Source organism: Pan troglodytes, chromosome 6, assembly GCF_028858775.2.
Source record: "Pan troglodytes isolate AG18354 chromosome 6, NHGRI_mPanTro3-v2.0_pri, whole genome shotgun sequence".
NCBI classification, from domain to species: Eukaryota; Metazoa; Chordata; class Mammalia; order Primates; family Hominidae; genus Pan; species Pan troglodytes.
In genome coordinates, this window is record NC_072404.2 from 138,851,641 (window position 1) to 138,974,091 (window position 122,451).

General features: G+C 36.7%; 2 protein-coding genes, 1 long non-coding RNA gene and 1 other non-coding gene across 9 annotated transcripts; 1 reads left to right on the forward strand and 3 right to left on the reverse strand.

The window, feature by feature from the left end:
• Positions 1 to 8,013: 8,013 nt before the first annotated feature.
• Positions 8,014 to 90,971, reverse strand: IQUB (IQ motif and ubiquitin domain containing). 4 transcript variants are annotated; one of them, XR_010158979.1, is made up of 13 exons: positions 90,237 to 90,971; positions 67,705 to 68,105; positions 65,661 to 65,795; positions 58,951 to 59,112; positions 58,693 to 58,865; positions 58,346 to 58,501; positions 52,456 to 52,666; positions 35,220 to 35,395; positions 24,616 to 24,786; positions 20,218 to 20,394; positions 16,785 to 17,004; positions 12,742 to 12,927; positions 8,014 to 8,281 (listed from the first exon to the last, which is right to left on the reverse strand). XR_010158979.1 is itself a non-coding variant. In XM_003318749.7 (13 exons), the coding sequence occupies exons 2-13, from the start codon at positions 68,099 to 68,101 to the stop codon at positions 8,099 to 8,101; spliced, it is 2,376 nt and encodes a 791-aa protein (XP_003318797.3). In that variant the 5' UTR covers positions 68,102 to 68,105; positions 90,237 to 90,971; the 3' UTR covers positions 8,014 to 8,098. The 4 variants fall into 4 exon arrangements, 2 of the variants coding, with proteins under 2 accessions (XP_003318797.3, XP_016813578.3); XR_010158980.1 differs by lacking the exon at positions 90,237 to 90,971 and adding an exon at positions 88,110 to 88,689; XM_003318749.7 differs by having other exon boundaries at positions 16,756 to 17,004.
• On the reverse strand, positions 13,350 to 13,456 carry LOC112209837 (U6 spliceosomal RNA). Its single transcript, XR_002944839.1, has one exon. It is a non-coding gene; the product is annotated as a U6 spliceosomal RNA (small nuclear RNA).
• On the forward strand, positions 90,971 to 98,014 carry LOC129144608 (uncharacterized). The gene is made up of 2 exons (XR_008549061.2): positions 90,971 to 91,195; positions 91,387 to 98,014. It is a non-coding gene; the product is annotated as an uncharacterized LOC129144608 (long non-coding RNA).
• NDUFA5 (NADH:ubiquinone oxidoreductase subunit A5) lies at positions 97,848 to 113,676 on the reverse strand. 3 transcript variants are annotated; one of them, NM_001071797.1, is made up of 5 exons: positions 113,575 to 113,595; positions 113,204 to 113,248; positions 106,274 to 106,390; positions 101,403 to 101,468; positions 97,910 to 98,011 (listed from the first exon to the last, which is right to left on the reverse strand). In NM_001071797.1, exons 1-5 carry the CDS (start codon positions 113,593 to 113,595, stop codon positions 97,910 to 97,912), a joined length of 351 nt encoding a protein of 116 aa, NP_001065265.1. The 3 variants fall into 3 exon arrangements, with proteins under 3 accessions (XP_009452312.1, XP_016812338.1, NP_001065265.1); XM_009454037.4 differs by lacking the exon at positions 106,274 to 106,390 and having other exon boundaries at positions 97,848 to 98,011; positions 113,575 to 113,676; XM_016956849.3 differs by lacking the exon at positions 113,204 to 113,248 and having other exon boundaries at positions 97,848 to 98,011; positions 113,575 to 113,663.
• Between the last annotated feature and the right edge of the window lie 8,775 nt (positions 113,677 to 122,451).

Sequence of the window (122,451 nt, forward strand, 5' to 3'; positions counted from 1 at the left end):
GGTGCAAGAGGGATTACCACTCAACCAGAGCTGTGGTTTTATGTAGAGAATTGCAGCCACTGACAACAGACCAAAAAGCAGATAGGAGAAACCAAGGGAATACATACCCTCATCTCTTTCTTTCAGACTTCAAATTTCCTGTCCTCCCCTCTCCATTTTACTCCATAAGTCTTCCATTCCAGTTGTTTCACCCCTAGGTCAACTGGGGAATTCTAAAGTCCTTTATTTCCCCCTCTCTGGCTATTTTCTTCTCACTGCCTCCCTCCCCAACCCTCCCTCCTACCTCCCCAACCCTTTCTTCTCTGAGCTATGGGATTCTCCTAAAGTGTCTTACAAAAAATCTAGCCATTTACATTCCAGTGTAAACTTTCATTTGTCTGTGTTAAATTGCTGCCAGTTTATCAGTAATCAGAATGGTCCCCAATCTAGTCCCATCTGTAATTTATTGTTTAGAGAGTTCCCAGAATTGTCTATGAGACCTTGAAAATGACTACATTATGGCAATTTCCTCCTTGATGTTTACTTCTTTTTTATTATTATTATACTTTAAGTTTTAGGGTACATGTGCACAATGTGCAGGTTAGTTACATATGTATACATGTGACATGCTGGTGTGCTGCACCCAATAACTCTTCATCTAGCATTAGGTATATCTCCCAATGCTATCCCTCCCCCCTCCCCCCACCCCACAACAGTCCCCAGAGTGTGATGTTCCCTTTCCTGTGTCCATGTGTTCTCATTGTTCAATTCCCACCTATGAGTGAGAATATGCGGTGTTTGGTTTTTTGTTCTTGTGATAGTTTACTGAGAATGATGATTTCCAATTTCATCCATGTCCTTACAAAGGACATGAACTCATCATTATTTATGGCTGCATAGTATTCCATGGTGTATATGTGCCACATTTTCTTAATCCAGTCTATCATTGTTGGACATTTGGGTTGGTTCCAAGTCTTTGCTATTGTGAATAGTGCCGCAATAAACATATGTGTGCATGTGTCTTCATAGCAACATGATTTACAGTCCTTTGGGTATTATACCCAGTAATGGGATGGCTGGGTCAAATGGTATTTCTAGTTCTAGATACCTGAGGAATCGCCACACTGACTTCCACAATGGTTGAACTAGTTTACAGTCCCACCAACAGTGTAAAAGTGTTCCTATTTCTCCACATCCTCTCCAGCACCTGTTGTTTCCTGACTTTTTAATGATTGCCATTCTAAGTGGTGTGAGATGGTATCTCATTGTGGTTTTGATTTGCATTTCTCTGATGGCCAGTGATGGTGAGCATTTTTTCATGTGTTTTTTGGCTGCATAAATGTCTTCTTTTGAGAAGTGTGTGTTCATGTCCTTTGCCCACTTTTTGATGGGGTTGTTTTTTTCTTGTAAATTTGTTTGAGTTCATTGTAGATTCTGGATATTAGCCCTTTGTCAGATGAGTAGGTTGCAAAAATTTTCTCCCATTTTGTAGGTTGCCTGTTCACTCTGATGATGGTTTCTTTTGCTGTGCAGAAGCTCTTTCGTTTAATTAGATCCCATTTGTCAATTTTGGCTTTTGTTGCCATTGCTTTTAGTGTTTTAGACATGAAGTCCTTGCCCATGCCTATGTCCTGAATGGTAATGCCTAGGTTTTCTTCTAGGGTTTTTATGGTTTTAGGTCTAAAGTTTAAGTCTTTAATCCATCTTGAATTGATTTTTGTATAAGGTGTAAGGAAGGGATCCAATTTCAGCTGTCTACATATGGCTAGCCAGTTTTCCCAGCACCATTTATAAAATAGGGAATCCTTTCCCCATTGCTTGTTTTTCTCAGGTTTGTCAAAGATCAGATAGTTGTAGATATGCAGCGTTATTTCTGAGGGCTCTGTTCTGTTCCATTGGTCTACATCTCTGTTTTGGTACCAGTACCATGCTGTTTTGGTTACTGTAGCCTTGTAGTATAGTTTGAAGTCAGGTAGTGTGATGCCTCCAGCTTTGTTCTTTTGGCTTAGGATTGACTTGGCGATGAGGGCTCTTTTTTGGTTCCATATGAACTTTAAAGTAGTTTTTTCCAATTCTGTGAAGAAAGTCATTGGTAGCTTGATGGGGATGGCATTGAATCTGTAAATTACCTTGGGCAGTATGGCCATTTTCATGATATTGATTCTTCCTACCCATGAGCATGGAATGTTCTTCCATTTGTTTGTATCCTCTTTCATTTCCTTGAGCAGTGGTTTGTAGTTCTTCTTGAAGAGGTCCTTCACATCCCTTGTAAGTTGGATTCCTAGGTATTTTATTCTCTTTGAAGTAATTGTGAATGGGAGTTCACTCATGATTTGGCTCTCTGTTTGTCTGTTGTTGGTGTATAAGAATGCTTGTGATTTTTGTACATTGATTTTGTATCCTGAGACTTTGCTGAAGTTGCTTATCAGCTTAAGGAGATTTTGGGCTGAGACAATGGGGTTTTCTAGATATACAATCATGTCGTCTGCAAACAGGGACAATTTGACTTCCTCTTTTCCTAATTGAATAGCCTTTATTTCCTTCTCCTGCCTAATTGCCCTGGCCAGAACTTCCAACACTATGTTGAATAGGAGTGGTGAGAGAGGGCATCCCTGTCTTGTGCCAGTTTTCAAAGGGAATGCTTCCAGTTTTTGCCCATTCAGTATGATACTGGCTGTGGGTTTGTCATAGATAGCTCTTATTATTTTGAAATACGTCCCATCAATACCTAATTTATTGAGAGTTTTTAGCATGAAGGGTTGTTGAATTTTGTCAAAGGCCTTTTCTGCATCTATTGAGATAATCATGTGGTTTTTGTGTTTGGTTCTGTTTATATGCTGGATTACATTTATTGATTTGCCTTGATCACATATATTGATTACATATATTGAACCAGCCTTGCATCCCAGGGATGAAGCCCACTTGATCATGGTGAATAAGCTTTTTGATGTGCTGCTGGATTCGGTTTGCCAGTATTTTATTGAGGATTTTTGCATCAATGTTCATCAAGGATATTGGTCTAAAATTCTCTTTTTTGGTTGTGTCTCTGCCTGGCTTTGGTATCAGGATGATGCTGGCCTCATAAAATGAGTTAGGGAGGGTTCCCTCTTTTTCTATTGATTGGAATAGTTTCAGAAGGAATGGTACCATTTCCTCCTTGTACCTCTGGTAGAATTTGGCTGTGAATCCATCTGGTCCTGGACTCTTTTTGGTTGGTAAGCTATTGATTATTGCCACAATTTCAGCTCCTGTTATTGGTCTATTCAGAGATTCAACTTCTTCCTGGTTTAGTCTTGGGAGAGTGTATGTGTCCAGGAATTTATCCATTTCTTCTATTTTCTAGTTTATTTGCGTAGAGGTGTTTGTAGTATTCTCTGATGGTAGTTTGTATTTCTGTGTGATCGGTGGTGATATCCCCTTTATCATCATTTTTTATTGCGTCTATTTGATTCTTCTCTCTTTTTTTCTTTACTCATCTTGCTAGCGGTTTATCAATTTTGTTGATCCTTTCAAAAAACCAGCTCCTGGATTCATTACTTTTTTGAAGGGTTTTTTGTGTCTCTGTTTCCTTCAGTTCTGCTCTGATTTTAGTTATTTCTTGCCTTCTGCTAGCTTTTGAATGTGTTTGCTCTTGCTTTTCTAGTTCTTTTAATTGTGATGTTAGGGTGTCAATTTTGGATCTTTCCTGCTTTCTCTTGTGGGCATTTAGTGCTATAAATTTCCCTCTACACACTGCTTTGAATGTGTCCCAGAGATTCTGGTATGTTGTGTCTTTGTTCTCGTTGGTTTCAAAGGACATCTTTATTTCTGCCTTCATTTCGTTATGTACCCAGTAGTCATTCAGGAGCAGGTTGTTCAGTTTCCATGTAGTTGAGTGGTTTTGAGTGAGATTCTTAATCCTGAGTTCTAGTTTGATTGCACTGTGGTCTGAGAGATAGTTTGTTATAATTTCTGTTCTTTTACATTTGCTGAGGAGAGCTTTACTTCCAAGTATGTGGTCAATTTTGGAATAGGGGTGGTGTGGTGCTGAAAAAAATGTATATTCTGTTGATTTGGGGTGGAGAGTTCTGTAGATGTCTATTAGGTCTGCTTGGTGCAGAGCTGAGTTCAATTCCTGGGTATCCTTGTTGACTTTCTGTCTCGTTGATCTGTCTAATCTTGACAGTGGAGTGTTAAAGTCCCCTATTATTAATGGGTGTGAGTCTAAGTCTCTTTGTAGGTCACTCAGGACTTGCTTTATGAATCTGGGTGCTCCTGTATTGGGTGCATATATATTTAGGATAGTTAGCTCTTCTTGTTGAATTGATCCCTTTACCATTATGTAATGGCCTTCTTTGTCTCTTTTGATCTTTGTTGGTTTAAAGTCTGTTTTATCAGAGACTAGGATTGCAACCCCTGCCTTTTTTTGTTTTCCATTGGCTTGGTAGATCTTCCTCCATCCTTTTATTTTGAGCCTATGTGTGTCTCTGCACGTGAGATGGGTTTCCTGAATACAGCACACTGATGGGTCTTGACTCTTTATCCAATTTGCCAGTCTGTGTCTTTTAATTGGAGCATTTAGTCCATTGACATTTAAAGTTAATATTGCTATGTGTGAATTTGATCCTGTCATTATGATGTTAGCTGGTTATTTTGCTCGTTAGTTGATGCAGTTTCTTCCTAGTCTTGATGGTCTTTACATTTTGGTGTGATTTTGCAGCGGCTGGTACCAATTGTTCCTTTCCATGTTTAGCACTTCCTTCAGGAGCTCTTTTAGGGCAGGCCTGGTGGTGACAAAATCTCTCAGCATTTGTTTGTCTGTAAAGTATTTTATTTCTCCTTCACTTATGAAGCTTAGTTTGGCTGGATATGAAATTCTGGGTTGAAAATTCTTTTCTTTAAGAATGTTGAATATTGGCCCCCACTCTCTTCTGGCTTGTAGAGTTTCTGCTGAGAGATACGCTGTTAGTCTGATGGGCTTCCCTTTGAGGGTAACCCGACCTTTCTCTCTGGCTGCCCTTAACATTTTTTCCTTCATTTCAACTTTGGTGAATCTGACAATTATGTGTCTTGGAGTTGCTCTTCTCGAGGAGTATCTTTGTGGCGTTCTATTTCCTGAATCTGAATGTTGGCCTGCCTTGCTAGATTGGGGAAGTTCTCCTGGATAATATCCTGCAGAGTGTTTTCCAACTTGGTTCCATTCTCCCCATCACTTTCAGGTACACCAATCAGACGTAGATTTGGTCTTTTCACATAGTCCCATATTTCTTGGAGGCTTTGTTTCTTTTTATTCTTTTTTCTCTAAACTTCCCTTCTCGCTTCATTTCATTCATTTCATCTTATATCACTGATACCCTTTCTTCCAGTTGATCGCATCGGCTCCTGAGGCTTCTGCATTCTTCACGTAGTTCTTGAGCCTTGGTTTTCAGCTCCATCAGCTCCTTTAAGCACTTCTCTGTATTGGTTATTCTAGTTATACATTCTTCTAAATTTTTTTCAAAGTTTTCAACTTCTTTGCCTTTGGTTTGAATGTCCTCCCATAGCTCGGAGTAATTTGATCGTCTGAAGCCTTCTTCTCTCAGCTCGTCAAAGTCATTCTCCATCCAGCTTTGTTCTGTTGCTGGTGAGGAACTGCGTTCCTTTGGAGGAGGAGAGGTGCTCTGCTTTTTAGAGTTTCCAGTTTTTCTGCTCTGTTTTTTCCCCATCTTTGTGGCTTTATCTACTTTTGGTCTTTGATGATGGTGATGTACAGATGGGTTTTTGGTGTGGATGTCCTTTCTGTTTGTTAGTTTTCCTTCTAACAGACAGGACCCTCAGCTGCAGGTCTGTTGGAGTACCCGGCCGTGTGAGGTGTCAGTCTGCCCCTGCTGGGGGGTGCCTCCCAGTTAGGCTGCTCAGGAGTCAGGGGTCAGGGACCCACTTGAGGAGGCAGTCTGCCCATTCTCAGATCTCCAGCTGCGTGCTGGGAGAACCACTGCTCTCTTCAAAGCTGTCAGACAGGGACATTTAAGTCTGCAGAGGTTACTGCTGTCTTTTTGTTTGTCTGCGCCCTGCCCCCAGAGGTGGAGCCTACAGAGGCAGGCAGGCCTCCTTGAGCTGTGGTGGGCTCCACCCAGTTTGAGCTTCCAGGCTGCTTTGTTTACCTAAGCAAGCCTGGGCAATGGCGGGCGCCCCTCCCCCAGCCTCGGTGCCACCTTGCAGTTTGATCTCAGTCTGCTGTGCTAGCAATCAGTGAGACTCCGTGGGCGTAGGACTCTCTGAGCCATGTGCGGGATATAATCTCCTGGTGCGCCATTTTTTAAGCCTGTCGGAAAAGCGCATATTCGGGTGGGAGTGACCCGATTTTCCAGGTGCTGTCTGTCACCCCTTTCTTTGACTAGGAAAGGGAACTCCCTGACCCCTTGTGCTTCCCGAGTGAGGCAATGCCTTGCCCTGCTTCGGCTCGTGCACGGTGCGCGCACCCACTGACCTGCACCCACTGTCTGGCACTCCCTAGTGAGATGAACCTGGTACCTCAGATGGAAATGCAGAAATCACCCATCTTCTGCGTCGCTCACGCTGGGAGCTGTAGACCGGAGCTGTTCCTATTCGGCCATCTTGGCTCCTCCCCCCGCCCTGAGGTTTACTTTCTTAACAGCTGCCATGTGCTGTGCTCTGGCTAAGAAAAATTTTAGATATCCTACAAAATGTGTGGCTGAAATGTTGTCAAATATTTATATAGAACAAATATTTAAGTTCTTGATAACTAAACTTGATAACTTGATAACTAAACTTGAGAGAAGAGCCTCATTAATTGCTGATTGCAATTAGGAGAAAAATCATATGTTTTATGTATATATAACTAACTATGTTGTGTGTGATAGTGAGTAAAATATTGCTATTTGATTATAGATGTTCACTTTTAATTCTTTCTCCATTTGGATACTTTCTATTTAGCCCTCCAGATCTACTCTTCCCCTTACATACTCTGCTCTTTGCCTTGAAGCCCTAAAGATTATGTCAACTGACTCCTACCCCTTCTGCTTTCCTTTTGGGTTTGGCCAGTGGGAAACCCAAGCAGGACACTGGAGAAAGGAAGAAGTATGAAATTGTATATTTCTCTAGTTCATGAGATTCCCCTATGCCTGGCCGTTCCCTTTACAGCTGGTCATTGATCCTTTCAGTTATCTTCTTTACACTCTTCCTGGGTTCTCAGACTTTCTCCCCAAGTTCATTTGAGACTAAAGGGAGAGATAGCCTGTCTGATACTAGCCCTGGGTTCCTGCACTATTCTTTTAGTTTCCCTACACACTACCCACACCTTATAATAAGGCCCTTTGTAAATAAACTCTCCTTGGCTTAAGCTATTTCGAGTGTGCCATCCATTTCCTGTTAAGACTGACTGGCAAACCGTTGTTCATCACTGTAGGTCCCTAACTTATATGTGGTCAAGGTCACTCCTTTGGTTTATTGGAGAAGGGCGTTGTTATGGTTTATTTAACCAGTTTATTCTTCTTATAGTTTCACCATTGCCCACAGGGAGTTTTTCTTGCATATGCTAATAGCTCCATTGTTTACCCAGAATGAAGGTTTTTTGTTTATTTATAAATAGTTTCAAGTGTTGTTTTATTGGGATTATGAGAAGGATGGATGGAAGGTGAAAGCAGACGATAAACTGCAAAGATTCAAATGCCTATACTAAAATATAAATTTTTTTATCCTACTTAAAGAAGTTTTCAAGAAAGAGCACTTTATAATGTTTCCTCCCCTCCACATACTGATTAGCTTCCTATAACTACGTTCTATCTAAAATAAATAACTTGAAAGTTGTCTAGGTTTTATTTGGCTGTTTGTTAGATTTTAACTAATATACTTGAAAAATTTTTAAAAATTTAATGTGAAAACACATTTTAAAATGTTGTCTTTACCCCAAAATATTAATTTCAGTAACAAAATTGCATTTCAATTTAGCACTAACTTCCTAACAAAGAATACTTACTTATATAGAAATGTTTTCTCTTTATATAACTCAAAATACTATGAAAAACAAAAAACAAAATCAATAAACCGATTAAATTCCATTTCCATACTCTGTGACCTCTGTATTACCCTATTAGCAGTGAACAAAATGCCGATCATCAAACAAATACTCCTGGATCACCTAATGAGGAGGCCTCTGGGATTCTATAATCTTAGGTGTTGTGTCTGAGTGATACTTCCATCTGATCTCATCAATTTCACCATCATCAAGTATAAACGAAGCCAGCAGTGGAATCTGAGAAAAATAGTTCTTAGCCAGGATATGTTTGTGTTTGATCTTGTGAATAAATGAGCGTTCATATCCCTGCAAAGAAAAAAATCAAATTCTAGTAAATATCACAGATATATTTTGCCAGGTAAAAATACTGTCATGCCTCGGTGCCTTTGCTTGTCAATTCTTTCATCCCAGACTACCTTTATTTTTCTCACGTTGTCTATCATCATTCACAACTCAGCTCCTATGACACTTTAACCTGGAAGTTTTCCCCAACTCTCCCTCTGACTTCTCTAAGTTTAAACCACTGCTAGTTATCAACTCAATATTCATTCTTTCTCCCATTTGAGCTGGAGGCCTGATTTTGTATAGGGTGTGATGTGTCTAGCTTTCTTAGCCCTTATTCTAACTGGGGGTATCTAGTTAGAATATATATATATATATAATTATATTATTAATGTTATAGATATTGAGGTGAGAAAAAACAAAAATAAAAACAAAACAAGGAAAGTCTGAGAAACTGTCACCACCAAGAAGAATCTAAGGAGATAACTAAATATCTTCCAAGATTATTTAATTATACACAATATATATAACCTTATATAATTATATATATATATATATAATTGAATAAAGCCTTTGAAAGGAACTTTTGAGAGTGGGAAGACTCACCTATCAAGCACCTCTAGCCTTTTGCCATTACTGAGAGGTACATGTAATGAAGAAGATGAACTAGCTATCCTATCACTAAGAGCCCACCAAGCATGAGAGAGAAAGCTGAAGATTAAATATGGCTGAGGAAAAAGTGAGATGGCCTGAATTTCTGAGAACAAGGTGGAGCCACCATACTAGACCCAAACTGCCAACCTTTGAACTTTCTTGTTACATAAGAAAACTAAACCCACATTTGATTAAATCATTATAAATTGCTTTTTCTGTTCTTGTAGCTGAACCTAAATGCAACTGAGACAACAAAAAGTTATATTCATTAAATTTTCTTGTTTCTCTGTAATTACTTAGTACAGTATTTGGCACATTCAAAAGTAAATTCTGGTTAAATTAATAAATATAATCTATTACCTATTAATCTTAATTGGCCCTCTTTTCAATCAAATCACAAATAGTACCTATACTTCTTCCTAAAATTTATTTTCTGAGAATAAGACATTCCCTCAATAAAGGTCTCTTCAGAGGGTCAAATCAAAGATAAAAGAAAGTCCTGGGTGAAAGGACCAAAAGAGCAGAAAGCATTATATAGGAGTATCCTGGGCTTATTAAAATTTCCTCTTAACAGAAAAATTTACTAGGTTAAAATGTTCATCTTTTGAGCTAATCTAACTTTGTTTCTACCACTTCTTAGCCCATATTTCATTCAAGAAAAACTAACACACTTTATTATGCTATATTAACTTACACATGTACAGAACTTTATAGGTTTTCAAGGTGCCTTTACAGTACTATAAATTATTAAAGATGAGATAAATTATGATATATGTGTTCAAGGCACTAATAAGTAACTCTTAAATAACTGAATATATTTCCATATTATATTATTTATATTGTTAAGTAAAGCAAAGAAACTAAGTCTCAGAGTCATTTAATATGAAATTCCTGCTACAGTAAAAGTGTATATACTTACATACACATAGAAAACTTCCAGAAGGATTTCAATAGATTATTATATACCTAAGAAATAGTAGTTATCATTGCAACATGGAGATAGGGATGGGTGGACATCAAGAGACCTTTTTTCCCATTGAAATTAGGTCCATTCTCTTGAAATAGCCATGTGATGGTTTTAAACTATGTTCACAAATTCTTTGGGTGTACAAATAGTTCTAAGAATATTACAGAAAGGTCCCATATACCCCACACCAACATTTTCCTGAATGTTTCTCAATCTGGGTTTGTCCTATGTTTTCTTCATTATTATTAGACTGAAGGGATGGGTTTTGGGGAGGAAGACCACAGGGGTGAAGTGCCCTTCTCCTCACATCATATCAAGGGTACACACCATCAGCATGACAGCACTGCTGCTGTTAATCTTGATTACCTGGCTGAGGTAGTGCTTGTCAGGTTTCTCTACTGTAAAGGTCCTCCCCTTCCATCCATAATATAGTCTTTGGAAAGGAGTTATTATGTACAGCCCACATTTAAAGGGTAGAGAGTTATTCTCCATCTCCTTAAGAGTGGAGAGTATCTACATAAATTATTTGGAATTCTACATGAGAGATTTGTCTATTTGCCTCCCTTTATTTATTCATTCAGTCATTTTTTAAATTTTTTAAATTGATAATAATTGTACATATTTACGGGGTACATAGTGATGGGATGATACATATATCATGATCAGAGTAATTAGCATATTCATCTCAAACATTTATCATTTCTTTGTGCTGGGAACATTCGATATGCTGCGTCTAGCTATTTGAAACCATATATTGTAATTAACTATAGACAACCTACAGTGCCACAGAACAGTACTAGAACTCACTCCTCCCATCTAGCTATAATTTTTGTATCCTTAACAAATCTCTCCCTATTCCCTCAACCTCTGAGACCTTTACTTTCTACATTACATTTTTTATTCTGTTCAGATTCTAAGCCAATAATATATTGCTTTAAAATTAAAAATAAAATGCATCAAAAATTTTTAAAGTGCTTTCATAGTTACTACCTAAGTTTATTCATGACAAAAAAAAACTATGCAGAAAGCTTTAAATAATGGTCTACTCAAAGCTTCCCTATGATGAGATACCATTATCTCTTTTTTATAGATGAGAAAGCTGGGTCATTGAGACATTCACAAATTTGTCCAATTTCTCCCAGCTCATGAATGGTAAAGCTAGAATTCAGAGCCAGAGCTGCTTTTATCCTCTTTACTGATTCCACTTATTTAGCTAATCTTTCTAAAAATTTATGAAGCAAAGAGGGCAGGTTTTAATGTAAAGTTGTCAGTGACAGAGATTTGAGTTAACTGGGTCAGGATTACTGATTTTAAGTCCATGATTGTTCCTACTTTGGCCAGTGTGCACACAAGGAGAGATCAATCTGCTCCACTTAAAGTTCACATTAACGGAAGTGTTTTTCCACGTTTCCTATACCTGTTTCATATTAACTTGCAAGTATTTTTTTAACTTCTTAAGAAAGCAAATATCTCTGAACATTAAGAAAATTCTGAAAATGCTCCATCTTTCTGCAAGATATAAACTACTCTTTAACTGGGCTGAAAGTCAATAGTTAAAAGATTGTATCAGCCCAAAACCATAAAAAAGGCAAATGTTTTTCCAGTTTGTCTGCTTGCAAATCTTGGTGCCCTTTACAGAAATTCGATAAGACTGGCATTCTAAATTAGAAATGCATGTGAATAGAACATTTAATTTGATACTGCAGTAATTTGATTAAATGCACAAAGGGAGTTGTGTGGATTAATTGAAGAAGCACTGGAATATCAGCTTTGGGAATGAACTTCAATCTCATCATGGGTCCTAGATGAAATGATATTGCTAGTATTGACTATGCTTCCTGTGATTAAATATTTATGAGGCAGCTTAGTTTACTAAATATAACATTTAATACAGCTTCAACTTATTGCTACCTTTTCTTTCAATCCCTAGAGTGAAATTTTTCTTAGCCTGGCTTCTTAAAACTAAAAAAATATTTAAAAACTAAAACTTTAGCTAGTTTCTTATCTTTATATTCATCACCCCTTGTTCCACTGAAAAAAAAACAAACAGGGAATCACACTATTTTAAATGACTACTGCATTTTGTCATTTCTTTACTTTCCTTTAGCTGACACCTTGTGTGGAATTAAAGAATGCAGAGAATCAGTATTAACTCTCGGGATCCTGGACCTAGTGTAAATGGAGCTCTCTACGAACTCTTCAGGAGTCCCTCAACTTACCCATCAAAATGTTTTACAGATTGCATCATGTAAGTTACTAAAATTACAGTAAATGGCATTTAATGTTTACAGTGCTTGCTCCACTCCCAGCAAGTTGGAAGCAAATGAAAAATGGAGCATCAGAACTACACCCCATCAGTATGATTGCCATTTAGAGCACAAAATTATGAACAAAATTTGAGAGTTGGGTGTTTTTAAGCAGACTCATGATAATTAATCAAAGAAGGACAGATTCTGGGTTCCATAATACCTATCTGGTGGTAATGCACATTTATTCATTCAACAAATACTTATAAACTCCATTCTGTGACAGGCAGTATTGTAGGTATTAGAGAAATAGATGTAAATAAGCCGAACAAAATCACTGCCTTCATGGAATTTACCGTGGAATGTGCTTAAACTTGCTATTAGGAGAGACTGGTATGATGTTTAGGACTTGTAATATGTTCAAATCTCTTATATATACCTTTTATTTAATCTGTGCCATATATGCCATCCATAAATTTTTTTGCTGTTAATCCATAAGTTCTGTTTCTTAATCTGATGGAAGTATTTAAGCATGGAATATATTAGAAGGCAGTCCAGTTATCGCTAATAATTCCAATGATTAAATTAACTTCCCAAATAAAATTCAACTTTCTTACCTCTTCAATACTTGTTAGCTTGAGATGAGCAGCCGCTTCATCTTTGGTAAGAAGAATGCAGTTCCAGGGGGACCACTCCAGGGATTTATTCCATCTGACCATGACCAGATCACTGAGATTGTCGCAGGCACTGAGGACTGACTGGGACGCCCAGATGTTCTCTGTCAGGTACTGAATGTCTTGTAGCTGCATGTCAAAGCAAGTTTTAAAAACAATGTAGTTTAAATTTGTTTAAGATTATTATATTACTTGAGCAAATAATTAAATTATAGAGTATTTTTAAGTGAATTATTATTCACTAGGTTTCAATGACACATAGCCCCTTATTTTTCACTAAACTTCTGTTCATTTTGCCTAAACTACATTATCAGTCTCACAGTTGCGTCCCCATCTCTAAACCAGAGTAAGCAGTATAAATTCATTTCAGTATGCTAATTTTACCTGAATATAATCTTAATAATGCTATAATGTTACCATAATAAACATATGGTATTGAATGATTTTTAAAATTCATTAGTAAGTACCATCTTAATTTCAGGGCCATTGTAGGGACCTTTTAAAACCTTTTACTGCCATTTTACAAATGAGGAAGCTGAGATTTTTTTTTTTTTAATATGGAACACTTCACAAGTTTGCATGTCATCCTTGTCCAAGGGCCATGCTAATCTTCTCTATATGGTTCCAATTTCAGTATATGGGCTGCTGAAGCAAACACAGGAAGTTGAGATTTAATAAAGATAAGTAATTCACTTAGTGTTAATTAAAAGACTTGGTTGTTTTAATCAAAAAGAGGGGTAATGAAATAGCTGTTTAAAACTTTTTAAAAAACGTAAATCTTATCAGCTAAAACTCTTGGAATGACTTTTTATCATGGGGCCTGCATTATAAATTTAGAATTGCCAGAGAGGGACAAACTCAACAAAGTATAAGCATGTAAAAAGAACATTTTTTTAAAAAGCTTCTGTGAAAAAGTGTGAGAGGAGAAATATTTTCTGTAAAATAAGTACACAAAACCTAAACAATCTGCCAAAGTAAAAAACAAAAAGAACCTGTCATCATCAGCTACAACAGTATTTCATAAATTGGTAATTCAATATATTAAGCTCAACTAATGCATTCTAGCTTTTACTTAATGCTAAAAAAGACAATACTCTGTACACAGCTGCTATGAAAAATAAATTTATAGACCTTTAAAATTCAATGTTTTATATATTTTACTCACATTCAAAATGCATCTTGTTTACATTTTTGTTTTTAATTTAGTTGCTCAACTGTACTAATAATTTTGAAATTGTATCATACAGAATAACGTGTTTATTTGCATGTAAATGTCAAATGTGCACATAAGTGTGGTTGACAGTCTCTAAGAGCTTTCTACCTTTCAAGTAGCCATTGTACTTGAAATTTTTGCAGTAACAGAGCAATACTATTGCCTATTATATTAGGCAGTATTTGTATGCATTACAGATAAACGAGGTGACTAGTACAACACTCAAATCTCTTGTCTAAGCAGAATGTTTACTTTTTGTATATATTAACTTTCACCTTTTCATTTTACATGGCATCATGTTCACATTTAACATATGCTAATCTTTGCTGCTGTCCACAAGATTTACTATTTATGAGAATGTTCAAACATTCAAATTATGCCTCAAATACTATTACTGAAATAAATATTAATCAAAACTACACCAATTACAAGGGGGGGAAGCTACTGGACACTCATATTTGTCTGCTAATCCTAGACATTGGAAAAGTAATATAAGAGACCAAAACCCTACACAGATACGGTATTGAAATTAAATCACATCTAATGGAGATTATCCTTATCTGAAAGGTTACAATGCTCCCCTAGAATTTTTTCATTCAATATGTGTAATGGTTGATTTTACATCAACTTGATGAGGCCACCGGATACCCAGATATTTGGTCAAACGGTATTCTGGTGTTTATGTGAGGGTAGTTTTGGATGAGATTAACATTTAAGTAAGTCAGTAGACTGAGTAAAGCAGAGTGTCTTCCATAATGTGAGTGGGCTTTATCCAATCAGTTGAAGGCCTGAATAGAACAAAAAGTTCACCCTGTCCCCAAGTAAGGAAGACTGTTCCTGCCTAATGGCCATTGAATTGAGACACTGGCTCCTCCTGGCTCTATAGCAGCCTGCTGGTCATCAGACTTGAACTGGGCCATCAGCTGTTTAGGTTTTAGACTTACCAGCCTCCACAATTATGTGAGCAAATTCCTTGTAACAAATCTCCTTATATGTGTATATATATATATATATATATATATATATATATATATATATAACATATATGTATAACATTTTCTATTGGTTCTGTTTCTCAGGAGAAATCTGACTAATACAACATGGAATATTGAGGCAGCACTTGTTGGTGACTTACATTAAAGCCCTAGTACATCTAAGATTCTCTACAAGGAAATATACATCTGTCATGTCAATAATTCCTGAATAAAAGTAGCAAATAAGAATTTAAGCTGAAATAAACATCAAATTTATTAACAAAATATTCATTCTATTGGACAAAATATGTAATCATTTTAATTTGTGCTTTTCAAACTGTGGGTTGCTACCTCTTGGGTGATATCAAAGTTTTCCAAATGGAAATCAGAATAAGTAGACTGAGATTGAATAGAAAATATCAGAGTACATCCATAGGGGTAAAGATAAACACTATTTTGGAAACTTTTATTTCTGAGGCAGAACAGCATGTGTTTACATGTACGGATGCTGGGAATCAGACTGCCTAGTTTTCAATCCTGGTGCTGGTACTTAGTAGCGTAAACTTGGACAAGTTAGTCAACCACTCAGTGCTTCCCTTTCCTCACCTGCAGAATGGAAATAATGCCTATTTTGATAGGATTTTTGTGCTGATTAACTCAATAAAGTGTGTAAAGCCATATAGGTACTGAGTATTGAGAATTATCATGCATGCCTATATCAGGTTGTCATAAAAATACATTTTTACTATAGATTGAGATTTAGAAGTTTGAAAGCTACTGATTTAGAAGAATTTTTTAACAAAGCACATCACATTTGGTATCTTTTTCTTAATCTCTATAAAGTTTTCTATTCACAGTAGTGCCTATTTTCCTATTTGGTATTAAATACAATTTAGTTCATTTTAATTAGTAACTAATTTACAGAAAATTTGCCCTTATTTGACAGTCTGTGAACACAAATATCATTAATGAGGTCAATTGTGCTCTATAATATACTTTTATTAATAAGTGGCTAATGTTGGGTAGCCATATCAACAACAAGTAAGTCCTTCTGTTTTCTCACTTGCTTACCTAAGTCCAAACAGTGTCAGGAATTTGTTTTTATTTTGTAGAGACACAGACTATCCTCTGGCCTAAACCCAATAGAAAACATGGAATAACCAAAGAGACCGAAGTAGTGGTTAAGTTAGGAATTCAGGTCAGAATTCCTGATCTCACAGGCTCCACCCTCTCACAGAGCCAGAAGTTCTTACGAGAAGCAGATTACATAGGGTCAATGATCCAATGCAATGATTCATCCAAAAGAACTCTGGCCAGAAACTTTCCAGTTGTGTGGTATCATATCAACACTTTACATAGACAAGTATCAAAGCCTTTCCCTAAGGTTTTTTTTTTTTTTTTTTACTTTCTATAAGCCTTAGCTTTCACTTTTGGTGTTATTTACCATTATGGTCACATTTGGTTTACACTAATTATTACTGTTATTCATAAACACTAGTATGTGTATATGTAACATCAGTTTCTGTAAAAGTCATTCATTCATTCAACAAATATTGAGGGCCTTAAATAAAAACTTGGTACTGTATTAGGTTATAGAGGTATAATGGTGAGCAGGAGGGAAAAAAAGCATACTCCTGCCCTCACAGAGCTTACAGTCTAGTGGAATAGAGAGTCATTAAACAATCATACACACACACAAACATACATAAGATTGCAAGATAGCCTCCTTGACAAGCTTCAGCTATAATTGGCACCCCTTATTGACCATACCTGCATCAAGAAAGCAATTTTAGAATCACCTTCATAATCAGCTTCTGTATAGTAGAGCTGTTGAAGTAAACATTTGTACTTCAAAAATGATTCTCGTTTTTGAGCCTCATTCTGAAGGTTAATGCAGTTACGACACCGGTATATGCGGCGTGAGGTGGATGATACAGAAAATTCTGTAGAAGGCAAATAAAGCTGGCAACTGTGGCAAAAGTAAATCTTCTTATAAAATTTCAATGGGTCTTGAGGGACCTAAATAGTAAAAAAAGAAAAAAAAGGTCTAAAAAGCCAGGCCAGGCCAAATATGATCCCAACCAATGGAAGCATCAAAGGCTAACTTACTTATCTTAGAATGAGATTTAAAAAAAAAAGTTGGCTAATTTCTAAAATTTTATTTTTCCCTGAACTTCTTATCCTACAGAAAATCTAAATTTCAAGCAGTATTTATTCATCCTGCCAAAATATTGAAAATCTGTTATTCATCAGTTCTTAGATATTTGTGGTAAAATCACTTATAAAATTAATTGACTGAAAAAAATAGTAGGAAGAGGCTTTTTATTAGGAAAATTTAGATTTTTTTCAGTTCTATATTACATTAATTATTTCTATAGCTAGATTCGCATATAAGTAAAAACCCACTAACCCAATTGTTCTTCTCGTTTATCTTCAAAATAAATTTAGATTAGTTCAAATGATTAATTTTCAAAGTTTGAAATTCTATGTCTAAAGCAATAGACAGAAAGTAATTCTACCATAAAATCATCAATCCAATTATTCACTATGGGCTAAAGTACCATGAATGAATGAGTGAATTGTGAACATTTCAACACAAACTGAATCAAGACATATATATGCCAGTCTTTCCTAATTTATGGTACCTCTGGTTTCCATGAAAGTAAAGATCAAGCAGCAACAGAGTTTGCATGTGATATATAAGACTTTCAAAAAATATTTTTATAAAGAAGGAAATGGACATCAATGTTCTATAAATTTTTTCTCTTACTCAATGTGGATTTAAAATATTTACCATTATAATCCCTTCTAATGTTTTACTTTGTTCTGAATATCTATGTGTTACCTTTCTGCACCTTCCCCTCTACTCTGCGTTACTTTTCCTAAACACTCCATCTTCGCAAAGGGTAATATTCTTTGAAAACTTCATTGTCCCTTGTCTTGTAATTTTGGGAGATAAGAAAATATGTAAATTTAAAAGGCAGTCAATTCTTCGAGAGAAAAGAAGAGTGATCTAGGTGTATGATCAAAGATCAAGAAGACAACTTATCTGGTTCCTTTTCTTATTCTGAGATTTACACATTTTGTTTATCTTCAATGATTATTTTATCTTCATGCCTCCTAGGCATTAAATTAGCAAATGTATCAGTCAACCTCATGAAAACACGTTAGCACACGTCTCCATTATAGATGGAGCATTTACTATAATGCCATGGAAAGATATTCTCCACCCATCTGAAATTGTGCAAGAAAAAAATAACTCATTCTTAATGATTATGATGACAGAGGGCTCCATTTAAGCTACAGAATTAAACTCTACGAATTCTCCAGAGTACCTACTCCCAAAAAGTGGTTGTGGGGGTAGCGGTGTTCCTTCAAATTCTTCTCCCACTATGCAAACTAAAAATGTGCAAATGAGCCATTCCTTTTTAAAGCCAGTAACTTTTAAATCCAGCCAGTAGTTTGAGATATTAAAGAGTATATTCCCCCAAAAAAAGAAGTACAGGATAATCCATAGATGTGTCCTAGATTCAAGAACAAACTTTAAATCCTTTATCTTAATTAATATATTTATCATATACTGCAGGCAGAAATGCAACATCGTGCAGTCAGTTTGGAAAAAAATGTTTGGTTGTCTCTTTTTAAAGTAAACATGCATTTACCATGTGATTCAATATGCCACTTTCTAGGAATTTACCCCAAAACAATCAATTTACCCAAAAACTCATATCTAGTGCTTGTAATGATTTTATTCATAAAAGACCAAAACTCTCTAAACAATCCAAATGTCCTACAACTGTGAATGGATTTTTAAAGAACTCTTGTATATCCAGATATTAGAATATTTTTCAGCTATAAAAACAAACCACTGACACATTCAAAAACATGGGTGAATCCATGCAATATGCTAAGTGAAAGAAGTCAGTCTCAAAAGACTACATATAGTATGATTCCATTTATATGACCTTCTGAAATAGATAAAACTATAAAAATAAAACACATATCAGTGTTTGCCAAGGATTGGGAAGTTAGGGAAAAAGCTGACTACAAAGTGGCAGCATGAGAGAATTCTAGGGGCTGATAGGACCATTTCTTATTTTGACTGTGCTACTGGTTACATGACTCTATACATTTTTCAGAACTTACCAAAAAGAGTAAATTTTACCAAAGACAAATTTTAAAAATAAATAAAATGATATAACATTATGTAAAATTGTAGAAACTCTATCAATTGTATTACTCCAAATATAAACTGAATAAGTCTACAGAGAAAGAAGGTGGCTCAGACAAATGAAACACTGGTTTGAGTAAGAAATAATATAATGGGAACTTTTTCTCTTGGACTTTTGTTATATTTTAATATTCTTTTTGCAATACAATCAGGTTTTTAAAAATCAATTTAAAAAATATAAAAATTAAACAATTTTTATTCTTCTAGAAGTTTTGACTAAATATGAGATTTTGTTTTTTCAAAAAAGCTAAAGATGTTTAGTCAGCTTTTTAAGTAAATTTTAACTGAATATAATCATTGAAATAAAACTATAATTCTCTGACAACATACTCTACCCCAAGAGTTTTGCTAATAGTGTTTTAAATAGCTCTGCACAGTAAGAAGGCAATGAAGCATTTGTCTTGGCTTTAGAGAGCCACAGAAGCCTAACGACGCTGGAGTTGGAGAAGATAGTGTAATTCAAATATGTTACATTTGAAGTTCTCTCAGAATATCCATATGGACCTGTTCAGTAATAATTATAACTTTGTGATAAGTGTTATAAGGAACACAAACAAGGTATAACATGGAATCTCAGAAAAAAAGAATTTAATTCCCTGTGAGGCCTCATGAAGGAGAAGAGATGAGATGAGAATTGAGTCTTAGAAAATGAACAGGAATTGGCTGGGTAAATAGTGAATAGCATTCCAGGGGAAACCAACGGTATGTACAAAGCCATGGAGGCGTGAGAAATCATAATACATTCAACGTAATGCAATATTCAGTTGGAAAGTTGGTGAAGAGATTAGGAAATAATTGAAGGTTGGAAATACACATAAGTCAAATGAGTAAGTTTAATTTACCAACATAACAAAATATCATTCAAAGGAGATACTACCAATAAGATGGTATTCCACATGGACTCCCAAGTAAAGTGTTAAAGCAAAATTTGAATATACTTCAATTTACTATACCACATCTTAGGATTTTGAAACAGGAATATAGAGAAAAATGTAGAATACCTTAAGGTATTTTGCAACTTCAGGATTAAACAGAGGTGTTTTGATATAATGAAAAAAGAGTGTCGCAATTCTTTTTCTGAGTCCTTCAAGGTTATGATGTTTGACTCCTCTCATCATAAGGTCAACCTCTCTGTCAATCAATTCTAGAATTTCCTGAGTTAGTTTACATTCATGTTCCTATATAAAACACAAAAATATATGGTATAAAATTTTACAAATCACTAAGTTCACTTTCAAATTGCCACCAAAACAAACCAAAATCTACATTCCTAAAGAAATGAAACATTGTCAATAGGAGTATAAATTGGCAAAACTAATAGTTCATTTTTTGTGGTATATATAGTTTTGTTGTATATATAGTATTGTACTATATACAACAAAAACTTAAATCTTACAAATTAATTTTAAGCAAAATACTCAAGGTACAAAATAACAGATACAGTACAATTCTGTCAAATAAAATTCAAGAATAAGCAACACTAAACCATATTATTTAAAGATTTATACAGAGGTGGTAAAACTATGAAGAAAAATCAAGAAAATGACTACCATGAAAGTCAGTATGATAGTTACTTCTAGGAGATGTCAAGTGGAATTGTAATTCGAAGGGAAAAGAGGACACCAGAAACATTGGCAACTTCCTGTTTAATATTTGTTAAACTGTACGTATATATTTTATTCACTTTTCTGTCTATTTATTATAGGTCACAATATTTTTTATAAAGTAATAGAAATGTGTGGTTGGATGAAAAAGCCACAAAGCCACAAGTAACAAGCGATTAATGTAGAAATATTTATAAGGTCCTCCAATTGCCCAAGGGAAAACTGGAAGATACACAGCTTGAATGAAGGAGTCAGAAGATAAAGTCATTAATTGTAAAATAATGCTCTTCTGTACTTTGTACTACATAGTTGGTAAGGCTAATACGAGAGTCTGCATCAGTGGTCCTTTGACCTGGAGGCACTTTAGAAGGACCTGAGGGAGATTTTTAAAAATTTTAATATTGTCCTCATACCTGAGGAGCTAATTTAACTGCTCTGAAGTGGGGCCTAGGTATTATACTCATTTATGCTCATATTCATTCATGCTGTCCCTCCCTCAGGCTCTCCAGGTGATTCTAATATGTACTGAGGTTTAAAACTCACTGGTCTGTATTAGTAACTATCATCAAAATAACACCTATTATTTATTGAGGCCCCCTCTTTGTAAGGCACTATATTAAGTTTTTATGTTTATATATGTGTGTGTATATATATCTACATACATGTAGATAGATACACACATATTCTCAAAGCAACTAATTTTACAAATGACAAAACTGATTTTCATAAATATTAACTTATTTTAAGGTTGTGCAGCCATAAATGGAGTCAGAATTTGAGTTGTACTTAAAGACTTTAATCCTCTATCAAAATATTTTCAAGTAAATGTATATATGAATATTTCATACTAAACATATTAAGATATGCATAATTTGCCTTTTATGAGTCCATCCTTTGGCCTTTTTATTACTGGTCCTAATTATGTCAGGATTTATATTGTATTCCCTATGCACTCTCTTTTTCCCAATCTGGTCTTTTTACTGCCCTCTATAAGTATCATGTTTATTTCCTACCTCTGGACCTATTGCTTCTCCCTCCCTACCTATCTCTGTCTTTCAAGGTGGGTCACTACACAAACATCTTTGAAAAGGTAGTCCAGAAAAAAGGCAGTCAATGCCTCTGCTGCTATGGAGATCTGTCTCCCTGGAAGAACCATTTACCCAATTATTTAATGTGTTTTAAGAGTTTTGTGTGCCTTGGAGGACAGACACACAAACTCATCCACAGAAAGAGCGTTCTTTACAGTTAGGAGTAAAGAAACCTACACAGGGTATCAAAATGTTATGCTTATGAAATTCTCAGGTTTGTAATCATGTAGCTCACTTAGATGGACCTAAATATGGCTGATAGTTTTCAGTTGTTATATATAGTGAACCACTGATTTTCATTACAATATCTATGCCTATATGTTCTGGCAATCTGGGCCATATCGATGACCAAAATAGACTGACCATGCAGTTACCTAATCCATTGCTTATGTATAAACTTTAGTTAATACCGATGATCACACAGAAACAACCTATATTTCTATGCTATACTGAACGAACATCTGCCAAGTGTCTTATTAACTTGAGAACTCACAAGCACAATTCAGAACCCAAATACTTTTTACCTGTATTGCCCACTTATTATATAAGCTTACATTAAATATTGAGCTTACATTATGGTCAGGATAAATTAAATAAAATAATATAAATTATTTAATTTATTTACACTGACCATAATGTAAGCTCAATATTTCCTTTAATTTGAGCTATAAAATGCAAGAGCTATACCAATGGTCCTAATAACAGTAGGGTTTCCCTTTTAATTAGGAATGTAGACAACATATTCATTGTAATGAATGTTTGAGTGTGCTGCCCAGATCAGCCCTACTTCAGCACTGAAGCAGACTCTCAGCGGCAGGTTGTGGTAGCTGATAGCTCTCCACTGAGCTTCTCTCTGAGAATTCCCTGTGCTGAAGAGAGCCATCTTGCCTACAGATAGACAGCTACCATCAGCTGAAAACAAACTGCCTCATCTAAGGTCATGTTTCTTCTCAGGGACATCCTGAATCAAATGACTAATTGTTGTGGCAGTATAAAGACCCAGGATCCTGTGAGAGTGTGGGGTATGTGAAAACAAAAATTAAATCAAGTCCTGGCCCAGGTCCAGCTCATAATGGATCTACTGGGCCACCCAGCATTTATTTCCCTGGTCCTTGAATATATAACTGGAATAGAATACTTTATAGTTGGCACAGCCTCATTACCCTTGATTTCTTGACCTGTGGAGTAAGAGCTATCATGATGAGGAAGACCAAGTGGAAGCCCCTGAACTGCCCTTGTCTGGGAACAGAGGAGGTGAAAGTAAAAATGGCCCCAATTACTACTTGGGAAATGTTTGCTTCCTGCCCCTGTAACTCTGGACTCTTCAAGTTTAGAGGCCCTAATTCCTGGAGGAAAAATGCTTCTAATGTAAGACATAGCGCAAGTCCTATTAAACTCTGAGCTACAACTAATGCCTAAGCTCCGCAGGCCAAGAGACCTGCGGGCAAGGCAAGTGTTTTCTTGCTTATAGAGGTAACTGACTCTGATCTTCAAAAGGCAATGGTGCAGTTATTACCCAATAGGGACAGAGAAGAATATGTTTGGCACCCAGGTAATGGGCATTTCTTGGTATATCTTTGCCTGATTTTGACAGTAAATGGAAGTCTGGTAGCCTCAGACTGAGAAAAGCATAGTGACCTGTGGTTCAGACTTCTCAAGATGCAAGTCACTCCAAAAAGTGGGTCACCTGGACCAGTCAAGATGCTAGTTTAGGGAGAAGGAAATCTAAAATAGATAGTAGAGGAAGGAAACAGTGAGTATCTCTTGTGGCCTTAAAGCCAATGACTACACTAGGGGCTGCAGTTTTTCTTAACCTTGCTTTGGGGCCTATCTAAATCCAGAGGAGCTAATCCTAAAACCTACAACATGAAGTGGATCCAGGCAGCAGCGTGTGTATTCTCCCCATCCTGGCAGATTGTTGGCTGACAACTCTCAAGCGAGGCTCTTTCTGAGAATTGCTCTCTATTAAAGAAAGTTATCTCATCCAAAGCTATGCCCTTCTGGGGCAGCCCATCCAATATGTGGTCAAAGTGAGAGTAAATTGTCCTGGTCCCTTGCCTAAATTCAGGACAACTCTGGATGGCCTTTCCAGTTTTAGAATTCCCCGTGACACTGGCTGAAGTCATTGTTCAGAATCCACCACAATTTAATTTCTCTATCCTCCCGATTCTGATTTCTCTACTGCCTCACAGGAATTATCCTGATAGCACTCTCCAACAAACTTCCTGAATATAAACCCCATCTCTGAGTTTGTTTCTTGTTTCTTGGGAAAATTTGATCTGTGACATCCACTAACTTTGTTTTCATTAAAAGTAGGATTAAGAACACAGAAAATCAATAATTGATGAGAAAAAAGATAAAAATACAATGGTGCTGCTTTAAAACTGCTAAAAATCAATTTTTCACTGAAAAAATGTCAAAATATGTAGATTATAATTGCTGTTTATGTAATTATTAATCTCATGCTATACTGCATATATTTGCATTCATTGCATAAAGATATATTTACATTCATTATATTTACATTTATTATGTATTATAACATATTGTGAGAACTTTTAGGTAAATATTAATGCATAAACCACATCCTTCCCAAATTATACCAAAACAATTCTTAATGTAAAACACTTTACTTGTTTTAGTATTTCATTAATTTTTTTTTATTGACAGTGAACTCTACCCCCAAACTAAGAGAAAGTTAACATACCTTTACAGTGTGTTTAAGAGTTAACAGCACATCCAGCCTCTCATCTTGGGAGATATTTTTCAGCATAATGCACTTATAGATATTTTGCAGCTCTCTGGCTCTGATGGTGAACTGCGTATCCATCTCAATTGTTTTGCCATTAGGGGTTCTCCATATTTTTGGAGCTGAACACTTAAAAATAATATTATGTTTATAATTATCAGTTAATTAGAAACTACGTATAACAATTTTGCTCCTTCTACTAAAAGTCTACCTTAATATCATGTGCTTTATAACTAAAGTATTGCTAAAGCTTATGAAAATTAATTTAAGAATTTGCAGATCAGGCAAAAGTAAAATATTTTAGAAAAAAACAAATAAGAATGACAGTTATTCAGTCTGTAGAAGTTCATACACTTCTACAATATTCAGGATTTGCTACTAGTTTTTTATGTTGAATTGTTTGAGAGATGTATGGAATTACTCATTAACCCCATGAGGACAATTATTTGCTTGGTTCAATTATATTGAGTGTATATAAATATGTCTTGATCCTGCCTTGCCAATTGAAGATAACTTTTGTAGAGTAATTATGACAATCCTCAATATATTTAGACCTAAAGATATACCAAAAAGGGACTCTGTGAGTTATGGTTTAATGTCCTATAAAAATACTTCTATAAGAAGTTCAAAATTCTTCTCAAAGCAGATGTCCATAGTGAAAGAGCTATATTGCTATCTTAACAGTGCTGGGCTGTGGTTCCTGCCTCCCTGATGCTGGCTAAGATTCTCACTTCCTATTTCCAAATCTGGCTTGGTGCCTCCCAACCTAGCCCACCTCCTAAATGAAGGGCCAAAAATGAAGTTCACTTGCCCTGAAGCTCATCTGAGGACTCCCAGGCTAAGAATTCAGAGATTAGAGACAGGAGGTGAAATTAGTCCTCTACCGACTCAGGAAACAGGATAATCTTTAATGATGATACCTCTGTGTTTGCCACTGCTTCTGTTCCCTCTGACAGGGACATTTAGAGGAGATGCCTTCACCCAGAAATTTCACAGTGAACACTGTCTATTAGCTCTTCCACTTTAGGGTACAAAGCTGCTCAGTTTCTTTCCCTAATGATAATTTTTCAGAAACAAGACTATGTTGATCATGACAATTCTTCAAAAACATGTTGGATGTTTTTGTAGGTTAACTGTAATTGCTCTGGTGTCCTTGTAATACAATTTACACCATACTTGCAAACATTTAAATCTTAGATGTGATCTAATGTAAGGTTTAAATGGAAGCTCTGTGTATTGGAACAGATCATCAGGAATATGGACTAACCAAATAGAGACATTATATAAAACTGTATTTAGAATGACAGTAGGCTGGGTGCAGTGGCTCATTCCTGTAATCCCAGCACTTTGGGAGGCCGAGGCGGGCAGATCACGAGGTCAGGAGATCGAGACCATCCTGGCTAACACGGTGAAACCCCGTCTCTACTAAAACTACAAAAAATTAGCCGGGCGTGGTGACGGACACCTGTAGTCCCAGCTACTCGGGAGGCTGAGGCAGGAGAATGGCATGAACCTGGGAGGCGGAGCTTGCAGTGAGCCGAGATCGCGCCACTGCACTCCAGCCTGGGCGACAGAGCAAGACTCTGTCTCAAAAAAAAAAAAAGGAAAAGAAAAAAACAATGACAGTATCAGGAGGGAATTTTAGTTGTAACATCAATTTACAACTAATTTTTTATATTTCACATTAGCTAAATCACATTGAGAACGGCAAAGCTACCTCTTAAAAACAACTATATTTGATATATTCTCAAAGTAATGGCATCATATTCAGATCAAAGCCAAAATGAATGTTATTCAGAGGTAGGAATCTTCATCAGAAACTTTAGATTCTCAGCTCCAGTTTCAATCCAGTAAATGAGAAGCTGCAGCCCTATAATTAATTTAAATTGTTACAGCATAAATTCAATATTAAATAATGTATTATTATCAGACTGATATAATTAAGATTGATTAAAAGCTTATAAGGAAAATAGCTCAATAATAAAATATTTTATCATTCAATTCTCATCACTTAGAAATAAAATAATTTTTAAATGCATATAGCCTTATTTTGGGTAGGCCTCAGAGTGTTACTGAAGTTTGATGCTTATTTTAAAGCTCTTTTTAAAAAGTTTTTAAAGGCTAGGGCTAAGTTTCATGCTGTAATATTCTAAAGTCTAACCAATGTCTTAATCTTTGCATACAATTTTCCTCAGGTTTGCTGTATTAAATGCAATTGCTTTTCTTCCAGTAATTTGGACAACACCTTTTAATCTGCATGGTGGTAAATTATTTCATTTGTAATAATTCAAATACAATGACCTTTTTATGAAACACCCACTTTACCTATCACATTGTATTTTTCAGTTGATAGACTGATTTAACTCTGTCTTCCCCCCCAAGTTTTTAGCCCTAACAAATATAGCATAATGTGGTTAGATCTTGGTTTCCAAATACATTCTTCATCTGAGTCCTTTCCACCTTTCCATTTTGAACTCAAACCCTACCTCTTCCATAAAGATTCCTCTAACTACTATAGTTTGAAACAATTATATCACTTGTATGTGAAATCCTATTGCACTTGTAAAAACACACAAGTATACAATGTCTCTATTTCAGTGACTACAGGCAATGAAATTTGGATCCAAATTACTTTATAATTGTTTTATGTTTGCTAATTCCATTTCTCCCAAAAGAGTATGAGAAATAAATTTCTCGGCCGGACACGGTGGCTCACACCTGTAATTTCAGCACTTTGAGAGGCCAAGGCAGGCAGATTACTTGAGGTCAGGAGTTCAAGACCAGCCTGGCCAACATGGTGATAACTCATCTCTACTAAAAACACAAAATTTAGCTGAGTGCGGTGGCACTCACCTATAATCCCAGCTACTTGTGAGGCTGAGGCAGGAGAATTGCTTCAACCCAGGAGGTGGAAGTTGCAGTGCACCAAGTCTGCACCACTGCACTCCAGCCTGGGCAACAGTGCAAGACCCCATCTCAAAAAAAGAAAAAAGAAAAAAGAAAAGAAAAGGAAAGAAATAAAGAAAGAAAGAGAAAGAAATTTCTCATGTAGTTCTATATATCTCACAGTGTCTACAATACTCTTTCATTCATTCAACAAATATTTACTGTGTTTACTATACATTAATCAATGTATTAGGCACTGAGTAGATAAAATACTATCCTGGTTTCAAGAACTCTCAAATCTCATGGGATGGAAGGGTAAGAAAATGAGTAATTAGAAAAAAAGATGAGTACGCTTGATGACTGTAGATAAATAGGTAACTATGGGTTGCTATGAAGCACTTAACTGGTAAAAAGAAAGTATCTAAGATGAAATCTGAAGAATAACTAGGAGTTAGCCAGATTAAAGGGAACCGAGTGATACAATCAAAGAATCCTAGATTTGAAGTTCAAGTTCCCTAGAGCTGGCACTGAAAAGATATTAAAAAATCTGTTCAGCAAAGCTGTTTTTATACTTAGATGTATTTCTGCCAACACAGATAACTTGATCTTCAAGCCTAGGCTTTTTTGATTTCAGGGCTTAAGGTGTTTTTAACTCTGACACAGGAAAAATGTCAACTTTGCTTATTTCTCTTCCCTATTTCCTTTTTTCTTTGAAAGCTTTGGCTGTGATAACAGATATACAACAATCATGTACTTAAATTGCTTCAGAAAATAGGAGCATAATAAATTCCATTTAGCTGCCAACAAAAGAGACAGCACAGACCCTGGAAGAGAGAAACAGAAGAACAGCAGGAAGACACATTTCAGGGAAAGGAAGGTGGAGAAATAACAAGAACCTTGAGAGCAGCAGGCTTCCACAAAAAAGAAGAAATGACTGCACTAGGAAAGTAGATATTTTCTTCCTCTTAAATTAATTATCAAGCCCCTAAGGACACAAATTAAGAATAGCCCTAACTCCCCACAGAAGCTACTATATAGTGATCAACCTTTCTTTTACACAGCACAGGGGTTTTGCTCAGCCATAGCAGCACCCTTATTTCATGCAGAGTTCAGAAAGAGGCAGTGGCACTTTCCTGCCCCACTAACTGTTAGCTACCTGGGTATGGAGAAAAAGCATTTAAAAGACACAGCTAACATGGATTGCAGTTCTTTAAGCCTGCAATTGTGAATAGTGTACAAATCAACGGGCATCAAATAAATAAATGGCCTTGACTCAAGGAAAAATATCTTACAGAAATTCAAATGGTCTCTACAGAGTTTGGGTAAATAACACCCAAAGATATATTAGAAACCAGCTGATGATTTTTGATGCAAACTTCTTGACCTGAATTTCTTCACCTCTGTCAAACTTTGTGAGTTTTTTTGTTTTTTTGTTTTTTGTTTTCTGATGGAGTCTCACTCTGTTGCCCAGGCTGGAGTGCAATGGTGCAATCTCGGCTCACTGCAGCTTCCACCTCCCGGGTTCAAGTGATTCTCCTGCCTCAGCCTCCTGAGTAGCTGGGATTACAGGCACCCGCCACAATGCCCGGCTAATTTTTTTTTTTTTTTTTGTATTTTTAGTAGAGACATGGTTTTACAATGTTGGTCAGGCTGGTCTCACCATGTTGGTCAGGCTGGTCTCAAACTCCTGACCTCGCGATCCACCTGCGTTGGCCTCCCAAAGTGCTGGGATTACAGGCGTGAGCCACCATGCCCAGCCACGTTTTTAATATTTGATACCCTGTGGAAGTCAATATTTGGTGACTTAAAATTACTAATTATTTAATGCTTTAAGAATCTTTAGAGTTAGCCTTTTATTAAGAATGAGGACATAGTATAGAGCCTATTATAATCTATTAGTTCAATGCTTTGACTGGACAAATTTAAGACTGTATAATTCATTATTCAGAGACATTCTATGTTCAGGAAAAAAGGATTAAAAATAAAATATTGTTTCAATAAACCACACAGTATTTGGACTCAAAAAAGTGAAACTGAAACTAAAATATAAAATTGTATTCTCCAAAGTTATTTCCAAATTAAAGGAAAGTAAATGTTTCTCTGGATGTATCTGTATATTGTGGTGTTAAATGAAGATCTTCAAATTCACATATGGCACTGGTTGTTTGTTAATTTTGACATCTGAAAAAACTCTGACCTTGTCTACTTGCAGGGATTAATTATAAGCTATCTTTTCTTAAAATCAAAAACGTTAGAATAATAAGTTACTTCATTCAAGTTTTATGAAATCAACACTGACTCCTCCTGAATATTAGAGATAATACTAGGCTTGGGGGTGGGGGAGGTTGACAAGCATAGAGAAAAACAGACATTTTATAAGTATTCACATCAAAAGACTAAAATTTATCTTAATCGTCTTCTTAGTATAGAATCATATACAAAAAGGTGATTTAAATGATTCTGAATTAGAGTAACAGTGAGTTTTTAATTCACTATAGCAGGCTAAAAGCAGGCCAGAAGTCACTGTTAGTCAACATTTTTAAACACTGGACTAATTAGGCTATGTGCACTGACTGGGAGTTATCGTCAAGTGTAGCTGATCCATATTGTGGTGTGTTCTTCCTGTCCCAATACAAGTCTTTAGTCAAAACTGAAGGAAAGTCCCATTGTATCAACTAAAATGTCAATTTCCTTTAAAATTTAGCCTGGAGATTGATGAGATTAACTGGTTTATCAGCTGGGGTAACTGTGGGTTTAGAACTCCAATTCTAAAACATGTGACCCACAAAACACCTTTGCCTTGATTTCTACAAATTCTTGTGGCTAACTTCATCCTTCCCTCAATTCTCTGCCTTTCACCTTTCTGTGTTACCCTGTATCCATCTGGACATGGAGCCCAGCTTATTTATCTGGTTTCCTCTCCCTTTCCAAAAATAAAATTATGTTGCGTTTAATATTTCCTTTATTTAGTCACATAACTAAAGAAGTCACAAAAAGTCACACTGTACACCCACTGCCTTCCAATTCTCTCCTCACTTTACCTTATCTAGTTCCCTCTAGGACAACTCTTGAAAACTTCCATTTTCCTGGAATAGAACAATTCTTTCTGTACTCAGGATCCTTCAGAGTCTCAAATTCCACCCCAACAGCTTATCAAAGTATTTACAAAAAAACAAACACAAAAAAATAGATCTTCCTTCCTCCTAGGAATTCTGGTAAACAGAATTTTTAAATTTCTCCATTTCACTTTTTTTTTTTTTTTTTTTTTTTTGGTGAGATTTACATGAAGACCATCTTAGAGTGCCACACCTCATGAGAAAGGGTAGTGGTCATCAACTGACTCTGGAATCACTTTCATATGTTGGGCCTTGATCCATTTATGGATACTCCATAATTTCAAGAAGTTGAGTTAAATGTTTACAGACAATGCTAGACATGGGGACTGGGGTAGGGAATGTTCTGGGCATAAAGAAGAATAGATATTGTGTAAGTATATACAACAATAGAATTTTAAATAGTTTGCAGGAAATAGAAAACAGTATGATGGCACTAGTGGGAAAATTCTACAGAAGGCTCAGCATCAAATAAAGAAAGGTGACACCCATCTTCCCTGTCCATGGACACTCAGAAGCTTCCAGCTCCTTTGAATATTCATGTTGCCCTGGGCCCACACTCTCTTCTCTGGTGAGGTTAACAATTAAGTATCCCAGTGATGAAGCAGGATGCAAGGTAAAGCGATTTGCTAAACAAATAGGTTTATTTCAAAAGATGACTCCAGAGAAGTATGAATATTATAGCTTTCCTACAGTAAATTCATCTTTCCTAGAATTAATATATTTAAGCATTTAAAATGACAGTATCTACATTACATAATTTCTTGATGATACTTGGAATACAAAATTATACAACCACTATTTCTGTCCCTTATTCTTCCTCCCTACCTTCTTCCACAAACATTTATTGACACTGTGGTAAGAACTGTGCTAAGATATGAGGATACAGAGATAAATGACAACTCTTTCCTTTAAAGGTTCAAAATCTGGAAAGAATTCAGGCATGTAGGTACAATAAAGATTGCATACTATGTACAAAGACAGAGATGAGACAGTCTCATGAGAGCATATACTACAGGCTAGAGTAGGTGGACCAGCATTTGCTTTCTGGAAGAAGAGGCATCTGAGCTTGTTTCAGGGTCAATAGCTAGCTACTGAGGAAGGAAGGAAGGAAAGGATGTTCCATGTAAAGGCACCCAATGCAAAAGGATCGAGAGCACCTGGTCTTTCTGGGATATGCAAGTAATCAAGCATGGCTGAAGCAGTGTGGGTATAGTATTCAGGGAGAGATGGCAGTGATACAACAGTGAGATAAGTGAGGTTTGCAAACATGAAAATCCTTGTTCCCTAAGGGCAGTGAGGAAGGACAGGGTCAGAGTTGTGTTTAGTGAGGCCACTTTGGCAGTGATATAGATAATGGAGGAGAGAATTGAGACGTGAAACTGGAGGCAGCAGCTCAATTTGGAAACATAAAGAAATCCAGATGAGAAGAAAATCCAGATTCAATTATGTCAGGGTCGAGCTCATGCATACAAGATAAGGCAAGACCTGTCTCATGACATCCTCCCAGGGGAGATAGGAAGGCCTATTTGATATATGCAGAGTCATCAGGACACCAGGGCAGAGCTTTTTCCCTACAGGCAATGGTAGTGGGTTTGGAAAGGAAGAAGTAAAGAATTAAGGAGGTATTAGGAATCCAACTTACAAGGGATGTAAAGGACCTCTTCAAGGAGAACTACAAACCACTGCTCAATGAAATAAAAGAGGACACAAACAAATGGAAGAACATGCCATGCTCATGGATAGGAAGAATCAATATCATGAAAATGGCCATACTACCCAAGGTAATTTATCGATTCAATGCCATCCCCATCAAGCTACCAATGACTTTCTTCACAGAATTGGAAAAAAACTACTTTAAAGTTCATGTGGAAGCAAAAGAGAGCCCGCATTACCAAGACAATCCTAAGCAAAGAGAACAAAGCTGGAGGCATTATGCTACCTGACTTCAAACTATACTACAAGGCTACAGTAACCAAAACAGCATGGTACTGGTATCAAAACAGAGAGATAGACCAATGGAACAAAACAGAGGCCTCAGAAATAACACGACACATCCACAACTATCTGATCTTTGACAAACCTGACAAAAACAAGAAATGGGGAAAGGATTCCCTATTTAATAAATGGTGCTGGGAAAACTGGCTAGCCATATGTAGAAAGCTGAAACTGGATCCCTTCCTTACACACCTTATACAAAAATCAATTCAAGATGGATTAAAGACTTAAATGTTAGACCTAAAACCATAAAAACCCTAGGAGAAAACCTAGGCAATACCATTCAGGACATAGGCATGGGCAAGGACTTCATGTCTAAAACACCAAAAGCAATGGCAATAAAAGTCAAAATAGACAAATGGGATCTAATTAAACTAAAGAGCTACTGCACAGCAAAAGAAACTACCATCAGTGTGAACAGGCAACCTACAGAATGGGAGAAAATTTTTGCAATCTACCCATCTGACAAAGAGCTAATATCCAGAATCTACACAGAACTTAAACAAATTTACAAGAAAAAAACAAACAACCCCATCAAAAAGTGGGCATAGGATATGAAGAGACATTTCTCAAAAGAAGACATTTATGCAGCCAACAGACACATGAAAAAATGCTCATCATCACTGGTCACCAGAGAAATGCAAATCAAAACCACAATGAGATACCATCTCACACCAGTTAGAATGGCGATCATTAAAATATCAGGAAACAACAGATGCTGGAGAGGATGTGGAGAAATAGGAACGCTTTACACTGTTGGCGGGAGTGTAAGCTAGTTCAACCATTGTGGAAGACAGTGTGGCGACTCCTCAAGGATCTAGAACTAGAAGTACCATTTGACTTAGCGATCCCATTAGTGGGTATATACTCAAAGGATTATAAACCATGCTACTATAAAGACACATGCACATGTATGTTTATTGCGGCACTCTTCACAATAGCAAAAACTTGGAACCAACCCAAATGTCCATCAATTAAGAAAATGTGGCACATATACAACATGGAATACTATGCAGCCATAAAAAAGGATGAGTTCACATCCTTTGCAGGGATGAAGCTGGAAACCATTATTCTGAGCAAACTACCACAAGGACAAAAAACCAAACACCACATGTTCTCACTCATAGGTGGGAAGTGAACAATGAGAACACTTGGACACAGGGTGGGGAACATCACACATGGGGGCCTGTCATGGGGTGGGAAGCAGGGGAGGGATAGCATTAGGAGAAATACCTAATGTAGATGATGAGTTAATGGGTGCAGCAAACCAACATGGCACATATATACCTATGTAATAAACCTGCATGTTCTGCACATGTACCCTAGAACTTAAAGTGTAATAAAAAAAAGAAACAATGTATGCTAAAGCAGAGGACTTAGTAAGTGCTCAAAATCACTATTAAATAATTAACCAAGGATTTAAAAAAAGATTTGAGGAGGTATTAAACAATAGAATAAACAGGTTGGTGGCTAGATGGAGAAGTCAAAAATAATACCCAGGTTTCTGTCTGGAGCAACTGAGTAGATGATGAAATTTCATACAGATAGGTTATATGCTACAGAACAAGATCAGTTTACAGGTGAGGGGGCAAGGGATAGTAAGGTGATAGGACTTAGGGTTCATCATGTCTCCTTGAAGTGTAATCTTGGGAAATCCAAAGAGCAGTGACAGTAGGCCATTGGATATATGATGTAGAAGCTCCTTAAAGGGATCTGGCATGGAACTATAGGGAGTTCTGGGATGCAGGTAGTAGCTAAAGCCACAGATAAACTGAGATCAAATAAAGGAGTGAAGAAGATGAGAGGAGGGCATTTAGACTATCAAAAATATGGTTTTTAAGAACAAATGTCCTCAAATAATAAGAACCATAGAAATAGAAGCACTAGAGGCTAACATCTTAGAGAAATGCACCCCTTTTCTTCGTAGCTGAATTGACTTTAAATTGTTTGGAAAGACTAGGTTTATAAAAGAAAATTGGTCACTATGGAAACAGACTATTCAATATCAAACAGGCAGTTTGACCACAAAAGTGGTAATTACTTTAGTTTTTTTCCTTAATTATATGTTTTCATGGTTTTCAATAATCATATATTCTTTCGGTCAGAAATTTGAAGTCAGTTAATGATGTGGTGAGCCAAAGCAAAAATACTAGTCTATAGCTATTTCTCCCAGGTTGCTTACCATCAGAGCACCCCAGACCTAGATGTTTCCTGACTTTGATACTCTGCATTTTATCACAGTATACAACTTATCTAATTTATATAGCCAATCTAAATCTAAATGAACAGAGTCACAAGAAATGTGTCTCCATCTTTTCCTTCATGGCCAATCCCCTTAATTAAGAATGTATGGACTTCATATTACCTACCAATTTTTACTCTAGGCTGCTATTAAAATCTAAAGCTATACCAGAAAAAAATAAATCAAATTTTAAGAAATATGTCATCAAAATCCTAAACAAAATTCATGTAAGTTCCTGCAATCTAAGTCTCTTGTCTGGTACATTATTCTACATTTTTTAACTCAGAATACATTCATATTTAAATAGTAGTCACTTCACTAACCTTATCCAAAAAAGCTTGTATTGCTGCTTCCTGATTTGCCATATAAGCAATGTATCTATGTCTCCCAATGGAAGCAATTATCTGAGTCTCTTTTTCCAGAAGTTCACACAGAGCAGCTTTCCTTTCAGCTCCAGTAAAAGATTGGTTAATACGTGTAAGTTCTTCTTGCCGCCAGACTAGAGGAATAACACAATAGACTCTTGAGTTTTTAAAAATCCCATTTTGAAAGATCACATCCTGATGAGGAGTATTTTATTTTTACATCAATTTAAACAAAAGTATACACAGATAGAATCATTTCTATTGTACACCTGACGCATGAAAAAAGTGACGAAAGGGAAGCAGAGAGACTTAATAAAAGTAGAGTCAAAGAAACAGAAGCCAAAGGGAAACAGTACAGATGATGTCAAATTATAACTCCAAGTGAGCATTCATACTGCCTAGCATTGACAAAAATATGACTTGCACTTTGTGGCAGCCATGAGCGTGCACTGTTCACATCTCCCTTCAAGAGAGTACTTGTCACAACGGGTAAAGGTAATTGACAGTTCCAACTACAGCATTTCAGATCTGCTGCCTTGTTGAAGCTGAGGTCACACTCTGCCTACAAAGCTCTCATCAATGACCAAGCACCATGTGGGAGTCAGAGCCTGACTATATGTGCCCAACAGTGGACTTTTTTGTAGTCAATCATATCAGAGTCAATTGTTGGGCTGGCTTAGCCTTCCTTAGAGCGAAGACTTTCCATACCCCATCTTCTTTCCTTCCCTCTCTCAACTGATGAGGTGTCAAATCTCATCTCAAACTGAAGATTTCCTTTTCCTTCCTCTGCTCCCTCTCCCCTTTATCTTTCACTTCCAATTACATCCTGGTGTCTGCTTCCCCAAGGACCCAAATTGATATAGTTTTATGTAGAATTGTTGATTTCAGTCATTTCCTTCATTCACTTAGGTGCCATTTTCCATTTATTTACAAAACTCTAAATTATAGTCACAAATGTTATAAAGTAATTGCATTTACTGTTTATTCAAACTAATGCATTATGTTATAATAATATTTATGATATTTTAAAGCCCTGGTTACTATCAATAAAAAATGTGCTGCGCAAACTTAAATAAATCAAAATTTCCAAGCTCAGATAGATACATGCATTTTACCAAGTTTTCCATTTAATTTTTACATATACTAAATTTGGAAAAGAAAACTCTTTTGCATCCCACATTTCAAAAATGTCAACCTTATTTACATTAACAAAAGAATAGGGTTGGAAATAACTTGAGAAATTAAATTGTTCAACCCCACCTTTAAGAAAGTATCCTTCTCTTAGCAGCTTGAACAGGTTTAATTTGCCCGCCCTGGTTCTAATACTAGCCTGTGAGGCAACATGGCGTCAGTTTGTTTCTTGTGCCACATGGTATTCCTTTAGGTATGTGAAGGGAGCCATCACCCCCCACTTATGTTTTATCTTCTCTAGACATAAATATTTCTATTTCTTCAATTGTGCATCATTTGACTCATTTTCTGTCCATGTAAGTCAAGCTCCTCTGATTTATCATAGTACCTCTTAAGATATGGCATACCAAATTTCTGTCAAGATAGAAGCTTCTATACAAACTGCTACCTCCCCTCTCCTATGTCACTGCTAAAACGATAAAAGAAATATGAAAGATGGGAGAAATGAGAGAGACCTGAATCAGTACTAAAAATCTGAAAGGAGTTTATCCCTATGTAAGAAACCCTGGGGAATTTCTAAAAGATATAGTGCAGATACTACCAAATAAATGAAAAACTGTCAAAAAGGCACACAAATGTTAACCAAACTTCTGCTTCTCATCTCAGAAAGTGAACATCATAGCAGAAGATGGGAAACCCCAACTTAAGCAACTTGGAGCTAGAGAAAAGGGTAGCCTATCAAGCTATTTGATAGTTTACCATGCTTTAAGAAAGTCTTTGAAAAACTTTCAGAAGAATGCCTAACATTTCAAATCACTGCAGAAGATAGTAACAACTATGAGTTTATGCAAAAAAAGAAAAAATATTTTAAATAGTGCAGAAAGCAAGATGAGAAAAGCAAAACAAAGCGTAACAGTTATGTTTAAAATATGAAATGATTATACAGGTATTTTTCTGTTGAAAATAAGATAATTTTGTAGAATTCTAGTGACATGATGTTTTCAGATGGCACACTTGAAAAAAAGTGACACGAAAGGTGAAATTTAAAAGGTTAGCAGATATGAACAAAAAAGAAAGCAGAAATAGCAATATTAAAACATAAAACTGGGGGGAGAACCTCAAAACTCAGGTCTTTTAGGTACAAGGTGATTTTATGATGAAAGGTCTGACTGTCATGAATGTTTATATAGGAAATCATATACCATCAAATATGTTTTTAAAAAATTCTATCAATTATAAACACAATGTTGGAGAGTATGTTTTATATTATTTAAAAAATAGATAAAATAAAAATGCATTAATCTATGACAGAGCCAAGTAAAAAAAATTAAAAGCATATTTGAACAATGATTTTTAAAAAATTAAATTGTCATACATCAAGCTCTGAACACCAAAAGCTGAAAATGTAACCTCATTTTCCAAGTTCAATAAACCATTTATATAGACATATCATATTGTAGTAGAAACCAGAAATGTTACAAACTACATTTTTACCACAGAACAATTAAACTAGAACTAATAACAAAAGTTTATATAGAAATATTCCAATTGCTTGTTAATTGAAGAAATATCATCAAAAATAAGAATTTAATCAAAGAAAAGTAAAAAGTATAACAATATTAAGAAAAAAACACTACATGTGAAAATGCGTAGGATGCAACCAAAATTTCAGCAAGGGAAACTTGGGGAAATTTGGCATAAATAATCCTCAAATGTCAGTCATGTACCTGTCAAAAGTAGGAGGGATTTATAAAAAACTGTAATGTTTGTAATAATCAACCACAAGTCTTCTCTGAAAGAGCATGTCTTCTGGGTACTTTGCCCATTCTTCATGACTAAAGATTACTGAGAACAGTTTTGGTCATTACTCTCATACCTTGGAATATACATCTAGACTGGCAACCCAAACTCACTTAAGCCATGTTTGTGCTATGCTCTCCATAGACATGAAAGCAAAACAGGTTGAAACTGCAGCCCACTGCTCATTATTCTGAACAAATATTCCCAAAGTCACTTTACTCATCAGCATGTATCATAAGTTTCAGTTCATTCCAGGTTTTTTTGGATTTTCTGAACTATTCCTAAAAATACTTAGTGCCACATTTTATAGTTCTCCTTATTTATTGTGCCTCTCACATGTGGTTTTCAATTCGCAGAATAAATTCTGTCCTTGCACTTCCACAAGCAGGATACTCGTGGATTCCTCCCCATAGACAGTAGGCTTCTCTTCCATCCACAGAGGTTTACATAGCTTTAGCTTTATTCAACATACTCTCCCACTTCTCACAAACCATGTCATCCTTTCATTACACACAGTCCTTTTCAGTGTGGACTTATCAGCTGGTTTACCACTGGAGGGCTACATTTACTTAATAAACCATCTAAATCTTTCAGATGGAGATTATTATTAGATTATGAGAATAATGAAGCTTTACAGTCTCATGAACTACATCCTGGCCATAGAATCAAACCAATTTTTTCTCTGAATTCTAAGAAGCGTATTTCTCTGATATGGTTATTATAATTGCCCAAATCCTATCACTTCATTCCCAATTCAAAACACTCAATAATTTTTGAGCAATTATTATGTGAAAGGACACTGGTTCTATGGTTCATAAAAAAGCAAGAATAACATAATTCCTTCTTAGAGGAACTAATATGTTTCCCTGCCTCTCCTTGGCTGGACATACTATAAAATCCTTCCACAGGAACAGAATTTCTACTTCTCTTTTCATTTATCTTCACCTAAAAGCCCAACATTTTCACTATTAGGCTTAAAGACTTCCTTTGAGTAGATCTATTCTTGGCAGATTACTTACCCTTGGTCTTCCATTATATACAATTCAATCAAGTAAAATATACTCTTGCATTGTTATATTCCAGACATGATTACTTTCTCACTAAGTTTTAGGAATAATTCATATAATTGGAAACTATATTAGCCTTCTTCTAATAAAAATTTCAGGTTTACTTTAAAATCAGTCTCTATGCATTAGAAGATAAATATCTGAGGCCATAAGTATTGTATCTGGCCACTGCCTTTCATAATATCTAGTTTTATAGTTTTATCAGAGTATTTCTTTCTCTTCTCAAATTTCAATTTCAATTTGAATTCATCTTGGTCAGGTCTAACGCTTGCCAGTCATGTTCTTTAAAAGAATCCACTCTGTCCTTTATCAGGAATACATCATTCAGAAACTGTACAGCATGGTCTGTCCAGCAAGAAGATTTATAAATTTAAAAGCTAAATTATGTTTAGCAAAAAGATTGTAAATTTAAGAGCTAAATTATGTTATGAAAGTCTAAGAAATCTATGATTGATGAGTTTGTTATTTAAGAGCTGATAACTTTACCAACCAAAAGAACTTTAAGAACTATGATAAAATCTATATACCAAAAAGCAGTTTATGAATGAAGAGAAACATTGCTGGCTTGCAGAAATAACTGAGACAATTTATCCGATACGATCATATCAGATAGTCTGATAACTGAGACTATTTATCTGATACAATTATATCAGATTATATGGATGTACTGCAAAAGTGAATAAAAATGGAATGATATTAGCAATCCTATTTTATTTCCCAGTTTTACAATAGAAACCTTTAGAATCAATAATAAATTTGGGTAGAGCACTAAGTTATTATTTTAGCTATTCTCAAAAAAAATCAAAGAATAATATACTACTGTTCTAGATAAATATTTAAGTCTTGGATGAATCTGGAGATACATAAGTGTGTATTCAAGTACACATACTCATATCCATTCAGATCCTCCATTTTCGTTAGATTATCAGTAGGGCTTTTAAAAAGGAAACAACCCAACCAAGCTGACGAGAAATGAAAATAAAAGACCTTAATTCCAGTAAAATTCTCTATTAGATGAATAACTTCCCTGTAAATCTATAGTAAGGGATGAAATATGTCAGTAAAAAGCACTATTTCCCAACTAGTAACAAAGAATAGAAAAACAGAAGACACAGGAACAGCTAAACAAAACTGATTTTATATCTAATCTGATGGTTTCCAGAACTATACAGAAGAGACACTGGGTGAGGACAAGAGAGAGTCTGACTCCTTTCCTAAAATACATGTTCTCTAAAGGATGATAATAAAAAAATTGAGATGCTATATTACTTTACTAGGGCTTCCATAACAAAGTACCATTGGTTGGGTGGTTTAAACAACAGAACTTTATTTCGTCAAAATTCTGGAGGCTAAAGGTCCAAGACTAATATGTCAACAGGCTTGGTTTCTTCTGAGGGCTTCTCAGCTTGGCTTACAGTTAGTTATCTTCTGGTATCTTCATATGATTTTCCCTCTACATATGCCTGTGTCCTAATCTCCTCTTCTTATAAGTACACCAGTTATACTGGATTAAGGCCAACCTGTATGACCTCATTTTTTCTTAATTATCTCTTTAAAAGCCCTCTCCAAGTACAGTCACATTCTGAGGTAATGAGGGTTAGGATTTCAACATATGGATTTGGGGGGAACATAAGTCAGCCCATTACAGATATCGATAACCACAAATATTTTTAAGCAAAAGATATTAAAGGAATTGGTTCATTTGAAAAAATTGATTTACTTTGTCTTCTCATCTTCCTAGACAGACCACCTGATTTCCAGGGTTTGAAGTTCAACCATAAAATGAAAGGAGAATAGGACTAGCATCTAAAGCCCATATTCATTTTAAATTTCTGAAACCTGACCTTGTAATTTCCAAGCAAGAAATAGCAGAACATACAATATTTTGTCTACCATTGGCAGTTTTGATGCATCTGCATGTTAAAATTCTCATCACAGACTAGAAGTCTAACTGGAGAGAACCAAGCAAGATTCCAACTAACAGCCTCTCTTGAACAGTTAAGACAGTGGTGTGTACAGAGAAACGTAGTCAAAAAGTAGAGACTCAAGCCCAATCTGTGCTGTCAAGAGAGGTTTCTGGAAGATCATTACTCCAATGCTGAGTCTGAGATAAGAGTCATTCAGGCAATGAAAGGTAGAAGGATATTCCAGATGACAAACACGGCATGAGTGATAAAGTCAGGGAGCCACACAAACAGCTGGAAGTCAGGACTCTTGAGAGATTCAGCTGGAGAGGTATAAGGAGTCCATCTCCCGGACATGATTGTGTAGGTGAAGAAACCACGAAAGGGTTTTACGTTAGATTGATATTTTTGATAAATCACTCTGGCCACAGTATGGACCACCAATTACTTGAAACTGGAAGAAAGGAAAAATTCAGATTTTTCAGTCAGATAAGTCTGACTCTTATCTCAGACTCAGCATTGGAGTAATGATCTTCCAGAAACCTCTCTTGACAGCACAGATTGGGCTTGAGTCTCTACTTTTTGACTACGTTTCTCTGTACACACCACTGTCTTAACTGTTCAAGAGAGGCTTTTAGTTGGAATCTTGCTTGGTTCTCTCCAGTTAGACTTCTAGTCTGTGATGAGAATTTTAACATGCAGATGCATCAAAACTGCCAATGGTAGACAAAATCTTGTACGTTCTGCTATTTCTTGCTTGGAAATTACAAGGTCAGGTTTCAGAAATTTAAAATGAATATGGGCTTTAGATGCTAGTCCTATTCAGACTAGCCGTGAACATACAGAAATATGTACCCAACAGTGATAATAATGCTTTCCAACACAGTGACATGCACTGAATCCCTGATCTGACAGGTTATTTTCAGAAAGACTTCTCAGCCAAATAAAAAATCCTACACACCCTTTGAAGCCTTCCCTAACAACTTCTCAACACCCTGGCACAGAAGTCATCTACCTAACTCTGCTGAGTGTTTAGCACTTTACTTATTTTTCTATTAAAGCAATTATCCCTTCTACCTTGTACAATGACCACTGTGAATGTGACTTAGCCTTGCTACCAAGTAGCTGGTTTGTAGCATAATTAATTGGTACGTAGTAATTGTCCTTAGTAAATATTTATTAAATAGGGAAAATAATGATAAAGGTAACTTCAAGTCTAAAGAGATTCGGTAAAAATAAACATGAATCCTTTTTATAATTAACACTATCATATTGAGTACTTAGGAAATATGAGACAGAATCTTGACTGTTTTACAGATTTCATTTAATTTGCCCTTTACTCTCCTAGGACTACACTATACTCTTGAGGAGGTAGAAAGTCAAGAATAATGAAGGCACATGCTCTATCAGGACTCCTGGGCTTTGGAGTAGTCCTTAGGATATTTCAAAGGACCTTAGTTGTGTGCAGGTAATAAGCTTATATATAATTTATTGTATTCAGCCTGATAAGTGTTATTAGAACATTGGTAAATTGAGAAAAAGTTCTGCAGCATCACCTTGCCCAAGGATGAGTGATATGGTTTGGCTGTGTCCTCACCCAAATCTCATGCTGAATTGTAATCCCCAAAATTGGGGGAGGGACTTCATGGGAGGTGACTGGATCATGAGGGTGAATTTCCCCCTTGCTATTCTCAAGATAGTGAGTTCTCATGAGATCTGGTTGTTTAAAAGTGTGTAGCACCTCCTTCTTCACTCTCTCTCTCTCCTCCACCATATGAAGTTGGTGTTTGATTCCCCTTCACCTTCTGCCACGAAGTTTCCTGAGGCCTCCCCAGCCATGGTTCCTGTACAGCCTGTGGAACTATGAGTCAATTTAATCTCTTTTCTTTATAAATTACCCAGTATCAGATAGTTATTTATAGCAGTGTGAGAACTGGTTAAAACAATGAGGAAAATACTATATGGTCAATTTCAAAGACTCATGGCATAAGTCCTATTTTGGTATAACAGAGAACCCTGGTAAGAACTCACACTCCTTAGAATAGGACAATTGGAACTCTGTGAAGTGATGTGCAGGTATTCATTTACAGCTAAACCCACCATTAATCAAGACATTATTAGAGTATGCCTGTGATGACATTTTGTCTTAAATCATATGTAGTAACTAATAGTTCCTGTTCTTAATAGAGGATATTATCACACCAGAGAATTTTTCAAACCTAGCAAAAGTGTAAACTATGCTTGTGTTTAATCTTTTTTAAAACACAATTTCCATGTCCTCTATTCACCAATAGAGCAAGTAAAGTAAATCATTAAGAGCAGAAATGCCAATATGGCTACAACTTACAAACTTGCCGAACTTCAGTAGAATATTAGCTAACAAGGCACTTTTGGCTGTCACATGTATACACACTTCCATATGTGTATACTGCTTTCATAGTAAAAGCTCTCACTATAGAAGTTACCCATGGGTGAGAGTATTTTAATATTTTTGTCATATAGGATTCATCCAAAGGCCTTTTTAGGTGATTTCCTTTCAGAGTAGTTTGAAATAAGTTAAAACCAATTACCAGCAGTAACTATATCATTAAACAGTAGAACATAAACTTTTATTAATAGTCTGAAAAAATTTTCTATTATTAAACACGTGGACAGCATAACAAACAATTTTCTAAAAGAAAAGCTGAGCTCAGTGGCTCATGTCTGTAATCCCAGCACTTTGGGAGGCCGAGGCGGGCGGATCACGAGGTCAGGAGATCGAGACCACGGTGAAACCCCGTCTCTACTAAAAATACAAAAAAAAAAAAAATTATCCAGGCGCGGTGGCCGGCGCCTGTAGTCCCAGCTACTTGGGAGGCTGAGGCAGGAGAATGGTGTGAACCCAGGAGGCGGAGCTTCCAATGAGCCAAGATCACACCACTCCACTCCAGCCTGGGTGACAGAGCAAGACTCTGTCTCAAAAAAAAGAAAAAAAAAAAAAAAAAGAAAAGCTGAGCTCACAAGAAAGTACAGTAAACCCCTGCAGGTCAAAAAGCAAAATCAGGAAGGTAGAATCCGTGGTGGGAAGTAGGTACTGACAGCTTCAAGAGCCCTGAGCACATTTGCTAGCAGCTGCTTCCAAAGGCAAAGGGCCTAAAGGCCATGGAAGAAGTGAACAGATGAAAAGGTCTTGAAACTTAGAAACGTAAGAAAATGTGACTGAGTCCCTACTCCCATCTTCCACCCTACATACACACAGAATCAGGAAACTCAAAAAGTCTACCTTCAGTACACACAAAAAATACCCATAGGCCAAGAAAGAGCAATCAGTATGAGGCCTGTTTGGGGAAAATTGCCTTACCCCAAGCCTTGCAAGAATCCCAAACAAATAAGAAAAATATTACAGCTCATATAAGTTTGCAATGCAATGTTTAAAAATACTGAAGAGAGTTCATATATCCACCAGAAAACATATATAAGAAATATTAATCACAATTTTATTCATAAAAGTCAAAAATGTTGAAGTAACATTTAGCAACTGGAAAATGAATAAATTGTGGTTATATTTATACAATGGAATCCTATGTGGCAATTTAAAAGAACTAGCCCTATAAGCAACAAAATGGATGAATCTCAGATATAACCTTGAGGCAAAGAAGCCAGAAATAAAATATACTACAAAATGTATGAAATGAAGCTCAATAACAGGCACAATTTATCTATGGTGATAGAAGTCAGACTAGTGGTTACCTTGCAGGAGTGGAAGTGGGATGCGGACCTATGTATAACATGAGAAAACATTCTGGGGCATAAATATATCCTACCTTTTAGTAAGGGTAGTTGCTATATATATGTCTGCATATGTAAAAAGTCATAAAGCTGTACACTTAAGCCTTGGCATAAATCCTATTTTGATATAACAGAGAACCATGGTAAGAACTCATACTCCCTGGAATAGAATAATTGGAACTCTGTGAAGTGATGTGCAGGTTTTCCTTTACAGCTAAAGTCATTTACAATATGTAATATAGAGTAGGATATTACTCTCATATTTTTTAAATATGAAGAAAGATACTACATGAGTAAAAATCAGCAGGAATGTAGACTTCTCAAGAAATTCAGATAACAAAGTTATTTTATTTAAAACTATAAAATATATACTAAAATGGAAAAAATATTTAAAATATAATAAACTTCAAATGCATTTGAAAAATGCCAAATAAAACTTCCACATATTATGTTGATATTTTTTCATTTAAAACTTAGGAAATAGGTTAAACAGGAGTTTAGAGAAGCTCTGAAAGAAAATTAGTATGCAAAAAGATACATATGAAGCAACTGTCCCAAAAGCAGCAAAAAAAAACCTAAGAGATAAAAGTATAAAATGAAAAACAGTGTTAAAGATGTCAACATATGTCTGCTAGGATTTTCAAGATGAGAAACTAGAGAGAATGGAGAAAAGTTAATATCAGAGATAGTGGCTAAGAATTATCCAGAATTTATAAAAATCACATATTCTCAAGCACATAATGCAACAAAATTCCAAGGAGGATAAAAATAAATGAAGGGAAATTTAAATTCATAATAGTAAACAGATAAGTATAAAAAAGAAATAAATCTTTAAAAATAATAAGAGGAGCAAATATAAAACAAACAGTGAAAGATGACAAATTTATATCCAACCATATTAATAATCACATTAAATGTAAATAGTCTAAACATCCAAATTAAAAGGAAGAGATCATCTAATTGGATTTTTAAAATAAGATCCAGTTATATGTTGCCTACAAAAAACACATTTTGAATATAAAGACACAAAGAAGTTAAAAATTACAAAATAGAAAAAGATAAACTAACAGTGATCAAAAGGAAAATGGAAAGGACATATCAATATCAGGCAAAGTAGATTTAACAGCAAAAAATATCATAAGGAATAAGGAAGGTCATTTAAATAAAGGACTCAATTCATCAACAAGACATAGTAATGCTAAATGTTTTTACATCTAATAAGAAAGTTTCACAATACATGAAGCAAAATCTGATAAAATTGAAAAGACAAATAGGAAAATTCACAATTACAGTCTGAGATTTCAATACCCCCTCACAATAATTGATATACAAATAAATGGGAAATTTATAAAAATAAAGAAAATTTAAACAACATTATCAACTAACTTGATCTAATGGCCATTTATTGATCACTACACCCAACCATAATAGAATGTAAATTCTTCCTACATGCACACAGAATATTCTCCAATGTAATTTGTATTCTAGTTGTTAAAATAAGTCTCAATAAATTTAAAAGAACTCAAATTGGCCGGGTGCATTGGCTCACGCCTGTAATCTCAGCACTTTGGAAGGCAGAGGTGGGCAGATCACCTGAGGTCAGGAGTTCATGAGCAGCCTGACCAACATGGAGAAACGCCATCTCTACTAAAAATACAAAATTAGCCTGGTGTGGTGGCAAGTGCCTGTAATCCCAGCTACTCAGGAGGCTGAGGCAGGAGAATCACTTGAACCCGGGAGTCAGAGGTTGTGGTGAGCCAAGATCATGCCATTGCACTCCAGCCTGGGCAACAAGAGCAAAACACCATCTTGGAAAAAAAAAAAAACCTCAAGCCTCAAATTATACAAAATTACATTCTCTCATTACAATAAAATTAGAAATCAATAACTGAAAGATATCTGAAAAATCCCCAACTATTTAGCAATTAAATAACCAACTTCTAAGTATCCCATGGGTCAAGAAATAATCAAAAGGATAATTAGAAAGTATTTTGAACCTGAAAGAAAATTTCAACTCAACATATCAAAATGTGAGGATGCAGCTGAAGCAGTACTTAAGGGAAAATTTACAGCACCAAACACCTATAATTAGGAAAGAAGAAAGGTCTCAAATCAAATGACCTCAGCTTCCACCACAGGACTAGAAGAGGAGTAAACTGAACCAAAGGTAAGCATAATGAAGGAAATAAATAACAATAGAAATTAACAAAGTGGAACAGAGAAAAAGAACTGGGAAAAATCAGGGGAAGAGTAATAAAACTGATAAATCCCTAGGCAGACTGATCAGGAAAAAAAGAAGGAAACACAAAATTACCAGTATCAGTAATTGAGGTAACATCACTATAGATCCTATAGGTATTAAAAGGATAACATGGAACATTATTAACATCTTTATGCCAATAAATCCAACAACTCAGAAAAAAATTACCAATTCCTTTAAAGACAATAACTATCAAAGCTTACTCAATGATAAATAAGTCACATGAATGCCCCTATATTTATTAAAGAATTGAATTTATAGTTTAAACCTTCCCACAAAGAAAATTCCAGACCTAGTTGATGTCACTGTTGAATTCCTAACATTTTATGAAGAGATCCTACTAATTCTACACGAACTGTTTTAGAAAATTGAAGAGCACAGAGGAGATTAGCATTATCCAAATACTAAAACCAGGCAGTAACATAACAAGGAAAAAAAGTCACAGATCAATATCCCTTAGGAATGTAGATGCAAAAATTCCAAAACAAAATTTTGGCAAATCAAGTTTGACAATATATAAAGACAAGGCATTAACAGGGCCTTTGGGGATGTGATTAGGTAATGAGGGTGGAACCCTCATGAATGGGATTATTGCCCTTATTAAATAGACCCAAGAAAGCTCTTCATCCTTTCCGCTATGTGAGATCACAGTGAGAAGGCACCATCTATGAACCAGGAAACAAACCATCCCCAGACACTGAGTCTGCTGGTGCCCTTGGAGTTCCCGGACTTGAGAACTCTAAAAAATAAATTTCTGTTATTTATGTCTATGGCATTTTGTTATAGTAGCCTGAATGGACTACGATCTTAACAAAGATACAAAGGCAATGCAATGGAGAAATGACAGTGTTTTCAACAAATGCTAAAGGAACGACTGGATGTTCAAAAGCAAAAAGTTTAAACATTCATCTCAACACATATCTCACATCTCATACAAAATTTATTTCAAACTGGATGTTATACCTAAATTCAAAATATAACACTATAAAACTTCCAGAGCACATAGGAGAAAAGCTGTGTGACCTTAAGTTTGGTGATGAGCTTTTAGATATAACACCAAAAGCATGATTCACACGAGAAGAAACTAATAGGACTTATTGAAATTAAAAACTTTTGCTCTAAGAAAGACACTGTTAAGAGAATGAAAAGACATGCCAAAGACTGAAAGAATGGAAACCTGCCTGAGCGGGGAAAGGGTAGATCCTCTGAACACACCCTCACCTCTCAGTTCCTTTCCTCACCACTAGCTGCTGTTTCTCTTCTGTACTCCTTTGGGAGATGAGTGAATGAGAAGGGGTAGTTCTTACTCACCCCACTCTCCAGGCCTCTCAGATGATTCAAACTCACCATCCTGAGGATCTTGAGCTGAACCGCAACTCCCCTGGCCCAAGACAGATGTATCTGCACTCTAGGTAGCCACTTAGGGATAATCTAGCTGTTCACTTCAAGCTTCTTTCTGACAAGATCCCTTCATTTCTATAGCTGGTCCTATTAAACAGGACCAAGAGCACCTCAAATTGCCCTGTTGCAGGCTCAATCTCTCTTATGTTCTCTACTGTATAGTCCCCTTTTGATAGAAAACAAAGATACATCTCTGTTTTAAAAATCCTGGGAGTGCTATAAATAATGCAGCAGCACTCTCCAATATCAAAGAAGTCTGAAAGCCCTCCTCTAGTTCTCTAGGTTTCCTTGTTTGGACTCAGACCCCAGTCTACCATCCTGGTCAAGGTTCAGGCAACAATCCTCGTTGTCCCCCAAACACAGGGAACATTTCCAAGCTCACCAGGAATACTCCCTTGAAGCTCCTTTCACTAGGCATTTGGTCAGAAAATAACACAACCTACCCACCCCAACCCCAAAGCATAGCAATGGCTCTCTCCAAAAAAAACCTACCTTACTAACCTCTTCAAATCTCTCCTAGCCCTTCTTATATGTTTTATCTTGCTAAGTGACCCATGAGCCAAGAAATAGGTCCTATTTTACTTGGTTTGTAAATTCTTTATGAGGGAGAGAGAGATTGACTCTCATTGACTCTGGTATCCTGATATCTCACCTATTGGAGCCTCAGTCAAAAATAAGGCAGGGTGATAGCACCCTCCAGAAGGGCTAAAATGAAAAAGACAGAAGCATCCAATGTTGGAGTGGATGACAGCAATTAAAACTCTGATACTCTTCCATAGGAGTTTAAAATGGTACAACCTCTAAAAAACCATCTGGCAGGATTTGCTAAAGCTGAATTACGTATATCCTATGAACCAGCAATTTCACTGCTAGGTTTACACCATGAGAGAAATGTGTGTGTGTGTGTGTGTGTGTGTGTGTGTGTGTGTGTGTGTGTGTGTGTGCATGTGAGTATATATACATATACACAAGTAGTACTACTACAAACATCTTTTGGTGAATATATATACATATACACATATTTGCCAAAAAGTAGTTGGGGGGGCAGGGAGGAGGGGTGGGAAGGACCAAATCCACAGTAAAATGGATACATAAGTTATGGCACATCCATGCAATGGCATACAAAGGGCAACTACTCACAACAGCAAGGATCGGTCTCATGACATAATATTGAATTTTGAAAAACAAACAAAAAATTATATTCTGCATAATTCTGCCTATATAAAATTTTTAAATAGACAAAACAACCCCAATTATTCTATTTAGAATATGGGATTCTTAGCACCTTTTTTTCCAAGTAATGGCCCTAGTGACAATTCAGAACGATAAAAGAGATCACCCTCAACATACTGCTATAAAAAGACATGAAAATCAAATATTATTGCCTGGAGATAGCCTCATCTTTGACATATTACCTTATACAGCTAAGTTTATTTTCTTAAATTGATATCATTTTGCTTTTATTACTGAAGAACAGACTACCTCGAGGAAAAGTTAAGTTTCATATTATGAATTATAGCTCAAAGTATACAATTATCATTACGAGCCACAAGAGGGCAGCAGCTCCAAGGAATGGAGTTATGAATATGAAATGAAGAAAATTACAGAAGAGCAATATAAATTATTGAGCTTGTAAACCACAGATTTTTTAACAGAACTTAAAAATTATTATTCCAAGGCTTTTAATCTGGAATTTTAGGACTAGAAAAACCCGAAAGATGTCTCTTTTATATAAGAAACTTCATGTATTTCATTTTCCTCCATATATAAATCATATGTGGACTTATATAAAATATATCTGTTCTACTTTAGTATGAAAATTCTGTATAAAATCATTTGCCATAGAACAATAGCTCACATATGTATAGGTCCTTGTACTTTTTAAAATACTTTCATAAATGTAATATTTTATACTTTTTACTCTATTAAGCCCTCTGAAGTAGACAGGCCAAAAATTATTAATTCCTTTTGATAGATGAAGAAATTGAGGTTTAGGAGAAGTGAGAAACTTGTCCTAATTAACACCACTAATAAGTAGAACAGGCAGAAGCTCATTCAACATATTTTCTATTTTGCACAGTTGTCTGTTAACCACACAAAGATAACAATGGTATCCTTTAGTCACATATGAATTTAGAATATTATTTTAACAGAGCTCTGCTCTAACAGAATGTTAGTTTTAAACTTGTCAATAAGACTTTTCATAGATACCTGGCTAACGATGTTCTCTATTGAAGTACTGACACTTAATAATCTTTGTTATCATCTGATAGAAAAAATGGAAGTAGAAGTGAAGTTTAAAGTAAAATAAGCAGTATTTCCAGAGGACAATGATTAGGATAAAATGGAAAACAGACACACAATTCTAGGGAGCAGGCTTAACAGTTACCTCAAATACTACCATAGTAGTTGTAAATATTTACCATAAGCTATAAATATTCCTAAAGCCACTCAATTTTTACGTTACCAGGAAAATGAATTTATTAATATTGTTTATTAGCCCTAATGTTTAATTATATTATTTTTGGTAAATAGCACATTATCTTATAGCTATAAAAACAGACTCAATATCTGATGCTTAAAAATGTATCCAATTAGAAAGGAAACTGCAACTTGAGGAACAGAACATATAACATCCACAAAAAAAATAGTATGTAATGAAACAAACGAATGGAAGAAAATTTGCTTAGTGTTATAAATAATCAGAGAGAGATCAAAAACTTATTTCCTTGGACTAAAATATCCCATTCAACTACAAAAGCCAATTGAGGCTATTTCTAGGTTTTAAATTTTTCTGTGTCTTCATAAGGGTCTAATTTCTCCACTCTCAGATATCTGGTGTATTAAATAACTCTTCTGCTCCAGTTATTTCCACCTTACCAGGTACTGCTGGCAAAGCAGAAGCTAGAGACAGTTGCATTAGTATAACCCTGGATTTCTTCCTTTCATTCATTCATTCATTCATTTTATGAACATTTGTTGGGCATATGAGCTAAGCACAGTAAAAGGCAGCTCATCAAAAAATAAATGAATTATTCCCTCATGGTAGAAATAAATGTTAAACAAAAGATGTATTATTACTAAAGAAATAACTGAGACTGAAAAAAAGATGTAGTATTACCAACTGTGGTGATAAAAATGAAAAGTTTCAGGTGCAATGAGGACCATAAGATGACAAAAGAATATCCAACTTATGTTGTCATTCACAAAAACCTTTAAGCAGGTGACATTTAACCTGAGATCCAAAGGTGGGCAATGGAGAAACACCTCCAAGAAGGGGAATCGTGTATCTACTGCCTGGGTAAAGAGTGCCTGGCTTGTTCAAATAACTGAAACTTTTAATTTATCCATGACTAGCACACACACTGTAGAAGAAATAAGGTATAAAAGTCAAGGTGTAGAGAATATACATTTATATAGTATTATTAATAAGGGGGAATTTTTAAAATATTGCCAAGCCCCTTCTCTAAAGAGCAAAATCAGACAGGATGCTGGATTGAGGGATTAAAGAACAGCTCAACTCTGAGTTCAAAATTCCCAAACCACAAGAAAACTAGATTACACAGTACTTTCTCTCTTTATCTCACATGAATGAGGATCAAATGAAATAATATACTAAAACTGCATAATTCACAAAGCAGTATGTACATTTTAATTGTTAATATAAAAGCATTTCTAATTTCATTTCAGCCTTAATTCTTATTCCAAATATAAAGTGGTATTCATCTTTCAAAATTCTCTACTGCAAATTTCCAAGACATCTCCCTAAAATAATAACACCTTCCTTTTGTCTGCAGTAAATCTGTTTTTCCTATTAATGAAAAATTTAAAAATATTTTTTGCAAAGCCTGTGTCAAACTTACATTCTAATGCATTATAAAGAAATTCAAAATCTTCATTTGTTTTAGGATTATGCCTCCGGTGATAGTCCAATTTTATCCATTCTTCTTTTTCTCTTATCTTCTTTAGTTCTTGCTGTGTTTCCCATTCCAATCTTAAGCTTTTCTGTCTTCTTAAATTCTCTACGAAGATTTTAGCATGCCATTGCCTGTAGTAAGTCTGTATCACTATCACCTATCGTTAAATTAAAAGGAAATAGAAAGTGCCTATCATCAACTTTTTGATCAGACAATAAAGGCAATGATGATTATTTCAATTCCAATTCCACAACAAAATAACTGAGTCTAGTCTTAGCTCCAAATACATATTTTCACAAACACTAACATAAAAAACATGTATAATGCATGTGACTGCTATTTGACTTTGATATCTCGCAAATATACCTTCACAGAAGGATGTTTGTACAATCCTTAACAGAATAGACTCTGGAGTAAAACTTAGTTTGAATCTTCCTTCTGCTACTCACTAGTTGTTTGATTGGATAAGTTACTTGCCATCTCTATGCTTTAGTACCCTCATGTGTAAAACAGTGATAATAAGAGTATACATATAAAGTGCTTAATCCAAGCCTGGTACATCATGAGTCCTCAATAAATACTATTATTGTTATAAATATTAATTATCTCCATCTTATCTTAAATGCCACTAGCTTAGGCTCATGTTTATAACAAAACTGTGTTTTCCTAAATACACATCAGGTAGGTATGTGTGGAAACCACCAAAGGCAGGTTAGATAAAATGGAGACTGAAGCAAATAAATATTTATTAACTTGTATGAAACATGAATATGTTTGAAAGTACACCATAGTACTAAACCCTCAAAAAGTTTATGATATAGCTGAGTTTATCATTTTTTTCTGAGAGTTTATAATTTTATTTATTAAACTCATAAATAAAAATAAAATGTGAAGAGGCCGGATCAAGACTGATGGTAGAGCTTATGCTGATGCATCCCTTACTCTCGTCCTAATGCCTAATAATTGTAGAAAAACTATGTAAAGCAGATATCGACAAAGATACTAGATCAAACTGAAGGGGTCCCCCAAAAGAATAGAAACTTTGAAGAATCCCTTCAACAAAAGAGGCCAGTAGAATTAATTGAAGAAAGAGTCTGTAACCTAATCATGCACTGGAGAAGCAAGTCAGAAAAAACAAGGGGCTCTAGGACTGCTCTAAGCCCAAAACTGATGGATGGTCTGAGCAGAGTGGCCACTAACCAGGTGACTTTAAAAACTGCAAAAGGGATAGGTTCCTCTAAAATAATTAGGCAAGGAGCAACAGAGATATTTGTCCCTAGGCAAGAGTGGTGAGTGTCCCAGAAGGTGACACCCAGGATGAAAAAAAAAAAGCCCCCTATCCAGAAAACTAGGTTTCTCCCATAATCAAGCTTTACATTTCCCCTAAAATCATGGAGTCAGACTGGGTGAACCAATATGCTATTGGCACACTGGACATTAAGAATCTCAAACACATCAGCGGCATCTAGAAAACTATTAGCAATGCAAATTTTCAGGCCCCACCCCAGAGCTATTGATCAGAAACTCCTGGGTAAGCACAGCATTCTATATATTCATGAGCCCTCCAGATGATGCTTATAGTAAAGTTTTAGAACTACTAGAGTAAATCAAAACAAAACAAAATACAAGAGCAGACTAGATATAGTTAATATTTTCACAGAGAAAGGAAAGGCTATCAGTATAAAATAATATAATGAACCAAGAAGAAAGACTGGCAAAAATTTTATTTTTGAAATTTAAAAAATTAATAGAATATGGATTAGCCTGAGTGCTACTAAACTTGTTCAACTTATTTAAAACACCAAAACACAGTTGTTTAAACAACACAGAAGTTTTTTCCCTTTCACAGGACAATCCAGGGATTAGCAAAGCAGTTTAGGGCTCGTAGGAAAGCTCTGTCATATTTAACAAATGGCTTCCTACTTATATGTCCCAGATGGCTGGTCCACTTACCATCTTCCAACCAGTAAATAGAGGGAAAAGGAACAAAGAGCATTTTAAGAATGATAACTGTAAGTGGCTCACATTGTCCCTCACATCTCGCTGTCCAGATCTTAGTTATATGGCCTCACTGATACACAAGGGAGGTGATGAAATGTGGTCATCAGTGGAACAGCCACATGCTCAGATAAAGCTTTACTACAATAGGAGAAGGGAAAAAATGGGTATTGACAGAGAACTAGTAGTTTCTTGTAAGCTGATCTGCAGAATGTGTAGAACATAAGAAGTAATAAGTAGGTAAGAAAATTAGGTGAGAAAATCTTTTAGCATGCAGGACAAAGGCTCATAAAAATTTAAATGAATGAATGAAAAATAAGAGACATGAAAGATAAATCCCAGCATTCCAAAATGTTTCCTTTTTTTTTTTTTTTTCTTTTTAGGCGAAGTCTCACTGTCACCCAGGCTAGAGTGCAGTGGTGTGATCTCAGCTCACTGCAGCCTCCGCCTCCTGGGTTCAAGTGATTCTCATGCTTCCCCTCCTGAGCAGTTGGGACCACAGGCACGTGCCACTATGCCTGGCTAATTCTTGTATTTTTAGTAGAGACAGGGTTTCACCAAGTTGCCGAGCTTGGTCTCCAACTCCTGGCCTCGAGTGATCTGCCCACTTCAGCCTCCCAAAGTACTGGGATTACAAGCATGTGCCTCAGCATCTGGCCTCATTCCAAAATATTTCTGAGATAAGTTCCAGATAAAATAAGGAAAGTTGATTACAGAAACTCATAAAAACATAATAGAGGTATATTTCCCACAGCAAGACATGGACTCTCGGAAAGGGTACATCACCAAGTCTCAAGCATATTACAATAAGATTACCAAATACCAAGGATAAAGTGAAAATCCTGACAGCTTCTAGAAAGAGGAAACAAAGAAAGGAGGGGCAGAAAATGAAGAAAAGCCTAGTAAGGTTCTTGACTTATTCATGGAAACGATATATAGGCTGATTAGATATGCACTTGGTATAAAAAAATTAGTTATGTTAAAAAATGTGTATGAGTAACTGTCAGAGGCGTGTGAACCAGAGCAACTCCATCTTGAATAGCAGCTGGGTGAAATGCGGCTGAAACTTACTGGGCTGCATTCCCAGACAGCTAGGCATTGTAAGCCACAGGATAAGATAAGAGGTCAGTACAAGATACAAGTCATAAAGACCTTGCTAATAAAACAGGTTGCAGTAAAGAAGCCAGCTAAATCCCACCAAAACCAACATGGCGACAAGAGCGACCTCTGGTCATCCTCACTGCTACACTCCCACCAGTGCCAAGACAGTTTACAAATGCCATGGCAATATCAGGAAGTTACCCTATATGGTCTAAAAAGGGGAGGCATGAATAATCCACCCCTTGTTTAGCATATCATCAAGAAATAACCATAAAAATGGGCAACCAGCACCAGGCAACCCTCAGGTCTGCTCTGTCTGTGGAGTAGCCATTCTTTTGTTCCTTTACTTTCTTAATAAACTTGCTTTTACTTTATTCTATGGACTTGCCCTGAATTAGTTCTTGTGGGAGATCCAAGAACCCTCTCTTGGGGTCTGGATCGGGACCCCTTTTCTGTAATATAACCACTAGAAAAAACAAAATACTTATTTCTGAACTATGAAAGAACAAAAAAAGAAATATTTATTCAAACCAACAAAAAAAGGCTAAAAAAAGCATAAACAAATAAGAATAATTAGTAAATAAAACAAAATGAAATAGCAAGAATGAGTCCAAAAATATCAGTAGTCACGCAAAATATCATCTTTCTTGAAACAAGAAAGATTTAAAATAGTAAGCAGTGAACTCAAAACCTATTAAAAAAATAAAATAAACATGACCCAAGTAGAAAGGAATCAAGGTTAAAAGAACTTATTAAACGGAAATGTACTCCCTATACCGGCTTTTAATAAATTCCTCTGTTAACAGGTCACACCTCACTTCCACCTCCCACAGAACCTCCAATTCACCTTTCAAGACTCTATGGGGCAAATCTATTTGGTTCTTGATGCCATCCTCGTTGGCAGCATTTAGATTTTCACTTCCTCTGCTCTACTAAGTTAACACTTTTCCATCTGCTTTAAAACTTCAAAAAAAAAAACACAACTCACATTTACTCTTCTCATGTATTCTTTGTCCTTGTATATTTATACTTTTATTCTTTCAATATCATTTTTTGGAGTTTGGAAAATGACAGAAATTTCCATTTCCTTACTTAATATCCATTTTGCCCTACTTTCTCTTACTAAGATTGCAATCTCATTGAGGAGCAATGATATGCTACTTTAAAAATTCATTTATCACACACTTTTGCAGTAGGGATAGTCACATGACATAGTTCAAGCCAATGGGATGCAAGTAGAAGTCACTGGGTGGGGCTTTCCGGGGAAATTCTTGAAGGTGGCATTCATGGAACATGCTGCCTTGACTTTTCCCTTCTTCTCACATGGAATGCAGGCATGATGAAAGTTAGTCAACCATTTTATCTTCATACAGTAACAAGCTCATGATGAGCTTAATGGAGTAGAAAGATGAAAGGAGTTTATGATTCTGATGACATCATAGAGTCACCACCCATGCCCAGTATAGTAAGAAAGTAAAAATTAATTAAGACTGAGAAAGTAAAAAATTGTCAGGCTGGAATAACAGGCACTCATCAGGTCAGCTACAAAATTAACAAAAACAGTATTTCTCCCAAGGACACTCTACAACTATAAAATATTTCAACAATCCCCTTCTTTTAGTGACTGCTATCTTCTTACTCACTGAGAAACTTCGTTCTCTAAATTCAGAAACTATCAGAAACTTTCCTGTCTGAAATTAGATCAGTAAGAAACAAACATTCCACTCTTGCCTAGAGGTTGCACGTCACTTTGACAGAGAGAAGCAGCCTCAATTATACAACCAAGGTGCTGAACTTCAGAGAACTTCTAAGAAACATTTCCCATCTCTTTTAACTTCGTTTCCAAAGGAACGTGACCTTGGTCTACTTCACAGTCCAGACCTAATGTTGGCCCATTTATACACACCCTTGTTTTGCATTGAGACAATCAGAATACTGCTTCCCCTAAATCCCACTCAAACTTCACTCTTCCCTAAATTATATAATAACTCCATATATTCCTTTATTTGGTGAAATTTAGTTTGTACTGAAAAAGTAAAAAATTATCAGGCTGGAATAACTGGCACTGATAAAGCCTGCTATAAAGTTAACCCCATGGTTCCCCTGGTATACTGTCTCCTTCAGGGCAATTAAGTCAACAGACTTAACTTTTTTTCACTACAAGTTTGTCTCTAAAGGTCTTGGGCTGAATAGCCTAGCTCCAGATTTCTTGTCATTTGAAAAGCAAAATCTCTTAAAGTCACTGCTTTCAGGTCATTTTTACTCACAGTAAATTGATGGTAGGAGGTAGATCAAATAGGTTGAAAGTAAAAGAATGAAAAATGAGAGACCATGCAAAAAAATAAAACAGAGTTGGAGTGGCTATGTTAATATCAGAGAAAATCGACTACTGTCCTATTTGGTTTCAATTAGTCTCGAAAGTTCCCTTGGTGATTCTACTGTGACAAGATTTAAGGCCAAGGGACAGCAGTGTTGAGAAGGCTAATAATGGCCAAAGGCAATACACAAAGAAGCTGGGTTTCCCTAAGAGAAAAGGAAGGATTAGGAGCATTTAGGATGCTGGTTCTTTACATGGGGGAATACTGGAGATAAAGACTGCTTTGTTAGCAGTGAAATATGACCCATACTCATGAGCATTCTTTCTCAAGCAAATGTGGCTTGGAGAAACAGACACACTCGGAACAATTGGCTTATATATCAAATTTTTAGTATTCATCCACAATAAAAGTTATCTCACCGCCTTTAGTCTTTGAGCATGGTATTCTGCTGCTGAAAAATACTTTCCTGGTGTTACCAGTTTATCAGTCATATTTGATACATATACACCAATGTTAGTCATCTGTGTGGATGTTGTATTTGTAGTTTGTTGGAGATTTTTTTTCTGAAAAACTGTCTAAAAGAAAACATTAAAAATTTAAATCAGTATCCCCTATATATATACATAAGGGAGTTTTTCTACATATGTGAGTTAATTTTCTTTTATTAATTGCCATATAATTACTTAAGAGAAATTTGAGAGAGTCATACAGTACAATTATTGAGTCTATACCTTCAAAAACCTAAAGAGACAAATAAAAACATTACCTGTGTATCCCTACAAAATATACTGAGTCTTTCGGGAATCCTTTTAGGTACAGTTTGTGTTCCAGCATTGTGATACTCTACTCCTGTTATTTTATGTCTGAATCCACCAAGAAATGGTTTGTGAAAGTCAGATTTGACAATCTCAACAGGTACCTGCTGGTATTGATCAAGGCCTGAGAGATAACACCAAGATTCAATGAAAGCTCAACCAAGAAGGGACTCAAAAATACTTTATCTAAAAGACATCAAATAACGAACCAGTTTGGACAGTGACAGTTATGATTTGAGAGACATCAGTTAATCCATCTATTCTTCTGACTGGATACAGATCTGGATTTGTAGAAAAGATTTCCACTTGTACAATTTTCTGTGGCTTAACTCCATGTTGTACTAGAGTCTCATTATTTTTAAGAATTTTTCCTAAAAATTGAAATAAAATTTTTAAAAGTTTTATGACAAAGAAATGGCTATTCATTGATCTTCTTTTTTGTTTTTAATTGACAAATAAAAATTGTATATATTGTGTACAACATGCTTTGAACTATGTATACATTGTGAAGTAGCTTAATACAGCTATTAACATGTCCATTACCTCATATACTTATCATTTTGTGGTAAGAACACTTAATATCTATTTTCTTAGCAATTTTCAAATATGTAATATATTATTATTAACTATAGTCACCATTTCTAGAAATGGCTAATTACACATTCTCATTTTAAGGAGATGGAAAATATCAAAGGTGAACTTTGAAACTTTGAACACATATCATTTAATTATTAAATATACTATTAATATATTTACTCATAGGAACACATATCGTTTAATTATTAAATATAGTATTAATAGTTTCTACCTCTTGCTCTGATGTTAGTACAAAAAAACTCCATAATAGGAAGAGTTTTAGTGGCATTCTTGAGAAGGAATTCGGCATTATAAATAACACTACATTACTCTCAGTTCATCAGGAATATAAATACATAACAACCATGAAACTCCATAAACATTTAAAAAATAAAGACATTCTATGGTATGAGCAGAATAATATGCTAAACATTCATTCTATTAAAAAAACGCAATGTGTTAACTGTAAGTACAGGACATACCCATATCAAGAGGAAGGATAATTATTTTAATACCCATCCTACCCCCCATATTAGTTCTTTCTCACATTGCTATAAAAAACTACCTGAGACTGCATAATTTATAAAGAAAAGACATTTAGGCCACACATGGTGGTTCATGCTTGTAATACCAGCACTTTGGGAGGCCAAAGTGGGCAGATCACTATGGCCAGGAGTTCATGACCAGCCTGTCCAACATGGGAAAACCCAGTCTCTACTAAAAATACAAAACTGAGCCAGGCCGTGGTGGCATATGCCTGTAATCCCAGCTACTCGGGAGGCTGAGGCAAGAGAATTACTTAAACCCGGGAGGAAGAGGTTGCAGTGAGCCAAGATCACACCCTGAACTCAAGCCTGAACGACAGAGCAAAACTCTGTCTCGAAAAAAATAATAAAAGACGTTTAATTGGCTCACCATTCCACAGGCTGTATGGGAGCATGGCTGGGGAGGCCTCAGGAAAATGTGGCAGAAGGTGAAGAGGAAGAAGGCACATCTTACATGGCCAGAGGAGGAGAAAGAGTGAAGGAGGAGGTGCTACACACTTTTAAACAATCAGATGTCATGAGAACTCACTCACTATCAAGAAGACAGCAAGGGGGAAATCCGCACCCACGATCCATTCGCCTCCCACCAGACCTCTCCTCCAACACTGAGGATTACAATTTGACAAGAGATTTGGGAGAGGACACAAATCCAAACCATATCATTCTGCTCCTGGCTCCTGTCAAATCTCATGTCCTCACATTGCAAAATACAATCATTCCTTCTTAACAGTCCCCCAAGTATTAACTCATTTCAGCAATAACTCTAAAGTCCACAGACCAAAGTCTCATCTGAGACAAGGCAAGTCCCTTCCACCTATGAGCCTATAAAATCAAAAACAAGTTAGTTACTTCCAAGATACAATGGAGATATAGGCATTGGGTAAATATACCCATTCCAAAATGGAGAAATCAGCCAAAACAAAGGGGCTACACATCTCATGCAAGTTCAAAACCCAGCAGGGCAGTTATTGAATCTTAAAGCTTTAAATAATCTCCTTTGATTCCATGTTTCACATACAGGCCACAGTGATGCAAGGGGTGGGCCCCCAAGGCTTTGGGAAGCTCTACCTCTGTGGCTCCACAGGGCTCAGCTCGCATGGCTGCTCTCAAGAGCTGGCACCGAGTGTCTGCGGCTTTGCCAGGTGCACAGTACAAGCTGCTAATGGATCTACCATTCTGGAGTCTGGAAGACTCCACAGGTACAGCTCCACTAGGCAGTGCCACAGTGGGCACTCTGTGTGGGGGCTCCAATCACATATTTCCCCTTTGCACCACCCTAGCAGAGGTTCTCCATGAGGGCTCTGCTCCTGCAGCCAACTTCTGCCTGGACATCCAAGCATTTCCATACATCCTCTGAAATCTAGGCAGAGGCTCCCAAGCCTCAATTCTTGCCTTCTGTGCACCCATACGCTTAATACCATATGGAAGCCACCAAGTCTTATGGCTTCCACCCTCTGGAGCAATGGCCTGAGACATATCTGGAGCCCTTTTAGCCAGAGCAGTAGCTGGAGCAGCTGGGATGCATGCAGAAGTGTCCCAAACGGCCCCGGGCCTAGCCCACAAAACCACTTTTCCCTCCTAGGCCTCCAGGCCTGTGACAAGAGGGGCTGCCATGAAGGTCTCTGAAGTGACTTTGAGGCATTTTCCCCATTATCTTGGCCATTAACATTTGGCTCCTTTTTATTATATAAATTTTGCAGCCTGCTTTAATTCCTCCCTTGAAATAGGGTTTTTCTTTTCTACCAAATGATCAGGCTACACATTTTCTAAACTTTTATGCTCTGCCTCCTTTTTAAATATACGTTCCAGTTTCAGATCATCTCCTTGCTCACACATATGACCATATACTGTTAGAACCAGCTAGGCCACATCTTGAATGCTTTGCTGTTTAGAAATTTCTTCCACCAGATACCCTAAATCACCACTTTCAAGTTCAAAGTTCCACAGATCCCTAGAGCAAGGACACAGTGCTGCCGGTGTCTTTGCTAAAGCATAGCACGTGTGACCTTTACTCCAGTTCCCAATGAGTTCCTCATTTCCATCTGAGACTACTTCAGCCTTGACTCTACTGTCCATATCACTATCAGCATTTTGGTCACAACAATTTAACAAGTCTCTAGGAAGCTCCAAACTTTCCCTCATCTTCCTGTCTTCTTCAAAGGCCTCCAAACACCTGCCCATTACCCAGTTCCAAAGCTGCTTCCATATTTTCAGATAACTTTACAGCAATGCCAAACTTCTTGGTACCAACTTTCTGTATTAGTCCGTTCTCACATTGCTATAAAGAACTACTTAAGATTGGGTAATTTTTAAAGAAAAGAGATTTAATTGGCTCACAATTCCATGGGCTGTACAGGAAGCATGGTTGGGGAGGCCTCAGGAAACTTACAATCGTGGCAAAAGGTGAAGAAGGAGGCACGTTTTACATGGCTGAAGCAGGGGGAAGAGAGCAAAGGGGGAGGTGCTGAACACTTTTAAACAACCAGATCTCATGATAACTCACTATCACAAGAACAACAAGGGGGAAATCTGCCCCCATGATCCAATCACCTCCCACAAGGCCCCTCCTCCAACACTGGGGAATACAATTCAACATGAGATTTGGGTGGGGACACAAATCCAAACCACATCGCCCCCAGAACAGAGAAGCATATATGCAGAATCCCTTACTTTCTCTCTTTTCATAATCAGAAACTCATATAAATTAATTCATGCCACGGTAGAGGTAAGCCAGTTTTGTGCTAGAAAAAGTATACATTGCTTAATTTTTATGATGCTATTGTTTTAACTTCTACTCACTCCTCCCCCATCTGCCCAGCCACTGGTGTATTCAGGAAATTGACTAATTTTCTTTCTCTATTTTAAGGTATACAAAAATGTAACTATGTGACTGGCTGCTGTTTTGTGTCATGGAAACTTTATTGATGGAATCTATATTAATCTTCAAATTTATGGCCCTTCTAAATTGCAGTTAGGAATGTGAACACTGCAAAAGGTTTACTTATTCTTAGAAATCCATCAGACACCACTACATTCTCCAGCTTACAATGATAATGGCTCAACTTACAATTTTCTGACTTTATGATGATGCAAAAGCCACACACATTTAGTAGAAACCACACTTCGAGCACCCAATCATTCTGTTTTTCACTTTCAGTGCAGTATGCAATACATTACACGAGATATTCAACACTTATAATAGAGTCCTTGTATTAAATGATTTTGCCCAACTGTAGGCTAATGTAACTATTCTGAGCACACTTAAGGTAGGCTAGGCTAAGCTATGAAGTTTGGTAGGTTAGGCTTACTAAATGCATTTTTGACATATGATGTTTCCAATTTATGACAGGTTTACTGGGACATAACCCAATCATAAATTGAGGAGCATCTGTAGTCTATTTTGGCTATGTTCAAGAAAGCACATTCTAAGATCTTTGAGTTTCTACTTCACACCCTGAATTCTTCAGTTAAAAAATTAACATGAGGGCCAGGTGCAGTGGCTCACAGCTGTAATCCCAGCACTTTGCAAGGCGGGTGGATCATGAGGTCAGGAGTTTGAGACCAGCCTGGCCAATATGGTGAAACCCTGTCTCTACTAAAAATGTAAAAATTAGCCGGGTGTGGTGGCACATCCCTGTAGTCCCAGCTGCTTGGGAGGCTAAGGCAGGAGAATCACTTGAACCTGGGAGGCGGAGGTTGCAGTGAGCGAGATCGCGACACTCACTCCAGCCTGGACAACAGAGTGAGACTCCATCTCAAAAAAAAAAAAAAATTAACATGAATGTCATATGGACTTTATGATAGGTTGGATAACTGCCCCAAGTATGTCTACATCCTAATCTCCCGGACCTATGAATATTACCTTATATGGCAAAAGTGGCTTTGCGGATTTGATTGAGAATTTTGAGTTGGAAAGATTTTCCTGGATTATCTGGTTGGGCCGTAAATGTAATCACAAGTCCCCTTATTAGAGGAAGGAAGAGGAAGATTTGATGACAGAGGAGAAGGCCATATGACAGAAGCAGACAGATTTGAAGATGCTACAGTTCTGGCTTTTAAAATGGAGGAAGGGCCTAATAAGCCAAGAAATACAAGGAATGCAACTCTAAAAGCTGGAAGGGCAAGGAATCAGATTCTCTTCTGGATCCTCCAGAGGGACAGCAGCCCTGTAGACACCTTGAATTTATCTCAGTGAAATTAATTTTGGATTTTTTGCCTCCAGAACTATAAGCGAAATATATGTGCTGCTTTAAGCCACTAAGTTTGTGACTGTTAGAACAGCCATAAGAAACCAATACAGGGTCCCCAGAGCACCCTTTATTTCTCTACTTATTTCTGTAACAGGCTTAATCCCACCAAACTGGAGCTCAAGTTCTAGTACTAGCAGAAAGCACTTTAGAGGATGCCTGGCATAGAGTCAAGCTCTTTTGTAATTGCTGCTGGCATAAGCCTGTTACCCAGTGGTGATGCCTGGTACCTAAAGAAGAAAGGTCATGAGGTATAAAGAACAGAGAAATCCTTAAGTACCACTAGCTGGTTACTACAATCTCAAAGTGCTCTCTCATCCAGTTTTGAACTTCACCTTATAGTTAATGTGCAGCAGTTTCAAATTCCCTCTGGAGTCATACCTACATTTAAGTTCAGACTCTGCCACTTACAAGTTTTGTGACTTTGCACAAGTTTCTTGAGTTTTGGGTTTCCTTCTCCCCAAAAAAGAGTTACTAGTAATTCCTACATCAAAAGGCTGCTGTGTGGATTAAATTATAATGTAGGCAAAACATTTTTTGGAAGTACTAGCACACAGTATATGGTCAATAAATTAATCACCAACACCAACAATATGGTCATAATCATTATTACTAATAATTATTTAAATTTTAGCTTTTGTATAGCAAATCAAGTTTTAACAATCACTTATCTGAACACATGAACATCTTACTTTTGGAGTACATTTACTATAATAGATTTTTTAAAATAATTTGGAAATTAAATTGTTTTTCTCTGGAAACTTTTTGTGGCATCATTATAAGTCAATATCAAAACTGTTTGAAATATTAGGATCTGTTCAGACATATTCTATAAAAACATATATTTAGGTATGTTAGTCTGATCAACTGTAATAGTTAATAAAGACTATGTCCTCTCAGGACACAAGATTAATATAACTTCAGTGCGCTGTTCAATATCATCCACAAAATATAAATATACCTATCATCATGGAAATGTGCATTGACCTTAATGTACAGAATACTCATAAATCATTTTCAGTCCTCTTCCTGTTCTACACATTCTCTTTCATCATCCATTTTTTCAATCTCATCTCCTCCCACTAGCCATATATAATCTACTTCCAGCCACTCAACACTTCTTACCACTTCCCGAAACTTCCACACTTTCTCACCTCTTTGTGACTTGGCACAATTATTATCACTTTTATTAAATGAAACTTTCTAGAATCTACCAAGTTCCTTCCCCTGTTCCCACAGCTTTTTGTGCATATTTCCATGGAAGCATTTACACATTACATGGTAGCTACTGCATGCATCTTCTTCCTTACTAATCTGTAAAGAATTTTAGAATAGGAATCTTATTTCACATTTCTCTGTATCTTCATTTCTTAGCAAAGTATCTAGAACAAAGTATGTCCTTACTAAATATGTATTGAATGAGTGAATGCATAACCACAATATAATGTTCAATTAGTACCAAGATATTTAGTTTTTAAAATCAAAGATCTTGATTGTTTACATGTTAAAACTAGAAAAGTCTTGATATGTTTTATTAGCCTCCAAACTTACCTGAGTATCTTATCTGCAGTACAGAATGTGGGATACCTAATAAGTGTGAAAAATGGTCCTTAAGATATTTAAGAATGGTATCAACCTTAAAAGGTATTACAATTTCCTGGCCCACTGGAATAAGTACAACTTTTACTGTAAATTAAATAGAAAAGAAAGAATTATAGTCAAATATAGCAAAGGTCAGCAAACTACAGTCCATAAACAGATACAGAATTATATGTTAATTTTTAATTACACAGAATACAAGTTGTTCTTGCTAGTGTTTCCCTGCTGTGCCCCAATGATAACAGTTACTTTTAATTTTCTATAAGGAGAAGTAGCCAATATTTAGTTGCTTTGAAAATCAACCCATAATCTCAAAAATTAGCTCTAATGTTCAATACCTGGTATGTATTATTCAGATATAAGCATAGGATACATCTCAGGAAATCACGCATTTTTGCACAGTGAATTTAGGAAAGAGAGACCTGAGACAGAGAGAGTGTCCCAGAAGTTAGAAACGCACTATAACTACTTTTCACAAAGAGGGACATTATATGGCTCAATCCCCTCTAGAAAAGAGAGAATCAAGATACTTACACATTAAAAATTTTTTAAATGTTATTATAAAATGATTATCTGTTCATGAATATAGGAGGGAAATACAGTATGTAAAAAGTAATTAATATGGGTAAACTGTTTTACATCTACAGACTTCAAATTTTAATGGAGAAGATGTAAGAAGATGGAGTATAGAATAAAGACTGTGGATCAAAAAAGTTTTGTATATTTCTAGATTCCTGAAATTACAGTTTTCGTAAAGCTAAAAATAAGACATTTATCAATAACATGACAAAATTTAAGTAGGCATTGGTAATGCGAAGGTTCTTTGAGCTTGTTAAAACTTGTTTCCACAGTTCTCTATCAACAAAGAGAATACTTTCTCAGATGGCAAATATAAGAAGGTTATTTTAATTAATAAATTTTAAAACTTTCATAAGTAGTGACTTCTTAAGCTTTGGGAAGGGGAAATGTGTCAAGGGATTTGTGAAGTTCAGGAGGTAAAGGACCAAGACAACATTCTTTTAAAAATCACTATGTGTTTAAGTTATAATATCAGGGAATGACAGAAATACCCAAAAATGAAACCCAAATTTACGTTAAATACTAAAATTGAGAGATACCTGCTTCAGTCAGGTATAACTGGGCTTACGTAGTTTTCTCTCCTTCTTTTCATTCTTTACTTATATGGACACATCACACAAGGGTAAACTACACCACCAGATTCAAAAGCTACATTTTACCAGCCAAACTAAGCTGCTGTTATTATTGTTGTTAAATCATGGCTCATGTTCTCCACTCTGTAGGCAGAAACTCTCTCAAAACTCATTCACAAGACGGAAAAGGAGCAGTCAGTTAACCACGCAACTAGAATGGTTCTCTGTGTAACCACCTTATTGCTGCTGCCACTCTGCTGTTATTAAGAATATAATAATAACTACTGTATGCTATCAACATTATTTTGTGTCTTTAAAATTAACCTACAATGAAAAACAATGATTTTTCTGAAGGAAAATATAAGTTAACACTAAACAGACTACAGAAATATGTAAAAGCAACATGATATGTAGAATAAGCGAGCACTGGATACGAAACTAGAAAAATCTATTGTCTAGTTCCCATGCACCTCTTGCTATTTAGGTACAACAATTAATTCCAAATTGGCATGTAAAATAATTCCCATTTTAGTCAATAATTTCTCCATCATTTTCCAAGGTGGTAAACATTTTTAAAACCTACTTTCTTTGAAAAAATGTATAAATATCAATTTTTAAATTTAATGATGCTCATTCATTGACGAAAAATAGATACTGCAGAATAGAGAAGCTTTCACAAATAGTTAAGAGATTCAAGCTATGTAACTCTGGAAGTTTGGTGGATAAGGGAAAGGGAAAGGAATATCAAATATAAAACAAATCTTTAAGCAAAAATAAGCCAACAAGAAAACGCACTCATTCTTCAAAATGAGAAAATGAAATAGCCTATCTTCCTTAGGTAGTACCTGTTGCTAGAGAATCTTCCATTGATTCTTGCAAAGACTCCTTTACAGACTTTATTTTATCCAGAAATGCCAAACTATCGTCATTTGGCCTCTGCATTGCATATTGCTTTTCATGATGTTGCGGAGTATATGAAACTTGTCTTGGTGATATAACCTCTTCCATGAGTTGTTCATTGTCTGGTTCCAGGCTTGAAAAGCTTTGGTCACTCTGCTCCTCAACATGTATTGCATGGCTCTCACTGAATTGTTCTATTCCAGATTCATGCTCTTCAGTTTGATCTGACTCTTGAGGCTCTTCTGAGGGAACTGGAATAGTGACAGTATCAAAAGCATCATCACTCTCTTCTGTTGAATTGGCTATATTCTGAGCTTCATACTTCTCCTGTTGATTAGACATTTTCCTGAATTAAGAAAAATAAACACATTTACTACATAGATGAAGTTTCTACACAAAAAATCAAATTCATTGCTAGTATAGAGTAACATTCATAATATTCAACTAAAATGTTGCTCAATTTAAAAAAATGTTTATCTTAGTAATAGCATCAGGTTAAAAAAAAGAACCTCAAAACAATAAATTTGACAATACTCTGCAAAGAATATATGGAAAAACATTTTTTAATATCTTGTCATTTCTTATTTCTTCCTTATTTTAGTCTCATATTTTTTGAAACTTCCTTATTTAATGAAGAATGCCTCATGAAAAGACTTTTTGAATTTCTTTTTTCTGAATACGAAACTGATGGATGCTTCTAGCATTACAAATGATTAGAAGCTCCAAGGAACCAGCCAGCTCTATAGCAAGTGTACCCTGAACAGAATACACTTTTTGTAGTAGCTCTGCTCTTACAAATTGTAGCAGAGGTCTACAGTGACCTCTGCTCCCCCCAAATAAACCTATTATAACAAATATGGATTGAGCTTGGAGCTGACTAGACCCACAGCTATAGCAACCACGAGCTTGGGTCTGGAAGACAAGATGACAGCATCTAAAAGCTTGGGCCAGGATAGTTCAAGGCATGCCAGAGCCGGGCTGCAGATGCAGGAGTTAAATCAGAGAAACAAATGTCCAATATAGCAGGGAGCCCACCTATAGAAGTCAGGAAGGGAAAATAGGGAAGGTAGCCCCCAGACCAGATTTCTATGGCAAAGGCAAGGGGAATATGAAACCTTGAAACAGTAGTGAGGTGGAAAAGCTCTCTCTGGGGCTTCTACTTTGAGCACAAATCTTTATGGAGAAAATAAATTCACCCATAGCCAGTGGAATTCTCTGGCTACTAAGTTATAAATTTTTAAAAATGGAAATATCTGCAATAAAAATATATAATTGTTTATCTCAGTGAATAAGCTATACAAGATTAGAGACAGTTGAAGAGAGAATTAGTAAACTGGAAGATAAATAAAATGATTTTATATAGAATGATGCAAACAGATAAGATACAAAAAATATGAGACTAAAAGCCATGGAAAAGAAAGCCTAGCATGTTTTTGCTAAGCATATATTTTGTTGTGAGCTAAGAATGATTTTGTATTGTGAAACCAAAAAACAACAAAGATGCATTGGAGACTATGTGCGGTCTTTGCAGTCTAAAAAAAACCTGTGAAGTCCTTTTCATAAAATGTTTGCCAGCTTCTGAACTAACATATGTCAAAATGGAGTCCCAGAAGGAAAAATAGAAAGATAGAGGAGAAAAAATATTTTTATGTATTATTTATTCTTTTTGAGACAGAGTATTGCTCTGTCGCCCAGGCTGGAGTGCAGTGGTCCAATCTCGGCTCACTGCAAACTCCACCTCCCAGTTTCAAGTGATTCTCCTGCCTTAGCCTCCTGAGTCACTGGGTCTACAGGTATGTGCTACCACACTCAACTTATTTTTGAATTTTTAGTAGAGATGGGGTTTTGCCATGTTGGCCAGGCTGGTCTCGAACTCCTGGCCTCAAGTGATTCATCTGCCTCGGCCTCCCAAAGTGCTGGGATTACAGGCATGAGCCATGATACCCAGCCAGGAAAAATATTTTAAAAGGTAATAGCTGAGAACTCTTCAAAACTGATAAAAGAATACGGATCCTCAGATCCAGGAAGCATAACATAAATATATACCAAACAGGTTAAATAAAAATAATTAATAGTCATATACATTGTAATGAAATTACAGACTATCGAAGACAAAGAGAAGGTCCTGAAAGTACAATGATAAAGAATATAACATCTGCTGTTTTGAATCATATTAATTTGCTGACATTAATACAAAGAAAAGTAAAATCACTGCAGACTTATCAGAAAAATAGGAGCCAATGCAACAATAGGCTAACTGAAAGAAGAAAACTATCAACCTAGAATTGTGCACCCAGCAAAATTACCTCTCAAGAAAGAAAACAGAAGCATTTACAAGTTAGTTACTAAGTTACCACCAAGATATTTGCTCTAAAGGAACTTCCAAAGAATATACTCAAAGGAGGAAAATGATTTCAAGGGATGTCTGAAGTGCAACTCGGAAAGGTAAATGTGAAAAATCATAAACATATGAGTAAATCCAAACAAATACTGTTAATACAAAATGATAGTAAATTGAAATATTAGACAATAATATATAATTGAGAAGGGAAAAAAACAGACCAAACTCTCTCAAATCCTTACAATCTGTTTATTTGTATAGACTTAGGGAGTGCAAGTACAGTGCAGTTTTGTTACATTAATATATTGTGTAGTGGTGAAGTCTGGGCTTTTATTGAGGCTATCACCCTAATAGTATACACAGTACCCACTGAATAATTTCTCATCCCTCACACCCTTCCCATGCTCCCTTTCTTTCAAGTCTCCAATGTCAATTATTCCACTCTCTATGTTCAGGTATAGATGTTATTTCACTCCTACTTATAAGTGAGAACATGTGGTATTTGACTTTCTGTTTCTGAGGTATTTCACTTAAAATAATGGCCTCCCATTCCAAGGGGGACATATTCTTAACCTTAGACTTTGTTACTTAAATATGCATAGTTAAATCTCACTACAAGCAATAAAAAACAGAAACATAGTTTTTAAATTTCAAAACAATCAAGAGGGAAAGAAGTGGAATGAGAAAAACCTGAACAAAGCTCAATTTTAAAAAAGATCAAGAAACTTCTTCAGGCTCTCACCACAAAAAACAAAAAACAAACAAACAAAAAACAAACACACACACAAAAACACCATTTTGATTATTTTCTCCTGTAACAGAGCTTAATGGCCTAATTAGAAAGAGAATATCATAACAAAGCCCTACCTCCTAGCAACATATTAGCCAACACCCCAAACTAGCCAAGATGGTATCTTCTAAAAACAGCAATAACAACAAAATCAAGAACTTCTGCTCTTCAGAAAACACAACTGGGAGAATAAAAAGACAAATCATAGACTGGAAGATACTTTTCACAAAATGCATATCTGATAAAGGACTTATATCCAGACTATCTAGAGAATAATAAGAAAAAATAATATTTAAAAAGGGTAAAAGATTTAAACAGACACTTCACCAAAGAATACATATAGAAGGCAATTAAGCAGGGCCAGGCCTAGGTTGAGGCAAGTGAAGTGCCTAACTGCTCTACACTTGTACTCATGTCTGAAAATGAATGCCTCCTAAAATTTTGGGCCTAGGTACATCATTTGCATCACCCTAGTCTCAGCCCTGAGAACAAACACATAAAAAGAAGCTCAATATCATTACTCATTATAAAAATGGAATTTCAAATCACAATGAGATAGCACTACATACCTATTAGAATAATTAAAATAATATTTTTTAAAGCTCTCTAATAGCAAGTGCTAGTGAGTGCATATAAAGACAAGTGGTACACACAACAACATGGATGAAACTCAAATTATGCTCAGTGAAGAAGCCAGCTTTACTAAGGCTGTATACTATTAACTCAATTTATATGACAAATCCTAGGGTTAGAAAATATACCAAAGCCTAAGGGTAAAGATAAGAGTTGATTACAGAAGGATGTGGGGATTTTTTACGTGATGGAAACACTCAAAATCTCAATTGTGGTAGTGGTTATGCAAACTATATGCGTTTATTAAAATGTATAGCACTGCAGACTAAAGAGGGCAAATTTTAATGTGTCTAGATTATCCCTTACTAGAAAGATGACAAAAAGTAAAAGCAATTAATGCTCCTTTCAGTAGGGGGAAAAAAGTGTGCTATTAAGACTAAGACTCAAGGAATTTCAATAACAATAACAATTTTTGAAAATCTACGAGGCAGGGAAAAAGAACTGATCCCAGATGTAAGGTCAGTAGTATAGGAAATGATAAATAGCAAAGAAAGTGAAAATATATGGGTAAATATAAATGCACTTTGGCTTTATAAAAATAATGTCATAAAGTCATACACACACAGAAATACAAAACAATCATTTGTCATATCTGTTGTGGGGGTGAAAATGATAAAAAGGGCATTTATCTTATCATAATTCATTAATCTGTAAATGTGTTTTATGTGGCTTTCTGATTTTGTGCTATACTTAATAAAGAAGCCAAATCAAAAAGAAGAAAGAGGAAGAGGAGGATGAAGTACTCTATATGTTGACAGAAGTCACACTCCAAGATTTATTAAGTGAGAAAAAGAAAGAAGGTGAAATAAGAATATATATTCGTGTTTGTTTCTATTTGGATAAAGAAACACTCAGAAAAGTATGAAAGAAACTAAGAAAACTAGTTATCTGATGGGGGGCAAGGTGAGTAGGAAGTAGCCAGAACAAGGGTGGGCTCCAGAATTCTCAATGTATTATTTTTAATATTTTTAAACAACATAAATGTATTACCTGTTTAAAAAATTAGATAAGACATCATAGGCTAGTAGAGTAGGGAAAACACAAGGTGGCTGGGAGAGTATGTGATCAAGAGTGCTAAAGCCTCTTTAGGAATAGGAACTAAAAATTATGACAGGTCTGAGATTTCATCCTACCTACAAGCTAACAATTTAGCCTGCCATAGTTTCATGAATACTGTCAGAATAGATAAGACTCCTGGGCCAGAGAAAAAGGACTTTATTACTCATGGCACAGCAGATAGCATGAGCTTTATATTCACATAGGATCCCTGTGCCCCCAAATCCCAGAGGAACAATGTGGAATGCCCAATTAGATGCCATACACACAGTGGGTTTGCATCACAGCTAAGAAACCCCAAGCTTAGAAACTCCAATCCTTTATAATGGACTGCAAGCAAATATGCCTAACCTTTGCCTTGGGGGAATATATCATTGTTATTATATTAGACAGATAAATCTGACCTCTGCTTTAGAAAGAGACCCTATATCGGCAGGGCGCTGTGGCTCATGCCTGTAATCCCAGCACTTTGCAAGGCCGAGGCGGGTGGATCACGAGGTCAGGAGATCGAGACCATCCTGGCTAACACGGTGAAACCCCGTCTCTACTAAAAACACAAAAAAATTAGCCGGGCGTTGTGGCAGGCGCCTGTAGTCCCAGCTACTCGGGAGGCTGAGGCAAGAGAATGGCGTGAACCCAGGAGGCAGAGCTTGCAGTGAGCCGAGATCGCGCCACTGCACTCCAGCCTGGGTGACAGAGCGAGACTCCATCTCAAAAAAAAAAAAAAAGAAAGAGACCCTATATCTTTTAAGACTGTTCAGTATACAAATACCCTTGAAAACAAAATTCAAAACAAAGCTGTCAGTGTCTCTTAAGCAGAAATTCTAGAGAACCACAGGGAACTGTCTTCCATGAGGAATCAGAACCATCCATGGACCAACACCAAAAAAGCTTCTGAGAGTCAGTATCTAGTGATTATTTTCATAGCTATGTAGTAAGAATAACCATTTCACAACAGCAATTACATTGTCTTTCCTACAGCCAGCAAGAACAATGCTTGCTCACCTATGCCCTGAAACTTTGTTAGGTTCCATCTGACACTACCCAATGTGAACAAGGCCCCATTTAACAGACACAACACTTAAAAGCAGTCCGAAGGTATAGATACCTAAAGGGCAAGCCATGCCTATATCTGTCTAATAAGGTTGAAAAGGATTAAACCAGCTTGAATGCCCACCAGGGCATGAGAGTTGATCCAATAGGCCTAAGATAATAAATTTCATAACTGTAACATGAGTAAATTATATCTAACAGTATAATAAAACAATAATATAACACAACCAAGGAAGGTCTACTTTTAGAGTCATCCTTTTATTTTTTTTTTCTTTCGCTCACCCATTATCCAGCCACTCAAAAAGCACTGTCAATACTGACCTGAAAATTTAGTCTCAGTCTACTTTTTTCTGCCATCCTATCATATTTTGACAGTACTACTGCAACAGTCTCTTAGCTGGTTATCTTAATTTCATTCTTGAAACTCCTACCCCACCAACCCCCGCCAAAAAAATCTATTATTCTCACAGCAGCCAGAAAAATATTTTTTAAAGAAAATCATGCCATGCCCCTCTCATACTTGCTTAAATACCTCTAAAATAAAATGCTTTCCAGAATAAAATCCAAACTACTCACCATGGCCTTCAAGGTCATAAATGATCTAGCCCCTGCCTCTCTGACCTCATCTTCTAAACAACCCCACCTTTTACCATATCTAGGGCTGATCTCCCTCTTGGGGCTTTTGCATTTTATGTTTCCTCTGTCAGAAATGTGTTACTACAAACAGTTTTTGAGGTAGTCTGGCTCTGTCACCCAGGCTACAGTACAGTGGTGCGATCTCAGCTCACTGCAACCTCTGCCTCCTGGTTCAAGCAATTCTCCTGCCTCAGCCTCCCAAATAGCTGGGATTACAGGCGCCCACCACCATGCCTGGCTAATTTTTGTATGTTTAGTAGATACACAGTTTCACTATGTTGGCCAGGCTGGTCTCAAACTCCTGACCTCAGGTGATCTGCCCACCTCAGCCTCCCAAAGTGCTGGGATTACAGGCATGAGCCACTGCACCTGGCCTGTTACTACAAATCTTTATGATTAATTCCTCATCTTCCATGTCTCAGTTTCCAGGGAGGCCTCCCTAATCATACCTCAACTACCCCCAATTTATTTTTTTCATCAATATAATCACTACATTTCTCAAAAGAAGACGTAAAAATAGCCAACAGGTATATGAAAAAATACTCAACATCAATAATAATCAGAGAAATGCAAATCAAAACCACAATAAGACATCATCTCACCCCAGTTAAAATGGCTATTGTCAAAAAGAAAATAAAAGATGCTGGCAAGGATGCAAAGAAAGGGGAATGGTAGTACACTGTTAGTGGGAAATGTAAATTACTACAGCCATTGTAGAAAACAGCAGGAAGTTTCCTCAAAAAACTAAAAATAGTTCTACCATATAATCCAGCAATTCCACTGCTGGGTATATAACCAAAAGAAAGGAAATCAGCATATTGAAGAGATATCTGCACTCCCATGTTTACTGCAGCACTATCCACAATAGCCAATCAACCTAAGTGTCTACCACCGAATAAAGAAAGAAAATGTGGCATGTATACACACAATGAAATATTATTAAGCCATAAAAAAGAATGAAATTATGTCATTTGCAACAACATGGGTGAAACTGGGGGACATTATGTTAAGTAAAATAAGCAAGGCACAGAAAGACAAATATCACATGTTCTCATTCAAAAGTAGGAGCTTAAAAAGTTGATCTCACAAGGATAGAGAGTAGAATGATGGTTACCAGAAGCTGAGAAGGGCAGGAGGGAGGAAGGATGAAGTAAGGTTGGTTAAGGGGTTCAAAAATACATTTACATAGAAGGAGTAAGTTCTATGTTTGATAGCACCGTACGGTGACTATAGTTAACAATATTTTATATTTCAAAATAGCTAGAAGAAAAGTTTTGGAATATTCCCAGAACAAAGAAATGACAAGGTAACAGATATCCTAATTACCTTAATTTGATTATTACAAATTGTATGCATGTATCAAATATCACAGTTGCTCAATAAATATGTACAATTATGTATAAGCAAAAATTTTTAAATTTTTGAAAAGCATTGGCCATGGCTGAATTCATTCATGCTTTCAACAAATTTTTATTGGGTACCTACTCATTACCAGTCCCCCTTTTAGCTGTGTGTAGAGACACTTCTATGTTTCTACACACAGCCATGGACAAGGCTTTTCAAAAATTTTTAAATTTTTGTTGATACACAATTATTGCACATATTTATTGGACACACGTGATATTTGATACATATCTTTATCTGACCCAGTATATATTTTACTAATTTAGTTGTTACTTGCCCATTTTCCTCACTAGAATATAAGCTTTTTTTACTGCAGGGATTTTGATCTGGTTGGTAGTTTGCAGTTTTTACTGCAGAGATTTTGATCTGCAGTTTAAAAAAAGCTTATATTCTAGTGAGGAAAATGGACAAGTAATAACTAAATTAGTAAAATATACATTGGATCAGATAAAGAGCTAGCAAAATAATAAAGCAAAGAAGGTGGCTAGGAAGTATGAGACTATCAGGAAAGAGTATGGCAGAGCAGAGTGGCAAGTTTTGCTAAGTATATGTGTGGGGAAGGAATGCCTCTCTGGTTGAAATGACATCTGAGCAGGAGGCTGAACTGAGAAAATAAGCAAGGCATGAGGACAAATGGAGAAATGAGAAGCATCACATATCTGAGGAATAACTAGCTAGTCAACTTATGTGGCTAGAGAGCAGTGAGTTAAGAAAAGAGCAATAGAAGATGAAGCTAGAGACGAGGTTGTGGGGAGAGGGCATTAGATTGTGGAAGGTAGGGGAGTGGGAAGCTGGTAGGACATTAGGAGTCTACTGGAATCTATTGTAGTAACCTTGACATGAGGTGAAATGGACCTGGGTGACAGTAGAGGAGATGATGAGAAGTGCTGACTGGATTCTGGATATATTTTTAAAATACAGCTGAAAGGATTTAGTGATGAACTAAATGTGGGCTATGAGATAGAGAGGAATCAAGGATACTGCTAACATTTTTAGCCGAAGTAACCAGAAGGATAGAGCTACATTTACAGAAATAAGGAAAACTTCAAATAAAGGAGGCCTGAGGTATGCATGGAAATTAGATCAGTCTGATTTGGGGTATGCTGAGTTTGAGATGCCCATTGGACACTGGGTTAGCAGTTTGAAGTTCTGAGAAGATGTTGGCCTGGAAATTGGAGAGTCAGAAGTCTATGGTATTTAAAGCCATGAGACATGTGAAATCAATGCAGTCAGAAATGGAAGCCACATATTATAAAGTTCCTTTCATAGGTACTGGATAAATCCTTACCCCTCCATCTTCCTCCTCAATGTGTCTGCCTCCATTTCCTAGTTGCTATGGTTTCTAATGCTTATATTTATTTCACCCTAATTTTAGTATGTTAGGTGTCCTAGATTTCTCCCCTCCAAGCAATCTATCTCCTTACAAACAAAATGAGGGCTGGGTGCAGTAACTCACGCCTGTAATCCCAGCACTTTGGGAGGCCGAGGTGGTCAGATCTCTTGAGCCTAGGAATTCAATACCAGCCTGGGCAACATAGTAAGACCCTGTCTCTACAAAAAATACAAACTTAGCCGGGCATTGTATTGTGGCACGCACCTGCAATTCTAATTACTCAGGAGGCTGAGGTGGGAAGATCGCTTCAGCCAGGGCGGTGGAGATTGTAGTGAGCCAAGATCTCACCACTGCCCTCCAGCCAGAGTGATGGAGTGAGACCCTGTCTAAATAAACACACACACACACACACACACACACACAGAGATCACAGTTCTCTGTAACCTGTAGATTGTATGTATAGTAGTGCCTAAGGTTCATAGGTCCTTAATTAATGATATGAATGACCCAAATAACTACATGTTTTCAAGACATTAGTTGTTTATAAAAAGGGTGATTAGCAACTGTGTTTATGATGGTTAGCAGTGATAAGCATTTATTCAACCTAAAAATAAGAAATGTCAAGGTTTCTAAGTCATGACTTCATTGCCATGCAGTACAGTGATTCTCAGCTTTGGTTTCCTAAAGTGGAACTTCAGAAGGGCTGACTGGAGCCAGCCCACCTGAGTTTGAATCTAGACTTAACAACTTCTTGTTGAAAGAAGCAATCGGCCATGGGTCTTGAGTGTCCCTACATGTTCCTGTGGGTGTGACAAAAATGCAAGGCCACGACCACTGTTTACCCAGACCATTTCTCAGGGTTCTGTTTGCACCGAGAAACTGCAACAGCTGAGATAAACTCTTTCCCCAAAACAAAGAGCAGGCTTTCTTTGGTTTACTGTAAAAGCAGTAAATTCCCCATGTGCAAGCAACCATGTAGACTCACTTGTGTTTCCCCTGTTGGACTGGGTGGGGCTTGGGAAATTGGCACAAACTTGAAGCACTGGCTACTTCTTTTGCATGTGTCCTTTGACCCAGCATCCAAGAAACAGTGACTAATTTATTAGTTTGTACATAGGGTAAAACACCAGACCCCTCACAGTTCCTGATACTTACTAGCTATATGACTTTGAGATACAGAGGTTTCTTAACCTAAGTCTCATTTTCCACACTTGTGAAATGGGATATTAGTAGTTTCAACATCAAAGTTTCTTCCAAGAATTAAATAAAGTAGTGTATATAAAGTACTTAGCAAACAGTGCCTGGCACACAATAAGCATATAATAAATGTTAGCTAATTAGTAATGAACTATTTCTAAAATTTCCAAATGGCTAATGATAATTATACATTAATAATGACTCCTAGGTATTACATAATTACTCGTTTTATAAAGTAGGGGAAAAAAATACTTTTTTTTATTATTATACTTTAAGTTTTAGGGTACATGTGCACAATGTGCAGGTTACTTACATATGTATACATGTGACATGCTGGTGTGATGCACCCACTAACTCGTCATCTAGCATTAGGTATATCTCCCAATGCTATCCCTCCCCCCTCCCCCCACCCCACAACAGTCCCCAGAGTGTGATGTTCCCCTTCCGGTGTCCATGTGTTCTCACTGTTCAATTCCCACCTATGAGTGAGAATATGCGGTGTTTGGTTTTTTGTTCTTGGGATAGTTTACTGAGAATGATGATTTCCAATTTCATCCATGTCCCTACAAAGGACATGAACTCATCATTTTTTATGGCAGCATAGTATTCCATGGTGTATATGTGCCACATTTGCTTAATCCAGTCTATCATTGTTGGACATTTGGGTTGGTTCCAGGTCTTTGCTATTGTGAATAATGCCGCAATAAACATACATGTGCATGTATCTTTATAGCAGCATGATTTATAGTCCTTTGGATATATACCCAGTAATGGGATGGCTGGGTCAAATGGTATTTCTAGTTCTAGATCCCTGAGGAATTTCCACACTGACTTCCACAATGGGTGAACTAGTTTACAGTCCCACCAACAGTGTAAAAGTGTTCCTATTTCTCCACATCCTCTCCAGCACCTGTTGTTTCCTGACTTTTTAATGATTGCCATTCTAACTGGTGTGAGATGATATCTCATTGTGGTTTTGATTTGCATTTCTCTGATGGCCAGTGATAGTGAGCATTTTTTCATGTGTTTTTTGGCTGCATAGATGTCTTCTTTTGAGAAGTGTCTGTTCATCTCCTTTGCCCACTTTTTGATGGGGTAGTTTGTTTTTTTCTTGTAAATTTGTTTGAGTTCATTGTAGATTCTGGATATTAGCCCTTTGTCAGATGAGTAGGTTGCGAAAATTTTCTCCCATTTTGTAGGTTGCCTGTTCACACTGATGGTAGTTTCTTTTGCTGTGCAGAAGCTCTTTAGTTTAATTAGATCCCATTTATCAATTTTGACTTTTGTTGCCATTGCTTTTGGTGTTTTAGACATGAAGTCCTTGCACATGCCTATGTCCTGAATGGTAATGCCTAGGTTTTCTCCTAGGGTTTCTATGGTTTTAGGTCTAACGTTTAAGTCTTTAATCCATCTTGAATTGATTTTTGTATAACGTGTAAGGAAGGGATCCAGTTTCAGCTTTCTCCATATGGCTAGCCAGTCTTCCCAGCACCATTTATTAAATAGGGAATCCTTTCCCCATTGCTCGTTTTTCTCAGGTTTGTCAAAGATCAGATAGCTGTAGATATGCGGCATTATTTCTGAGGGCTCTGTTCTGTTCCATTGATCTATATCTCTGTTTTGGTACCAGTACCATGCTGTTTTGGTTACTGTAGCCTTGTAGTATAGTTTGAAGTCAGGTAGTGTGATGCCTCCAGCTTTGTTCTTTTGGCTTAGGATTGACTTGGCGATGTGGGCTCTTTTTTGGTTCCATATGAACTTTAAAGTAGTTTTTTCCAATTCTGTGAAGAAAGTCATTGGTAGCTTGATGGGGATGGCATTGAATCTGTAAATTACCTTGGGCAGTATGGCCATTTTCACGATATTGATGCTTCCTACCCATGAGCATGGAATGTTCTTCCATTTGTTTGTATCCTCTTTTATTTCCTTGAGCAGTGGTTTGTAGTTCTCCTTGAAGAGGTCCTTCACATCCCCTGTAAGGTGGATTCCTAGGTATTTTTTTCTCTTTGAAGCAATTGTGAATGGGAGTTCACTCATGATTTGGCTCTCTGTCTGTTGTTGGTGTATAAGAATGCTTGTGATTTTTGTACATTGATTTTGTATCCTGAGACTTTGCTGAAGTTGCTTATCAGCTTAAGGAGAGTTTGGGCTGAGACAATGGGGTTTTCTAGATATATAATCATGTCGTCTGCAAACAGGGACAATTTGACTTCCTCTTTTCCTAATTGAATAGCCTTTATTTCCTTCTCCTGCCTAATTGCCCTGGCCAGAACTTCCAACACTATGTTGAATAGGAGTGGTGACAGAGGGCATCCCTGTCTTGTGCCAGTTTTCAAAGGGAATGCTTCCAGTTTTTGCCCATTCAGTATGATATTGGCTGTGGGTTTGTCATAGATAGCTCTTATTATTTTCAGATACGTCCTATCAATACCTAATTTATTGAGAGTTTTTAGCATGAAGCATTGTTGAATTTTGTCAAACGCCTTTTCTGCATCTATTGAGATAATCATGTGGTTTTTGTCTTTGGTTCTGTTTATATGCTGGATTACATTTATTGATTTGCGTATATTGAACCAGCCTTGTATCCCAGGGATGAAGCCCACTTGATCATGTTGGATAAGCTTTTTCATGTGCTGCTGGATTCGGTTTGCCAGTATTTTATTGAAGATTTTTGCATCAATGTTCATCAAGGATATTGGTCTAAAATTCTCTTTTTTAGTTGTGTCTCTGCCCGGCTTTGGTATCAGGATGATGCTGGCCTCATAAAATGAGTTAGGGAGGATTCCCTCTTTTTCTATTGATTGGAATAGTTTCAGAAGGAATGGTACCATTTCCTCCTTGTACCTCTGGTAGAATTCGGCTGTGAATCCATCTGGTCCTGGACTCTTTTTGGTTGGTAAGCTATTGATTATTGCCACAATTTCAGCTCCTGTTATTGGTCTATTCAGAGATTCAACTTCTTCCTGGTTTAGTCTTGGGAGAGTGTATGTGTCCAGGAATTTATCCATTTCTTCTAGATTTTCTAGTTTATTTGCGTAGAGGTGTTTGTAGTATTCTCTGATGGTAGTTTGTATTTCTGTAGGATCGGTGGTGATATCCCCTTTATCATTTTTTATTGCGTCTATTTGATTCTTCTCTCTTTTTTTCTTTATTCGTCTTGCTAGCGGTCTATCAATTTTGTTGATCCTTTCAAAAAACCAGCTCCTGGATTCGTTAATTTTTTGAAGGGTTTTTTGTGTCTCTGTTTCCTTCAGTTCTGCTCTGATTTTAGTTATTTCTTGCCTTCTGCTAGCTTTTGAATGTGTTTGCTCTTGCTTTTCTACTTCTTTTAATTGTGATGTTAGGATGTCAATTTTGGATCTTTCCTGCTTTCTCTTGTGGGCATTTAGTGCTATAAATTTCCCTCTACACACTGCTTTGAATGTGTCCCAGAGATGCTGGTATGTTGTGTCTTTGTTCTCGTTGGTTTCAAAGAACATCTTTATTTCTGCCTTCATTTCGTTATGTACCCAGTAGTCATTCAGGAGCAGGTTGTTCAGTTTCCATGTAGTTAAGCGGTTTTGAGTGAGATTCTTAATCCTGAGTTCTAGTTTGATTGCACTATGGTCTTAGAGATAGTTTGTTATAATTTGTGTTCTTTTACATTTGCTGAGGAGAGCTTTACTTCCAAGTATGTGGTCAATTTTGGAATAGGTGTGGTGTGGTGCTGAAAAAAATGTATATTCTGTTGATTTGGGGTGTAGAGTTCTGTAGATGTCTATTAAGTCCACTTGGTGCAGAGCTGAGTTCAATTCCTGGGTATCTTTGTTGACTTTCTGTCTCGTTGATCTGTCTAATGTTGACAATGGAGTGTTAAAGTCTCCCATTATTAATGTGTGGGAGTCTAAGTCTCTTTGTAGGTCACTCAGGACTTGCTTTATGAATCTGGGTGCTCCTGTATTGGGTGCATATATATTTAGGTTAGCTCTTCTTGTTGAATTGATCCCTTTACCATTAAGTAATGGCCTTCTTTGTCTCTTTTGATCTTTGTTGGTTTAAAGTCTGTTTTATCAGAGACTAGGATTGCAACCCCTGCCTTTTTTTGTTTTCCATTTGCTTGGTAGATCTTCCTCCATCCTTTTATTTTGAGCCTATGTGTGTCTCTGCATGTGAGATGGGTTTCCTGAATACAGCACACTGATGGGTCTTGACTCTTATCCAATTTGCCAGTCTGTGTCTTTTAATTGGAGCATTTAGTCCGTTTACATTTAAAGTTAGTATTGTTATGTGTGAATTTGATCCTGTCATTATGATGTTAGCTGGTTATTTTGCTCATTAGTTGATGCAGTTTCTTCCTAGTCTCAATGGTCTTTACATTTTGGCATGATTTTGCAGCGGCTGGTACCGGTTGTTCCTTTCCATGTTTAGCGCTTCTTCAGGCGCTCTTTTAGGGCAGGCCTGGTGGTGACAAAATCTCTCAGCATTTGCTTGTCTGTAAAGTATTTTATTTCTCCTTCACTTATGAAGCTTAGTTTGGCTGGATATGAAATTCTGGGTTGAAAATTCTTTTCTTTAAGAATGTTGAATATTGGCCTCCACTTTCTTCTGGCTTGTAGCCTTCATTTCATTCATTTCATCTTCCATCGCTGATACCCTTTCTTCCAGTTGATCGCATCAGCTCCTGAGGCTTCTGCATTCTTCACGTAGTTCTCGAGCCTTGGTTTTCAGCTCCATCAGCTCCTTTAAGCACTTTTCTTTATTGGTTATTGTAGTTATACATTCTTCTAAATTTTTTTCAGTTTTCAACTTCTTTGCCTTTGGTTTGAATTTCCTCCTGTAGCTCGGAGTAATTTGATCGTCTGAAGCCTTCTTCTCTCAGCTCGTCAAAGTCATTCTCCATCCAGCTTTGTTCTGTTGCTGGTGAGGAACTGCGTTCCTTTGGAGGAGGAGAGGCGCTCTGCTTTTTAGAGTTTCCAGTTTTTCTGCTCTGTTTTTTCCCCATCTTTGTGGTTTTATCTACTTTTGGTCTTTGATGATGGTGATGTACAGATGGGTTTTTGGTGTGGATGTCCTTTCTGTTTGTTAGTTTTCCTTCGAACAGACAGGACCCTCGGCTGCAGGTCTGTTGGAGCACCAGGCCGTGTGAGGTGTCAGTGTGCCCCTGCTGGGGGGTGCCTCCCAGTTAGGCTGCTCGGGAGTCAGGGGTCAGGGACCCACTTGAGGAGGCAGTCTGCCCGTTCTCAGATCTCCAGCTGCGTGCTGGGAGAACCACTGCTCTCTTCAAAGCTGTCAGACAGGGACATTTAAGTCTGCAGAGGTTACTGCTGTCTTTTTGTTTGTCTGTGCCCTGCCCCCAGAGGTGGAGCCTACAGAGGCAGGCAGGCCTCCTTGAGCTGTGGTGGGCTCCACCCAGTTTGAGCTTCCAGGCTGCTTTGTTTACCTAAGCAAGCCTGAGCAATGGCGGGCGCCCCTCCCCCAGCCTCGCTGCCGCCTTGCAGTTTGATCTCAGACTGCTGTGCTAGCAATTAGCGAGACTCCGTGGGCGTAGGACCCTCCGAGCCGGGTGGGGGATATAATCTCCTGGTCCGCCGTTTTTTAAGCCTGTCGGAAAAGCGCAGTATTCAGGTGGGAGTGACCCGATTTTCCAGGTGCCGTCTGTCACCACTTTCTTTGACTAGGAAAGGGAACTCCCTGACCCCTTGCGCTTCCCAAGTGAGGCAATGCCTCGCCCTGCTTCGGCTCACGCACAGTGCGCGCACCCACTGACCTGCGCCCACTGTCTGGCACTCCCTAGTGAGATGAACCCTGTACCTCAGATGGAAATGCAGAAATCACCCGTCTTCTGCGTCGCTCACGCTGGGAGCTGTAGACCAGAGCTATTCCTATTTGGCCATCTTGGCTCCTCCCCGATAAAAATACTTTTAAAATAAAGCATAATATTAGCAAATACTTATACCAAATTATTTAATTCTCACAGATGATATCATTATGCCCATTTTACAGATAAAGAAATTAGCACAGAGAGGTTAAGCAATATTTTCAAGAACCCAGAGCTAGTAGGCAGTATATCTGGGATCCAAATCCAGGCAGTCTGGATCCAGAACCCATGCCCTTAACCACTTAACTGTGCTGTATCTCAGTGTAGGAGTCCATGGGAGATTGGGAGGAGAGCAGAAAAGGGGTCCTGGTGATGAAGAAAAAGTCTAGAAACTGATCTCCCTGCAGATGAAAAAGCTAAGACCCAGGAATGCCTCATGGTAGGTTAGTGGTAGTCAGATCCAGAATTTAACTAACAATTTTGCCATCAGATATATTATCAGAGAATGTCTTTTATTCTTAAGTGACAAACATGACTATGATTTAAAAGAGAGTAGAAAATATTCAGCAGATTTTTTTTCACCCATCTAGAACAAGGAGCTAATTTTATTGGTTCCTAATACCCCCTCATATGTATATATTAATATGCTCTACTTGCATACATATGTGTAAACTCTCACTGCAGCAAATATTAAATGTAAATAACAAAGTACACATATTAAAAGTGTGAAATGTAAAATGTGATCTTCCAACCCAGTTTGGAAAGCTACAGTTGGAAAAGACTTTTCAAAATCATTTTTTCATTATTGTTATCATTCATTTTGTTGTTGTTTTTAAGAGAGTAATATGTGCTTACTAGAAAAAAAACTAACAGAATAGAAGGGGATAAAATAAGAAGTAAAAGTATTTCAGACATGCTAATTTTATTTCTCATTGTTAGGCAGTTTATCTTTCCAGGAATTGTCTATAAAGCTACAATTATATAATATATATACATTTAAATTTGTTTATGATCATATCAATGTCTTTCATAAATTATATTTCTGTTTATTTTTAAACTTTAATACTATTTTATGACTTTTTATAATACGTGCTTAACATTTATTTTTATGTAAAATAGGATTCTGCTGCATTCTTTTCAACAACTTCACAGTAACTTCTTTGCAAGGCTAAGCCACATTGTAGTCAACTGTTGTTCATTGATGGACATTTAAGCTGTCTCTAGTTTTTTTTTTTTTTTAATAGGATAATTTATTTTTTAAGAATCAGTTTTTAAAGTTATGTTAAAGATCGAACTTTTAAATGCATGCAATTATATATAAACAATAATCTATATTAATTTTTAAATTTTCTGCTGGATGCAGTGGCTCATGCCTGTAATCCCAGCGCTTTGGGAGTCTAAAGTGGGCGGATCTTGAGGTCAGGAGTTGGGAGGCCAGCCTGGCCAACATAGTGAAACCCTGTCTCTATTTTAAAAAAAAAAAAAAAAAAAACAGGCTAGGTGCGGTGGCTCATGCCTGTAATCCCAGCACTTTGGGAGGCTGAGCAGACGGATCACAAGGTCAGGAGATCGAGACCATCCTGGCCAACATGATAAAACCCTGTGTCTACCAAAAATACAAAAATTAGCTGGGCGTGGTGGCGTGTGCCTGTAATCCCAGCTACTCGGGAGGCTGAGGCAGGAGAATTGCTTGAACCAGGGAGTTGGAGGTTGCAGTGAGCCAAGATTGCACCACTGCACTCCAGCCTGGCGACAGAGCCAGACTCCATCTCAAAAAGAAAACAAAACAAAATACAAAAATCAGCTGGGAGTGGTGGCAGGAGCCTGCAATCGCAGCTATTGGGGAGGCTGAAACACGGATCACTTGAACCTGGAAGGCAGAGGTTGCAGTGAGATGAGATCATGCCACTGCATTCCAGCCTGGGCAACAGAGCAAGACTCCATCTCAACCGGTACAGTGGCTCACGCCTGATCGAGACCATCCCGGCCAACATGGTGAAACCCCGTCTCTACTAAAATACAAAAAATTAGCCGGGCATGGTGGCAGGCACCTGTAGTCCCAGCTACTCGGGAAGCTGAGGCAGGAGAATCGCTTCAACCTGGAAGGCGGAGGTTGCAGTGAGCTGAGATAGCGCCACTGCACTCCAGCCTGGCGACAGAGGGAGACTCTGAAAAAAAAACAAAAAACCAAAAACAAAACAACAACAAACAACAACACCACCACCAAAAAACCCTCCAACTCAAAAAATAAAAAAATTTTAAAAAGCACTTTTTAATTTTCAGGGAAAAAAAATCTAAGGCTGGTGTTCACAATGTCAATTTTATTTATGGTTTGTTCTCACTATAAGCTTCCCTGTAATCCATTTCTACCCATTTTTTACTCTGCACAAACAAACTTTTTACCTTTTTGCTCTTTGATTTTTTTTTTTTTTTTTTTTGAGATGGAGTTTCACTCTTTTTGCCCAGGCTGGAGTGAAGTGGCGCAATCTTGGCTTACTGCAAACTCCACCTCCCAGGTTCAAGCAATTCTCCTGCCTCAGCCTCCCCAGTAGCTCGGATTATAGGCAACCCCCACCATGCCTGGCCAATTTTTGTATTTTTAGCAGAGACGGGGTTTCACCATGTTGGCCAGGCTGGTCTCAAACTCCTGACCTCAGGTGCTCCGCCCGCCTCGGCCACCCAAAATGCTGGGATTAGGCTGCTCTTTGAAAGCTTTACAAATTTATTTAATCCTTACAATGACTCTGAGGTAGATCTTCTTGTCTCTGTTTGTAGATAAGAAAACTGGAACTGTCAAGAAACTTGCTTAAGATCACAGAGTGCATTAGGTTCGGATCCATAATCAAATTGGAAAAAAAGAAAAATACAAAGAACAATTAAGACTCCAAAGCCCTAATGCATAGTCTTTGTATCCCATCACACTGTGGCATTATATATATAAAACAAAAAACTTTATAATAAAGAGAAATGTATTTTCCAAACTGTGGTTCTCCAGATAACAATGTGTCTCCGTGAGGACCATATAGTAAATACATCCCATAAAAAATGATTACCAACCAAAAGCTTGCAATTAATGTTCCAACTAAAGAAAAAGACTCAAAGTAAAAGCATCAGCTATCCTAGGTACTGCTTGGAGGCAACACCAAACACGACACATAAATCATTGTTGAAAAAAACCGTAAAACATAATGCTGGGTATTTAGTTATGTTGAATGCTAAAACTAATCTTTCCTTAACTAAAGGTCTCTGTCAAATGAAAAGTGTATTTTAGTCAAGTCAGGATTTCTGTTTTGCAAACTGAAAGTCTTATATTATTAAGCATATATTCAGGTTATTTATTTTCATGATCATAATTTTCAAATCAAATTAAGATCAAACTCCACTGACTGTCAGGTACTGTATATTCTCATTTTGATAAATTTCAAATTAATGATAAAAATGTATTAACCTGCTGGTCAATTATACATTTTATAAATATATTTTAACCAATGACATATTATCAGTAAGTACAGATTCAACGGCAAGATTTCATTAAGAAAGTGTTTCAAGCTTCAGATGCCCAAGACTTATTTAATGTGTAAATCCTCACCACTACAATAACCACATGGTTAAACGATGACCACTTCCATTAGCAAGCTCAAGCCTAATAAGTGATCTCCTGGGACTTCAGCACAGAGGTTTTCTAATTTTATTCCTCCACTCAATGTGGCTATTCTCCCTTATCTATTCACGCTGGCAAAGCTTCTAGTTAAACTAGAATTAGTAACTATTTGATGATAATAATTAACATACTGAGTGCTTCCGATGGCGCAGTTAATTCTTACAGTTGATAAAAGTGTGGCACAAAAAGGTTAATCAAGTAGCAGAGGCAGGATTTGAACCCAGGAATTCTGGTTCCAGGGCCCGGATTCGGAGTTACAAAGGTGAGTAAACTGAAAAGAGTCCTACTTTTATTGTCATTGCTTTCTAATAAAAATTATTTTTTTCTTCCAATTGTTTAAATCTCTTCTCATTCTCTATTTAAATATTAGGCGTTCATTTAAATATTAGGCGTCTACCTTACAGTAGGACATCTTTAAACAACGTAAAAAAGGAAAGCTTTGTCTTCACCTGCACACATACCGGTCTGCCCATAAATTTTGCAATCCAGTTCTGCCTGATTCTAAACTGCTTGTCTCTTGAAGCGAATGCCTTAAAAAGTGACACTGGGATCAGGATAGTTATCTCCATCCATCCTCCCTCAGAAAAACAACTATATTCGAGTAATTCTTGGGACCATTGAGAACAATACACAGACCTTTGGGTAACTTCAAGACAAAAAAGGCAAAAAGTCGGGGAGAAGGTGTGGGAGGATGATTTTCCCCTTCTAAACGTAAGGTATAAAAGGGCTCAGAAAGCGGAAAAAGAACCCTAAAAAGCAAGGTGCGGGACGGCGTGAGGGACCACACATTGGGCGCTCCGCCCAAGGGGTCCGGCTCCTTCTCCGCGGCGATGGCGCGTCCTTGGGCTCAGCAACCCTCCTGAAGACACCTAACCTCCTCCTTCTCCAGCCTGCCCCTCTGGGGCCTGCGAGCCCCGTCCCGGGCCGCGGGTCGGAAGCCGTGCCCTGTAGGACCCGGAAAAGGCCCCCAAGCTTGGCGCGGAAGGCGCCGCCAGTGACCGGCTGCGGCTGGGGGCGGAGACTGGCAGTTGCTCGGAGCTCCGGCGGGTCAGGAGGTGACGGGAGGAGGAGGAGGCAGGAGGAAGAAAAGGGGTTGGGAGGTAGCGTCCGGTAGGTCTGCGCAGACAGCGCTGCCAGACCTCTGACTCCCCCAGTCCTGCCGCCGCCGATAGCCCCACAAGGCGACATGGGAAGTCCGCCGGAGCAGAGGGGAGAAAATTCAAAACGAGTCTACTCAACCTCGTCTTGGCTCCGAGGCCCCGCCATGCAGACCCCTCTAGTTTTTTACTATTAAAAATAGTGCTGCAACAAACATTTTATACATCTATCTCTGTATATATGTGTAAGTATACTGAAAATGAGTTCCCAGAATTAGAATGGACAAGTCAAAGGGCATACAGATCTTAATTTTGTTAAATTCCATCAAACTGTTTTCTATTATAGCCCCAAGAAGTTCCCCTTGACTGTTTCCTTACATCCTCATATTGTTTTATGAGTCCTAATAATTAAATATCCCTTTGTTGTGTGTTGCCCTTATATTTCCCATTGTATGTTTGATGTTGTTTTTCTCTTACTATATAAAAGTTTTAGATTGTTAGGTAGTGACATTTATCAATCTTTTTGCTTATGAGAGTTTCCAAATTTCCTGACATGCTTCGAAACACCTTCTCACAATGAAACATAAATACATAAATTCATCCATAAATGCATAAATGAGACAGATCTGTAAATATTGATAGAAAACAACTGGACACACAGTCTTAAGTGTAAAAGCCAATCACAGCAGAGTATGCACAATGTTACAGGTGTAACTACATATTTGCGTATGTCTAAAACACCTGTGGAAGGTGGCCTGGAGATGGGGAGAAATGGGTAGATGGAGGATTTTCACTCTTCATTCTTTTTACTATTCGAACTATTTTTTTATGTATTATCTATTCAAATGAAAATGTTTAAATCTTATTGTTTAAAAAGCAACCTCTATCATGTTTGCATACAAAAAAGTCTCCCTTTTCACCTACATTTCATTCCCTACCATTTAAAGCTTAATACATTTAGAATGTAGTATAATTAGTAAGGCAGGGATCCAGTATTGCCTTCTACCAAATAGATCTGCTGAATTTTTAGGTTTGTTAAGAGGCAAAGACCAAGGGTGGAGAGGAAGGAGTGAGAGTGCCAGGTGAGGAAAGTCTAAAATCTCTCGACTTAATATGAGAATGGTGGCCACGGAAGGCTAAGAGTCTCTAGTGCCAGGTGTGGGTTATACACACATCTTCTATGCAATTACCGTGATAAGCACCCGGGGTGTGAGGTGAGGTGTACCTCCTAGCTTGATGCTGCTGGTTCAAGTCCCAAATCAGAGAGGGGAAGCCAAAAAAGGAGCCGAGAAAGATGGGATGCTTCGCACGGTTTTTAAAGTAAAGTCGGAACATTCCTGACCGACCAGGCAGCCCCAGGCGCTCAGGCGGGAATCACTGCCCAGCACACAGAACCCAGAGTCCAGCGCGGCTGTCACCGGCTCTAGGCTGGATCTAAGCGTCGGACCAGGAGGCCGCAGTCAAAACCTGTTCTCCTACCTGTGTACGAAACCAAACTATTCTCGTCGAAGCGCTTTCCCAGGCTCCTAAGAAGCAGCTTCCATACTCGCCGCGTTCTCAGCTGTTGGTCGTATCCTAGCAACGGCCCTGGCACCACCTCTTCCTGCCGGAGCACGGCAGGGGTGGGAAGGGGAGGAGCCAGAGGCGGGTGGGGGGGGAGGAGCCAGAGGCGGGTAGGGGGGAGGAGCCAGAAGAGGGCCGCGGGGAGGGGCCGGGAAGGAGGAGCGCGGCAGGGTAGGGGGAGGAGCCAAAGACTGGGGGCGGGGCCGGGAAGGAGGAGGGCGGCAGAACAGAAGAGGAGGAGCCAGAGGCGGAGAGGTGGGGCCGGGAAGGAGGAGTGCGGCAGGAGAGAAGAGGAGTAGCCAGAGGCGGAGGGGCGGTGTCGGGAAGGAGGAGCGCGGCAGGAAATAAGGGAAGGAGCTAGAGGCAGGCTGGGGGCCGGGGTCTGGAAGGAGGATCGCGGTAGGGAAGAAGAGGAGCCAGAGGAGGGGGATGGGGGCTGCAAAGGAGGAACGCGATAGGGAAAAGGGGGAGGAGCCAGAGGCGAGGGGGCGGGGAGAAGAAACATGGCAGGAGAAAGGGGAGGAGCCAGAGGCGAAGAGACAGGAAGAGGGACCCGTCAGGGAGAAGGGGAGGAGTCAGAGGCGAGGGGGCGTGGAGGAGGGAAGCGGCAGGGAGAAGGGGCGGGGCCAGAGGCGAGGGGGCGGGGAGGAGGGACGCGGCAGGGAGAAGGGGAGGAGCCAGAGGCGGAGGCTGTTACCAACTGGCTACCTAGATCCAAGTGAATCAGGACAGTAACTTCTCTCCAAGATCTTTTACACTTGTGAAACGGCACAGCTCTCCAAACCAAACACTGACAGCAGTTTAATTTTACAGATATAAAAAAAATCCGAGTCAGAGAAATCATCACGATGAAGTCAGAGGCGAGAAACTGTCAGGTGCCTACTTGCTTTTGTTAAACTAACAACTTGGCTCTCAGCTTCCTGGCAGCCAAAGAGAAAAGGGAGATAGTAGCTATCAAATAATTCTGCTTATAAGAGAAGAACTTTTGTTAATCACTAAATTAGTTAATAAACTAAATTTTGTCTAACAACAAATTCTTTTTCTTTTCTTTTCTTTTTTTTTCTAGTGTATACAGAGTCTTGCTCTGTCGCCCAGGTTGAAGTGCAGTGGTTCGATCTCGGCTCAATGTAACCTCTACCTCCCTGGCTCCCGCGATTCTCCTGCCTCAGCCTCCTGAGTAGCTGAGATTACAGGCGCCCGCCACCACGCCCGGCTAATTTTGGTATTTTTAGTAGAGATGGGGTTTCACCATGTTGGCCAGGCTGATCTGGAACTCCTAGCCTCAAGCAATCCGCCTTCAAAAGTGTTGGGGATTACAGGAGTGAGCCACCGCGCTCGGCCTATCAATGAATAAGAAAACTTTTAAAGAACCACAGGATAGTATTGGAGGTCAAGTCAAGTATGTTCCTCTTGGAAATTTAGTAACAAACTACATGTTGCTATCTCATAATAGCAGCTAACACTTATGAAGTATTCATTGTCATGAGGCACCGTACATAGATTTCTAATTTAATCCTTACAACGATTTTATTAGGGAGAAACTGCTATTAGACCCATTTTGTAAATGAGAAAACTAAGGCACACAAAGTTTAATGAGGGAACCAGGATTAAACCTAAGCAATCTAACTCCAGGTCCCAGATTTTTTAACCACTATTACAGTACTGTTTAATTTGATTTGATATGTTAAAAGGATTAATAAAATTAGTACAGGTCCGTTCCCTTATTCATAAATGTTCATTGTCTTCATTTATTTCTTTATACTGTTCTGCTGAAATTGCACTCTCATCTCCCCAATAACTTTGTAATATCCAATGCCATTTTTTTCAGTCATCCCATTTTAAAATATATTTTTACTAGAATAGTGAAATATATATTCAGATAAAATTGGCTTTGTTTTAATAATGATCAGTAAAAGTAAATTCATTTTAATCATTTCCACACATTCATGAAAAGTAAAGGGGAAAAATGGGCATAGAGGTAACCACTAGAATTAGGCTTTCTTGGATGGGTAGACCAGGTGTGGAGGTGTGCAGATAAGATTTTACAAACACTCATACACTCCCATCTCCAAAATCATAATTTATCTTACATTCTGCTACTAATAAACATTCCACTGGTTTTAAACATTCACTTTGCTGGGTCTCCTCTTTAAAATTTGTCATTCACTGTTCTCAATGTTAGAGACGGTATGCAAACAGTAGGTTTAGGAATAGAGTCAGGAGATGGGGGAAGAAAAACTGGTAGGAGAGAACTTAAGTGTCTCACAGTGTTAAATGTGACTTGATAGCCACTATTCATTTTTTTTTTTTTTTTTTGTAGTTTGCTGTGAGGATGACTTTATACAATTTAATCTTAAATAGGAACCTAACTTAGGCTTCCTTGGGTAGTCTGTGGAGCATGGAAAAGTTATTAGCATGTCAAAATCCTGTCCACGCACACATACACGCACATACACACAAATGTAGTTTGGTTACATAATAAATTTATATTCAACCTTAATGAAAACAACCAATAGGAAAAAGCTTCTCAATTCCAAAAGTGAAAGAGTAATTTTACAATACCATTTTCCATTTTCCTTTTCATGATAAATCTATGCATTTTCTCAGGATTTATTCCACCAAACGACTTCGTGTTTCTCATGAAACATCTACCTTTATTCATCTCAGCATTTATTTATGTAATAAACATTTCTTTTGATGTGCTTTTATTTTTACAAAGATGCCACCTAGTGGCTTGATAAAATCAAGCATTTCAAAGTACCTCCCGTTGTTACTACAGGTTAAAATGAATAATGAATATTTTTAATATTAAAATAATTTAGAAAACTAAGGACCTGAAAATTTTTGTTTTGGAAATTATTTAGATTAAATTTGGATCATAATACCACTTTGTGAACTTGTTAAGAGAATGGAAATATAGGTCTATTGTCCCTTTTCTGAAACCTTTTAAGACAGATGTGTTTGATATTCACAATTTTTCAGATTTTTGAAAGGAAATATGGGCATATACTTTACATTATGTAACACATTAAGAGGGTCTGAGGAAGCAGTTTAGAATCAAATATATTGATACATCTGTGGCAAAATATATTCATATTCACATTGAAGTGCGATAAATACCACAAATAGCCTCATGTAATTCAGGTGGGGTTTGTTGCCAAATGAGTTATGAAAAAACTTTGTTTTCAGAGATTTTTGAAATTAGGAATTTAGATAAGGGACTTTGGACCTGTTTTACTCTGGTGAAAAATAATTCACCCTCCAGTTATAGAGAGATTAAAATGCCAATATTTTGTAAAAAAAAAAAAAAAGTTATCTTTAGAAAAGCTAATAGATTCACCTAAAAAAAAATTGAGGATCATGAGAAATACCAAAATAGAAATCTTTGCAATGCTTTTCATTTAATTATATACAGATGCCAATCATAAATTACATTTAAGTGTACCACAAAAAATTAGCTGCTAATGTAAACCTAAAGACCAATTTGAAAATTATTAGTGATGCATGGCAAGTTCAATTCATAAATTTTGTGGCACAGTCAAAAAAAATTTAACCTTGGTTGTTTCTTTTTTTTTATTCCTATGTGTAATTTACCATGTTCCAATTCCCCACCACCACTATGGTCATGGAAATATATGTTGATGGTGCCACACGCAGCCTGGATTCCTTGTGTGTCTATGAGCACTCCTTGCCAACCCTCCTTAGACATGCAGTATGAATAAAAAATACACTTAAGACACTGGGATTTAAGGATAACCCATGCTAAGTCACTACATGACTCACTATTTTACTTCACGATCTAGAATACTGATTCATCTCTAGTCTCTCAAATGAATTCTTCCTGTCCCCATCAATCATTCAAACCCCTTAACACATTCCCACTGTGATTTCCTGTGAATTTTGTCTAAAATAAAACGTCGACCTCCTCTAAACCCAACTGGTAGCCTCTCATTTACTTTTCTCTAAAACAATTAGCATTACTATTGTTGTAGCATAGGCTACAATCTCACTGAACACTTAGTTTTTGTTTTTGTTTTTAGTAGAGACGGGGTTTCACCATATTGGCCAGGCTGGCCTCGAACTTTTGACCTCAAGTGATCCACCCACCTCGGCCTCCCAAAGTAGTGGGATTATAGGTGTGAGCCACCACGCCTCCCCACTGAACACTTAGTTTTAATGGGAAGACTGCACTCAGCAAATCCAAAATACTAGTGATATGTTCAGCAATTTGGTACTTAATCCTATACCCCACAATACACTTGTGTAGGGTGTTAGACTTCTATATGTTTACATAATCATAGAGGATGGGAGGAAAAAGAAAAAGCTGCTATTAGCCTACATGTGGGAATTTTCCTATATATTGTCATCTCCCTTTTAAAAAAGATACATTCATAAACATTGTTATTGGCTTAATTAGCTTCGCTCCTCTGAATGGGATTAGAAAATTGACAATAAAATATAAGCTCTCTTTTCTTCCATCCCCCAATTCTGCGGGAAAAGGAGGGGGAGGGGAGAATGAGGGAGAGTGAAAGGATACAATAAAACTTGAGGCCTGATTGCACATGATGACTACTACTGCTGGCATCAATTCATTCTATTCCAATGACAGACTAGTTGATCCTACTGGTGTGGGAAAGATGGCAACCTTGAGACCTGAGCCTTACTCCAGTAGGGTGCCCCCCTATATCTTGTTTGCCCAGGACAGTCATGGTGTACATCTGTTATCCTTATGTAATTATTTTCACTCAAAATCATTCCAAGTGGAATGATAAATTATCCTATAGTTATCCTAAATATAAGCCATTTTCATCCCAAAGGAAAGAATGCCAAGAAATTGGAATCGTCTGCACTAAGTCCCAGTGTGGGAGAAAGGGGGCATCAACTTTGTTGCCATTTCTTCTTTCTTAGCAAAGCTCAAATTGATCAGCTTCTCTTTCTTTTGAAGTATCTGCAGTATGATGATTAACTAGAATGAAACCCATGGGAGAACTGAAATAGGCCATTCTGAAAATTATTAAAATTAGTTTAGTAGCCACTCAAAACACTGAAGATCTCTGAATAAAAGAATCATTTGCAAAGTGATCAGGAGACTTAACCTGGATGTTTGTAGGAAGCAACTGGGAAAAGACTGAAGGAGTAAAAACGATCAGGTGTAAAGTTCTGTGAGCAATTGAGACAGGAGAAAGAACCAATGACCAAATTGCAATACCTTTTAGATACCTATCCCATTAACATAATCTGCCTATAACGTATATGCAGCTCTTTGCAGAAAATGAAATCGTTTACTACTTCTGCTCATATTTGTTCTTTACAGATAATTTTGGCAGAAAAGGTAAAGAGAGCAGGATCTAGTTTCATTTGGTACAGCCCATACAGCACAGGAAGAAGTCACAACATCCCAAGCATATTCATAAATAATAATATAACAGGAGCATCAGTTCTAGAACCAGACTGCCTGGGTTCAAACTTCAGCTTCACATCTTACTAGCTATGTGACCTTGGATTTGTTATTAAATCATCTCTTGGTTTCAGTGTCCCCAAGGCCCCAAGTTGCATAATTGCAGGGGAAAACTACTCACGTAGGGTTCTGGTTTCTTATCTGGAAAATGAAGATAATTTGTAGTATCACTCTTAGGGTTGTAGTGCAGGTTTAATGAGTGAAATTAGTCAGGTACTTATGATAGTGCCTGACATTCATATTAAAGTCTCAACAAACATTAGCTATTATTGTTATAATATTATTTTTACAATGACTATTATTCTGCAACTAGCATTTCTAATGCAAACACCAGTAAGGTCCCCTTTTAGCAAAAAAGTTCAGTAACACTGTTGGTGAAACATAAAAGATGCCCAAGAATCATGGCAGATACGGGACTGAAAATATGACAAAAACACAGCAAGCCATCTTTGTTTCTGTGTTGTCCAAAGGACCTGAAAAATAATGGTTGGCTAGAAAATTACCTTGAAAGTACCCATGCAAACACACTTCAGCATCATGTTTTAATAAATATATTATATATTCAAGAAATGTTTAGAACTGAAAATGTTGTTATAAATCATATTCTATTTCTTTTGCAGCATTAGAAATAGGCCATTCTGAGAAACAGGCCAAACTTGCCTCAATGTAGTCATTGAGTTAACAACACTAGAACCATGAGAATGAGAAACCCTGGGCTTCTAACTCCCCCTCTAACACTTCCCCACCAGAAGGAGCCTTCTTGCACTCTAACCTCTAAGAATCCACCTTATTTAATATTTATTTAGTATTCATGTTACAGCTCTATGAGGGGAGAAATATACTGGAAAGAAGGAAAAATACCATTTTTTTCTCATTCTGAGCAAATGTGCGCATGCGCGCGCGCGCGCGCGCACACACACACACACACACACACACACACACACACACACACGTATACACAAAACCCCACAAGAGTATAGTACTATCTATGAAGGAAAGAGATACCACGTTAAATTTAACCAAGTATTTAGAAATGACAGGGAGCTAGGAAGGCGAAAACACATGTAATTTTTTGTTTAACCTTAAGCTTGCCAACTTCTTTCCCTGAACAGCATTTGTCTTGTTTTGATACCCACCTACACTTATATTAGAAACGTACTGCAAACTATTTAGTGACTCCACTTTTAATTTATGGTCGTATGACTAAGATGTTTTGAATATAAGCCTATCCGTATGCCAGATATAAATTTCAGGAACTCTTAATGTCTCTTCTTTTACAGAAACTCTACCTCTATCCTGATGTAATTAGGTTGATTAAGAAAATTAAAGGCCACGGGCCAGAAAACTAACTTCCACAAATGCAACAAAAGGAAAATTTCTCCAATAACCTGTATGCAATGGGAAATCTTTCTTTTAAGTACCAAGTCAATTTCTTTAACTGTACAATGTATTCTAATTTGAAGGTTTTCAAATATAATACAGTAACAACACAATATAATAAAATTAAGACTATAACAAAACAGAGTAAATGGTATAATTCAATAATGACTAAAATAAAATGACACTATGGATTTTGTAATCAACCTATAATTATCTATTTAAATTTCACTTTACATACATAAGATCACAGCTGAGGTTAACCATAATTTCAAATTTTATCACCAGCCACTTGTGCTATTTTATCACATTTGAAAATATTCACTCGTATTATTTACTTCAAACAGTAATCTATAAATTTGTTTAGACTATAATAATTAAGGACCTTTTCTTCTTCAGGATAACTTAAAAAATTAAATGATGTATTGAACATACTACTAAAGAAAGTTTACTTTTTGATTATGGTCTCTGCATTGAAGATCTGTAGGAATTTTTCTTTAATAATTTTCAAATCTTCCCATGGCCTCTCTGTTCACAGAAATATCATCTTTGAAACAACTTGTGTGAGTACTTTATAAATCAAAAATGGATTCACATGACCATATTACCATAATCACCAATTTTAACAGTCTCCTACATATTTTCTATATCACTTTTCTTGATTACAAAATATCAGTAATGAGAACACGCTCTTAATATAACAGAATATTTAATTACATCAGTTTCCCATGAACACACCAAAGTCACTTAATAATTATATTGGCCATTTCCACTGATCGGCAGGAGGCTCTTCCACTAATGGCTCCCATAGTTTCCATTCCCTCATTTTTCTTGCCAGATTTAGTTCATGTTCAGCCTGTTAATACAAATTTTTTAAAAGATCATTGGATTTTACTCTTCAACAGATATTTATCAGAACAACTGAAATTTAACTATTAGTTACTACTTTCATTTAATATCTCATAATCTATTCCACCATCAAATGTTGAATATTAAGTAATTAAATTACCTTAATTCTCACATCTACATAATCAGGAGTAAGAAAGGATATCTTTTGTTATCTTCTATTTGATTGAAATAGGCTATAGTGTTTAAAAGTTTAGCTGGTGAGGTTTTTTATCTTAATAATATTTCACAAGTTTTTTGAGAATCAGAAGTATGTCTTTTCATCTATGTCAGTGGCTTTCAAACTTTATTTTACCATGGCCTACAGTAAGAAAATATGTTTTATTTTGAGTTCCACAATACAAACATATAACTAAAACTTTTTAAATTATTATCTTTACTGGCAGTGATATATTCTTTTTTCTATTGTGTTTTTTAAAGCTAATCACTATCCAACTAACTGATTCCATGACCCACAGTCACTTGAGACCCAGAGTTTATAAAACAGTGATCTATGGAATGTAGAACACAATACATGTATAATTAATATTTACTAACTGAATAAATTCCTTAATCAAATTATGTTTCATTTAATTTTTCCTTTCAAACACAACTTATATTTAACACACATTTTAGGTAGCTTTTTATTTCATATTTTTTCTACAACAAACAATATTTATGACAACTCTAGCCAACTTATAAGATGAATACTATTAAACACCTGTCAGGATGTTAGAAAAGAAATTCAAACACAGAATAAGCGCTCAGATTATATTAAAGGTAATTATTATTACACAGTTAAAAGATAATACCCCATCTATGACAGCGGTCCCAAAAGTCAATCTATGTTTACAAGCAACTATAAAAAACAATGAGTTAAAGAGCAGATGAATGGAAATCAGGGGTAGAGGTATTACTAATGCCAAAAGGAGAAAATAATTTAAATACTGATAAAATATTTCCTAAGGTTGCCCTGGGTCTCATGAACATCCAATGCTTTCTCAATCTCCCCCAGCCATTATAGGGCATGAGGAGGTCACCTAGGCCTCATTCATCCTTGAGAATCAGCCCTATCTCAGGAACCTGGACCCAGCTGCACCTGGCCCCTGATGCCTATTTCCTCCTTTCTGACACACCATCATACCATCCATCTAGAAATGGGACTGTCTAATATGTTAGCCACTACCCATACATGGCTACTGGGGACTTGAAATGCAGCTAGTCCAAATTCAGATGTGCTGCAAAGTGTAAAATACATACCAGATTTTGATGACTTCATATAAAAAAGAACGTAAAATATCTCAATATTTTTATGATTATATTTAAATAATATACTACATATACTGAGTTTAAAAAATACTAAAATTAATTTACCCTTAATACTGACCATGAAAACATGGGGAACTGCACAGCTGACTTAAAAATACTTAATATGCCTTAAAACTTAATTCCATGAAAAATTAATGTATCAACTAAATAAAGTCATGATCAAAGTGAAATCAGGTGGTACAGAAAAGAGAAATAGGTATAGGACAACAGTATAAGGTTTGCGGCAAGTTCCCATAACACTGTATCTAGTACCACAGCCAACCTGACGAATATAAAGGCCAGGTAAACAGGCCTTTGAATAACTGAAACAGTCTACATTCATAGAAAGCTGTCTGAATGCTATATTCCTCTTTTTCCAGAGCCATCTAACAATTCTTTTGATTTGGTATATCATGTCTGTTGGTGATATACCTCCCTAATCTCCAATATTATCCAATACTTCCTTTTATCTGTCCTTCAATCAACAGTAAGAAAACATTAGAAAGGGTTACATTTGAAAAAAGATGCAACAAAATAAAAATTAAATGAAACAATTGAATATTTATCAGACACTTATAAGATGAAGACATTCTAAACCTATAATATGAGGGTTGTAGGGGTGTGGAACAACAAAATTTCACCAAATAAAAAAAATTTGAGCTGGGCAGGGTGGCTCACGCCTGTAATCCCAGCACTTTGGGAGGCCGAGGCAGGCAGATCACCTGAGGTCAGGAGTTCGAGACCAGCCTGACCAAAATGGAGAAACCCTGTCTCTACTAAAAATACAAAATTAGCTGGATGTGGTGGCACATGCCTGTAATCCTAGCTACTCAGGAGGCTGAGGCAGGAGAATTGCTTGAACCCGGGAGCTGGAGGTTGTGGTGAGCCGAGATCATGCCACTGCACTCCAGCCTGGGCAACAAGAGCAAAACTCCATCTCAAAAAAAAAAAAAAAAAAAGAAAACCTCTACATATGGGGGAAAAACCCCATTTGAGAGGCAAAAGCAGGCTAGAAAAAGTATGTGCAGACAATGTCAGAAAAGTTTAAGGTTAATATCTTTTATTATAAAAAGACACTCATATGTATAAATAACACAGACTAAATGACACAGTAAAAATATTAATGACATAATTTATAAAATATAATAACATATTTTTAAAGTTTAACCTTACTAGCAATTGGAGAAAAAAGATGCAAATCTTAAAAAAAAAAAAAAAAAAAAAAAAAAAAAAGAGGTATCATTATTTTCCCATAGATGCTTTAAAAAACCAACTACGGAATACTCAAAATAGTATATTTCCAGCCTATTTACATCAGTAACCTATCTATTTCTATAACCTAACTATGACCAAAGGAAAAGAATTAAAATTCAGATTAAATAAAACTAAACTGTGGTGTTTGTTCTCTTGTATAAGCAGCAGGTATAGTGAGAGGAGAAGAAAATTTCCCAATAGAATAATTTAAGATTTAAATATTCTAAATGTAATTAATAATGTTAATAATTTTTCTAATCTCAGTCTCTTCATAATCATGCTTACATTTTACTACTCAATATTATTTGTCAGGGTTAGTATTTGGGAAATAATGTAGAATTAAGCTCTCAAATATACTATGCAATTGTTTTTTAACTTGCTCAAATGCTCAAGAACCAAAAATAAAAATAAAAGTACATTTTAATTTTATAATTCAAAATGTCTGTATTTTTCCCTAATAAAAATGTGCCACACTCTTAAAATAAGATACAACTATTAAAACAACAGTAATATTGTGCTACCAATTTAAACTAAGGTTAGGCCAAGGAGAACATGCTAATTAAATTAAAAGAGTGTCAAACTCCAGGCTTCTAACAGAAGTCTCATAAATTCATGCTATAATCAACAATAAATACTATAATCAACATACACATGAGAAGCACCACATTTTCTGTATGTGATTAGTCTTACATATTTGACAAGTTGACATAAACAAGGAAATTTAGTTTTCCTTTCATTCTAGAACGTCAGTTGTGTGTCTCTATGAAACCAAACACCTAAATAGTCAACTTTTTCTTTACCTGAAGAATCACCTCTTCTAATTGACCGCCTTGAAGTTGGTCTTCTAATTTTTTAACATCTGGTTCCTATAATTTCAGGGAGAAAAAAAATTAAAGAAGCATACTAACTGAATGTTTCAATATCCTATATTTTAAAATTCCTATATAAAAACACTTAAAAATACAACTTTTCTTTCATCATACTCTTTTTACTAAATATTTGGTGAAAATTCATTTCACCTCTGCTATTTCATTGCTTTTCTGTCTTAATATTGAAAAGTGCTAAATGTTTATTGACATGCTGATCAAGGGACAGAAATACAATGTCAAATTCAGTCTTCCTAAAACAGATTTTAAAATATGACTTTGCTTTCTTAATATTTCCTGTATTTCCTCTGAGAGCATTAGAATTAGAAATAAATGCTACTCTATGACCCAGAAATTACACTTCTAGGCATAATGCCAAACAGAAATGCATAATATATTTTTTAAAAAACATGTTTGAGAATATTCACAGCAGCACAAATTATAGCCCCAAACTAGAAATAACCCAAATGATCATCTGTAATAGAATGGATCAATTAATTATAATATTTGGATATAATACTTCACAGCAATGAAAATGAATAAACTGTATGCAACAATATAGGTGATTCTCTTAACCACAGTATTAAGCACAAGCCAGAGTACAGTATGTATAAGACAGTACATACTAATGATTTCATTTATATAAAATTCAAAAACAGGCAAAAAGAAGTCCAAATAGAGATTAACTTTACAAGTAGTAAATTGAAGGGGAAGAGGCAAGGGTTTTGTTGTTCTGGAAAAGTCCTTTTTTTCTACACATTTGTAATGTATATAATTATTTAATAGAAGTTTTTAAGAACAAAATGTTAATAAATATAGTACCTAGAACATTCAATGACATTTAGTTATTTTCTAGTAAACTGAGCTTTTTGAGCCAGAAATCGTGCTCTGTAAATATACCCACATATGTAAATAAGGCTTTGTCTTTTCAGGGTGTTTTTCTGGCCAATAAATGGAATAAAGAGGGAGAAAATAATACATTTTGCTTTTCAACACAAGACGTGATATGTTACTGCCTCAGGGTATCTTGCTGGATGGCCCAGGGTATCTGCATCACTTGTTTCTTCACCACCTTTCAAATCTTTGCTCAAATAACACCTTCTTATTGATTAACTACTGATAATTTGCATTATGATAGGCTGAAAAATACCACAAAAGATATACATGTATTAATTTCTAGAAACTGTGAGTGTTACTTTATACAGCAAACACTTCACATATATGATCAAGTTAAGGATGCTGACATGGGGAGATTTTCCTGAATTATCCATATAGTCCCTAACTGCAATTATAAGTGTCCCTATAAGAGAGAGGCAGAGGGATATTACACACAGAAAAGGAAAAGGTAATGTAACCACAAAGGCAGAAATTGCAGTGATGAGACCACAAGCCAATAAATGCCAAAAGCCACCAGAAGCTGAAAGAGACAAGAACAGATTCTACCCAATATCCTCCAAAGGAAGCACAGCCCTGACAACACCACCTTGATTTGGGTCCCTGATGTTGATTTCCAACTTCTGGCCTCCAGAAATCTAATAAAATAAACTTACATTGTTTTAAGCCACCAAGTTTGTGGGAATATTACAGCAGCCATACGAAATTAATACATAGTGTAACATCCCCTATCCCCACCATGGCACACATTTTCCTTGTTTTATTTTCCTTCACTGCACTTACTATTTTCTAACACACTATGTACTTCTTTACTCAGTTTTTACTTTTTTTTTTTCTTTTGGTCTCCCATCACTAACATGTAATCTCCAAGAAGGAAAGGATTTTTATCTGTTTTGTGCCAACTAGGCACAAGTTTCCATGCTTAGAACCATACATGGCATTCAATAAATGTTTCTTGGTTAAAGAAGTGAATACATAAAAAACAGCTGAAAGGGGGAGAAAAGGGGAAAAAGTAATAAGCATGTTTAAGACAGATTATTTAACAGGGAATTAACTCATATGAGAGACCAAAAATCAAAAACAAAACAGGGAAGCTGGTCACTGTTATAAGAGACTCAGGAGAGTGAAGGTAAAGAAGGCAAGGAAAGTTCAACGACACTTTCATTTCAGAAAAAGCCTGTGTTAGGTGAACAGTTCAAAATTTGTCTTACCGATAGTGAATAATGTGATTTTTAGTCACCAATGGCATAATGCCATTAAACTTGATAAGGTACCATGTACTGAATGCTCACTATATACTTGGGACTATGTTAAGCTTTTACATGCATTACCTCATTCGGTTCTAACAAAAAGTGTTCGAGGTGGGTATTATTATACCCACGTTATAGATGATGAAATTGAGACAGAGAAAACTAGCAATATGCCAAGTCACTCCACAAATAAGTATTAGAACTAAGATGAAAATCTTGGACAGGGACACAAACAACGCTTTTCACCAAAATAGTACTATCTCCCTAGTAATAATCTGAAAAAAAAAGTTACTTTTATTTCCACCTTAGGCTTAGTAAATAGATATTTTATAATAATGGCAATATTCACTAAAGATTTTGTGTGTAGCTGTATGCAGGGTTAAAAATCTGTGATAATTTTACCAAAAACAGGAATCAGAGATACAACTGTTAAGTGTTTGGGGTTATATCTAGCCTTTGGGATAAAGACACATTTCTAAGGAACCTTATGTTCCAGGTACCATGCTAGAGTCTAAGGATACAAAGTTGAATCCAATATCATTAACAAGTAGCTTATGGCTGGTGGAGACATAATACAGCATGAAGGTACAATGGAAAGGATGTAACAAAGTTGTCAAACTCTACTTAAGAAAGTAAGAAAAGGTTTCACAGAAGAAGCGATGATTTATGAAGAAAAAGTAAGAACTACCAAACAACGTAAAGGCATTCCAGGAAATGAGAAAATACAAATGAACACAAAAATAAAAATGCAAGGAATCCACAGAACTGCCAGCAGTTTGGTACTGCTTAAGTATAGAGTATAAAACAGGAAGCAACAGGATCAGATTGAGAAAATAACCAAGAGCCAGAACTTAGAAGGCCTTCTATACCATGTTTTTACCCTGTTAGGCCAGTGGTTCCCAAACATGGCCACACATCAAAATCATGCAGATAAAGGTAGCTAAGTAAGCTTCATACAACCAGCTCAACATAAATCCTTAAACTCAGCCTTTGAGAAACACTGAACAGAAAACCACAGTAAGATTTTAAGCAAGACAGTACAGTTGGCCCTCAGGATCTGCATCTGTGGATTCAACTAAGAATGGATTCAACCAACCACAGATGGAAAATATTCAAAAAACACAATAAAAATAACAATACAGCAATTTTTAAAATGCAGTATAACTACTTACACAGCATTACATTGTAGTATTATAAGTAACCTAGAGATGATTTAAAGTATACAAGAGGATGTGCATAGGTTATATGCAAATACTATGCCATTTTATATAAGGGACTTGAGCATCCTTGTATTTTGGCATCCATGGGAATCCTGGAACCAATCCCTCATGGATACCAAGGGACAACTGTACCATCACAAGATTTACATATTGAAAAAAAAATCAGTCTATTATTGGCTGTATGGTGGAGCATGTAATGAAGTATAATGGAAATACAAACAGATCAATTAGTTATAAGGCAGTTTAAATAGCAGAGAAAAGGATTTTGGAACCAGTAAGTAAAGAAGTATGAGAGTAAACTCTTCTTTGGTTGAAACTGGCTATGGGAGAAAACAAAAATAGGACAATAAGTAAAGGAAAATACAAGCATACAGTTTTTTTTATTTTTAAGATAGGAACAAGCTAAAAACATTTGAGGCTATTTGAAAGATGATGATAAAATAGGTGAGGCACCGGGTGCAGGTAGCTCATGCCTGTGATCCCAGCACTTTGGAAGGCTAAGGCAGGAAGGTCACTTGAAGCCAGGAGCTTGAGATCAGCTAGGGCAACACAGTGAAACTCTGCCTCTACAAAAAATTTTAAAAATTAGCTGGGCATGATGGTGAGTGCCTGTGGTCCCAGCTACTTGGGAGGCTGAGGTAGGAGGATTGCTTGAGACTGGCAGGTCAAGGCTGCAGTGAGCTGTGATCGTGCCACTGCACTCTAGACTGGGTAACAGAGTGAGACCCATCATATAATACAATACAAAATACGATATAATACAAACTGCATTGTTTTGTTGCATACCTACCGAAAGATAGGAATTCTCTTTGAACTATATAGTCTGGTAATCTAATAAGAAGAAATATATGTGACTAGGATCACTTATGCATGTATATAAATTACCTTCAGAGTTTCTAAGGACTATTTTAGATAATTACATAAAGTCCATTTAATGATTGCTAGTGTGAAAATTTAACAATAGTGCAATATAGTTTGGTATGAATCAGCAGTCTAGACTTTTATTAACTGCTACTTAATAACAGTCTAGTCTTTTTGACAGGTTTCTTTGAAAAAAAATGCCCTTTTTTGTTTTGCTTTTATTGTTCTCTAAGATTAGAAAAAGGAGATCAAGATTGATATATCCAAGATAAAAAGCAAAAGATCAATAAAGGACTAAATAGTGAAGAGAGGTAAAAGGAACAGCTACAATGTTACTTCAAGGAAGGATCTGATCCTAGTCTCAAACTCCAGTATGTAACAGAGGCCTGCATATAGAAAACACTCAATAAACAAGAGTTTGCTGAATAAAAGGGAGGAATGATGGGAAAAGAGCATTCAAGGAAGGAGAATAGAAGAAAAGTGTGTCGAATATATAAAAAATAAGGAACTAAACGTTTTTGGTTAAATGTTACACTGGATACCACAAATCCAAGACAACAAAACTGACTTAGCTACTTACCGCTTTAACCATAGCCAGCTTCTCATTTGTAATCTGTTCTGTATACTTTCTATATGCTGCATTTTTAGGGATTTCCTCAAGAACATCAAGAATCTTTGTGTACAATATTCTTAGCCTCTGAAAAGACAAACCATACAAATTTCCATAGGTTAAAATATTACCAAAGACTTAATGGAACACTCGTCTCAAAGACAAAACAAACAAAACTCACATCTGTTTTTTTTTTTTTTTGCTTTTTTTTTTAAATTTAACTCTTCTTTGCTCTGACTTCTTTATGTCTGTGCCCTATCTACACCCTTTATAACTTAGGAAAAACCTGTATATAAACATGGGAACATTCTGTATTTTCTGTGTATAACAAGTTCTAGATAAGTCAAAGGTACGATAACAAGTAGAAACAAAACTAACTTATTGCTAAGGACCTTTTGGGAAATCGAATCATTTACCAAACCAGTATTTTTCTTTCTTTCTTTCTTTTGAGACGAAGTTTCACTTGTTGCCCAGGCTGGAGTACAATGGCATGATCTTGGCTCATTGCAACCTCCACCTCCCAGGTTCAAGCGATTCTCCTGCCTCTGCCTCCACAGTAGCTAGGATTACAGGTGGCCGCCACCACGCCTGGCTAATTTTTGGTAGAGACAGGGTTTTGCCATGTTGGCCAGGCTGGTCAGAAACAAAACAACTTATTGCTAATGACCTTTTTGGAAATCAAGTCATTTACTAAATCAGTATTTTTCTTTCTTTCTTTTTTTGAAACGGAGTTTCGCTCTTATAGCCCAGGCTGGAGTACAATGGCGTGATCTTGGCTCACTACAACCTCCACCTCCTGGGGTCAAGTGATTCTCCTGCCTCAGCCTCCCAAGTAGCTGGGATTACAGGTACCCACCACCACACCTGGCTATTTTTTCTATTTTTAGTAGAGACAGGGTTTTGCCATGTTGGCCAGGATGGTCTCAAACTCCTGACTTCAGGTGATCCACCCACCTCGGCCTCCCAAAGTGCTGGGATTACAGGCGTGAGCCCACCCAGCCTGAATCAGTATTTTTCAAAGTGAGGTCCGAAGCACTGCAAATTTTTTTTTTTAATTTTTCTTATTTGAATTTCTGTAGAAATAAACACATATAATCATTACATCTGTATGATCAAATTTAACTAAATACGGTCATAATACTTCAGTGTTCTTGCTTCTGATTATGAATGAGTTACGACATAAAGTCTGCATAAAAGGCTCAACCGAAAAAGTAGCAAGAGAATTGAGTCAATGCATAGCATGTACTAAAGCACACTGAACTTAAACTTCAGTATAGACATCAGTAAGAAGTTGATCCTCTCCAATTTAAATATATAATGCATATTAGTTTTTAATATAGCATTTTAATTAAGTTTTAATCTGATCTAAAATTCACGTTTTAAATTTTCATCTTTCCTGACAAAAATGTATCAGTGTCTAGAGAAATACAGATGAGAACAGGGGACTATTAATATAGAATAAAAGAAAAAATGTTATCAATAGGGTGGACACTTAGTTTATCATCCAAACTTGGACACTTGTAACAGTGAAAAGATACCTATTAATCATTATGCCAAAACACAGGTATGAACCAGAACAGTTGAAACAAACAAGACATGATCACTCCAGGAGTAAGTCTCAATAATTACAAGTATACAAACCCTTCTCCTAAAGAGCAACCTTTTTTTTCAATTAAAAAAAAAATGTGTGCAGTCCTCACTATTCATAATAGCAAAGACTTGGAACCAACCCAAATGCCCAGTGATAGACTGGATAAAGAAAATACGACACATATACAACATGGAATACTATGCAGCCATAAAAAAGGATGAGCTCATATCCTTTGCAGGGAAATGGATGAAGCTGGAAACCATCATTCTCAGCAAACTAACACAAGAACAGAAAACCAAACATCACATGTTCTCACTCATAAGTGAGAGTTGAACAATGAGAACACATGGACACAGGGAGGGGAACATCACACACTGGGGCCTGTCAGTGGGTGGGGGGCCAGGGGAGGGATAGCATTAGGAGAAATACCTAATGTAGATGACGGGTTGATGGGTGCGGCAAACCACCATGGCACATGTATACCTATGTAACAAACCTGCACGTTCTGCACATGTACCCCAGAACTTAAAGTATAACTAAAAAAAAAAAAATTGTGTGCAGTCCTAATAAGGGAACAGGGTAAAGCAAAAATAAAAAAGCAGATAAGCTAGAAGTCCACCTTTCTTCATGGTCCAGGACACATAGTCCTCCTGCCCAAATAACTCACAGTCTTCCTGTGCCCAGCTATCATCAGACCCTCGCCTGATAGCTCATTGCAACCTAGGTGTTATCAGTACTGCACAAAGCTCTCTTCAGCCCACAACACAAGCACCATCCTTTAAGATCCCCAGCAAGCCTTTGCTACTTGCATTCAGCTCCTCTTTTGCTGACTTGCCAATAGCTTTCTTGCAATGTATTTTCATACTTTCTCTAATAAATCTGCCTTTCTTTACCTCAAATGTCTTGGTAAATTATTTTTACCACCACGCAACACCAGCCCCAGACAGTCGCTACCCGCGACAAAATATACTCAGTACTTCCATGTACAATACCACACTGTTTGCGTATAAAGACAGACTGGACATGGATCACACTCCAATATGTTTAAGGTACTATCGAGTGTACTTATCCGTTCTCATGCTGCTAATAGAGACATACCTGAGACTGGGTGATTTATAAAGGAAAAGAAGTTTAATGAACTTACAGTTCCACATGGCTGGAGAGGCCTCACAATCATGGCAGAAGGTGAAAGAGGGGCAAAGGCTTGTCTTACATGGCAGGAAGCAAGAGAGCATGTGCAGGGGACCTGCCCTTTATAAAACCATCAGATCTCACAAGACTTCTTCACTATCACAAGAACAGCATGGGAAAAACCCACCCCATGATTCAATTACCTCCCACCAGGTTCCTCTCCCACGACACATGGGGATTATGGGAGCTACAATTCAAGATGAGATTTGGATGGGGACAGAGCTAAACCATATCACAGGGTAAGATACAGAAGAGGAAAAATAATAAAAATGATAAAAAGAAAAAATAAGTGTGTGTTTGGCAGGGATGGGGAAATACATAGAGCAAAGAGATATTATAATACTTAGCAACGGTTAAGGGTGTGCTAACCAGAACGTAACTGCTTGAGTTTACACTGGCTCCACTCCTTAGGTGCACTGGACAAGTTATTTCCATCTCTGTGCCTTCATCCCTCATCTGTAAGATGGGAATAATACTGCCTCATAGGGTATATACAACTTAGAACAGTACCTGGTACACATTAAGTTTCACTAAGTATTAGCATTATTTTTCTATAGCAGAAGAAGAATTCACTTCAGCTGAGACCAGAGAAGCATTCATATTTCAAAAAGGTGGCATCTAAGATAGACCCAGAGGGATGGTAGATCATAAAAACTTAAAGATATTGGAAAAGGCAATTACATACAGAATACATAGAACTGAATGGCAGAAAATACAGCAAACATAAGGAAGTGGTATATAGTTCTATTTTCTTGAACTGTGCTGTCTAAAACAGTAGATGCTAGCTAAATATGACTACTGAGCACTTGGTATGTGGCTAGTCCAAACTGAGATGTGTTATAAGTATAAATACATACCAGAGTTGGAAAATTTAGTATGAAGAAAAACACTATAAAATACCATTAATTTTTTTATTATATACTGAAATGGCAATATTTTAGATGTGTTAGGGTAAATAAAATAATTAAATTTTACCTTTTTCTTCATTAAAAAATTAGTCCTAGAAAATTTTAAATTACATACAAATATGGCTTACATTTAAGGCTCACATTATGTTTTTAATGGACAGCACTTGGTTAGAATACAGTAGCTCCCCTTTACCCATCCGTGGTTTCATTTTCCAAGGTTTCAGTTACTAATAGTCAACCTCAGTCAGAAAATATTAAATGAAAAATTCCAGAAATAAACAATTTATAAGTTTTAAACTATGTGCCATTCAAAGTAGTGTGGTGAAATCTCACACTATCCCACTCTATCCTTTCTTCATCACAAGAGGGTGGTACAGTACAGTAAGATATTTTGAGACAAAGAGACCACATTCACATAACTTTTATTACAGTATATTGTTATAATTGTTCTATTTTATTAGTTGTTATCTCTTTTTTTTTTTTTCTTTTTTGAGACAGGGTCTCACTCCATCACCCAGGCTAGAGTGCAATGGCATCATCACAGCTCACTGCAGCCTCAACCTCTGGGGCTCAAGCAATCGTCCTGCCTCTGCCTCCCGAGTAGCTGGGACTAGGTGCACACCACCACACCTGACTAATTTCCACATTTTTTGTAGAGACGGGGTTTTGCCATGTTGGCCAGGCTGGTCTTAAACTCCTGGGCTAAAGCAATCCACCCGCCTCAGCCTCCCAAAGTGCTGGGATTACAGGCGTGAGCCAGCACGTCCAGCCTGCTTCTCTCTTATTGTGCCTAATTCATAAATTAAACTTTATTATAGGTATGTATGAAACAAAACATAGCATATATACAGTTTGGTACTATATGTGGTTTTTAGACATCCACTGGGGATTTTGGAATATACTGCTGTACAAGACACATAAGGAAATGCATAGGAGGTAAAGTTGGAGAAAATGTCACATTATAAGTGGTTCTGCATTCCAAGTTAAAGCATTCGGGCTTTATTCTGTGGACAATTAAAAGATTTAGGAAAATCATATGATTAGATTAGGAAAATTAGCTTCATTGTAGTGAGTTAAAAGGACTGAAGGAGAAACAAGGCAGAAAGGCCAGTAAGGAGGTGGTTGCAATACTCTAAACAAGAACAAGGACCTGAACTATGGTAGTAACAATAGAAATAGTAAACAGAAGTCAGACTGGAGAGCTGTTATAGAAAAGGATCAGCAAAAAAAATAAAAATAAAAATCACCATTGGAATGAATATGAGAGTACAAGTATAAGAGAAATACCAACTATGATGTCCAAATTCCCAGCCTAGGGAGTAGAAAGATCTGAAACTATCAAGAAAAATACAGCCCACAGAGGAAGAAATATATTTAGAAGGGAAAAACCATGAGTTCAGTTCTTTACATCAATGACAATAAAGTTATTATGAAATCATAGGAAGTGCAAGACACTCATTCAACTAACACTATTTACTGAGCACATACTATGTGACAGAGTTCTAGCAGTGAAACAATTACAAATCCCTGCCTTCATGAAACCTACATTCTAGTAGAGACATAACAAAATAAATCAGTAGAATAGTGAACCAGAGGGTCACAGTAAGAAACTTGTCTTTATTTAGAGTGAAATGGAAAGCCATTAGTTTTAAGGAAAGGAGAGATCTGACCTACCTCATATTTTAACAGACTAACTCTAGTAGCCTGGCTGGAAAAAAAGACCAAATGGAGGCTGTGACAAGCATTGAGAGGCAGTTAAGAAGTGAATGCAATTATCCACATCAGTGATGATGGTGACTGAGGAAGAGGGTAGTAGCAGAGGAGGTAGTGAGATGTTGTCAAAATCAAGATATATTTTGAAGGTGGAACCTAGAGGGTTTACCGAAATAACAAATGTGGAGTGTAAGAGAAAGGAAGAAATCAAAGATGATTTCAAGTTTCTGACCTGAGTCAAAATAATTGAGCTGCCATTAATTGAGATGAGCAAGCCTGAGAGAAGAGCAGGTTTTAGGCAGAAGATCAGGAACCTCATTTTGGACATGTTAAGTTTGGGTTGCCTGTCTGACACATTCAAGTAGAGATGCCCACTAAGCAATTAAATATTCAGGACTTTTATAAAGGAAGAGGTCAGTGCTTTACATGGAAATCTGTTGTCAGTGTATAGGTGGTATTTAAAACCGTTCTCTATTTGGATTTGCTCTCTCTTGGTGACAGAGTACAGGTGCAAAAGAAAAGGTCCAAGAACTAAATCCTGACTAACTCAAATTTTAAAAGTGGGCATAAGAGAAATAACCAGAAAAAGAGAAAGTCAAAGAGTAGGGGGAAAAAATCAGGAGACTGGGGGAGCCCTGAAGCCCAGTAAAGAAAGCGCATGATGGAAAAAGTGTCAAATGTGTCAAAAAAAAAAAACAAAAAAAACAAAAAAAACGCTGCTATTAGGTCAATGAAGGTGAGAAACATAAGTTGACCATTGGATTTGGCAGCATGGAGATAACTGGTGAACTTGAAAAGAGCGTGATGGAAAAAGTGTCAAATGTGTCAAAAAACGCTGCTATTAGGTCAATGAAGGTGAGAAATATGAGCTGACCATTGGATTTGGCAGCATGGAGATAATTGCTGAACTTGAAAAACGCCAAGGGTGACTGAGTGCATTCAAGGGTGAATAAGAAAGAAATTGGAGAAAATAGAGATAACTCTTTTGAGTTATCTGTAAAGTGAAGCAAAGAAATGGTGTGATTATAGAAGAGACAAGAAGGATAAAAAAATTTTGTGGGTTTTTTTGATGAAAACATTCGTGAATACAGATGGAAAAGACCTAATAGAAGGAAAAGGGGGCAGTACCTTTAGTAAGCCTAAATATATGTAATCCAACGCACCTAAGCAGAAACGGTAAGGCAAGGAGAAAAGATGGAAAACGGAGATATAAATTTGAGATGGCGCTGACAGAAGCAAGCACAAGTGAAGCCATGAAAATGTCAAGGAAACAGTCAACAAGAAAACTGGCTTAATAAAGAGGTCATGGCAAAAATAAATAAAAATGTGACATCGGATCAACGAAGTAGGTGGACAGCGCCCGTGTCTCAAGAGCTCACGCGGGTTGTAATTAAGGGCTTGAAACATCTGTATCCCGTTAACCCTGCAATAAGCAAAGTGACAGGAATTTAGTCTTCCTTGGGAATTCAAGAACGAAGAAAGAACAAAGGTACATACCTCGTGAGGAGTATTGCACACAGCCAATCCCACAAGGCCAGTGGTCTGTTCAAAAACAAAACACGATTCATGCTGTTTACTACGGTTTCCATACGTCCAGCACGCTAAGGAAATACAAAACCACGAATCCCCCGGCTAAAACTGGTCTAAAGCCAGCTACTGGTCTCTCAGTCTCGCTTGTTTGGAGCTTTTTTCCTGACTCTCGGAGCGGAACCACTAACCTGCCCTACCCGGTAAGGCATGCAGAACGAGTCCCCGAAAAGCACCGCCGAGCCCGCGACAGTAGGGGTCAACACCCGCGGGAAGTAGGGCTATCGGACTGAGTCTACCCCCACAGTCTAAATTCCAACAGTGACCTCCATTCGTCTCACCTTCTTCAGCACACCCGCCATGACAGCGCCGACGACTCGGTGACGCACAACCCTTTGGGAACAATTCTCAGACCTGCTCAATCGACCACCGAGGTCGCCACTCTGTCACCCTGGAAACAGCTTAGCTCCACCCCTTCAGGATCGCCAAAGGAGCAAAGACTCTGCCCCGCCCATCTTAAAAGAGAAAAATTGACGCATGCGCGATGGGCATACAAGCCTAAAGCTAAGCTAGAAGACGATTGGGGAAAGAAAGGGTTTCTCAGCTGTCTGTTCCTGTTCCTGCCACTGCTGACGGCTTGCCCAAAGATTGAGGGAAACACTCCCAACTACCAAAAAACTCCAGTCGCTGTAGGAACCTGCACTGTGCTTAACCGTTGATGCATTCCTCAACCTTCCTTTCTCAGTTTAGTAAAATGAAGGTGATAACGGAGCTTGAGCATCCTCTGAATTGATCTCTCAACAGCAAGTTAGTTCTTCGCACAAGGATATCAGTATTCTCTGTGTCTTACGAACCAAAGCCCTATGGAGTGGGAGGTCATTTTCCATCGCTCTTTTCGATTTCACTGGCTGAAATACATCATCTTTTTTCCAGATGAAATGATATCAGACCATACCACTTTTTCCTACCTCCACAAACACTGACCACTCACTATGTGTCAGTTACTGGGACATAATTTCTAAAATGGGATTTCACATCCTGGAATTCAAAGAATAATGAAGAAGGCGTGTATTAATAAATAATTTGGTAACTGTTCTAAAAGAAGTTGATGCAAAGTGTGATGGTACCAGCGAAAAGGAAATAACTAAAAAGCGTGGGTGACTTTCTAAAAAGTCAGTAGGAGAAAAGAACAAATTGAGAAAACACAAGTACAAAGGAAAAGAGGTTAAAAATGTATATATAAATTCCAGGTGATTTTATGTGATTGGAAAGGTGGGTTTGATTGTTAAGGTAAACTGGTTAAGATTATGAAAGGTGTTGTTTGCCATTATACAAAATTTGAATTTTACTTTTTAAGGAACGGGAACAATGAGAAGACTTTTAAGCTTCTAAGTGACACCATCAAATTTATGTTTCAGATATACAAACAACTTAGGCAACAGTTGAAGAGAATGAGTTGGAAGAGATGAGGCCTTTCATTAGAGGCATGAGACTAGAAAAAATGAAAGCTAAACCAAAAGCAAACAGAAGAAAGGAAATATTAAAGATTAGAAAAGAAGGAGACAGAATATCAATAAAGAAAATCAATGAAACCAGGAATTGGTTCCCTAAAAGGATCAACAAAATTGGCAAACCTTTAGTGAAACTAAGAAAAAAAAGAGAGAAGATTTAATACAAGCAAGAATAAAAGAACCATCACTAATAGCCTTGCTGAAATAAACAGGAATAAGAAGGAATACTATGAACAACTATGCTTAAAAAAGATAAAGTAGATAAAATGGCCAGATTCCTAGAAAAACACAAACTACCTAAATCAACTCAAGAAGGCATAAAGAAAAATCTGACTAGATCTAACATAATTAAAGAAATTGAATTAGCAAGAAAAAAAAAACCTATCCAGAAGGAAAAGCACAGGTCCAGATGGCTTCGCTGGTAAATTCCACTGAACAATTAAAGAATAACACTTAAGAAACTATTCCAAAATATAGAAGAGGAGGAAACAATTAACAACTAATTCTATAAGGCAAGTATTACTCTGATTCCAACCAGACAAAGAAATCAACAAGAAACAAAAACTTCAGCCGGGTGTGGACTCTGATTCCAACCAGACAAAGAAATCAACAAGAAAAGAAAACTTCGGCTGGGCCTGGTGGCTCATGCCTGTAATCCCAGCACTTTGCGAAGCTGAGGCGGGAGGATCACCTGAGGTCAAGGGTTTGAGACAGCCTGGCCAACATGACAAAACCTTCTCTCTACTAAAAATACAAAAATTAGCCAGGCCTTGTGGTGCGTGCCTGTAATCTCAGCTACTCTGGAGGCTGAGACAGGAGAATCACTCAAACTCAGGAGGCAGAGGTTGCAGTGAGCCAAGATTGGGCCATTGCACTCTAGCCTGGGTGACAGAGCAAGATTCCATCTCACAAAAAAAAAAAGGAAAGAAAAAAGAAAATAAAACTTCAGGCCAATATCCCTTATTAATAAACACAAAATACTCAGAAAAGTACTAGCAAACCAAATTCAGTAGCATATGAAAAAAAAATTATACACCACAAATAAATGATATTTATTTCAAAAATACAAAGTTGGTTTAACATCCCCAAATCAATTAATCTAATGTACCATTGAATACAGGACAAAAACTATATGATAATTTTAATAGATGCAGAAAAAGCATTGGACAAATTTCAACATGCTTTCATGATAAAAGCACACAACAAGCTGGGAAAAGAAGAGAAATTTTTCAACCTGATAAAGATGCTTAGAAAAACCCCACAACATCATACTTAAGAGTGAAAGGCAATTCTTTTCTGCTAAGATCATTCACAAGACAAATATTTTTCCACTCTCACCACTTCTATCCAACAATATATTGGAAATATTAGCTAAGGGAATTAGGCAAGAAAATAAAATGAATAAAAGTCATCCAGAAGAGACAGGAAAAAGTAAAATTATCTCTATTCACAGTTGCATAATCTTTTATATAGGATTATTAAGGAATACACACATACATACAATTAAAACAAATAACTTCAGCAAGGTTACATTATACATGATCTATCAGGGTCAGCTCAGGCTGCCATAACAAAATACTATGGATGAGGTGGCTTAAACAACAGAAATGTATTTCTCACAGTTCTGAAGGCTGATAAGTTTAAGACCAAAGCCAGCAAGACAGATTTCATTCTGAGGCTTTTTCTTTTGGCTTATACTGGTTACCCTCTCATGGTATGCTCATATTTACCTCTTTTCGTGTGTGCTTGGGGTTGGGTCAGGGTGGAGAGCAAGATCTCTGGTGTCCCTTTTTATAAGGCCACTGTTACCATCATGACCTCATCTAAACCTAATTATCTCCCAAAGATTCCATCTCCAAATACCATTTTATTGAGGTTTAGAGCTGTAATATAGGAAATCTGGGGGACATAGTCTATAGCAATCAATATACAAAAATATGTTCTAGTCTATTATAGCAATGAATAATCTGAAAATAAATTAAGAAAACAATTCTATTTACCATAGCATCAAAAAGAAATAAATCTAACAAAATAAGTGTAACACTTGTACACTGAAAAGTATTAAATATTGTTGGAAATACTAAAGATCTAAATAAATAGACATTTCTTATTTAATGATTTGAAGTCAATATTGGTCAGATGGCAATACTCAAGTTGATGTAGCATTTCATCACAATTCCTATCAAAATCCCAGCTTCCTTTTTGCAGAAATTTTTCACAAAAGATTTGTCAGTAGCAGAAGGCACTGTTTGATAACACTTGTCCACAGAAGAACTCTCAAAATTGGAATCAGTCCTCTCAATTCTGCTGCTGCTTTATCAACCAAATTTATAAAATATTATAAAGACTTTGTTGTCATTTAAACAATATTCACAGTATCTTCACCAGGAGTAGATTCCGTCTCAAGAAACCACTTTCTTTGCTCATTCAAGAAGCAACTCATCATCTGATCAAGTTTTATCATGAGATTGCAGCAGTTCAGTCACATCTTCAAGCTCTACTTCTAATTCTGGTTCTCTTGCTGTTTTCCTCACATTTGCAATGGCTTTTTCCACTGATCTTCAACCCCTCAAAGTCATCCATGTGAGTTGGAATCAACTTCTGCTAAACTCCTGTTAATATTGATATTTTGACCTCCTTGCATGAATCACCAATTTTTTTTTGAGACAGAGTCTCTGTTGCCCAGGCTGGAGTGCAGTGGCATGATCTTGGCTCACTGCAACCTCTGCTGCCCCAGTTCAAGCAATTCTCCTGCCTCAGCCTCCCGAGTAGCTGGAATTACAGGCATCTGCCACCGCACCCGGCTAATTTTTGTATTTTTAGTAGAGACGGGGTTTCACCGTCTTGGCCGGGCTGGTCTTGAACTCCTGACCTCATGATCCACCCACCTCAGCCTTCCAAAGTGCTAGGATTACAAGCGTGGCCACCGCACCTGGCCCATGAATCACCAAATCTTTTTAATAGCATCTAGTGTGGTCAGTTCTTTCAAGAAGGTTTTCAATTTATGTTACCCAGATCTGTCAGAGGAATCGCTATTTATGGTAACTGTAGCCTTATAAAATGTATTTTTTTAAATAAGACTTGAAAGTGGACATTACTCCTTGACTCATGGACTGCAGAATGATGACTGCAGCATGTTGTGCGTGAAAACAATGTTAATCTCTTTGTACATCTTCATCCTCAGGGCTCTTGAGTGACCAGGTACATTTTCAACACTTCACTCCTGTACTATGCAACAGCCTTCTAAGCATCTGTTTAGCCCAGGACAATCTTTTAAGACAGTGGCTCTCAAATTTTAGTATATGTCGGAATCACCTGAGGACTTGTTAAAACACAGATTGCTGGCTCCAGCTAAAGCCTCCCTGATCCTATCCCCAGGCCCCCAGTTTGTGATACAGTAAGTCAGGGATAGGACCTGAATATGAATTTCTAACAAGTTCTCAGGTGATGATAATGATAGTGGGCTGTGAACCACACTTTAAGAACCGCTAGTTAAAAACACTGTTTACATGTTAGCACTCCAGTACTCAATATCCTTCAGCCATTTCCTATTGCCAGTAGCATCATATCTACATTCCCAAGTTTGAGGCCCTCTAACGTTGAACCTCATTCTACTTGCCAATTCCATTTCTCCATCTCTGTGGCAGTCTTACAGCCCACTGTACTTTGTTCAAAAGATCTTACATCAAGCAATATTTTTTTTCTTGAAGAGTGGATTATTTTCTTATCTAGTAACAGGCAGCTTACACATCTTTAAGTAGTTCCATGATTGTTTTCCTCCAAAGTACTCTTTTTATTTTTTCTATTTCAGTCTTGAAGACTTTACTGGATCTACATCATACTTGTTTAACTCTCAGCTCCCTTGGGCTGTATTTAAGACACATAGGGGAGAAAAATATGGAGACAGATGTAAGACTCCACCATGAATAAGTTACATTGATCCTTTTCCCTAAGCAATGAGTTAGGCTTACTTGCATTTAATATGACAGGTATGTTTCCTTTTTTTTTTTTTTTTCTGGTAGTTTTAAAAAATATCTTTGCCTAGGCAGGCTGTTTCAATTTTTGGATAATTTTTCAGATATTTAAGAAGGTTTGTATTTTTAATTTAAGGATTAACATTATATTTATATTACATAACTCTTGGTTTTCCATTTTTTCTAGACAACACCTATTAGTTCCCTACTAGGAAAAAACAATGAAACTATCATGTTCCTTCTTTCTCTCTCATCCTTTGCATATCCTCTTCCATTGATTCTAGTAAAACACCGCCTTTCTTAGTGCTTGCTTTCATATGTTAAATATGTTCATACCTCTATTATTTTGGTATGTCAGATACAATATATTTCCTTTCAATCTCAGATATTCCACATGAGGCAATCATACACAATTAAATCATACACAATTAAAGAAAACAACTTTAATTGTATCACTTCTGTATTGTGAGGGCATATAACATCAACATTCTGCTCAGTAATCTTAATTCCCTACATTTCTTTTATTATTATTTCTACAGTGAAATATTTTCAATGTTCCCTACTACTCCATTTGTCATAGTTACCCAAGCCATTATTGTTTTGTTGTAACAATATGTTTGTAACCTATATCTTTGAAGGACAGCTTGACTAGATATAAAATTGTTTGCTTATATTTTCTTTACTTAATTATCTTGTAAGTGATGCTTTGGAGAAATATTTTGTTAGATTGTTTTTCCCTTTATGAATTATTTGATTTTTTTAACCTGGCAGCATGAAGTTTTCTTTTTTTTTTTTTTGAAATCCACTGACACTCCTAGACTATGTCTCCATATCAAATTTTTGGTTACTTTTCCCTGGCATGCATAGTGTGTCCTGTAAGTATTTAGATTTAAACCTTCTTTTATTTCAGGAAAATTTTCTTGATTTATGACTTTCAATTCTTGTTGGCTTCTATTTTCTTCAGCTTCCTTCCTTAGGGTCTCCAACTATAAATTTGTTGGATTTTACTTGACTGTTTTATATGTAAATATAAATATATAGATATATAGGAATATGCTTTATTATCCTTAAGACTTTCTTTATTTCAATTTTATTTTATTTTATTTTATTTTCTTATTTTCATCTTCTATATTTTTTATGGTCCTGTAATCCTTCAAATTTGATTTTCACTTTTGTGACTAGTTTATTTTCTTCTTTTCTGAGTTTGCAGCTTTAATTTGATCTTCCTCTATTTTATTTGCATCTCTTTATTGAGTTTTTGCATTTGTACTTTTTACTCTTTTTTAATATATGAAGTTGTGTTTTTTGTTGTTGTTGTTTTAATTAACGGTAAAATATATGATCATAATTTTCATCTGTTCAATGGCAACATTTTCCATGTGTGTGTGATTCATAGGTTGGAAAGTTTTGCTTTTTTCTGTATTTTTCATAGTGTTTTTATATTTGTGCCATAGGAATTTCATGTTTATTTCTCACTTTAAAGTAAGTTGGATTTTCCTGGCCAACTATGTCTAAGTGATAACAAAGGGACTGCTTCCCATAGCTGTCACTCATCTATGGGATTCTCTGTGTAGCTCCACATCCTCGGCTTCTCTGAGCCAAATTAGATCCAAGAAGACTTGTACCACCACCTTGCTGCTCTCTTTAGTTCCTGCACGGAATGCTGCAGTAAAAGAAAACAGCTTTTACTACACACTTCACTGTGAAGATGAGTTCTTCACCTTTAGAAAGTATATTTTTGTGGCATGTCTAAGATCTGCTGCCACTAGGTTTTCTCACCACTCTGTACTTTTACTAGTCCTTGCATTTCTTGCAGGGTCTGCTGGTTACATTATTCCAGTTTTGTGAAAATGGAATTTATGTTTTCTATTACTTTATTCTTCTTGTCATTCTCCGTGTTGCTTATGCACAAATTTTCAGGAGGAAAAAGAGAAAGATGTCAACTTTTGCAGCAGTGGTCAAACAAGAAGACTTCCTGTTATCTATTTTAATATGGAAATTATTCTTATTGATATCATGTAAGACAACATTTGTAGTTATAAAAATAGCTTTTACATAACCACCTCCTACTTAATAAACTGAAGTCTCTGTCTTTTTCATATTATTTATATACCTACATGACTGATGTTTTGAACTTAGATGTAAAGGTTTACTATATCATTGATATCTTCCATTGTTGAGTTTTTCCCATTATTGCAGGATATGGCCAAGATTTTGCATTTTATTACAAAAATAATAATTTTGCTATGTGTTATTTTGGTGAATGTTATTCATTCTTATTCGATACTGAGAAGAACTGTCACTTGTCTTGAACAAGCACTATGTTTTACATAAAATGCTTCTGTAACTGGCCCGGTTTCCCTTCCTTTAACAGCTGTTAGAATATAACAATCACATTTTTCATTCACTTAAGATAACTGAACACATCACAATGACATTTGCTTTTATTATAGCTTCAGTTTTTATTCAGATCGACTTTAATTAATTTCATTTTGTCATACCTTATTTAACATTGTAAGTCAAATTAAATTCTTTCTGCCAGAATTCTCTTTTTCTCAGGTTTTGAAAACTCCAAAATGTGGTCCTCTTAGAAATTGATCAAAAATGGTAATAAACATAGCAAACATGTTGAACAATACAGAGTCAAACTGACATCAATCCGTCATTAGATTTTCTTTGGATATGGTTATGCAAACAGTTTTAAATCCACTAACTGTTCTCCATCCAGCTCATGTTTCTTCATCTTATCCCCAGGGTTGCAAGGACAGTTTCTATCAAAGACATTCTAGACATCATGTTCTTTGTTTATGAGTGTTCCTTTTGAAAAAATATCAAGCATAGTCTTTGCATGTAGAAATTACTTTTTAAAAAATTATACTTTAAGTTCCGGGATACGTGTGCAGAATGTGCAGTTTTGTTACATAGGTATACACGTGCCATGGTGATTTGCTGCACCCATCAACCCATCACCTACGTTAAGTATTTCTCCTAATGTTATCCCTCCCCTAGCCCCCCACCCCATGACAGGCTCCGGTGTGTGAAGTTCCCCTCCCTGTGTCCATGTGTTCTCATTGTTCAACTTAAATGTTGAATGAATAAAAGGACAAATGAATAGTAAAATAAATTTCAAATTATAAAAGTTATTCGTAACCCATACTAGATCATCTATTACTGTTTTCACTATTCACAAACTACCTGCTGATATTTTGTATCAGTTGGAAAAAAAATGACAAAATTTATCTAAAGCCTCTTGGTCCCTCTTTCATTCTCTATGTTGCTCAAAAATTACCAGCAGTATTCCTGTGATTAGAACTCTGTTTTTTAGCCTCTAGGAAGTAATTTGCCTTGGCCTAAACATCTGTCATTTTAATGTTTGCCATTTGTCTAGACTGTGAACATACCCCTCTTTCCTCCTTCTACTTATTTTTCTGGACCTTTGTTTCCTCTATACTTTTAGTACTTGCTTTTTTATTCATTCACTTATTTATTTGTGCAAGCTCAGTTAATTTCAGGCATTTGCTTTTCTAACTATTATCACCAGACTGATATTTTTCCTTATTATGGAGACCTTTGCCAATTTTTGTATATACTCTTTTAATATCTGAGCTAATGAGAGAGATTGCTGTTTACCACAGCAATTTCATTCAATAGCTTAGTCTTTTCTTTCTCAGGGAGACATTGAATGCATGGTTAGAATTTTATGTGCTAAAGTCTACCTTCCTCTTATAGATTC

Coding starts and splice junctions, on each gene's coding strand:
- IQUB (XM_003318749.7), bottom strand. CDS start 68,101: ATGTCTAATCAACAGGAGAAGTATGAAGCTCAGAATATAGCCAATTCA. Junction 65,796..67,704: donor GGAAGATTCTCTAGCAACAG/GTACTACCTAAG, acceptor TTTAATTTACAG/TAAAAGTTGTACTTATTCCA. Junction 58,502..58,692: donor TATTTTGTAGGGATACACAG/GTAATGTTTTTA, acceptor GTTTTCTTTTAG/ACAGTTTTTCAGAAAAAAAA.
- NDUFA5 (NM_001071797.1), bottom strand. CDS start 113,595: ATGGCGGGTGTGCTGAAGAAG. Junction 106,391..113,203: donor TGTGCAATACTCCTCACGAG/GTATGTACCTTT, acceptor TTGTCTTTTCAG/AGGCTAAGAATATTGTACAC. Junction 101,469..106,273: donor AGCTGGCTATGGTTAAAGCG/GTAAGTAGCTAA, acceptor CTGAAATTATAG/GAACCAGATGTTAAAAAATT.